Source organism: Neovison vison, chromosome 4, assembly GCF_020171115.1.
Source record: "Neovison vison isolate M4711 chromosome 4, ASM_NN_V1, whole genome shotgun sequence".
In the NCBI taxonomy this organism is placed as follows: Eukaryota; Metazoa; Chordata; class Mammalia; order Carnivora; family Mustelidae; genus Neogale; species Neogale vison.
This window is the reverse complement of record NC_058094.1, coordinates 2,500,422-2,622,317: the sequence shown is the minus strand read 5'-3', so window position 1 is coordinate 2,622,317 and position 121,896 is coordinate 2,500,422. Positions and strand designations below refer to the sequence as shown.

Sequence of the window (121,896 nt, the reverse complement as noted above, 5' to 3'; positions counted from 1 at the left end):
TCATGACCTGAGCCGAAGGCAGCGGCTTAACCCACTGAGCCACCCAGGTGCCCTGCTTTCCCACTTCTTTCTAGATCCAAGTCCACCCACAAGGCCGCGTCCTCCCTGAGCCCCGCCTACTACCTTCTCTCGGCCAGTGTCCCGAGGGCACTACGGGCCTGCCTCACTTGCCAAGTCGGATTCTAACTGATTGTTCAACTCCTCCCAGGCAGGGCCAGGATTTTACTTGTTTCTCCCTCCGTGACGCTCAGCACTTGTGCGGGTCTACAGTAGGAGCTCAGTAAATCCAGCTGGTCACTCATTTAAAAGATGCGGCAAGAAGGGCAGGGCTTCAGGCTACCAGGGCCCCATCACAGGCACCGGGCTCCTCTTGCTTTTACAGAATTCCCCAGAAAGCTCCCTGGGGGATATATACCTCTCTTATGAGCGGGAAGTTCTTCCTAGTGTCTAACCACATTCTCTCCTGCTGCAGCTTTGTCTTCTCTCTGTGGGTTTTAGGGTTGCTCTCCTGTCCTCTCTTCTGAAGGGCCAGGCAGCCCTCTCTTGGTGGGTGAAGGGCACAGGGCAGGGTGGGATGTCCAGTCAATATTGCCCTTCTTGTTGCCGGTGGAACAAAGGCTCAGAGAGGGCAGGGACCTGAGGCCACCCAGCTCGCGGGAGGTGGAGCCAGGATCTGAACCAGGCACTGGGGACGCGTGAGTCCCCACATCTCTGCATAAAGCTCCTCCTGCAGCTGACGAGGCACGGGGTGGGGCGGGTGATAGGAGCCTGGGCGGACCCCTGTCCAGTCCACTCTGCCCACTGCCCTGAGGGGCGGGCAGCTGGTGGGAATGGGCAGCGGTGTTATTTCTGTTGGCCGGGACGGTGGCTTTCCAGAAAACTGGTGCCAGTTCTCTGGGTTGGCGGGTGTGGAGTGTCAGGGAGCGGGCGGGCACTGCCCAGTGGGCAGCCTGGGCTGAGGTGCAGGCCGGATCCCATCACGCCTTCACGCCCCCGCCCCCCGCCCTGGGATTCCGAAATCCACGCTCCTCTGAGATGGGAGAGGGTGTCGGGCGGTCTGACAGGAAGCCCTCCCTCACATCCGCGGCCTGAGCCAGCCTGATGCTCTTTGGAATCTCTAGGATGACTTCTCACGGTGGGATGGTCAATGTGTTTGACGGGGGAGTGCGGGGGGCGGTGGGGGGACCGCTCAGCCCCGTGGGGATGTTTGACAGTATTTATTGTCTTTGAAAAATCAGCCAGAAATGCACGAGGCCCGAGAGGTTCACGGAAGCGGCCGTGGGTCTGGCTGTGTCCTGCATTTTATAGAGAAGTGAGCTGCGTTTGGGGGGGTCCGTGCTGGGGGTGGGGATGCCTGCTCCCCACAGGGCCAGGATCCGCAGCCTTGCTGATGGGGTGCAGGGTGGGGTCATTCACCACTAAGGAAGTACCGGCCCCCCCAAATCATCCTGTTCTGTTGGCCTGTTCCCCCAGAGGCCTCCTGGGGAGGTTGGCCACCCGCCCCTGCCTGGCGTCACCCTCTGTCAATGGTGGGGACAGGCCCTCTCCACACCCTGGCCCCAGGGCACTTAGCCACGAGAGACTGCGCACTCTCCCATGTGGCCCCTCCAGGGCCCTGGTCGGGTCCTCAGGAGCTTTGGTGAGAGGGCGCCAGGGCCAGACTCACTGTTCAAGACCCGAACTCAGGTCCCAGTTTGGCATTGGACCTGCCGTGGCAGCGAGGGGCGGGGCTTCACGGCCCGGGACCTCAGCTTGCTCACCTGGCGTAGGGAATGATGGTCCCTCAGCCCTGCCAAACTCGAGGGTCCCTGTGTGTGTGGGGTCAGGTGTGGGGCAGGGGCAGGGCTCCGTGTGTGACCCGGGTCAAGGCTCAGTGATGACCAAGGTCAGAGCTTGTGTGACCAGGATGGGACTCTGTGTGATCAGGGTTCAGCATGTAGCCAGGATCAAGGCTCAGTGTGTGACTAGGGCTCATTCTCGGGGGGAGTCAGCGGTCAGGGCCCCCAGTCTGGGCACGTGCCACCTGCGCATCTGACCCGGGCGCCTCTTTAGAAAGGATCTCACACATCACAACAGGCCCGTGACCTCCGTGCCTTGCCCTGCCTCTGCCCCAGGGAGGCTTCTCTTTCTGTGGGGAACAGGGAGGTGCCAGAGGTCCTACCTGAGGCTCTTCCCAAGCTGCTCTCTTTCTTCCCATGATGCTGCTGGCACCTGGGATCGGCCGGCCGGAGGCCAGAGGGCTGGACAGGGTTGAAGCCTGAGGCAGACTGAGAGACAGGATGGGGCCAAGTCCTGTTTGCAGGCTGTCGGGACGGCTGTCCCTGGTCAAGGTGCCTTTTCAGGGCCAGCAACCTGGTTCCCTTCCCCACCTGACCCTGGGGCCAGTCAGCGGGACAACAAGGGTCAGGCTGCCGGTGAGGACTGGGGCTCCGGCCCTCCCCTGTCCGCTCTCTGGAAATGAGCCTCGCGTCCTGTCGCTGCCCTCCATCCCCTTCCCTGGGGGAGGGGGGTGGGCCCAGGAGCCTTGGATTTGGCTGGGAGATCGGTCAGTGGATATGTGGACACCGGTGGGCGTGGTGGTGATGGGGACAGCGGGCACGGCGATCGGGAGGGCGGATCCGGCATAGCCCCCTCGGCTGGCCCCCATGAGCTCCACCGTGCCGGGATCGCTAACAAGGAGGAACACTTGTGATGCCCATGGGGGGTGGGGTGGGGTAGGGGGAGCCCCGCAGGGTGCCTGGAAGGAGCGTAGGGGAGTGATGGTCACTCCTGGCAGGGCTGGGCCCTGGCCTGATTCAGGAATAGCCCTTCTGTGCTGACTTAGGAGGCCCTAGAAGACAGGCCCTTGGAAACCCCACACCAGGACTAGGGTACTGGGACTGACCCCCACCCCGCCCCTCAGGGGCAGCGGCCCCTCAGCCCCAAAGCTCAGACATCAGAGTGTTTTGTCCAAAGGGACCGCCATGCTGTCCCACAGAGTTGGGGCGTCAGAGCCCAGACGGACTGACCGCTGCTCCAGGGTGCCGCTCTGTCCCCATTCCCTGGGCCCTCCTCCTTCTGGGGCCAATTTCTGTTTCTAGCCTGGTCCCCGGGTGGCTGGAGAGACCGGGGTGGGGCCTCAGACGAGGCGAGGGGGACATTTCAGGAAGACAGATTCCGATCCAAATCCTGGCCCTGCTGCGTCCTTTCCGCTGTGAGTCATTTAGCATCTCCGAGCCTCGGTTTCCCCTCAACCGTATGATGAGGACGGTAATACCTGGTGCCGCAGTGAGGAGCGAGTGAGAAAACAGACGTGTTTTGGGGTCCACCTCATGGCCGTGCGGGCCTGAATGCATGGGTGTGTATCAGAGTCCCCTGGAAGCTTCCATCCGATGCTTGTGCCTGGATCCTGGACAGGCAGATTCAAGTGGTCTGGGCAAAAGCTTGGGAACCAGCATTTAAACCAAAACCTCCCCGGTGATTCTGTAGCCAAGGAGCGATGGCCACTGGGCTGACCTCGGTTCCTGCCAGGGCACTGGGATGCTGGTCAGCGTGGACACTGGGGTGTCAGCCTCTTAGGTCCCTGCTTGCAACGTCGAACCCGGCTAACACTTAGTTACTGCCGGACATTAGTCCTAGGTGGGCATCACCTCTTTGCCTCCCCCCTCCCCCCCCCCATCTCTCCATCCTCTGTCCTCTGTCCCTCCAATCCCTTCAAAACAAATGGACTTTACTGTGTCCTGGGCCCTGTAGATAATTCTTTTTCCCCTCTGTAAATCAAATCCTGTTTAAATCCTGCTTGGGTCCTTGCAGCCAGCCCGAGCCTCCGCCGTGGTCTGCACCTCGTCTCCGGCAAGCGGCTTTGTTTAAGGCGGCTGACACTCCTGCTAACCCCATGTGTTTACAGTGTCCGCAGAAGCTCCAGGTGTGGGAGGAAGGCCTCTGAGTTTATTCTGACCAGAGAGAGGGTGGGGACCATCGGGGGATTTCAGGGCACCCTCCTGCGCAGGGGTCTCAGGCCACACTGTCCCCAGCCCTGTCACTGTCCGCTTTTCACAGGTGAGTCCCCAGATTATTTCCCCGGAGGCTCAGAGGGGACCCTGCAGACCAGAGACAGACCTGAAACGTGGCCCCAGGCTTCCAAGTTCCCGCCCCTGACCCCCAGAGGAGGAACCCAGGAAGGCTTCTTGGAGGAGGTGACATCTGAACTGGTTGTTGTGAAGACTGAGGAGGAGGAAACGGGTAGGTGGTGGAGGGAAAGGTATCAGCAGCAGGGGGAAGCCTGGGCAGTGCTGTCCAAGCAGGGGTGTGGCCAGAGGGATTGCAGCATCGGGGAAGCCGGAGGTCCTGGCTGAGAATTCTGGCTCTGCCTCTTCCCTGCTGTGTGGCCATGGGCATGTCACCTGACTTCTCTGGGTCAGTCCCCTCACCTGCAGAGTGAGGGCTTCTCAGGGTCATTGTGAAGAGGGAATCACCTAGGAGCACAGGTAGGAGTCGTGCTCTAGAGTTCGGACCCCCCCCCGCCCCTTGCCGCAGGCATAGAGAGCCGTGGCAGGTGACCCGACGGGGCCACAGGCGGACACCAAGGCTCTTGCCCCTTTTCCAGAGAGCGCTGGGTTCTGAGCTCCTAAGGCCTTTTCTGCATGGCTGGGTTGGGGGTCTACACCGCCACTCTCTGACCAGTCAGAGGCCCCTCCCTGCCCCCAGCCAATGTGGATTCAGGGTGGGCAAGTCTAGCCTGATTTAGGCCAGGGAGATGCTGCCAGAGGCAGCCTTGTGGGTTCTGTGCACTCTCCCGTCCCTGCGTAACCACGTAGCCTTTTTGTGACCACGAGGGAAACCACGGAAGACGAGGAGAAAGAATGTCAGAGAAGCACAGCCAGAGCCCGGGGGGTCCTGTGCCTGGAGCTCACCCTGCCTTTGTGCTTCCCGGCACATGAGATCAGAACTTCCCTCCCGGGAAGCCAGCCTGCTCCTGGTTTCTTTTCCTTGTTCCTGGAAGTGCCCCTTCCCCCCAGGTGGCCTACAGCATGTCCCTGGAGCTTGAATCCAGCCATGCTGGTCCCTGCTTGAGGCCCCTAGGGGCTGCCAGCCCTCTACAGGGCAGCCTGCGCTTCCCGGTGTTCCGCTGGCCCCACGGGTGGGGGTCGTGCACTGCAGCCTCGGTCCACCCACGCTGGCTCTGCCGGTCCCTGAACACACGGGGACCCATCTGCGTGGGGGGCCTTGCTTCGCTGTCTTGCCTACGGCCTCCCTGAGACTCACCTGTGCTGTGTGAAGGGGGGTAGCGCTCGGGACGGCCTGGGGCGCCTGCTTCGTCCCAAGGGCTGACGTCTGGGGCGCGGTCATGCTGAGTGTCGGGGTGCAGGATGGTGACCCTGAGCCTGGGAGGGAGGAGCCACACAGAGCGGCACCTGCCAGGGGCTCCCACGCCCTCTGCCTCCCCTTGCCCTGTTTTTGTTCAGGAGAAACTGAGGGGCATGAAATGACCCATTTGACAGGGCATGGCCCGGCAGAGCCACCAGCTTACAGAATCCCAGAGCATGTCCATCACCCAGAACGACCCCTGAGGCCGGGCCAGCGCTCATCCGCTCTCTGGGTCCGTGAGGTCGCCTGTTGTGCACGTTGCATGGGTCTCTGTCCTGCGCGCACGCTCCTTCATGTCTGACTCTCACGCTCAGCACCCTGCTTCCAGGCTGGTCCCTGCCCGCTGCGTCCGAGCCAAGGGGCTTCTGCTCTGGAGGGACACGTGGCCTTTGCAGCTCCTTCCCTCAGGGACCCACCCCAGGGGGCTTCCGCACCACCGCCCCCGGTGCACGCGTGGGCACGTTTGGTTGGCGTCCTGCTTCCAGGTTTGGCTACATCTGGGCGCCTCCCCGCCTGGCTCTGTCACCCGCGGTCCCCGTCATCTGTGGTGGGTGGTGGCCTCGCCTCACTTCCTCTGGCTGCCCAGGCAGGTCATCCGCTCACATCCGCACCGGTATGGAGGGCAGGCCCAGAGAGAGGGAGAGAGAGAGAGAGAGAGAGAGAGAGCGCGAGCTAGTTACCTAGCCCGCCCCCCCTCCGCCGTCCTTCCTTTTGGTATTAGGAATCGGGCTTGTCTCTTCCTGGGCCTGATGGGAAGGACCCCCACCCCACTCCATGCACGCTTGAGGCCCTGCAGAGCTCTGACCCCGTACCTGCTGGGTTTCTTCCTGCATGCTGGTACCTATGAGAAAGTTTAACTGAAGGGGATTCTATACTCTGAGCGAGGATTCTGTACTCTGATCGGAGATTCTGTACTCTGATGGGGGGTTCTGTACGCTGATTGGGGATTCTGTATGCTGATCAGGGGATTCTGTACGCTGATCAGGGGATTCTGTACTCTGATGGGGGGGCTCTTGTACACAGTTGTTTCTGCCATGCATATTTCCCCCACAGAACTGGGGGTGTATGCAATGAAGCTGTCAGAGGCTGAGCCATGTCTTGCATGGAGGGACCAGACACACTTACCCTCAGTTGTGCCCACCGAGCTCCCGGCTCCTCCTGTCATGGTCTCCTTCCTGACCCTGCGAAGGGACCGGCACAGGCCTGGACTTAGCAGGTGCTCAGCTGTACAATGCTGTGTTTGGGCAGAGGCGGGGTGGGGCTGGGCATGGCCGGGTCGCTCTTCCCTGTAAACCCATTCTGAAGAAAATCCCCAAGAGCAGTTTCAGTGCTTCAGCGCCCAGGACAGTAGGCTGGCCTCCTCTCCAGCGGGGGCATCTCTCCACTGTTGAAGCTGGAGGGGCCCCCAGCAGGAGTTGCTTACCTCCAAGAACAAGATGCTCACCACCTCACCAAGAGTAGGGTCCACTCTTGACAGTTTTTCTCTAAGTCCTAGGCGACTGTGGGAGTCCCTTACCCCCGCCTCCTATCCTGAACTCACGTGGTTCTTCACTACCTTGGGCCACTGCCCTAGCTTTGTTCCCCCTCTCTCATGGGGTGCCCCCTGAATGTGTCTTCAACATGCCGGCACTGGGTACTCAGTAACTACCAGCTGCAACCCCAGAGCCCCAGCTAATAAGCCATGGCCTGAGCCCTTGGAGGACACCCTGTGCACGCCGAGTGAAGGCTGTGCATGTCTGCATGGTGTCCGAGGCCCTCTGCCACGGGGACGCAATGACTCACCGCATGCCCCGATCCTGGTGGTGCCAGGCTGCCTACGTGGTCCTGATGTGCCATGCATTGCTGCCTTTCTACCTTCCTCCGTAGGCACCGTTCCCCTGTCTGGGCTGCCCTGCCCGCCTTGGGGGCCTGCAGCATCCCACAAGCCCCCACGCTAGTGTCGCCCGGACCCCGAGTGTCTGTCTGCCTGGAGGGTGGGGCCTGTGGCTTACCCGCAGAGCCTGCAGACAGGGAGGGGGAGACTAGGGCCACTTGGGTGTGTGCCCTGGGGATGGTGGGCACTCTTCCAGGCCAGGGAACCATACCCGATGTCCATGTGGGCTCTCCTGGTAAGTGGTGGGGCAGGGTGCAAACTCATGAGCTCGGGTTTGCTGTTGAATATTTGGACACTCCTGTGATGGGGAGCTCACTACTTCATTAGGCCACATCAGCAGTTGTGACAGCTTCCTGGGAATGCGGGCCTGGCCTTGCTGCAAAGTCTGCTGCAGGGGGTAGAGGGTCAGCAACCCAAGGTGGTGTGAGGTGGTGGGTGTGATGAGTCGTGGGGTTCCCCTCTGCCGCGGGGCCTCCGGAGCTGGGGCTCTGGCAAACCATGCTGCCCTCTGGTGGCCGCCGCCTGCCGCAGCTCCGGGGGTCTCTGCATCTCCCCTGGGGGGTCGGGGGGGGGTGCGGCCCTCTCCTCGCGTCCCTGAGTGCCTGCCGCTGGGCATGCAGGTGACCTGGGCGGTGAGTGGACCCCAGGCCCTGTGGAGAAGACAGACAGACACACACACACAAATGGGGAGGATGGTGTCTTCTAGCTTGGGCAGGCCTGGCGGTGGCCTCCACAGTCCCTGGGCTCGTGCGGGCCCTGTCCCATGGGTGGGGGTGGTTAGGGACCCCCAGTTCCATCCAAGTTCCCGGGCCTGGACCCACTGTTGCCAGGAAGTGTTAACGACCCTCCAGGTTTCACACCCGCGCTGCTCGCTCTTCCCACAGATACCACCAGAGGGCGTGCGTGAGGCGTGCTGGATCCCAGAGATGCCACCATCAGTCCTGAGGCCCTGGGGGGCATCGGGATCGTGGGCACTGTGGGTGTCTGGGCCCGCTCACTGGTGGGAGCCCTCGCCGAGGGGGTCCTCCAGCCTCTGACGATCTCTGCTGCACCATCCTGGGTGGAGGACGTGCGTGTGCAGTCTGGGATATGGGCATGGCCCGGAGTTCCCAGGGGCTCTAGGTACGGAACTGGAAGTCACCAGGTGCAGGCTCAGATGGGCCCAGGCCCGCAGGCTTGGGTGGGGGACACACCCGGCTGTGGCTGTCGTCGGGGAGGCCTTTGCACACACACTGGAGCACTCCTCTGGACTCAACGGGCTGACGTCTGCTTGGTGTGCAGAACCTCCTTGAAATTCTGACGCCCAGGACACACCCTTCCTGATTCCCAGACCTGGTGGGTGCTCCCGGGTGCTTCCGGCCGCTGTCCCAGGGCCTGAGCTCCTCCTGCCTTTCCTGCCTGCTCAGCGGCCCTGCCCTTCCTGCACTGACTTGGGGCTGGCCCGTGTGACCAACGGGAGATGGGCACGTGTGCCTCTAGAGGCTCGATGATAAACGAGAAACCTTGCTCCCCGGGATCGCTCAACCTGGAGGGGAGGGGCCAGGGCCACCTGAGACCCCAGGGATGCCCAGCTACTAGGAGCTCCTGACACCCCCCGCCTGCCCCCGAGAAAGGCCCGGTGGTGACTGGTGGGTCGGACTGCCGGTCTGAGCTGCCTTGCCTCGCAGCCTAGTTAACCAATGCCCAAAGAAAATCTGTCATCACATAAGTAACACGAGTGAGTTACCGGAGCTCGGGAACGAGAGAAACAAGCACAGCTCTCACTGCTCCCTGGCCTACAAGCCTGTGCTCCCCAAGTCTGGCTTCCTCTTCCTGTTCAGCTCATGGTGGCTCCCTCGTATGCCCTGGTGGCAGTCTGCAGTGGGGCCTTGGGGTGCAGGACGTGTATTTGGGGTGATGCCCAGGGCCTTCTGAGAAGCGTTCAGGTGCCGCTTCGAAGACTTGTCGCGGACCGGAGGATGGGGTGTGTCCCACTGGCGAGGCCTGTCCCGGGCGGCTAACGCCTTCAAGGCTCGGTGCCTGCGGGGGTCAGGTGCTGTCGGGGTGCGCTCAGAATGGGCCCCTGGGGCTGAAACGGCAGGGGCAGAGGGTGTGACACGGCCACCCGAGGCCCTTCTTTCCCGAGGCCCTTCTCTTGTTCCTCGCCTATACGTCGTACCTGCATAGAACTTCCGCTTTTCCCTGCCTTGACTTGAACCACGTGCTCTTTGAGGATGGCCCTCAAAGGACAGTCCTAAGAACGTTTACTGAGCACCTGCTCAGGACTGGACAGAGCTAACCTGGCACTAACCAGGCCGGTCGTCTCCTCTGAGGTGGGAGCGATCGCTGTGGCCCCACTCTCTGGATAAGGAAACCGAGGCTAGGAGAAGTTAAGCAACAGAGCCCGCCGGGGGAGGCTCACACGTGGAGGCCAGTGTCCGCGGAGGGCCTGCGGCCCACATGGCTGGCGCTCATCCCCTCCTTGTGGCCCTGCTGCTTCTGGGGCCAAGCCTGCTGGGCTGGAGGCTGCTTTCTGGAAATCCACTTAGCACTGACCTCATCTTTGTCCTCCTCCGAGCTAATCTGCTAATCCTGCCCACCCCGTGGGCCCCTGCACAGTCTGTCTCCCCCTAATCCATCTCTGAGGGGGGCCTCCTCTCCACTGCGCTTGGGGTGGGGGGGGTTGGTGGGGATGGGATCTCCTGCATTCAGCGCTTCCCGATTCCAGGGGGGATTCTGGAGCCTGGAATTCAGGCCTGGAGTGTGAATCTGTCTGTCCTTTGCTCAGCCATCACCTGCCTTCCAGGGGTCCCTGTGGCTGCTGAGGGTGGGCGGCTGGGGGAGAGCAGCCTCCCCAAGAGGTGGTACCAGAGCAAGCTTCCACCTGGCTGGGGGAGGAGAGGCTGGGCATTTGGCTGGGCGGAGGGCAGGGGGCATCCATGGACCGGTGTGGGAGGAGACTTGAGACTTGCTTCTGTGCCTACTTCTCTGGCCTCGTGCCTAGCCACGAGCCCCCTAGGAAGTGCTGATCCAGAAGGAGACCCCCTCACCAGTCCCCAAGGGGCATCTCAAAAGTCTCCCCGGGGGCTGGCTGGTGGCTGAAATGGCCCAGCCCACGTGGCACAGGGAGACAGGAAAGTGTTGGGCCTCACTTTTCTCAGGCCCCTCTGCGTGGGCGCCCGCCCTGGAGGGCTGAGGTCCCCGTGGCCCTGATGACCGCCTCTAGGAGCTCACTTCCAGAGGCCCCCCCCCGTACATGAGACTCCAGTGCGGCCACTGGGTGACTGCTCTGCAGGCCCCATCCTTCCGGAAATCCCTCCCGCGGATCTGGGGCTCAGCCCCATGGACAAGTGGGTAAGTCGAGGCACCTGTAAGTTTCGTAAAACTGTTGGCCTCCGGACCTCTCCCGAGCTCGGGGCCCCTCCCCCTCCGTCCTCACTGCCCCCTCCATCCTCCCCCCGGGGCTCAAAGGAGCCGCAGTACATCCGCACTCCTAGCCTTTGGTAGCCTGCCCCCGCCAGGGGCCAAGGTCAGACCCCGGACCGCCCCATGGCCACGCCCCTTTCCGTCTGGGCGGGGCCTCCGGGGTGCGCGCGCGCGCGCGACTGCAGCGTGGGGAGCGTTCCCATTGGGCCGCGCCGCCCACGTGACCCGACGGCGCGGCCCGCGCTCCCGGGGCCGGGGTCGCGCCTGCGCGCGCCGGCCCACGTGCACGCGCGCCCCCCTGCCTCCGCCGGTCGAGCCGGCGCCGGGACCGCCAGGTCAGTCTCCTCGGCGCGCGCTCGGCGTGGGCGCGCGGCGCGGGCGCGTGGGGCCGTGGGCGCGCAGGCGGAGCGTGGCCGCCTCTTGCGCTGGGCGCGTCCCGGGACCCCGCGGCCTGGCTTGGTCGCTGCTGCTGCTGCTGCTGCGGGAACGCGGGCCTGGGCGCGGCCACGTGCAGGGCGCTGGAGGCCGGGCTCGGGGCCCAGCCCGTCGTTCCTCCCTTCCCCGGGGGCGTGCAGCGGGACGACCCCGGCCGGAAGAGCTGAGCCCGCTCCCTTGTCTGGGGGGGCGCGTGACCCCGTCCGCAGGTCGTCCTCCCGAAGTTGCGGCTCGGGGTTCTGGTGCGGCCCCGGTCCCTACTCCGCTTCTTCATGGGCGTGGTCCCGGGGGACCTGGTCTTATCAGAACCCCAGGGGTTTCCCTGTCCTGCGGTAGGACGGGGAGGGCAGCCGACGTCCCCAGCCGATGTTCCCGGAGGCTGAGCTCTGCGGCCCGGCTCAGACCCTTGCCGGGGCTGGTAGCCTGGCAGTGCCTCCCCAAGCCCTGGCCCCGCTGCGGAGCCGCGTCGGCAGCCTCGCGCCAGTGTCGCAGGCATTTCACAGGTGGCTCCGCACACGCGCCTGGGGCTCCGCTGGGCAGCTGCGGCTGGGACCGGTGGTGTGCCCAGCTGCGAGCCGGCAGAGCGCAGCCCCTGTGTGGTGTGGTGACCTCTCAGGCCGGCGCCTGGCCCATTGGCTCTGGGAGAGCGGGCCTGACGGTGGCGGGGGGGTCCAGGCCAGCAGGTCACAGTACCCGTGGCCACCCCAGCCTCTTCGCCAGGCCCTGCGCCTCGTCTCCTGGCCTGCGGGCTCTGTGGTCAGCTCCGCACCTGATAGTGGGTTCGGGGCCAGAGCAGCCCGGGGGTGGGGACCAGATGGGGTCCGTGGAGGGGACCTGTGCTCTTCTTGCCCAGCGGCCTCTTCAGAGCTCCGTGAAGGTGACCTCATGTCCTCCCGTGAGGTTATTAACCCCATTTCTCAGATGAGGAGACTGAGGCCCAGTGTGGTGGAGTCAGGTCCATTTCCCCTGCAGATCTAACCAGGGCCTTGGTTTGCCCATCTGTGAAGTGGGTGCTGTTGGACCCACCCTGCAGGCTGCTGTAAGGAGGTAACGGGAGAGGCTGAGTCTGGGCCTGAGGACGGCATGGGTGTGTCTCCACGGCCCCCCCTCCCGGCCACTCTTCAGGGAGAGAAGCTGCCCCTTAAATGTCCCTAGCACGACCACTGCACCCCGTAGTTGTTTGCTCAACACTTACTCTGTGCTAGGCCCCGTGCTGGGATCGGGTGGGTGTCAGGGGTGAGCCTCAGGACTCCACTGGCTGGAGGGGGACAGGGCAGGGCGTGTGCCCCCCCCAAGTGCTCAGGGTGGTGGAGGAAGATGCCGGTGGTGAGCAGATGGGACCTCCAGTCTGTCTCCTTGGCTTGCCGGCTCTTCCTTGCCCTTGCTGTCCTCCAGGACACCTTCCCTGACCTCCGGGATGGGGCTGGGTGCCCCAGCGAGTCTCCTCTGTCTCCTCCGTGCCAGCTTGACTTCCTGCCCACGTGGCTGGGAAGAGGTGCGCACCATCGGCCTTGGCCAAGCTGCTGTGAGCCCGCCCTGCTGCCCAGTGGGGTGCACTGGCAGCACACAGGCCTGTGCTAGGGGCCTTGGGGGCTCACATCCAGATGGGGACACTGTGCCTCACTGGCTGGTGGACCCGAGCGAGAGGGTGGGTCAAGGAGAAAGGGCACGGGCATGTCCAGGCAGCGTTTGGCTGGAGGGGCAGAGCTGGGAGCGGCTGGGGCTGTGGTTCCAGCGATGGCTGATGGTTTCCCAGAGACCTTGAACTTGCCGTTACCCAGAGGCTCCAAACCTCACTGTAGGCAGTCACCACACGGTGCACCGGGGCTTCTCCCCGCTGCCCGGCCCTAGCCTGTGCCTCCGTCTGGGATGGCCTCCCCACCAGCTGCCTGGCATCCTGCCTCCACCCGGCCTCCCTCGCTGCTGTCACCTGCTCCCTGGAGTCCCCGCTATGCCGTACTGCCCCTCGGGGCTTTACCCATGGCCGGCAGGTACAACAGAGAAGGTGGAGCTAATCAGGAGGGCCTGGATTTAGTTTCTTCCCAGGAACCATTGTCTCGGCCCTCAGTTTCTGCATCTGTAGAATGGGAGCAAGGAGGTGAGGGTCAGTCTTGTGGGTGGACCGCACCCTGGCACTCAGAAGGTGCGTGGGAACACCACTTCCCTCCTTCCGACCTGGACCAGGGCCATGGCCCTGGGCCTTCTTGTCAGGGGTAGGAGGGTTCTCATCACCTCACCCATGGGGGGCAGGATCTCATTACCCGGGGGTGCCCCTCCACAGGGCCGGCACCTTTAGGGTCCCCGGGTGGTTTGGGATTTGGGTCAAAGCAGCCAGTCAGGCCTTCCTGTCTCCCTGGGCCAGCAAACTGGGGAGCCTACTGTGAGCTTGGCCCCAAGAGGTTGTGAGCAGGACTGCCCAAGCTGGAGGTCACACATGCAGGGTGACGCTCACAGATGTGCTAGGAAGACGTTGGATAGGGGTGAGGGCTGGCAGGTGGTGGGGAGGGGGTCCCAGGAACGGCCGGTGTCAGCTGTCAGACCTACGCCCGCCAGGCTCATCTCCCGCCGGAGGTCCCCAGGCCTCCAACACTGCCGACCCCTCTGTCCTGGGTCTTCTGGCCGCCGCCATTATGGTGCTCGTCCTGGGTGCCTGGCCTGAGTGCGGTGGGGTCTTGCATGGAGGCAGGACCGTGGAACGTCACCACAAGCCAGCAGCGGGGAGGGCCTGCGTCCCATGCTCAGGAACTGTCTGCTGGGGGAGGGGCTGGGCTGGGAAGTTGGCTTCAGGGCCCCACTCTCCTGCTGGGTGACCCTTGAGGTGGGCGTCAGTGCCATAGTCTCCCAGCAAATGAAGGCTGGACCCGATCAGGGTCTGTCAGTGGGTCATCACCCTGGGTCACTAGGTGCTCTTTGGGGGGCAGCACACGTGTCGCTCAGGACGTCTGGTGCCCCGAGCAGGCACTGTTGCTGGTGTGGGCAGACGGAAGGTGGGGAACTGGCCTCGCTCAGGTTCGGGGGAGCCGCGGAGTGTTCTAGAGCAGGGGTGGTGGGGTGGAGCGGAGCCTCGAGGTTCCGACTTCCCTGGGCTGTGCTCCCAGGAGCGGGAGCATCAGGAGGGCGTCTCCCACCGTAGGGAGTCTGGGCCTTGAGTGCTTAGCGGGGCACTGATGTGCTGGGATGGGGCTCTGAGCCAGGATGTCAGGAGACGTGCTGCCGCAGGCCTCCGCAGCGTCCAGGCATGGCTACCGGGGCACACGTAGTCCAGGACAGGTCACGGGCTTCGGGCCCGTTCTGGTTCTCCTTAGGGCTCTCAGTTTCCCCTTCCGCAGACAGGGGGGCTCTGATCTGCCTTCTCCAGCTCCACCGTCCCCACAGCCCTTCCCGGGAGCGGCAGGAGCCCGTTCCCACGGCCTCTGTGGCCGCAGAGACCCCAAAGCCGGGGCTGGCCCAGCCGGTGGAGGCGGGCTGACAGGAAGGCGGCCCTGCCCTGTCCCCTTCCCATGGGGACGGTGCTCCCAGCCGCTCTCCCGGCCCCGCGGCCCCTCTTGTGACTCAGGCTTCCTGGAAGAGGTGCGGGAGGGCACCGAGGATTCCCCTTCCGCCACCCGCCCAGGGTTCCCCCGCTGCCTGCCTGTCCCATCCCTGCCCTGTGGCTACACGTGGTGGGCTTGACCTCTTCTGTGTCGCCCCACCCCCAGAGGGCGCTCCTTTCTGATGGTGCCCCCCATCATCTGCTGGTGTGGGGACCCCGGCCCCCTCCTCACGCTCTGGCCCAGACCAGGGCCTGCCAAAGCAAACATTTCCCTGCTTTCATCTCCCTGCCATGCTCAGCCACGCCGCTCCTCTCGGGCTGCGCTCTGGCCGGCTGCCCAGTGGCCCGTCTGCTGGGAATGGCCACGCGGAACTCAGGGGCTGTCTGGGGGTGCCTGGGGCGCTCCACGGTCACCTCACTGTCCTCTCCGCCCCTCCACATGGTTTGGAGGAGCCCAGAGCCCTGGTCCCAGCTCTGCTGGCCTCTCTGGTGACCCGCGCCTGCCTCTGGGCTTCTTGAGCCTCAGTTTTCTTGTCTGGAGAATGGGGTGCTTGGAGCACACTGTGGACCTCACAGCAGACTAGACGGGAGGTCAGGCCTTGGTGGGGAAGCTCCAGCCGCCTGAGCCTTGGGGCTGCTTCCCGCCCCGCGTCTGCTCTGTGTGACCGGGTCTCGCCCGGCATTCCGCTCGCCCTCGCCAGGGGCCTGGGACCTGGGGAAGCGCGGCCGTTGGTGCCTTGGCTTCTTCAGCTGGCATGCTGGGCTCTCGAGCCTGGGCGGGGTGGGCCGAGAGAGCACCACCTGCCCTGGGGCTCACGTCTGGGGAGGGGTGACACTCGAACAGGTCCCTGACTGCATCGTTGTGATTTAATCCAGATGTCGTGATGTTCCGTATAAAAACCCACACAGCCCAGGCAATCTCTGATGGCGGTGGGCTCCGAGCTCCTGGGCATCTCAGCTTGACTTCGTGGGAGCCGACCGCTCGCTCTGCATCTCACTTGAAACGGGCCGCTTTCCTGATGGCCCCCATGGACCCGGGTCTCTGGGTCTGGATGGACCCGAGCGTGTTAGTCAGCGCCCACGCCCGTCACCTCCATCTCGGTGGCTGTGATGTCGGCTGGAGGATGCAAGCTACTGGCCTGGCCTCACTTCTGCCTCCCCGTGCCCTGTGAGGGGCTGCCCAGGCCTGCACTGGCCCCTGGGGAATGGGTGACGGCAGAGAGAGGTGGCCCTGACCCTGGGAGTGTGGGTGAGCAGGATAGCAGTTGCTTTCCTAGAGCGTGTGACCCTCCGAGTCTGAGGCTATGGTAGATAGGAAGTCCAGGTGAGCTTCTGGGAGGAGGCCGCATCTGGCCCGGGGCGTGAAGGATGCGGGCATCACAGTAGGAGGGAGGGGCTCGGGCCGGAGTTAGCCAAGTCGCTGGGGCAGCTGCGTTGTCAGCCACACTCTGGGGCCTCCTCACAGCCAGCTGCTTCCCCAGGTGGGGGCTGCGTGTTTGGGTTGGAGGACCCTGCTCAGGGCAGCAGTGTGGGAGGTGTGCTGGGAGGGAAGGTGGCCTTGGCGGGGCTTGTGTGGTCCTTGCAGAGTGGCGTGGAGCCAGGACTGTCTGTCCCTCATTTACAGACGGGGAGCCTCCTTGTGTGTGTGGGGCGTGGGGAGCGGACCCCATTCCGGTACAGCCACCAGCTTGCGCTCCCCTCTCTGGCTTTTCCTTAGCTCTGAAGCGTGGCTGGGAGGGCCTGCCCCCCCCCCCCGCAGTGGGGTGAGAGCCTGATACAGGGGCAGAGAGGAGGTTCTGCCTCAGGCCTTTGGTGTAACTCACCCACCCGTGCCTCAGTTTCCCCCTCTGTACACAGGGGTAGGAACCCCTTCCGTGGGGGTGTTGGGAAACGTAAGACGGGCAGTGGGTCCAGGCAGCCCGAGGTGCACAGTGCGTGCCCTGCTGATGGGTGACACAGCCTCCCCCACCCCCGCACCGCTCTTCCTAGACCTCCGCGGCTGGGGTGTTCCCACGGCCGGGCGGCCGCAGGAAGCCATCTGGAGGCCTTGTTTTCCCTCCCCCCAGCCTCCCTGGCAGGAAGTCACCGGAAGGGCCGTCCCGAGGGGCCCCCAGGCCTGTGAGGACAGCCAGTGGCCGGGGGTCCCCGGTGGAGTGTAGGGGGCAGGGACGGACTGGGGCGGAGCTGGGTGCTCCCAGGCCCCCTGCGGCACGTGGGCTGGAGTGCGGGTGGAGCTGTCCATCAAGTGTGTCCGTCTGTCTGTCCAGCCTGTTTGCTACCCTTCCCCCTCCACGAGCCTCAGATGAGGCCCAGCATGGCCGTGGCCCATGAAGTCCCAGCCTCAGTCCTGGGGGGGCTGTGTGCTCTTTGAGGAGGGGTGGGGTGGAGGGAGTCGCAGGAGGGGCCCCTAACCCAGGAGACAGGGGTGCGGGGTGCAGGTGGAGGCTGTGGTCTCTGGGAGCGTGGCTAAGGGGGTGGCTGTTGGGAGGGGAAGCAGAAAGGTGGGCAGGGTCTGGGGGCTGGATGGTGACTGTAGTGGTGGGGGCGGCCCGAGACCCTGTTCTCCTCACCCTCCCCTTCGAGACCCTTGGGTCAGCCGGCAGGTCTGGACATGCCTCCAGCAGGATCAGGGTCTGGGCTTCCGCCCCTTGGGACGTGCCCACTGCCTGGCCTGAGTGTGGCTGGCTGGGCCTGGGGACAGTTCCCACGGCCACTGCCAGCTGGGCCTGCCCAGCCTGAGGAAGGACGCTGACCCCAGCGGGCCCTTGGCCGCCTTGTGCCCGCCCGGCCTCCCGCCTTCAGGAGGAGCCTGGTGGGCTGGGAGTCTGATGGCCCTGCCTGGCCTGCCATGGGGAGCAAGGGGCACCCCCGCCTGGTTTCTTCCTGTCTCCCCTGCGTTCTCACTGCGTTCCCTCCCCTTCCCTCCCCTCCGCTGCGGCAGGCTCTGTCGTGGGGTCTTGCAGGCAGGGTGAGCGTCTCCCCGACCCTTTCCTTCCCGTGAGGAAGTGAGCGTGAGAACCGGGACTCTGGGCGGGCTCTGGGCTCCAGGAGCACCACGGCCGGGAGGCGCGGCCATCAGCCGGTCCTGGGCGAGGCGGGATGTTCCAGCGGTGCCCGTGGGCTGAGGACAGGCGCTTGTGGGCCTGTCCCAGGAGGGTCACCGGCTGTTCCCGAGTGCCTCCTGCACGCCAGGCCCACTAGTCTGTGACCTAGCCCCACAGCTGCCCTCCAGGTGTGGGCAGCCGGTTTGTAGAGCCCGGGCTGCCCCCGGGTCTGAGCGTTGCTGGCCTCGCCCCGTCCCGTGTGCCGAGGTACTAAAAAGTGTATAAAAGATGGTTTGCGGCGTGTGTGCCCAGGCCTGCGGGAGGCTGTGGAGGTGGGGGCCGGGGTCGTGGGGCCTGCTGAGAAGCCCTTAGAGTGGGAGAAGCTTGGACGGCTGTTGGGAGGAGGGGGCGCTGGGCCAGGAGTCCAGAACCTGGGGAGGCTGGCCTGGGGACGGGGCTGGCCTCAGCTCTCCACGCCATTCCTGCCTGGGTACAGCACACTCTGTTGACGGTGCAGGACAAGGTGGGGCTCTCCACTCACCTCCCCTTCTGCAGGGGCTCCGCGTGGCCCCTGCATCAAGGGTAGAAGATTCTAGATGTGTGGGGCGATCTGCTTGGGCAGGGCTCCTTGATGACCGAGAGCCTCTCGGTTGCTGGCGCTATGATTTGTGGGCGCCCCAGGGTCCCTGCCAGGTTGCTGTGGCCAACTTTGTGGTCTTGCCTGCCATGAGCCTTTTTCTCTACGAGCTCCCTTGGCCCCAGAGCACAGCCGTGGACGGCGTCCACCCGGAGCCCAGTGTCTGTGCGCCGGTGACGGACGGGGCCTTCGAGGAGGTGGGGTTGGGACGGGCAGGTGGAGCCAGGAGGGAGTCCCAGAGCGGAGGCAAAGGCCTGGCGACAGGATAGGATGCTCTGGGGACAGAGAGTGCGCCTGGCACAGGGCACGGCAAGGGCAAAGGACTGGAGGCGAGGCCGGACATGGCCCGTCGTCGGGACAACAGGAGGGCAGGTGAGGCCAGAGCAGAGCGAGGAGGGGTGTGGGGGGACAGCAGCCGGCGGTGGGGCCTTCGGGGGCGAGGGGACTTGGGCGTTTCCTTTGAAGTGGCGTGGGTATCATCAGGGGCTTCAACCCTGAGGGACCGTGTCAGCAGGGTGACACCAGGTCGGGAGTGCAGGGGAGGGTCGGGGTACCCAGGACGCCAGGGTGGGGGCTGGCTCTGGGCAGACGCTCCCCAAACTCTCGGTGACCTCAGGGGGCCCAGGCACTGCTGTCTCACTTGTCACTCCATGTGGACTCTCCTGCCCCTGTTGGGGGTTCTGGGGAGTTTCTGTTTCCTCCTCTTGTGCTTGATTCTGTGACACCCCTCGATCTGGGGTTGCAAAGACCTGCCTCTCCCCGCCGCTGCCCTGCAGTGATTCTGAGAATGGGGGTCCGCCAGGGCCTGCCTTCCCCGGGGGGCATTTCCTGCGCTTCGCCGGCAGCCTGGGTCACCTTTCTGCTCCCCGCCCTCCTGGCCTTCCCTTGGGCCGTGCCCTCCGCCTGACCCCCAGCCCATTTGCCCTTCTCAGGGGGAGCTCTCAAGACTGGAGGGGGCCAGCGTGTCCTTCGCTGTCCTGCGGGGTGTGGTCCGGCTGCTGGTGTGGGCAGGCCCACGCGCACAGGCCGTGTGTGGCTGGCCGACATGGGGCCTGGTGGTGTCTCCCCGTAGAGTGTCGCTCGTCTCTGCTCTCCCGTCCCGTCCTGGTGCTGCTGCGGGCTGGGGTTCGCCTCTGAACCAGCCTTGCCTCGAGAACGAGCGAACCTGCGGGCTGGGCTAGCTCCACGTGCGGCGGCTGCGTCTGTAGCTTTTGAAGCTGCTGTGACGAATCTTCCCCTTCCCTGAAGGCCGGCCCTGCCCAGCCGGCCGGGGACCCCGCAGGGCCCCCTTTTACCTGCCTGGCTGCCGGGCCTTCTGTCCCTCCCTGGCCTGCTCAGCGCCCTCCACAGCCCACTGCGCCCCTGCTGGACCCAGGAGGGGGCTGCCCAGGTGCTCCCCGCCACCCCTCGCCCCTGTGCTGCCACGCCCACCCTCCTGACTGGACCCCCAGGCCCTGCCACCCCCCATACCCTGTCTGCCCCTCCCTGGGTTTTTTCTCACACTTGGGTGCATGAGGGACCCCACTCGTTCTGCTGGGGAGAGGGTAAGCCCCCTGCCTCTGCGGTACCCCTGGGTCCTGGAAGCACGGGTGATTGTGGGTGTCCAGCCTTGCTGTCTGGACAGCGCACAGTCCCTGTGGGGTTCAGGGGGACAGACCCGCGAGTAACCCAGCTGTTCGTGAGCTGAGCATGATCTCCACGTAGGGGAGCCAATAAAGGGGTGCAGCCCTAACCCTCAGAAGCGTGATGTGGAGATCGGGGAGCCACACCCCCAAGGCCACGTGGTGCGTGATTTCACGGACATGGCAGGTCCGTGGAGATGTGCTCCCAAGTGGACGAGTGCCTGCCAGCGGCTGGGCGGGCGGCGGGGGTGGGGGTGTCTGTGGGGGCAGGTCCACAAGAAGTGTGGGGCTGCTTGTTGGGGTGATGGAAATGTTTTGGTCTTAGGTAGTGGTGATGATCACGCAATACCGCGGAGATGCTAGAAAACGCCCGAGTGTCTGGTTTAAAATAGTTAAAATGGCCAATGTCACGGTCCGTGAATTTTATCTCAGGAAAGCCATGGAGCCTGCTCCCCGCGCCGCAGAGTCTGGCCTGCGCAGGTTCTCAGTTAAAGTCTGCAAAATAGGATTAGCCCGGCTCTGCCCCGGGTGGCCGGCAGGGCTTAGAGGAGAGCGGGCAGCGCTGCTAGGCTGGCGGGCACTCAGCGAGCTCCGGAGCCGGCGTGGAGCCCACGGCGTGGAACCCACGGCGTGGAGCCGGCCTTCCCCCCGGGCAGTGCCCGTGTTGGTGAGTCTGGCGGCGCGTGGGGCCTGCTTCGGACATGTCTCTCTTCTTGTGCAAAGTCTCCTGCCCTCCCTGCTTTGTGACCCCTCCACTCCCGGTAGTCCTGTCTGGGTGGGGGGGGTGGGCACTGCTGTGGGGCTCCTACTGCTGGGGGTCTGCAGAGCCCAGCTGGGTGCGGGCTCGGGGCCGTGCAGCCCCACACGGGCTCTGCACCCCTGGTCGTGCCCTGTCTGCAGCTCCTGGAGGAGCGGCTGAGGGGCCAGGCGCGGGAAGTGGACGGGATGCGGGCTCGGTCACTCTAAAGCAGGGGCAGGCTACAGCCGGAGCTAATCCCGCAACCCTCACCTGACCAAGGTGGGGGCCCCAGGCAGAGGACCGGGGCTGGGGGTTCAGGGTGGCCTGGCTTGGGCTCCGCCTCCATCTCTGTGTGGTGGTCCCCGCCCTGACAACCGGCCGGGCTCAGAGATGGGCCGAGCCGCACAGAAGAGCTGGAGGCAGGGAGGCCTGGCCAGGAGCCTCTCCCACCCTCGCAGCTGGGACTGGGGCGTGGGGCTGACCCAACCCGGCGTGTTGCTGAGGTTCTGGGAGGGGCCGTCTTTGCTGGTGCCTGGTATCCAAAACATTCTGGAAACGTGCTGCCGGCTGCCCTGCCCCCGCCCCCCCGTCCCAGGCCATTGCATCTATTGAGGAATAAAGGCTCTGGGACATTTTGCAGGAAATAAAGCCCCTTCGGTATCCCAAGGAAAGCCCTGGGGGAATCCCCATTCTGAATGCGGGTCCTCCCACGGGGCTTAGAGTCCCGTCAGAGTCCCCCTGGGTGTATGGCACAGAAGAATCATTCCAGGGGCTCAGGCAAGGCTGCTGGGAAGGGAAGTGTCCCTGTAGATCCTGGGAGAACGGCCACCAGCAGCTCCATGAAGGAACGGCGTCCGGCGAACCCATCTTACAGATGAACAGACTGAGGCACAGAGACCCTCTGGGAGCTGTCACGACCTGAGCAAGGGTGTGGGGCAGAACCACACTGGGGTCGGGGTGATGGGAGGGAACCCCTCCTGCTGGGCCCGTAGAGACCCCGCAGGGCCTGGGTTTGGGGAGGCCCCACCTCAGAGTCTCCTGCGCTCCGTGGGCCTCAGGCTCCCATGGGTGGGACGGCCACGGGCACCCACGAGGTTGCGACGTTGCAGGGTGGACACAGCGCTGTGCACGGTGGGCGTCACGCTGGCTCCCTGGGGCCTGGGTCGTCGAGCCGTCCTGGGCTGCGCGTGCTCAGGGTTCGAGCTGCTGAAGAGCAGGAAGCGCCACTGTTGTTTCAGAGACGGGACACGGTTCTCCGTCCACCCAGGGCTCCAGCCCGGGAATCGGCACCCGGCGACCGCTGCAGATGCCGGCGGGGCCGACACGGAGCTGAGACGGCAGCAGCACCGGGAAGAGGAAAGTAGCAGCGCCGGGCTCCCCACTGCCCTGGGGGGCCTGTGGGCCCCTCTAGCGTGTGTCCTGGATGCAGCAACCTGCCCCTCTTGCGCTGGTTCTCTGAGGGCGCCGGGGGGCTGTGTCTCGCCGCCAGGCCGACCCAGAAATAGCCGTGACCTTCCGCACCCAGCTTGGCAGCGCCCAGGGCTGCGAGGCCTACGTGCGCCCGGCGGAGTCCTCCCGGGGCGGTGGGGCCGGTTATTTTGGATGTGGCCTCCTGAGGCCAGGTCAGAACTCTTTCCCGTGGCTCCTGAAGGCCCCTCTGACGCGCGTCCACCAGGGTCTTGGCCAGCAGCCCTGGCCACCTCCGTGATCTTGCGACCCCTTCCCGCCCGCCTGACCCCTGGCGGCCTGCGTGCTGGGTGGGGCGGGGCAGGGGCCTTGGCGACGGACGGCGGCGATGGGTGTCGGGGCTTCCGGGAGCCCTGAGATCTGTTGGAGGGCCGGGCCTCGGTTTCCGGATCAGGGGTTGTTTTAAGGAGAAAACACAGAGGCAGTGCCCACCTGGGCTGCCTCAGCCGCGCATAGCTGTGGCCTCGGGCAAGTCAAGTCACTGACTGCATGGCCAGAGCCTCAGTTTCCTTATCTGTGAAAAGGGCTGATGGCTTCCTTCAGCACAGCGTGAAGGATGAATGTGGGGAGGGGTCTCCGTGTGCAGGGGTCCTGGAGCCTTCCCCTGTTCTGCACTCCTGGGCACGTCCCTCGGGTGTGTGCGGGTGGTGAGCCGAGCCGCACCTGAGCGTGGACCCGCGTTCTAGCTGGGCCGCAGCCTCCTTTTCTGGCCCGGCTTCGGGTGCGGTGGTGAGCAGAAGCGGCTAGCACGCCTTCATGCCGCAGGGTCCAGTTCCCCGGGGGCCGCCGGCTTCCGGGGCAGCTGCTGGCCATGTCCTGCCATGGGTCCAGGGTGGCTGCACAGGTACAGGGGACCGGCTGCTGCATCTGTGGGCAGACCCCCTCCCCTGAGGGTGCTGGGGGGTCCTATCCTGCTTCCTGGTTGGGACTGGGGCACAGCAGGCGCAGCGGGGAGGGGCTGACCGCCTGTCTGGTGCCAGCTGTCCTCTGACACCCTAGATCTCCCCCAGGACCTCCTTCTCATCCCCCTCGGGGATGCTGACCTTGCATGGTCCAGGGCCAGAGGACGAGCCAGAGCCGCTCCTCCAGGGGGAGGGGACTCAGGCAGGCGCAGCAAATGCCCCCCAGTACTGGGGGTCTTCTTAATGGAGCCTCCCCTCCCATGGGTGCCCCACCCCTGCCCCCCAGGCCACGGGACAACTCTGTGGGCACCGGGGGGGCATGTTGGGGGGCAGCTCTTGTTTTCCCCCCTTGAGAGGGTCTGTTATATCCAAGTTGTGCAGACGACCGAAAGGCCCAGGGAGGAGAAAAGGTGTGCGTGGGGGCACAGGCAGCCACATGGAGGACTTTCTCAGCTGTCGGGGTATCCCAGGGCGCACCCCGTGGGGCCTCCAGCTGGTTCTGGGGGGCAGGGACTTCCTCTGGGAGGCCCCATGGACCATCCAGGAGGCCCATGCCACCACCCCGGTTCTGAGGACCCCAGGTGCCTTTTGCCCGTCGAGGGTCCCTGTGTGTGTGTGTGGCGGGGGGCATGGGAGTGGTTGGGCTCCACCTGGTGGACTGGGGAGGCCCAGGGCTCTCTGGACGGCAAGGACTGGGGGCCTCCTCTGGGCCTCCTGGGGCCTCTGCCTTCCTGGCAGGGGCTTGAGCTGGGGGCTTGGTGGGTACAAGGGCCTCTCAGGGGCCGTTGGCGCCAAGCGAATCCGTGAAGCTCCCGGCTCCGCTGGGACACCGTGCCCATTCCGGAGGCTCGGGGGCATGGTGCCAGGAGTCGGCATCAGCCCAGTGGGGCCCAGGGGGAAAGCACTGGGGACCGTGGGTGCAGGCTAGGGCAGGCTTTCGAAGCTCTTCGTCCTGTTAGAATCGGAGCCTAGGAATTCCCAACCCAACACCGTATCCTCCAGAGTAATGGGCTGTAGGCTGGAAACTGCTGCCAGATAACCAGACCTCCGGGACTGGGGCTCTGCAAGGCGGGGAGGCCGAGGTCAGGAGACGACCCCTGGGGACAGGGGGGTGCAGCAGGGCCTGCTGAACCCTGCTTCTAGCCTCCCGGGGCTCGCCTGACTGTGTGTGCCAGTGCATGTGGTGGAGCCCCATGGTGGGGGGGATGCCTGGGAACCTGCCTTTCACCAACGGGGCAATATCGGACACGCAGAGGAGTCCAGCTGTGTCCTTGCTAAGACAGGCGGGCTGGGGCCCGGGGAGGGGCAGTGATAGGCCCAGGGGCCACAGTGGGAGGGCTCTGACCCTCTGGTTACTAAGGCAGGACACCGGGTCTCCCCATCCGTGCGAGGTCCCTGGCCGTGTGAGACTTCTGTGGTCTGACTTGGGAGTCTGGGCAGAGTCTGGGCAGAGTCCTTCCAGGCCTAGTGGGAGATGGGGTATGGACCGGAGAACAGAGACGATGTGGCGGGCCACCGGGCGGCATGGTGGCATAGGGGAACGGGGTCCCCACCCTCTTGGCATGGGCGTCTGGTCTGGACACCCACCGTGTGCACCTTGACAGAGCTGCCCCTGGGCTGCCACACGGCTTCGCAGTCACACTAGGTCCTGCTGAGCTGCTGGCTTGGCCGGTCGTCCTGTGCCGTCCTGTCTCCTCAGGCCTGGTGGTCCACTCGTGGACGCTGACCCTCTGCAGTCTCTACCCTCCCTTGGGGAGATCTGAAGGGGGCTGGACGTGGCCCTGCCCTCCAGGAGTGGTCCAAGGTGCACATGGCCTCTGGGACTGGTCCAGAGAGGGGTGGGGAAGTGGAGGGAGGGCTGCGGGGGTGAGGAGAGGTTCATGCGGTGGGAGTTGGGAGAGGTGGGAGGGAAGAGGGCCACCGGATGGAGACCAAGGCAGGGACAAGGGACAAAGGACAAAGGCCTGGTGGCAGGTGTGTGAGTCACAGCACCTGGCAGAGGCTGCAGCAGATACAGCGGGCCAGCTGGGTGGCTAAGGAGGGCTCTGGGGCCTGGCCAAGGCATGGGTCAAGGCCTGGGCCCTGGGCCACTGGGAAGGGGCTCTGTCTGGGGCGGGGTTGGCCGGTGGGCAGCTGGCAGGTGCCTGGTGGGAACCAGAGTGGGGAGCTGTCTATGGGCAGATGTCGGGACGGGCTGGTGGGGTAATGGGGCCGCCGTTCCGGGGCCAGGTGTGGAGGCCTTTCCTGCAGCTCGGGAGGAATTGCCCCTGCTGCTCACCTGGTGGGGAGCAGGCCGGAGCAGGGACTTCTGTGACCTCTCTGGGCAGGGCTGGCCTGGGCTACCACCCCCACCCCCATCTAGGGTCTGGGGAGAGAACTTCATCCTTCCTGGTGCCATCCCCGCTAGGGTAGCATCCTGGGGGGAGGAGGGACAAGTGACACTGGGCCTCAGGGACAGGAGCACCCCTCCCCCACTGGTGGGGTTCCCTCTTCTTCGCTTCCTTGGTATTTTTGTGGGGCCTTGAGGCCCCCGCCAGGGTGTGGTGGGCTCACTGGCCTGTTAGCCGGCTTCCCTGGCTTCCTTGTGGGGGAAACGGACAACAGGAAGACCTGAGGGCTGGGCTCGCGGGGGCCCTGGGGAAGCGTGGGCAGCTCTCCGGAGCCCGAGAGCAGTCTGGGGAGGGCCCTGGGGGGCTGCTGAGGTTGGGGGCAGCCTAGAGAAGGCTAGGTTGTTTCTGTGTGGGTGGGTTGGGAGGTAGGGGTGCACTGAGTGCCCCCTCAGCAAGGGAAGGGTCCTGGAACCCCCTTCCCAACCTGCAGCAGGCAGTGGGGAGACAGGCCAGAGAACTGGGGAGCCCCAGGCTGTCCCCCTGACCCTCCACTCTGCCGGCTGCCAGGCTGGGCTGCCAGGCTGGGCTTCGGGGCCTTGGAGAGATCTCCAGGCTGGCTCTGTGCCCACTCCTCCAGCCCCCTCCTGGCCCCCTCGCCTGCTCCCTCCCTTCCCCCCTCCCCCTGCTCTGGCTGCCTTTAATTCAGGGCCCTGGGGACTCTCCGGCCTCCTGCAGCCCAGAGTCAGGCCCCGTGGGGGAGGGGGGCTCTCCTGCCCACTGCTTCCTGGGACCAGGGTGCTCGCCTCAACCTCAGATCCCTGTCCCAGCCCCACTACCCTGCTTCCAGGCAGCCCTGGGAGGGGGGCAGTGCAGTGGGAGCCAAAGGCTGGCCAGCGATCCTTCTGGGGCTGCCCCAGCATGCCCCCGCCTCCCTCCCGGCACAGTTTACCGGCGATCAGGGGCCTTTGACGCGGGAGGGCGGGCAGCCCGGGCGGGGATAAAGCTGGGCGGGGGTGCGGCGCCCCAGGACTCTGGGACCGGGAAGGCGGGAAGGCGGGTGAGTGACCGCGGGCTCCCTGCAGCTCTGGTCCGGTGGGGAAGGTGGGGCTGGCAGAGGCCTGGGTGTGGCCATCCCTGGGGCAGACCTCAGAGCGGGGCCACAGGGGTTCCCAGGCCTTTCTGCTCACACTCAGGTCAGCTGGAGCCTCTGTCGAAGTAGGGGCGGGTGGCCCAGGGATGGACGCTTCTCCTTCCAGAGCCCGAGCTGTCCCGTATTGCTGTGCGCCCGGCCCGTGGCTCAGAGGAGGGTCCCTGGAACTGCTGGTCGGCTGCACTGTGGAGGGGCAACGATTTGTGGGGGAGGGGTGTCCAGGCCTGCCTCTTCTGCCCCCTCAGGGGAGCGGGGGAGGGATATGCAGGGCCCCACTGTGAACACAGTGCTCACATAGTTGATGATTTATTGCTGGCAGGGGAGTGAGAGGGGGTCCCGTGGGTCATCACAGCATGGCCATAACAGCTGGTGTGGGGCCCGTCCGAGGTCACCTGGTCATCGGGGTCCTTGGCGGTGCTGGGGGGCTCACCCTCTGGCCAGGCAGCTTCTGGGACCTGGGCTTGGCCTGGCCACTTGCTGAGATGCTGACTGTGACCACAGGCTCTGCCGGCTCGGGGTGGGGGTGGGGGGCACCTGCAGACCCACTTCTTCCTTTGGTTTTTACAGCAGCCTGGAGCAGGGGCGGGGGCGGCGGTGGTGCTAACCCCCCGGGACAACAGGGATCGGTGGAGCTTCAGGGCTGCGGAGACCCCTCCCCAGCTAGTAAACGGAGGCATTTAGGGTCTGTTGGATCCCCGGAGTCTTTAGCCTGAAAGCGGGTTTTCTGCAGGTGGTAACTGCCGGTGCCGTTATTAGACCATCACTGGCCGCTGTCTTGGGTTCGAGTGACCCCCCCTTGAGGCGTTTGGAAGTATCTGTGGCTTTCTAGGTTGGGTCACAATTGTGTGCAAAGCAGGAGCTGCTGGGCTCTGAGTTGAGGGCCTGGTGCCCCTCCTGGGGCACGTGGTGGGGGGTGGGGGGGTGGTATTCGCGGCCGGGCCTCTGGGCATCTGGGCATCGACTTTGGCTGCTCCGAAGGCCTCGCCTTGTGTTTACGAAAGCCGCCCTGGGCCCGGGCTCGCACAGATGGAGTTCGCATGATTCATCGGGTGGAAGGGAAGGAGCCCCAGGCTCAGCAGCGGGACGCCAGGTTTCTGGCGGCTCTGCTCCGCGTCTGTCTGGCCTCCGTGGAAAATGGGGTCCTGGTCTTTGGCTTCAGGTGGGGGTGTGTGCAGAGCTGGGGGTGATGGGATCATGGGGTGGGAAGTGGTTTCCAGAGTGGCAGCAGGAACAGGTGCTGGCGAGTCTGATGCCTTTCCCAGGTGGGGGCCCTTGCCGTGACCGTAGGGTGGGGTCCGCATCTCGGCCCAAAGGGCGCCGTTCCCGAGAGCCACTCCCAGTCTTGTTTCTGTCTGTGCCGTCCATTGCCTGACCCCCACCCCAGATGGTGGGTTCCCTGAGGGTCGGGTCGTGAGGGTTCACTCACCCTTGGCCCCAGTGCTCTCAGCATGGGCCCCGGAGCAGAGAGGATGCTGGGTAGGTACACATAGGAATGAAAACTCAATGGGCAAAATCCCAGCACTGAGGGCATCCAGGAGGACTTCCTGGTGGGGGGGATGAGGAGAGTCTGGGGGCATTCTGGACACAGACGAGAGGGTGACTGGAGGCATGGATCCTACAAGCCCCCCCTTGCCTCCTCCCACTTTTTTTTTTTTTTTTTTTACGATTTTATTTATTCATCTGACAGACCGAGATCACAAGTAGGCAGAGAGGCAGGCAGAGAGAGGGGGAGGAAGCAGGCTCCCCGCTGAGCAGAGACCCCGATAGTGGGGCTAGATCCTAGGACCCTGGGATCATGACCTGAGCAGAAGGCAGAGGCTTTAACCCACTGAGCCACCCAGGTGCCCCATGCCTCCTCGCACTCTTAAGCTGAGGGTAGGAGGGATGGGACCAGTGGGTCAGGCTGGAAAGTCAGAGCTTGGCTTGGGGCCATGGGGAGCCGCAGGCGGTGTGTGAGCCACAGCAGCGTGGGGCCATCATTGTATGTCCAGGTCTCGACAAAGGGGACTGGGGTGCTCACCAGGTGGGTGGGTGGAGGACGTGGGCGCTTGGTCCCGGGTTGGGTCTGGGGCTGGCGGTGGCACGTGCCCTCATGGAGGTGCCCACTGAGCTGCCCGCTGTGTCTCTCGATGCCCACCCTGGTGGGGAGAGCGGGCTGGCTGGTTAGAGGAGAGGAAGGGACGCCCCCCGGGATCTCCATCCCCTGATGGGGGAGCAGGGTGTGTGGGTGTCCTTCAAGGGCAGCCCTGTGTACCCCAGTTTGTGTCTCAGGTGGGGTCCTGAGCTCTCTGGGGGTCTTGGGGTACAGGACCCGAGATCGGGGAGGGAAGGGCAGTCCACACTCTGGGGTGGGATCCCTGGTCTGTGCGCTTCTCAGGACGGAATCTGTGTTCCTGACATCGTCCCCGGAGGGCAGCCACTGTCCTCCCTCCTTGCAGATGAGGGGACAGTAACGGCCTGTGGTCGCCGGTCCGTGACACCTCGCCTCGCAGTCTGACGTGGAGGCTGAGGAAACAGTCTGCGTGGGGTACCTGGGCGGGCGGGTGGTGGAAGGAAGTGCATGGTCAAGGCAGGGTGCAGGAGGGCCCAGGGGGCGGCGGCTGCTGTGTGGGGGTCGGGGGGAGGCAGTGCTCCCGCTGGCAGGAGAGCTAGCAGGGTGAAGCCGGAGCCCTGGTTCACCAGCCTCGGGGGTGGCCCAGGTGTGACCCAGGCAGCCTGGGAACGGAGGGCGCCAGGAAATGCCCCGTATGTGGCAGCTTAGGAAACTGAGGCACAGGGTGGTGTGAGGGGCGGGGTGACCCCTGGCTCGGGAGCGCTGCCTGCGTGTGGGGCACCCGTGGGGGCTGTCTGGGAGGTGGCTTCCCAGGGCAGGGGGCGGAGGGGTGGCCGGCAGCCCCATCTGGGGGGCTTGCTCCGGTGATTGCTTTCCCGGCGTCTCTGGGCTCAGCCCCGTGCCGGGCGCGGAGGGCTCGGTACTTGTAAATGGGCTGCACACGCCTGGTTCCCCTTCCTGCTTGGTGGGAGTCCTGAGGTCTGGAGCGGGAGTGGGCACACGGTGGCTGAAGGCTCCCAGAGCCAGTGCTGGGCTGGGGTGGCGGTGCTGCCCTGGTCGGTGGTGGTGGGTGGGAGGTGGGGCTTCCGACAGAGGGGGCTGTCCGGGAGGTGCAGTCCACATGCTGTGGCCCATGTGTCACCATGGGGTGTCACCGGCAGCCTGGCCATCAGGAGGGGCTTGCTGGGGCTGGGGGCAGGCTAGGTGCCCTAGCAGAAGGGGCACCTGTGGGGCACTTGGCCCCGCTGTCCCACAGCCACAAAGGGGTTCTAGCCCCTATCTCGTACTGTCCCTTTGTCTTCTTGACACCCCAGCAAGGCAAGCCTCATCGTGTCTGGTCACAGGCCTTGCTGGGTCACAGGCCTGGCTGCGCCCCGGCCCCTGAGCCCGAGTCCCGGCCCTGACCGGCCCAGCTTGGTGCTGGCCTGTGTGCGGCTCTGGCACCCGTGCCTGCTGTCCCTCCTGGGCTCACTCCTCCTGCCCTGCGTGGCCCTGCCGCAGGCGCCCCTGAGGCCTCGCCAGGTGAGGCAAGATGGGGCGGACAGCAGCTCGGAGAGGCGCCCTTTACTTCTGGTGCCTGCTGGGCGAGTGCTGTCCGGGCCGGGGGGTGCTCGGGCTAGGCCTGGCTGGCTCCTGATGGCCATTGGGTCCAGGAGACCCGGGTCCAGGAGACCCCTGCGGCCCGCCCAGCTGCGCTGTACCTGCACTATGACAGCTGGTGGGGAGTCCCGTGGCCTTACCCGCACTCTCAAGGTGCCCGCCCACGTGCCCGTCGGTTTCCGGTGGAGCTGGGGCCTGTCCCGGCAGCGCTGGTGGGCCTGTCCCGACAGCCCTCGAGGGTGACCTTGGGGGTGGGCGCTCGGTTTGGGGAGTCAGCACCATGCCCCCCCCCGGGCAACCTTAAAGCCACAGGTGTGGCGAGGCGGCCGGAGCGGGCCCAAGGGGCAGCCGCCCTGGTTCGGGGAGCCTGGTCTCGGCGCAGGCCTCCACTCCGAGATCCTGGCGGGCGGAAGAGGTGCCCGCCCCAGTGCAAACCGAGGCCCGCTGCCCCCAGCTCTGCTTGCAGGTGGTAGCCTGGGTGCCCCGTGACTGGCTGGGAGCTGGCACCAGCTCGGAAGGTGGCTTTCCTCCCTGGTGGCGTCTCCATCGGCAGCGGAGGCCACGTGCCCCAGAGAGGGCAAGCCCTGGCCCCAGGTCGCCCAGGGAGTCAGGGCAGCCAGTCAAGCCCTGATGAGATTCCAGGCATCTGCAGCGCGCTGGGCTCCACGCTGGGCTCCCCGCTGGCCGGCTGCTTCAGGAAAGCCTCCCCCGATCACCTGACCCTCCAGCGGGGCTGCCCTCGGGGCTACCCGCTGCGCTGGCTTAATCTGCTTGGAAGTCTTCCTCCTGCCGGTGCCCATCCCAGCTGCAGGCATTCAGCGGGCCCTGGAGGGCGGCCCTGATTACTCAGGGAGCTGCCTGAAGGCAGAGAGGTGCTGCCAAGGAGTAGTGAGCTCCCTGTCCCTGGAGGTGTGCGAGCTGGGGGACTGGGTGGCGGGGGTGACCTTCGAGTTCCCTCTGGACCTCAGGGGCTGAGATCCTCTGGACCTCAGGGGCTGAGATCCCGTGATGGGTTCTGGACATTTCCCAGATCTGGACCTCTGCCCAGAACGTTGGGTCATTTGTTCCTTCCATAAACAAGTGGGGAGCCCTTCTGGTGCCAGGCCCCGTGCGGAGGCAGCGTGGACTCGACAGCCTCCGTGTCCCTCCTTTGGGACGTGCCTTCCCTGGGGCTGGGACACTGCTCTAAAGGGCATGTGGCTGGAGGGAGCGGGGACAGGACAGGGATGGAGGGAAGGGAGGGCACTGTGCTTGGCCGTGAGGGGGGCTGATCCTTAGTGCTGCTGGGTGCAGGGCGGGAGGGCTCTGGGAGGGTTTCCTAGGGGATCAGGGCGGGCTGGGCCGGCTCACGACTGCCCCCCCCAACTGTGTGTGGACTTGGGCTCGCTCTGGGAGGATTCCAGGAACGGCTCCTGCTCTGATAAAAATAGACTTCTCCGAAGGGCTTGGGGTCTTGCCAGCTGCAGCAGGTGCCCCCCAGGCCTGGCCAGAGCGGGTGCCCCGGACAAGGGGGGGGAACGCTGTTGCTGGGGCTCAGGTCTATAGCCTGAGCAGCACGGTGTGCCCTATGTCTTGGATGCAGTGTCAAAGAGCTTGATGAGCAACTTTTACTGAGTACGAATGAGGATTCAGACTGGGGCGGGGGAAGCGGCTTGCCCAGAGGCCCTTTCTCCCAGAGGCCCAGAGTCGGCAAGAGCAGGGTCTTTGCGGATCAGTAAAACTCAGCCCCAACCGTGGTTCTTCTGCTTCCTGGCTGGGCAACTCGGGCGAGTCACACAGCCTCTCTGATCTGTTGTGTTTTATCCGTACAATGTGGCCAAGGTGTCTCGTTCACGGCAGGCAGCGTCGGAGGGGACAGCTCCTCTGAAAGCAGTCAGGATGGGAGGTTGGTGGCGGTGGGGGCGCCGAGTGCCCAGAGATGGCCTTCAGGAAGGTGCTGCTGGAAGTGGGGAGCTAAGAGCCCTGAAATGGGAGTCCTGGCTTGACGCCCACGTTGGTGCCAGATGGAGGCATGAGAATAGGAGCCCTTGCCTTGGGTTCCTCGAGCTGAAGGGCAGACCACGTGGCCTGGTGAGGGTGGGCCTGTGTGTGGGGCTCCTGCGGGGCCCCCTTCCTGCCTGCCTGTCCAGCAGGGGCCACGCCATGGCTGATGCTTTCTGGGTGCGTGTGTGGGGATGAGCCTGGAGGGGGCCGTGCTCTGGCCTGGGCGCCTGCCAGCACACCCCTGCTCCCCTCAGCCCTGTGGCTCTGACTGCCGACTGCAGCGGCCAGGCTGGCTGGCTGGGAGCTGGGCTCAGAGCCGCCTTCCCAGCAAGGCAAGGCCTCCCGGGACCCTGTGTGCTGGGGCTTGTGTGCCCTGCTCCCCTGTCTTCCGAGGGCCCCCGGGCTGGCCAGAGCAGACACAGTGTTGACTGTGATGCCAGGCTCGACTCTTGACGCCCATCTTCTGGGGGGCACTGCCTTCCTTACATGGCGCTCCCAGGAGGCAAAGCCGGGACCCTGCTGCTGGGGTCGGCTGGACCCTGGGGATGGCTCTACCTCGGAGCATTGCAGAGGGTCTCTTGGTGAAGGTGAGCGGGGTGTGGAGACAGCTCCCTGGTGACCCCGTGTGGGCTCTTAGTCCCAGAGCCTCAGTCTCCCCATGTGCACACAGCGAGGGGTGGGCAGGAGGACGGCGGGCTCCCCGGCGGTGGTGAGGGTTCAGTGAGGGTTCAGTGAGGTGTGGTGTTGGGCACACAGTAACACACAGGAAGGTGCTCCGGCCTGAGGTTGGAGAGCTGGGCAGGGGTCGAGCAGGCCAGGTGAGGGGTGCCTGGCCCTCAGCTGGTGGGCGTTGGCCTCCCCAACCCACCTCTCTCTGGCAGCCTCTTCTCCTCTGCCATGGAGACTTTGTCCTGCAGGCCTTTGCCTGTGCGGAGGTCCCCCAGCACCCAGCCCTGGGTAGGCCCCCTCTGCTATGGGACCTCCTCCTGGCAGGGGTCATCGGGAGCCCCAGAGGGTGCTGGGGAGGGTGTGCCTAGGGCTGATGGTTTCCTGCGCTGATGCGCAGAGGCAGGAGTCCGGCGCCTGGGAGGCAGGGTCCCGCCCCGTGGTGGTCAGCCGCCTCCCCTCTGCTGTTGCATTTCCCCTTCCTCCTGCCGCTTCCTCTCTCCTGCTCAGCCCTCCGCAGCCCCTTTGTTTGGCCGGGCACGCTGACCCGGCTGCGGTTATATTTAGGCGGCAGGTGTGGGAGCCACAAGAAGTCGGGTGGCCCGCCGGGCACTGGTCACCCTGCCCACGTGATGCCCGGGCACTATATATAGTTCCCGGCCGCCGGGCTGCCGAGCATCCCGGGGGGCTCGTGCGCCCCGCACTCTGGGTCTCGCCCCCGTGCCCGGCCCACCGGCCGGATGGAGGCGGCGGCAGACCGCCTGTGTGCGCGCACGTGAGTGAGCAGGGGTGAGCTGGGGCGTGCGGGGTGTGCTGGGAGGACCTCAGCCTCAGCCCGGGGAGGGGGCTGCACCCCTGGACCAGCCCCCACGCAGCTGGGGGCTCACGCAGCACAGGATGTGGTGGCCCCACCCAAGACCCTACAGGAGCTGCCGGGTCCCAGCCCTGCCCACGGCACTCCCACACCCTGCTTCACCTTTCCCGGGACCTCATGGAGCTGCATCGCTCCAGCGTCTTCCAGATCACCGAGGGACCTGCGTCGGGAGGGGCTGGCCCTCTCTGAAGCCCTGTGGGGTCCGGCAGGCCATGACCCGGCATGCGGGCGGCAGCCCCCGAATCTGGATTTCCCCTCTCATGACTGAGGGCGGTGTGTTCTTGCCTCCCAGACGTGAGCTTCAGGAAGCGCACGGGGTCTGTCTGGTCAGGGCCCGGAGAGGGTCCTGTTGCCTTTCCCCAGCCTGTTCACTCATCTGCAGACAGGGAGGACTCTGGTTGCCTAACGGGGTTTCCAAAGGGTGGCTGCTCTGGACCCAGCAGAGGGTTCCGTGCCGGGCTGGGGTTCCAGGGGCTGGGCTGGGGGGCCCCTGGCAGACGGGTTGGAGAGGACACATCATGTACAAGTGGAGCTCTTGCCTCATGGTAGTGGGCCTGGGGGATGGTTGCTGGCCAACAGGGGTCACCCCTGCTCAGGGTTCCTGGGGCCTCACTGAGGGGGTGTGGTGGGGAGGAAGGGCCCCTCTCGGGGGGTGGTTTCTGGGCGTGGTGGGGCCACGTGGGAGCACCTGGGTCAGCAGGGGTGAGGCATCGCTGTTGGCTCCCATCTGGGTGTGGGAGACCCAGTCTTGGCACAGACAAGTGGGGTGTGTGGCAAGACCCCGATCCAGCCTGGGGTGGGTCCAACCTTGGTCCAGACCCTGACCCCATTCTAGCCTAGATCCTGCTCCCTGTCCCCCAGCCAGTCTAACCCCTCACCCCTGCCGATAGGGGCAGCTGCAGGCTCCAGGGGACAGTCCTGTGGCCCTTCCCTGCCCAGTGGCCTTCAGCCCCGAGGACCTGTTGAGGGATACTGGGTAGCAGAGCAAGGTCCTCTGCTGTTGCCCATGGGTTCTCCCGCAAGTGCCCGGCATCTATGGGCAGTGAGGGGACAGGTCAGCCCTGCATGGAGAGGTCTGCAGTCCTAGGGTTTCCTTGGGCCTTTGCTCCTCTTGCTTTCTGGTAAACACAGCCATGCACACACACTCTTGGGAGCGTTCTGCGGCCCCAGGAGGGACTGGTGTTTGTGTGGTGCTCAGAGCGCCTGTGGCTGTCGCTTTCCTCGCCTGCACTCTGAGCTGTAGCTTGCTCTGGGGTGGCTCAGGTTTAGGGTCTGGCTGAACCAGGACAGGGCTCCTCTGCCTTTTTCCCCCTCCCGGGACACTCCCCACTGAGCCCTCCCAGGACCATGGCACTGGGCAGAGGGTGAAGTGTGGCCCCTGCCCGGAGCCCAGGAACACTGGGGCAGCGGGTCCCTTCTTGCCTGGGGTCCCTGGCCTTGGGGGCTTCCAGTACCGGGGCTGAGACTCCACGGCTCTCCTGGCCTGGTGGGCAGCTGGAGAAGGGGCTGCTGGGGCGGGGACAAAGGTAAGAGGTGGTGGGCTGGGGGACAGAGGGGCTGGCTGGGTGAGCAGATAAGAGAGCCGTGGGTGGGGCCGGGGCCACATTCAGTGGCTGGGGGGGGTCTGTTGACCATTGGGTCACAGCTAGAGGAACCACAGGGCCATCTTGTATGACTTCTTGTTGTGCAAATGGGGAAACTGAGGCCATTGATTGCTCAAGGTCTCCCAGCCCATCTGTGAGGGTGGAGATGGGGCTGGGTAGTCCCGCTGGGGTCCCTGAGAACTTTGGGGCCCAGAGATGGACATGGACATGCCTGTGGACATGCTTGATGGTTGACTCAGTGGTCCGGCAGCGTCCCTCCCTGAGGCCATCACAGTGTGACCCGTTCCTGGTCATCTGCACTGTCACGTCTTGGCATGCTCCGTTGGCTGGCTGGACCTTTGGCCGCCGTGGCTGCCTCTGCTGCCCCGAGCTTCCCGAGGGCAGAGGCCTGCTTGTTTACTCCTGCGTTGGGCCAGCCCTGTGGGTGAGCAGTGGAGACAGCAGGGGTGGGGGCCAGCGGGAGCCAGGGACCCCCAAGGGACACGGGGGACAAGTTCAGGTGATTCACAGCTGCGAGGGGGGCTGCACTGCACCCCGGCTCTGTGGCAGCCCTTCCTGAGCCCCTCCGGGAGGGCTCTGAAATTCCACAGGAGCCTGGAATTCCGCACAGCAGTGTGACTTTATGGGCTGGGGGTGGGTGTCTCCTGGTCACAGGTGGCAGAGCGGGGAGCAAGGCTCGGGGCGGGGACCTTGAAATCTGCTACTTGGGGTGCAGCATGTTCCTGGGGTGTGCGTCCCTGGACTCCCTCCCTCTGTCCTTTTTCACTGCACTCTGGTGGCTGTCCGGGCTTTGAGTCTGCCCTGGCGGGAGCCCTCCTTCCTGTACTCCCAGGTGGGGAAACTGAGGCCTGACGAGGGTCCCTCCCCCAGCACGGTCCTGCAGCAGGGCCCTGGGTTAGCATCGGCTGCGACAGCAGGATGGGCAGGCTCCCATCCCTCCCCAGAGGCGGGGGCTCCAGGTGACCCCTTGTCTGTTCCTTTTCTTTCTAGTCCTTCCGCAGACGTGGCCCACTGCTGACCAGCCTGGGATTTATGGAGAGAGCCTCGGGGGGCCGCTCTGAATACTGCCGGGCCCAACATCCCCGCCACGCCTGCTGCTGAGGAGGCCCCCGTGCCTCTCGCTCTCACCATTGCCCTCGCCCGCCCATGGCCCCTACTGTCCGGCCCCGGGCCGGCTCTGCCGCCTGAGCCCCCGGGCCCTCTCCAGGACTTGCAGTACCCCGATGGGGTAACGTGACTGAGGCCCCGAACGTCAGAGCCGCCCGCCGCCACGGCTGCCGCCCACCACCCCTACCCCTACCCCGAGGTTGCCCTGTGGGTTCAGTTCAAGTTCAGGTTCATTCTGGTCCTTGAGGGTCCGGGGCCCGCCTTCGAGTGCAGGGGGCCGCTTGCCCGTCCACCGATGCTGACGGCGCCGGGCAGAGCCCCGGCGGCAGACTCACTCTGGGCTTTGTGAGGGCTTCTTGGCCGGGGTTTGGGTGTCCCCATTTTCCCTTTGGTTCCTCATCGTCATCCAGCTCTCCGCGTTGGGGGCGTGGGCCGCCACCCTGCCCTGGGGGCTGTCTTCCCTTCTGCTTGCGAAGAGCCGGACTCGGGGCCCAGGCCCTCCACCCCCCGGGCATCGCACGGTGTCTGTGCAGACGGGACTACGAAGCGCTTTCTGTGTGTCGGGCAAGCACCGGGATCTCCGTCTCCTTGGGGAGCGGGGGCTCGTGGGGGCCTCGCCTCCCCGGGCCTCGCCGCGCCCGCGGAGCAGCATGGCGCGGATGAACCGGCCGGCCCCCGTGGAGGTGAGCTACAAGAGCATGCGCTTCCTGATCACGCACAACCCCACCGACGCCTCCCTCAGCACCTTCATCCAGGTGAGTGGGGCCCGCGGGTGCTCGGCTCGCTGCCCAGGAGTCGGCGGGGGTGGGGCGTGGAGCTGTCCAGCCGAGCGCTGCGCTTCGTGGCAGAACAGTCACCCTGGGCCTAGGGCCCCGGAGCGGGGAGACTGGGGTGTTCCTGGGGAGCTCCTGGGAGGCGTTTGTGGCCGGCTGGTGGCCTCGGTGTGCCGGCTGAGCGGGGAGGAGGAGGGAGGGTCGCACTGTGAGACGTGGCCGCTGAAGCCGCAGGGGCAGGCAGGTGAAGTTCCGTGCCACGGCCAGCCCAGGCGGCGGGAAGCCTGCTGGCTCTCAGGGGCCTTGGGTTAGGACAGGCTGGGCTGGGGGCTTCAGGGAGAGGTCTAGGAGAAGGGGCTGGGCAGGACTCTGAGCTGGCCACTGTGGGGGTGACCCCACGTTGTTTGCAGAGCCTGCAGCTCTCCCCGTGCCCTCCTGTAACAGCCCGGCCTCTGCGGAGCGCCTTCCTGTTTGCAGAGCCTGCCGCCGCATTTAAGTGCTCTGCTGGTCTCGGACCCTCAGCACTCCCCTCTGCAGCGCGAGGGCAGCCCCCATGCGTGCTTGTCATTAAGCAGGGAGCTGGGCACAAGAGGAACACTGTATAGAGGGAGGCAGGGGACACCCTGCCTTCAGGGGCCTGGGCCCTGGACACTGTGGCAAGAGCCTTGCAGAAGAGGGCTGTCCCTCTTCGCCACGCAGGCCCTCAAGGTAATGGCAGGACCCCGGGGAAAGATGCAGCTCAGCCGTCAGAGCTGTGACCGGGCTCAGGGTCCGTGTGTGACCAGGGTCAGGGCTCAGAGTGTGACCAGGGTCAAGGGGAGTCTGTGTCGAGGGTCAGAGCCCAGCCCTGGGCTGGGTGGCTCCCCTTGTGCCGTGTGCACAGAGGAATTCTGAGGTGACCCTGCAGCCTCAGCCCCGCCTGCTTTCCTGTGCGCCGTGTTCCTGGGAGGGTGGTGTCCCGCCCTTGTTGTGTCCTGTGTCCCCGTCGCATGACGCGCGGGTCCAGCTGGTGATGGCTCAGCACTCCCAGAATGGCTGTTGGAGTAGGTGGGGTGGGAGCAGCCTCACACGGGCTCCCGTGGAGCGGACCCTCCGCTTAAAGGGTAGATATCTACAGCCCGGCTGTGAGCTGCCTCCACCTTTCCTCTGGTAGCCCGGGGCTCCCCGCTGGTGAGTAGGGCCCGGCTGCCTCTGAGCACGTGCCTGCCTGCCCTTTGAGACGCTGCAGACCCTCGTGTGGGGGCGGGCTGGGACGGCACGCAAGACCCCGGCCAGGAGGCAGCCCGGGCCACGGTGTCCTGCCCCTGCTTTGTCTGGGAGATGCTGGCACCATGGGGGTCCTGAGCACCCAAGAGCAGGGTGGGAATGTGCTGGAAGCCGGGTTCACGGCGGCCTAGCCACATTGCAGGGAGAGCAGGTGGGGACGGCCTGCGCGGAAGCATCAGGAAGGCCCCGTCCCCTCATTGTGTCATTGGGCCCAAAAGCCCACCCCTGACCGTTCTGCTTGGGACCAGCCTGCTTCATTAAGGGGGTGTGGCCCTGCCCTGGGGGTCCCCGGACAGAGATGTGCACCCCTGGGCCCTCAGCCCCAGCCCAGCCTGCCTTTGTCCTCCCTCCCCGCCAGGACCTGAAGAAGTACGGGGCCACCACGGTGGTGCGAGTGTGTGACGTGACCTACGACAAGGCCCCTCTGGAGAAGGACGGCATCACTGTCGTGGTGAGGGCCTCGGGGCTCTGGTGGGACCGCTGGTGGGGGGTGGGGGTCATGGGTGGTGTGGGGTGGGCCTGGACTGGGAATGTGGGGCTCCTTCGCTGGGAGGCGGGCACAGGCCTTGCTGCCTGTCACCTGCCCCCTCCCCGCCCTGCATGTGGGTGCTCGGGCCGCGTGATGCTTGGGCACATGTCTAGAGTGGCTGAGCTTGTCCCTAGCCAGCGGGGCCCGGGAGGCGGGCGCACGTGCCGGATGCACAGCCGTGGCTCCTGGAGCGGGGTCCCCCCAGTGCTGGGGCTCTGCCAGGGTGAGCCTGAGGCTCGGTCGCTGTTTGAGGCCACAGCCGGAAGGTGCCGGGGCCAGAGCACTGGGGGGAGTGGACTTTCCTAATAGCACTCAGACCCTGACCGGGGGGCTGGAGCTCTGACGGCCACAGCCCTCCCTGCACAGGCGTCCTGAGCAGCGGGGAAGAACGGGGGCCTGGTGGCTCCCAGCCAGCAGCTCGGGGCCGGGCTGCTGGGGCTCCCCGTGTCTCACTGCCTGTGGTTTGGGGCTCGTGGGTGGACAGTGTGGTGGGGAGGGGCTGGCGGGCACACCTGGGCTGTCCCCAGGGAAGCACTCTGCGAGGCCATGGGGAAGGGAGCCTGGGAGCTGTTTCCTTGGTCTCTTAGCTCTGGGGACCTGAGATCAGGCAAGGGATGGGTTGGCTGTGCTGCCGGCCGCCTGTGGGACTGTGGCACATCCCCGTAGGGCAGGGTTGCCCGAGGCATGGAGTGGGGGGGGGCAGCTGGGAGTCCAGCGGCGGCCTGCCTAGCATCGGAAGGTCCTCTGGACATCAGCTTCCCCTCCGGGACCCGCCTCGCCAGCAGCGGTGGCGAGCCCATGTGGACTCGCCCTTGGAGTCAGAGGGCTCTGGCCCTGGACCGGTTCCCCGCTGCCCTGCCTGCGCGTCCTTTGCCGGGACTTAAGCATCTCTGCCCTCACAGCCGTGACCCGGCCTGGGCTTAGCCTGCAGGCTCGCCTCGCCTCTTCCAGAGTGCTGGAGGAGGGGGGCAACGCCGCTAAGTTTCCAAAACCGGACGAATCCTAAACTGGATGAACCCTGAATGTCGGGGAGGGCCCGGCAGGAACCGTCTGGAATCCAGCGTCCAGAACAGTGTGGCTCACCCTACTACCCTTCCTTCGCTCCTTCCCAGGGGGTACCCGGGCTGGGCCTGCTTTGTGCGGTGGGGCTGGGGGCTGGGGCCAGGAGGGTGCACGTACCCTCCACGCTTGCTGCCCAGACCCCTTGGGCCTGCTGACTCAGAAACATTCAGGTTGGTGAGGGTCAGGCTGTGACCCTGGAGTGACAGCGTGGGCTGGCAGGGAGGGGACGAAGGGCTCACTGTGCTTAGGAGAGAAGAGGACGGGTGTTCTGGGAGGGCTTCCTGGAGAAGGGGGCCGAAGAAGTCAGCAGGAGAGGCATGAGAAGCCTTGCCGTGGGGACTGCAGGCCTGGCCAGCGCTCTGCCCTCTGGGGCCTGCTGTCCCTCCCCCTCGTGGGGTCCCTCCGTGCTTCCCAGAGTGCCGACCTTGTCCAGGCCAGGGGCTGACCGGCCCCAGCCTCCCAGCCTCACGGGCTTCTGCCCTCCACAGGACTGGCCCTTTGATGACGGGGCGCCCCCGCCCGGGAAGGTGGTGGAGGACTGGCTGAGCCTGCTGAAGGCCAAGTTCTGCGATGACCCTGGCAGCTGTGTGGCCGTTCACTGTGTCGCTGGCCTGGGACGGTGAGCTGGGGGGCACGGGGTGGGGCTCGCCGGACTGCGGGATCTGTGGTCCGTGCGCTCTCGCAGTGGGTGCTGACCCCCATCACGTGACCCCAGGGACGGTGCTTCCCCAAGTCTGACCCCACCCCCTGCCGCTGGGTTGCAACGTGGTCCCTGCGCTCGAGCTGGAAGGAGCGGACAGTCCGCCCCCCAGACACACAGACCCCCCCCCCACCGTCAGGGGTGACTGAGTGACCCGGGCAGTGCGCCCCCAGCTTCAGGGCAAGGACCACATGGCCTGGGGCTACGCAGCAGGTGTCGGGTTCAGCTGCGGCCTGTGCCCTCCGCGGGGGCAGGGCTGCACTGGGGGAGCCTCGTGCTGGGTGTGAGCGCGAAGGCATCGCCCTGTGCCCTCCGTGGGGACCCGTCCGGGGCAGGGGTGGGGTGCCGAGGCGTGGTGACCCAGCCTTGCGTCTCCCCCAGGGCCCCAGTGCTTGTGGCACTGGCTCTCATCGAGAGCGGGATGAAGTACGAAGACGCCATCCAGTTCATCCGCCAGTGAGTGGCCGGCCAGGGTGGGCGGAGGGCGGCGGGTGTGCGCTTGGGGGTCTGGGCTCAGGGGCCGTTACTCGGCACTCCCCGCCCCGTAGGGCCCAGTGTCCTGCCAGCAGGCGCTCCTGACCCTGGCCACAGGGTGACCTCAGAGACGTCCCCCATCCCGTGCAGCCTCACGCTGGGGTATGACGCACTCGCGTGGGTCCCGTAGCCAGGCCGCCGTCCAGGGTGAGGCTGGTCCCTGTGTGTGGCTCCTGGTGCTGGGACGTGTGGGTGAGGCCCGGCTCCCGGCTCCGTGGCCCGTGGCTGCGGGAACGAGGGCAGGCCGTGGCACCGGGCAGGCCCAAACCCCAGCAGCGAGCACAGCTCTGACGTGTCCCTCCCTCATCTGACCCTTCGCTGCGGTGATGTGGGGGCTCCGCTCAGGGACCCTGGGGCTCTTGGGGTGCAGGGCTCCTCCCGTGTTGCCAGTCTCGGGGCCGGAAGCCTGGCTTGGCAGACACGCGTCCCTTCTGCTCGTGGTTCACTGGCCAGAGCACGTCCACGGCTACGCTCCAGGGCCTGGGTGGGTGGGGACGGATGACCTCCTGAGGGGCCACCAAGCCGTCCTGACACGTCCCATCACCTGTCACCCGAGTCCCCCCTCCTCCCTCCCTCTTGGGCTGCGGAGATGCCCAGGTCCCACCCTGTGGCCCGGGGGTGGGGTGGTACCCGAGAAACAAGGGGGCCTGGGGAGGGTGGGCGCCGTGGGGGTGCCTGGAGGAGGGGGCCAGCCGCACTGGCCACAGGTGGGGGAGGGAAGGATCTTGGGTGGAGGCCGTCCTGGGAGCTGGGCCGGCGCCGCACCGACCCGCGACCCCTCCCCGTCCCGTCCCCCCCAGGAAGCGGCGCGGAGCCATCAACAGCAAGCAGCTCACCTACCTGGAGAAATACCGGCCCAGGCAGAGGCTGCGGTTCAAGGAGCCGCACGCGCACAGGACCAGGTGCTGCGTCATGTAGCCCGGGGCCCCCGGGGCCTCGGAGCCGACCGCGGCCACCGCCTCGCTGCCGCCCGCTCGCCTTCTCTCCCGGCCCTCGGCACCCCTGTCCGCGGCTCAGGCTCGCCCTGTGCTGGCTCCTTCCTCCGTTTGTGCCGTGTCTCCGTGCGCCCGTCCGTGCTTCCCTCGGCCCCCCTGCCCTGTCTCTCTGAGGCTCCGTTGGGGCGCCCCTGCCCACCCGCAGGGCCCGCTCAGGCTTGTTTGTCAGGGAGCACACGTTCTTTCTAACCACGGGGCCCCACTCCCTCCACGGCCTCTCGCCCCGAACTGGCCTTGGCACTTTCAGTTACTGGGTCTGGAGACCGTCCGCCGTCCTGGACCCTCAAAGGCAATAAAGCAGGACCCCGTGGCTGTGTGTGTGCCTGGAGAGTGTGGTGTGGGGCCCGGTGGGAAGGACGGGAGCGGGTGGCGGGGGTCCTCTGGCCGGCTCGCTGCGGTCCCCCCGGCATCCATGCTGCGTCCCTGCGCTCTCCCAAGATTCGGGACAGGGGATGTCCCTGATGTGCCCGAGCCAACACCACTCCCATGTGGCCTGCGTGGGGCCTCGCCCAGGTGCCTTGCCATTTTGGGGGGCGCTGGGGCATCAGAAGGCAAGGCCGGGTCCCCGGCGTTGGCCCTCGCAGGACAGGCTGGGGCTCCCTTGGTAAGTCTTCAGGGCCCCATGTGTTGTGGGGTGGCCGCTCAGTTCTGCCCCCACCGGGTGTCTTCATTTCAGCCTTAGAGGCCCAGAGGAGGGTGCAGATGGCGGTGGCCAGCTTGGCTCCAGGGGGGAGGGATGCACCATCCCATCGGCCCCGGGAAGGGAGGGGAAGCCGGAGGGGCAGAGAGTGACCCCAGGCTCCATGGGGTGAGTGAGCCTGAGGGTACAGGAGGGGCGGCCAGGCCTGCGGGGGGGTGTGGACTGCCGTGCTCAGGTCTCCTTGAGCGGGGGGCTGGCCTTTCCCTGTGCGGGGCACGGCCAGGAGGAGGGGGCCCAGGGCCGGTCTGGTTGGGGGTGGGGTGTGCCAGAACCCCTGCCCCCAGGCCCTGTGACCCAGCTGTGGACAGCACCCAGGGACCTTCACCAGTGGCATTTCTCCTAGTCACTGGGATCCAGCGGCTGTCTTAGGAGTCATAGCTCTAGGCTCGGCATCAGGCCACTCCCCACCTACACCTCCCTGGCCCGAGCCTCCCTCTCTCCACCCCGCACCCTGCACACAGCCTGGGAGAGGTGTGTGGGGAAGGGCTCCCTGTGCTACCCACTGTCGCCCCTTCTGTTTTGCCGCAGGGAGGAGACATGCCCAGGAAGGGCCCACTGTCATGCACTTGGAGGCAGGTGCCCTGCCTGGGTCCGTTCTGCTCGCACTTGCCCGGCGGGCCCTGGGGGCGCTGTGTGGGCCCCCCCTTTCTTGGGGCCCTGGGGGTTGGCTAATGGGGACACAGGCCCGTCCCTCCGTCTCCCGGCCTGCTGCAGCTGTTACCACTGGCACTGTTAATGGGGCACCCTCGCCGTGCCCCGCTCCACAGAGCCCGGCCGCCCTGCTAGGTGGGAGTGGGGCCCCTCCCCGATGCCAGGCTCGTCCCCCAGCTCTCGGTCGGCTTCGGGTCCGACCCACCGGCTCCAGCTTTCACTGAGTGGGGCTTTCCGGAGCACAGTGTGGAGGAGGCCTGCCCGCTCACTGCCTGGCAGGGGCCGAAGGACGAAGCCCCCCTTTTAGGGGTCCTTTTAGGGACCACAGCCACGAGGCTGGACCAAGGGGACCCTCTTAGCCCACTCCTTCATTCTGAAAGGGCACACCACCCCGTGCCCCAGCCAGGGGGTTGGAGCACCTGTGGGGGTCACAGGATGGGGGTCGGGAAAAGGCAGCCGCCCAAGTCACTCGTCTGGGGCTCTGTTCAGAGAGGGACAGACGGATAAGCTGGCGGCTGCAGATCCCAGCCCACTCTGGGCTCCCAGGGGGAGGGGGGCCCCCAGCTCTGCCAAATGAAACGCATCTGAGGTGGCTAGTGAACTCGTGTTCTGTGAAGGTTGCTGTAGTGTTTCAACCCACCATCCAAGTGGCGGGGCTCCCCCAGGCCAGCCCCCGGCAGCTGTGTCCCGGCCCCGAGGGGCTTACAGTTTCTGGGGGGTGGGGTGGGGAGAGCCTGGGAGCGTGTCCCCTGCAAGGGACGGGTGGCCCAGGCCCCAGGGCTAAGGAGGGGCTGGGGTAGGGGCTCCCTCTGCCCGGGGCTCATCCTCGGAGGAGGGGGGTGTGGGGGCCCCCAGGTGGGAGAGCGTGGGGAAGGTGCACCGGGTGGGAAGAGCTTCCTGAGCAAAGGTGTGGAGGGGTTGGTGTGGGCGCCTGACGGGTAAGGCTGGCGGAGGGCCGGCTGGTCTGGCGGGTCCTAAGAGGGACAGCCCGGAGGTGAGTCCCTGGAAGGAACCTCAGCAGGCCAGGGAAAGACCCATGTGCCCATTTCATAGGTGGGGAGACCAAGGCCAAGAAGGGAGAACCTGTCATTTGTAGGACCCTGCGCAGACTTCACGGTTTGTCTCTGGGAGACCTGGTCTGCCCCCTTGTCCCCTAGGCCTGCCAGTGTCCCCTGAGCTTGCCTCCATCCTCTGGGGCCACGAGGTGGTGGGCAGGGAACCGACAGGTGTGACACTTCTTTGTTGAATCTAGATCTTTCTTTCAAATGGAAAAATGTTATGCAACCAAGCTCTGTGTGAGTGGGGCAGGGCTGACTGAGTCGGTGGGCACAAGGGAGGGACAGGAGGCTGAGGGAGGACGCTGGAGGTCACTGCGGTCCGGCTGCCACCTTCTGGAGAAAGGAGGACTGTCTGGTGGCAAATTCCCGGATGCCAGGCTCTGGGTCCTTTTTGAGATCCTCGAAAGCTCCAGGGGAGGAGACATAGTCAGGGGGGAACTGGGGTCCCGTCCTTCCAGCAGGGGTGGGGGCGGCAGCCGGAGGTTACCCAGACCCCACCTCCTCTGCCTCCCAGGCCCGGGGTGCTGCCCTCCGGAGCCCCACCTGTTCCTTGCTCCTCACTCCGGGGAGCCGCGGGTGGCGGGCGTGGGTGCGAACGCCCGTCTCACCCTGGAGGGCTGCTGGGGACTTAGGGTGGCTTACTAGAGAAGAGCAGGTTTGTGTCAACGCTGTCCAGCATCTGGGACACAGCCTGGGGGTGGTAGCAGGTGGTGTAGCCTGGGGGACAGACAGCGACGCTGGCCAGTGGCAGGGGGCTTGCTTGTGGGGGGTGGGGGCTCAGACCCTCTCCTGCCCGTCCTGCCAGGCTGGGGCCCCTCACCCGCCACCCCTCCTCTCTTGCCAGTGGACCTGAGCAGCCTGGCAGATGCCAGTGGGCGGGAGGGCAGGCGAGGGTCGGGGCGCTGGGACGGGCCGGCCTGGAGGGGCCTGGAGCCCCGCCGTCCTGGCTCACCTATGAAGAGCGCCGCCCAGGTCTTGATGTGGCGGTGCCGGCTGTGCAGGTAGCTGAGGGCCTGCGCCAAGTGGATGCTGAACTCCTCCTGGCTGCGGGTCATCTGGCCAGAGGACAGCGCTGTGGGGGCGGGACTGTGGACCCCGCCCTGCCCCGCCCCTGCCGGCCCTGGGGCCACACCTGCGAGAGCCTGGCTCCAGCGTCCCCCGCCCCGCCTCCCCCTTCTGCCAAAGGCAGCCTGTCCCTGCGCCCCAGGCCCCTCACCAGGCAGGTCCAGAGGAAGTGGCGGGCGCTGAGGCCCCGCTCCCAGGCCAGCGTGCAGAAGAGGGTGTGCGGAAGCCGCCACCGGAGCTGCCGGGCGCAGCGGTACAGGGCGAACTTGGCCTGCTGCGGGGACAGCCACGGGAGGGGAGACCGGCCATGGGCGCGAGCGCCAGAGGTCTGTGCCCTCCTCGACACGAGCTTCATGCGGGGTGTGGTGTGAGGACCGATGGCGTGCTTCCAGCTGTCCCCACCCTGCACCCCGGGGAAGCCTCACTCCTGCCCCGGGCTGGTCCCATTCCTCCCATTCCTTCCGGAACTGGCCGCTTGTTGCCTCTTCCCCATGCCAGGATCCCGGGATCCCGTGCTGGCCTCAGCACAGGGCACAGCTGGCGCATAGGGAAGCTCGACCGTTTCTCCGTGTTCGGTGAATGACCCGAGCCCCAGCCTGTGTCAGGTGCCGGGGACGCAGCAGTGAGCGGAACAGGCCGAGTCAGACCCCCAGGGACCGCACAGCCGCGTGTGTGCACGTGTGCCTGCGTGTGTGCGCGCGTGTGCATGCTTGGTGGACCTCAGCTCACCAGGAAGCCACCCCGGGTCCACACTGCCGCCCTGGGAGCAGCCTTGCCCTCGGGCGGCCCCACTGCCATCGGCAGAGCCTCAGTCCCCGCGGTCCGCTCCCAGCCACCGGTGTGTCCCCAGCCCCACCCAGGGGAAGGCCCCTCAGTGGGCGCGGACCTTGACAACGGCTGGAGAGCAGTCCCTCAGGTGCAGGAGCAGGGGCACCATGCTCTGGTGTACCTGGGCCCGCAGGCCGCTCAGCTCCCTGCCGGCCACGGCAGCTACCAGGTCCCCGAACAGCGCCATGGCTGCCGCCCGGATCCCAGCCCGCTCCTGCAAGGTGGGGGCTCAGAGCCACAGCCGAACCCGCCTGGGTCTATTGAACCCAATCCCCACCCAGCCCGGGGCCCATCCTGCGGAGGGGATGGGGCTCATTTCTGGCTGCAGAGCCCCTTCCCCAGGTTCCCAGCCCCCGGGGGCAGGGCTGTGCCTCCCCTGTCAGACAGGTTCCAGGCATTCCGGGAGGACCTGAACTCCTGTCTCTTTGCTCAGGGTCTCTTCCCGACCTCCCGCGGCCGAGGGGCTGGTGGGGGTGGGAGGGCTGCTCGGTCAGCCTCGTGGAGAGGGGCCGAGCGCCACCTGGCGGCCACTTGGCCTGGCTCGGCCCGGCTCTGCGTGGGTGTCTCGGGCACACCCGGGTATCCCCCTGGGGGCGTCTCCCCAGCACAGGTGCAGGGCAGCTGGGGATCCCCCTGCCTTTGAGGACCAGGTGTAGGCACAGGAGGGGCACAAGTAGGGGCACCCCGCTTCCCCCCCCGGGGCACTCACGTCGTCAAAAAAGGAGCGGGCGTAGATGGCGACCCTGAGGCTTTGGGCGGCCGCGCCGTGTGTGCCCAGGCGGTGCAGCACGTCAGACACGGTGCCCATGAGCTGCACAGCCACCTGCTCGCTGTTCTGGAAGAAGCCGTCGAGGAAGGACGGCAGCTGTCCGCAGAGCAGGCCTCCCTAGGGGTGGCAGGGGCCGCTGGGCTAAGGGCGCCGGACTGGCGGTTCCTGTGCCCTACCCCAGCCCTGCCGTTGCACTTGGAACCGCCTGGGCCCCTCCCTCCGCGGCCCCTCCCCAGCCCCCATGCTGGCCTGGGCACCTGCCCACCCCGGCTGCCTGGCTGGCACTGTGCCCCCAACCTTGGTGGGATCCCACCCTGGCTCTGCACACAGGGCCCTGTGCTCTAGCTCCGGTCTGCCCACCAGGAGCTGCGTGGGCATGGACGGGGCTTTTCCTCTCTGAGGGGATCCTCCTGGGGGTAAGGGATATCAACCACCCCCCGTTAGTGGGCTCCCAGCTGCTTCTTTCTCCTGTCGCCATGTTGCCCAGAAGGCCGCTCGCCCAGTGCTGGAGACCTCCCTCCCCTTCCTCTGCCTCACCCCGCCTTCGCCCCTGTGCCCGGCCTCCCTGTGGGGCAGGACGAGACAAGGTGTGCACAGACTGAGCTCCCGGCTCCTTCCGTCACAATGACCACTTCCCACATTGACGCTACTTTGTGAAAGACTGAGCCCATCTTCAGCCCGTTCTGTCTGCCCATCTTTGCAGTCGTGGTGCTCACGGACTGTGCAGATGAACGTCTGGATGGCAAGATGTCAGCAAAAGGATGTTTCCTGCCATCGGGCCCCTTCTCAGTGACAGTGTGTGAAAGCCGGAGTGATTTTTATAGCTTTAAAACAAGGTTTAGGCCATGTCATTGGCTCCCTGAGCGCTGTTTGGTTTATAATAGTAAACTTTTCCTGCGATGAGTCAGCTAACAGTGACTGACTCTTTCTGAGCACCCGCTGGGTGCAGGGAGGGAGCTGAGGTAGGACTGGGATTCTGGCGGTGGATGGAACAGCCAGAATGGGGTTTAGTGGGAAGGTCCAGAAAATAAATGAAGCACACACAGCACAATGAGCATTAGAGGGTGGCGAGCAAACTGAGCAAAGATAAAGCAGGGTGGGGGCAGGATGGGGAGCAGGCTGTGGTAGAGGCTATGGGGGTTGCGGTGGTTACAGAACTTTAATTTTAAGGAAGTAGATAGGAAAAGGTGCCACCAAGAAGGTCACCACGGAGGGAATTCTTACAGACGTGCCAGAAAAGCATTGCACCAGAGGGCGCAGCACATGCAAAGGCCCTGAGGCAGGGGCACACCTGCCCTGTTTGTGAGCAGAGCTCATGACAGGAGCCTACTGGCTGCTGGGGGGAGTCTACACTGCAAAGGAGAAGGGGGGGCTGTTGGGGCCAGGCACGGGGGAGTGCGGTGGTCTGGGGGAGATGCTGGTGGCTTCAGTGAGGGCGGCAGGGCAGTGGAAGAACAGGTGCATTCTGGGTTGGCTTGGGATTTTTTCATTGCCCGGACGGCCCCAAGGTTTGCGGTTCCCTCCAGCTGAGGTGAGGGTTGCAGGAGGCACCTGTTTGGGCGGGGGTGGGGTGTGGGCGAGGAGTTTGTGGTGCACGTGCTGAGTCTGAGATGCCGGCTTGGACGTGAGCAGTGAGTCCCTGCTTGAGTCCTGGGCTGAGGTTGGGATATGGATCTGGGGACAGTCGGCCAGTAGATGGTACTTAGAGAAGGCCAGCAAGGGAGCGGTGAACAGGGCAGAGGAATGGGAAGGAGTGATGGGGCGGGATCCAGCGCCAGGCCAGGGACAGGAGCAGAGACCGGCAAAGCTGAGAACGGTGTGGGAGCGAGGAGGGAGACAGACAAGCGAGCTGGGAGTCCTGGGCCAAGAGGACGGAAGCCCCCAGACCCGTGTGTGGATGGGCCCAATAAAGGGTCCTGCAGTGGGAGGTCACGGGTGCCCTGCGCAAAGATACTGCTGGCTGGCTGGTGGGGGTTGCTGCCTCGAGGGCCGCCTGACTCCATGCCTATGTTTGTACGGTTTCTGGTGGGATATTTCAGCAAGCGTTATGGTGATGGGATCTTCAGACAATCTCCAACGAGCACAAGGCCTCTTGCTAAGGGGACTCCTGCTGCGGCGGCCACGCGCGTGCCCAGGAGATGGAATCTCCCCGAGGCGCCACCACCTGGCCCATTGGCTGGAGCAGAAGGGAGTGAAGCCCTTGTGGGTTGTGGCCTCCAAGGGTAGGCTGGCTGGGGCGGGCATGGTGGTGGCCGTGCAGACCCTCCCACAGGGGCAGCACCTGGGGCTGGGAGCAGGGGTGCACAGCAATCCAGGAGGAGCCTACTCTCCCCAAGACTGCAGACGGGGTTGTCCGTGCCCCGGGAGAAAACCGCACGTCCGCTTTGTTAAACCCACACTTAGCTTGGGTCTTCTGCGTGGGCTGCCCCTCTGGCCTCCTCAGACATGGACCCCCACCCAGCTAGTGCTGCTCGTGTTTGACGGCAGACAGGTGGCTGAGACGGCGCACACTGGTGGGTGGGTGGGGGAGTGGAACAGTTCAGTGGGTCCTGGCAGAGGGCACCTCTCTGGTGTGGGGGCGGTGACTGTTGATCCTCCCTCAGCCCTGGGGCCTGCTCTATCCCTGCCCAGTTCAGCTGGTCCTGGCCCCATTCCAGCAGGCCTCTTGGCCAGCTGTGCTCTGGATCCATCTGTTTCCCCAGCCCCGCGGTGGCCAGCAGCCCATACCCCACTTGGGAGCCATGCTCCTTCCCTGGCCCTGGCCGTCCCGCTCTGGCAGCCCTCCTGCCTGTCTTCTCCATTCCCCACGGGGCCCCACCTAGTGCAGGGCACAGAGGCACATGGAGACTTCCTACTGCCTGCCTGCCTGCAGGAACAGCTGGAGAAAGACGTACGGATGACGGACCACCAGCTGACCCGCCAACTGAGTGACTGAGTGAATGAATGCTGGAGCAAATGTGAATAACTGAGTGGATGCACAAGATGTAAAGAGTGAATAAAAAATAATGAAAGAGTAAGTCATAAATGAAGGGCCCAAGGAACAAATGGATGGGTGGATGGGTGGATGGGTGGGTGGGTGGGTGGATGGATAAATGGGTGTATGGGTGGGTGAATGGGTGGGTGTATGGGTGGTTGGGTGGTTGGATGGATGGATGGATGGGTGGATGGGTGGTTGGGTGGGTGGATGGGTGGGTGGATGGATGGGTGGATGGATGGGTGCGTGGATGGGTGGTTGGGTGGGTGGGTGGGTGGATGGATGGATGGGTGGATGGGTGGGTGGGTGGGTGGGTGGATGGGTGGATGGGTGGGTGGGTGGATGGGTGGATGGGTGGGTGGGTGGGTGGATGGATGGGTGGATGGATGGGTGGGTGGATGGGTGCGTGGATGGGTGGTTGGGTGGGTGGGTGGGTGGATGGATGGATGGGTGGATGGATGGGTGGATGGGTGGATGGATGGATGGGTGGGTGGGTGGATGGGTGGGTGGATGGATGGGTGGATGGGTGGATGGGTGGGTGGGTGGATGGGTGGATGGGTGGATGGGTGGGTGGGTGGATGGGTGCGTGGATGGGTGGTTGGGTGGGTGGGTGGGTGGATGGATGGATGGGTGGGTGGGTGAATGGGTGGGTGGATGGATGGATGGGTGGGTGGGTGGATGGATGGATGGGTGGGTGGGTGAATGGGTGGGTGGATGGATGGATGGGTGGGTGGGTGGGTGGATGGGTGGGTGGGTAGATGGATGGGTGGGTGGATGGGTGCGTGGATGGGTGGTTGGGTAGGTGGGTGGGTGGATGGGTGGGTGAGTAGATGGATGGGTGGGTGGATGGGAAAATGGGTGGATGGATGAATCGATAGGTAGATGGAGGAGTGGATGGGCAGATGGGTGGACGGATGGATGGTGGATGGATGGGTGGGTGGGTGTACAGGTACCTGGACGAGTAGATGGGTGGATGAATGAAGAAGCGCAAGTCTCCCTTACTAAGTACCTACAGTGTGTCACATGCAGGGAAAGGCTTTGCCAGCAGTGACCCTAATGGAGAGCTCTTCTTAGCCATGTCAGGAGACATGCCAGGAGAACACAGTGGTAGGGAAGTGGGCTGACGGGCAGGAGGCTGCAGGATGTCTCGGGAGCCCGGCCCTCCTGTGGCCCCCACCATCAGATGCTTCCTCCCACAAGCCCTGTAAGTCCTGATGTTCAGCAGTGGAGATGGCGTCTGGGCATCTTCTTGGGTGTTCGTGTAGCCCCTGGCGTGGTTGGGGGAGGCGGAGGCTGTGCACCCCCAGATCAGGTGAGAAAATCACTCTAACCTGACGTTTCTGTTATACTGCAGAGGCCAGGGCACATCCATACCCGTGCCAGGGGATAAAAGGCCGGAGGGGACCCCTGTGCTGTCTATGCATGGACTCAGCACAGCGCTCCTGACCATGTGCTGTGACCCCTCCCATGTCACTGAGATGGACACTGACCCAGGCCCAGGTCCTGAAGAAACGTGCTGACTGGAAAGTGCTGGGGTGAGGACGGGTTGGACCTGGCAATCTGCTGTCACCTGGGTCCCCTGCCAAGGCATGGTGCCCTAGGAACCCACAACAGGGGTGACATCAGGCTCCAGCGGGACGGCTAGTGTCCTGGGGCAGTGTCGTGGCCCTTTTCTTCTGCCTCTTTGCTAACACCCCCTGCTGCTCATCATGGGATGGGGGCTGTTCCAGTGATGTGGGGGTCGGAGGGGGATGGGGAAATGGGTCACCAGCAGAGGAGAGGGCTGGGCCCCGAGATTCTCAGGGAAAGTTCCCCTCTTCGGGCCAGGCTTGGGTGACTCCTGGTGACCCCCCTCCTTGGCCCCTGGAGGTCTGCAATAGCACCCTCTCTGCTGGGTATGGAAGGAGACACGTCCCAGGGGAATAGACACTTTACCCCTCCCAGAACCCTGCCGAGAGGCCATTACCAAGCCCATTCTACAGATGAGGACACTGAGGCCCGGGGGGGGGGTCCTGTGTTCCCAGCTACACTGCGGAAAGGGACAGAGCCAGGATTCCAACCCAGTAGGCCTGTCTGTACTCCACGCACCAGCTGCTCTGGTGGGGCAGGTGTGTGACGGCGACAACACCCCCTTCCCCGGCCCTTACCTTCTCTGGGTGGAAAAGGATGTTTCCTAGGCCCTGCAGGCTCAACACGCGGACCTCGGGGCTGGGGTCCCTGAGGCTTCGGGCCAGCGTGGTCTGGGCAGCCTGTCTGGGGAGCACCTCCAGCATGGTGGGGCTGTAGAGGAACTGGGGTCGTCCCCAAGGGCGGGCAGATCAGGCCTGCCACGTTCTCATAGGGAGCTCCATCTGCTTCTGGGGGCCAGGCTCGAGGGCCAGGGTCCAGCCGGGGTTTTCCGAGGACAGTTACCAGCGCTCTCTGGGTGTCTCGGTTAACATGGATTTGAAACCCATCTCCATGCTGGTTCAACTTTTCCAAGTATAGCTGGGGAAACCAAGGCCCAGAGGGAGAAGGGCCTTGCCTGATGTCACACAGCAAGGCTGGGGCCCATGTGCAGCTGTGGCCGGGCCCATGGGACAGCTGGGGACGGAGCCCCGTGGAGGGTGGCTCAGACGTTCCTGCTGGTGGGTGGGGTGGGGAGCGGCGTGGGGCTTTGAGGCGTTTTCCCTGCCCATGTCTGTTACGGAGCTGCCTCGTGAACCCCACCGTGGCCCTAGCCTCAGGGCAACACCTGCTGGACCCCTGCGCCTCTCCTGTTTTAGCCAGGGCTTTCTTGGCCTCCCAGTCCCTGGGGCGGACCTGAGCTCCAGTCTGCCCGACGGACCAGCTCTGTAGGGGTCGGGGCCGGGAGAGTGAGAGGTGGGGACAGGTTTGCCCAGGCCACAGGTTGACGGGGGCCTGAGAAGTGGGGGACCCAGCCAGGAGCCCCAGACTGTGGACCGCCCTGGAGCCAGAAGGGGATGGACGGGGTAGGAGGGGCCGTCCGGATGGGCCTCCGTCCAGGCAAGGTCCTGATGGGGGCATGGAGGCAGCTGGAGGAAAAGCCTGTGTCTGAGGGGCTCCCCTCTCCCTGCCCAGGCCGTACCTCGGTGAGGATGAGGATGGCCACCTTCCTCTCCCGCTCCTCCTTGCTCTGCAGGCTGGGCAGCAGCTGGCTGGTCACTGCTTTGATCTGTTGGCAGCGGTTCTGCACCATGGCCCTGGGGCGAGGGGAAGAGGGCAGGGGCAGGGTCTGGGTGTGGGGGTGCGGCCCGGAGTCTCCCGGCCACCACAGCCGGGCCCAGTGGGGGCTGCGTCTGAGTGGGTGCCCCCCACTCAGGGGAGTGTGGGATCCCCCTCTGTACCTCCTGGCCGCCCACTGGCTTCCAGGCCGGGGCTGGATGTGTGGGAGGCCGAGCGGCCTGCCCCTGGTGGCCTGACTCCTGTGCCGGGGCGCACGTGAGCGTTTGGGGCTGTGCTCACGGGTGCACCCTGGTGGCCACCGCGGTCGGTACACCCAGCTTCCGGGACAGGTGGTGGCCTGGGTCAGGCCCTGCCCCTGCCTGGCCCCACTCCTACCTGGCGAGGAGACCCACGCCCTGCGGGTAGGTGTGGATGGTGGTGAAGAGTTTCCAGGCGTCCTGCAGCTCCAGGAGCGCGAAGTCCTGCCAGTGCCCCGTGGTGGACAGCAGGCTTTTCAGTGCTTCCAGGGACGTGCTGCAGGGGGTCGGGGGCGTTGTCACTGGGCCAGCCCCGCCCGGGGCAGGGGGGAGGCCTGGCATGGGTGGGAACCGTGTTGGGGGAGGGGCAGCAGGAGGCAGAGAGCAGAGGGCACCCCTTGAGGAGTGGGGGGCACTGTGGGAGGCTGTGAGATCGGCCTGGAGCACAGGCAGTGTGAGATGTGTCTGAGCATCTCAGGGGACACCCGGTGGCATCCGTGGAGGGCTTTCTGAGGCTGCAGCTCTGGGGACAGGGCTGGGAGTCCCGTGTCACAGGGTAGAGAGGGTCCCGGCTGAGGCTTGGGGGATGGTGCTGTTTAAATGTGGGACTGAGGGGGCGCCTGAGTGGCTCAGTGGGTTAAAGCCTCTGCCTTCAGCTCAGGTCTTGATCCCAGGGTCCTGGGATCGAGCCCCGCATCAGGCTCTCTGCTCAGCGGGGAGTCTGTTTCCTTCTCTCTCTCTGCCTGCCTCTCTGCCTACTTGTGATATCTGTCTGTCAAATAAATAAACAAAATTAAAAAAAAATAAAATAAATGTGGGGCTGAGAACCCGAAGAGGGTGCTGCAGGGAGGAGAAAGGAGGCTGGGCGTATGGCATCACGGAAGCCCGGGGAAGTGTCCACTTGCCTTCCAGACACCACGCAGGGGACACAGGCTCCACTGGTCCCAGGCACGTGTGCACCCAGGAAAGGATGCCAGACACAAAGTGAGGCCTGACCACATGCTACCAGAGGCACGAGGGCCCTGTCTTGGCCACACGGCCCCGCCAGGGCAGCTCGGTCCTTGACTCCAAGCCTGCCTGATGTTCTGGTCACGGGCCCAGGGCTGTCCCCGTCTCTGCAGGCAGGACACAGGGACAGGGCCCCAGAACACAGGCCCCGGGATAGCAGGGCGGCCCCCCTTAGTGGCCTGTTCCCCCTTCCCGGTCACCCTGTGCTGGGTCACATCTGCCCAGCTTCCCGTGACGGGTCGAGTCGCCCGGGATGTGTGAGTCGGGTCCCAGGATGAGGCCATCAGCTGGGACCAGGCATGATTCTGAGCTACACATAGGGTCAAGGGACAGAGTTCCACGGCATCAGGGTCCCTGGCGGCATCAACCCCAAATGTCACCCTGAGAGAGGCCCCTGAGAAGCAGCATTTTCCAGGGCACAGGCCTCAGCCAGAGTGACCACAGTTTCGGGAGAAGGGGACGTCAGGGCGCAGTAGCGCGCTGTCCCTTCTGCGTTGACCCTTGGAAGCTCCTGGAATGTGGGCGCCCAGACCATCCGCGTGCAGGGTCACCTTGCCCCAGCAACCACATCAGGGCTCTGGGAAGACGGCGTTCGGCCGACCTGGGCACTCCCGGGTGGATCGGCACGCCCAGCAGGACCCTGAAATCTGGAACCTCCTCCAGCCAGGACGCCTGGCGATGCCCAGACACACGTGCGGCCCGAAATCCACGCAGCCCCCAGACCAGCTGTCCACGGAGGCCCTTGAGCGCGGACCTGGGTGTGCGGGTTCCAGGACTGCCCTCCCCAGCCTCTCGCAGCGACGCCTGCCCCAGGGATGGCCGGGCCGCCCTCCTCTCCCCCGCCTCCTCCTCCTGCTGCTAACTTCGCACAGTGATGCTGTGTTAGACGTTTCGAGGAACGGCCCCTTGTTTTCCGCGGCGCCACTTTACACCCCCACCGTCATTCCGCGTGTGAGGGTCTCCTGCGTCGCCCGCACCTGCCACCCTGACTGCGTGTGGGGACGAGCTGAGGGGAGTAGGGGGGGTGCAGGTGCGTGAAGCCTGGGTGGGCGCCGAGCAGGGCAAACTGGGCATCGTCCGTCTGACCGGCCGACGCCCTGAGGACCGGCCACTGCTGTCCCCAGCAATGCCGTGCAGACAGGAGGCCCAGCCTGGAGTCCAGATGCGCTCTCAGGAGTGTCCACGGCCCCCTCTGGCCACCCATCCCCAGTGCTGATCAGCCCCTGCCACTCCCTCTGCACAGAGCCCTCGGTGGCTCCCCACTGTTCTGGTGTAGAGACGGACTCCGAGGCCTCCTTTCTGTTCCCTCCCTCGTGTCTCCCCCTCAAGGCTCCCTGCCCTCCACTCCCCCGGACTTCAACCATCAGTCGAGTCTCAGCTAGGATGCTTGTCCTCAGGGACTACACGGCGGGGGCACAGGGTGCTCCCGGTCATCCTTTGTGGAGGTGGTGACTCTCAGGGGTGTGTCATCTGTCTGTCTATCACTGGGCCATCCCCTGACCCCCATCTGCATTTCCACGGGGCTGTGAGCGCCCAGGTGAAGGGACCCATCTCTGGTGATCAGTGCGGGCTGGGGCGCTGCCGCGCTGATTGCTGACCTGAGGGCACAGCAGCCCTCCACAGCTGACAAGGACGGCTGTCCGTCAGTCCTACTTTTCCTTTCCTCCAAGAGGTATAGGGAGCGTGGAGCATGGCTGAGGCCAGGGACCAAGGGATGGTGGGTCAGGAGAAGAGGCAGGTCTGGGCAGGGCTGCGGGGACCCCGGGGTGGTAAGAGAGGTCAGAGGCTGGGACAGGATGCTATGACAGCCCCTCCCTGCTCAGGAGTCCTTGCTCACCTCACTGGGAAGGCACACCTCCCCGCAGATTCCAGGGTCCCCACTGGGCAAATGGATAAGATCCTGGGGCTGGGGTCATGCAATAGAAACTTTCACCTTCACCGAGGCCTGGAGTGTTGGCTGCTTGTCTAGGGTATCTCATCAAGTTGGGTCCAGAACAGAGGCTGCCCAGTCCACCAAGTCTCCTGACCCTCATAGCCGTGTGGGCAGGGGACCCCCCCCAAACTGGACAGAGTGCTCATGGAGCAGGTTGGGACGAGGTCTTAGATCTCAGATCCAGGCCTGGACAGCATATCATTACTAATTTCTTGTTGGTTCCTTGTCAAGTGTCCGAATCCAGGACTGTGAATAGTGTTTTAAATTAAAAAAATCTTTAAAAATAAAGCTTTAGGTTTATTTTTAAAGCTTTAAGTTTCAAAGACAAGGAATTAGGAGATAAGAAGCAAAAAGGAAGTATGAGTCATTCTAGGGAGGTACTGAAAATTAACTTTAAATATGAGCTTCCTGGCAGCCAGGGCCAAAAGGAAAATATGTCGGTTGTACTTCTAAGCTGTCCTAAAGAGTGTCTGAAATAAGGAGAAATCGGACACTCCATGAGAATTAACGAGAAATGAGGTGCTCCGTGAGAATTAGAGAGTCAGTTCGTGATGGAGAAACTAAAGGAATGCTCCCTTTGGGGGGCAGGATGGACATGGCCTGGAGGAGGACCTGGCTGAGTACGGACTGAAGCAGTTACTGTCTCTAGAGAAAGGGGCTCTGTTCGTCAAAGATGCAAAGGAAGGGGAGGGTCACCCAGGCAGGGCTGGCCAAGCTTTCACAGCCCCGCTGGGGGGTGGGGGGCGTGTCGTGCCCAACCCCCACTGGCTGGTCCCAGAGGCCAGCCCAGCTCTGCAGGATGCTGGGGACCTCGGAGCCCTAAGAGTGGTCTGAGCCTGCCTCAAGGCTCACTGGGCCGCCACCCAGCGTCCGGAGAGGGCCCTCCCTACATGGCCAGGGGCACCCACAAGACAGGAGGACTCTCAGCAGTGGGGGCCCAGATCCCTTCCTTGACCTTGACCCCTAGATGGTGCCACAGCCGCCAGGCACCCGAGCCTAGATGGCAGGGATCCACCCGCACGACGGTGCCTTCTGAGTCCTGGGGAGCGGCTGCCACCCCCGAGCTTCTGCTGTCGTTGCTGCTGGCTGGCCTGCCCTTCCTTCGGGCCTCTGTGGTTTCCCTCTGGGCCAGGTGGGGCCCAGGTCCTGCCCCTGCTCTGGGGGCGGTATGGGAGCCCAGGCTGGGCAATGAGAGCCCCACGCCATCCAGTGCCCGGGTGATTGCACCGAGGTGAGCATGTGATCGAAGACAGGCCCGTCAGAACCAATGGACTCTGCCTGGGGTGAGAGTCTGTCCCTCAGTTGCTGGGACCATCCCTCCTCCCTGGACAGGACTCATTCAGAGAGATGCCTGGCGGCTGAGGTAGGGGAGGGAGAGGGCGTGTACTGCTTGAGCATGTCCGTTCAGCCTGTTGGAGCAAAAGATTCCCAAGGCAGCCCAGTGAGACAGACGGACACCTGTGCTGTCTATGGGAAACGAGTGAGACAGACAGACGGACACCTGTGCTGTCTATGGGAACCCAGTGAGAGAGACAGACGGGCACCACAGGGTGCAGGCAACCACTGTTAGGCAGCGCTGGCCTTGGGAAGGGAACAGCCGAGTGGGAGTAGCAACACCTGTTAGAGAAGGTTCGGAGAGAGTCAGGAGGTGAGGCTGTCCGGGGGAAGAGCGTTCCAGGAAGAGGGAGCAGGAAGTGCAAAGGCCCTGAGGCAGGAGCACGCTGGGTTTAAGAAACAGGAAACCTCCGAGGCTGGAGCAGGAAGTGCGCGTGAGGGCCATGTGGCAGGAAGGGAGGTCCTGGGGGCAACAGGGAGCTAGAGCGAGAGGGGCCTCTGGGCCACTGGAAGGATCTGGCTCTTTCTGATCTCTGTGGGGAGGGGCAGGGAGGCCTGGGGCCACAAACGTATTGTGAACGTGAACGTGAACGTGAACGGGACCTGGGCTGCAGCGTGGAGGGCAGGCGAGTGAGCTTGGGGTGGGGGGAGGCCAGGGCGGGAGACTGGGAGGCTGGGCCCATGTGGGCAGCAGGGCTGGTGGGGAGCAGATGGACGGAGATGGCTCAGTGTGGCTCCCTTCCAGCCCTCCTACGTACGTTCTGGGAGGAGAACGTTTTATTAGCTTATTAAGGAAGATTCATGCCTTTTGCATGGTTGAGCTGAATAAAAAAGGAAATTTACGCACATTCAAATTCAGAAGCAATATGAGAAGATGTGACATGTTTTTTTTTCCCGGGACGCGCCTTGGGGAGAGCTGTTATAACTGACAAATTTCGTGAAGCACAGTATAATACAAACACATGAAAAGAGTCGGCCCCGTGGTTTTTAAAGACTAGCTTGTTGGATTTCTAACAATGTTACCTGGCGCGGAGGGAGGACAAGGCGGCCAGCCGGAACGGTGGCCGCGTGTAGCCCTCCTACGGGGTCTCGTCCGCACTGCACGGGCGAGTGGAGGGGCAGAAACCGCAGGGGTCCCCTCAGAGCAAAAAAGCACCAGGGTCAGAGCCATGCACAAGGGGACCCAGGTGGGACTCAGCAGTGGCCACGGGGCCGCCCTGCCATTCCACACACTCTAGCTTCACAGCTCATGTGCGTGCTGTGTGTCTCGGGGAAAGGCTCTGACCTTCTCTGAGCCTTGGTCTCCTTACGTGTGCAACGGGGAGACAACATTGTCTCACAGAATTCCTGCAAGGACCACGTTCAGGGAGAACGGCAAGGGCTGTCCCATGAAGTCTGCACATGCCAGCAGCTGCCAGGCACCCCTCAGGGAGTGTGGAAACAGGCCCTACACCTGCCCTGGGTCCCTCCGTGCTGATGGCTGCGCTGGCCACGAGGGCGTTCAGGGGTTGAATCGTGTGTCCCCCAAAAGCTCTGTCCACGTCCTAAACCCCGTCTGTACCTGTGAATGTGACCTTATTTGGAAACAGGATCTTTGCAGCTGGAATCGAGTTAGGATGCGACCAGGAGGGTGGCCCTAAGCCAGTGACCGGTGTCCTTATGTGAAAGGGAAACCGGGACAGAGACACGCAGGGGAGAACGGCAGGTGGGGAGGGGGGCAGAGGGCGAGGCGACGTCTGCAAGTCGGAATCAGCAGAGGCGGCGGCCAGGAGTGTCCTCCCCTACAGGCTTCAGAGGGAGCGCGGCCCTGCCGCACCGTGAGCTTGGACTTGAGGCCTCAGAGCCGAGACCGCAGGCGCGTGCAGCTGTCGGCCGCAGGGTGCTGCGGCACTGTCGGCCCCAGGAGGCTTGGACCTGTCTCGGCCCCTGTGCCTGCAGCGGGAGCCTGCGGCTGTCCTTACCTCTGCGGGCTGGGTGTGGCTGTCTCCGGGGCCTCCTGGCCGGGCTGGGGCCCCTCTGGCAGGTTCAGCTCCAAGACGTAGTGCAGCTGGGTGAGGAGGGCCAGCAGCAGCTCCGGGTGGGCCTCCCGCACCGCCTTCTGGAACTCCCGGGCGAACTGCAGCTCGTGCAGGGTGCTCACGGCCTGTCGGGGCAGGAGAGTGTCTGGCCGGCCTCCCCCGCCTGTCCCAGCCTCCAGGACCAGGGCTGTATCTCTGAGATGTCCCTCCGGGGGCCTTGGCCCTCTCGGCTCCCTTCCCGGACCCACAGGAGGTCCTGGGCCCTCCCTCCCAGCGCGCCCCGGGGCGCCAGCCACCCCCACCCGCCCGCTCTGTCCGCCGTCCGTCCGTTCCAGGCCGTGCTCTGGAACCCCGGTGGCAAGGCTGTGCGGTGTGCTCCCTGTGGGATAGCCGCACGGAGGTCTGTGACAAGGGGCAGCGGGGGACAGAAGGCCCCCGAAGGCAGAGCTATCGGGCAGCAGCCCCGAGGCTTCCTGCACCCATTGGAGCACGTAGGCCAGGATGTTCTTGGGGTGGGGGCAGCACTGGGCAGTCATGACAAGGGCAGGCCCGGGCTGGGGGGTGGTGGGACATGGAGGCTGCCGCCCTGCTGAACCCATGCTGCTGTGTGGTTTCGGGCAGGAGGGGCCTGCGTCAGTGCGGGGCTGGGGGTGCTCAGGGGAAGGCCGAGGGCCGGCTCGGAGACGGGTGGGGGTGCCCTCTGCTTCCACGTTCGGCCATCACGCACCTATGCTCGGGCGGCAGCGTGTCTGGGGGGCTCCGGGCAGGGAGGGGCTCTGGGGGGCTCTGGCTGCCGCTCGGGGGCTTTTGGGCTAGGGGGGTGTCAGCCCGGGGGAAAGCGAGGTCGCGCACTCACAGCCAGCGAGCGCAGCCAGGGCTGGTCCTTGGGCTGGGGGCTGCCGTTTCTGGCCCCGGCGGGCAGTGGCCGCTCCCGCAGCCAGTCCAGTAGCATGGCCAGGACCAGGCGGCTCACGGGCTGCTCGGCCCCCAGGGCCCTCCACAAGCGGAAGGCATGGCTGCAGGCAAAGGGGGGTCATGAGGCCCTGCTCGCGCCCAGCAGACCTCCAGGGCTCAGGAGCCAAGGGAGGAGGCTGGGCTGGATTCCCCTGGGCTTTGGGGGCCCCTGGGGGGCGCACTGGAGGAGAGAATGGACAGCAGGGACAGGTGTGTGTGTGGCCCATGGGACAGGCGGGAGATGGCGGGCCAGTTGCCCTGGTCCAGGTGCCTGGGTCCCCCCGCTTCTGGGGTCTGTCCTCCCGGCTCCCTGTACCCCAGCTCTAGACTCCCGGTCACCCTCGGTGGCTGCTAGGCATGGACAGCACCCCCGTAGCTGGCCACTGCCCTCTGTCCTCTCCTGCCTCTGGGCCTCCACGTCTGCCATTGCTGTCCACGCTGAGAGCCTCCCCACCGGGCCTGCCCTGCTCAGCCTTCAGCTCATGTACCTGGAGGCCTGCCCGGCTGCCTCCTCCTAGCCTGGCTTTGCTGGGGTCCAGCTCCTGGGCCCACCCCAGGCCAAGTGGGGCCATCACCGTGTGCACAGAGCTTTACAGTGTCCTTGTGCTCATTTTGAAGATGGGGAAACTGAGGACTGATCGGACCCTGCCTTGTGACCGGGGAGCTGGGGCTGGAGGCCAGGCCTGCCCAGTCCTTTGGCCTTTCCACTTGGTGCGTGCACGTGGCCTGTGAGTCCCGGGGAGGCAGGGGCTTTGGGGCTCCTGATGGCCCTCTGTGTTCTGTGCTAGGTGGTGGTCTTTGGGGCTGAGTGCTGGGTGGAAGGGGCTGGAGAAGCAGGGGGTGGGGACTGGGAAGCCACAGCTGGGGCCTGGAGAAGCCCCCACCCCAGGTTTAGGACAGACCCTGGGCCGGGGGTGCACAGCTGCTCTGCTACTGTGGAGCGGGGCCTCTGCTGTCGGAAGGACCGGGCCCGGGTCCCTGCTGTGCCGTCCTGGCTGTGAGACAGTGCGCAGGTCTCTGGGGGCGAAGCCTGCGTCGAGAAGCCTAGGGGACATGCTTCTCCGGGAGCGAGGGCGACCAGGGGCCCCGGCTTCTCCTTTGCTCTGCTGGCATGTGGGTGCTGAGCCCTGTCCCGGGTGGGCAGCCAGCTTGGGAACAGAGCAGTGACAGGACCGGCCAAGTCCTTGTCTGTGTGGGAGTGACCCCTACGGCTGGACTCAGCCAGCGAACAAGGGGTGTGGCACGAAGTGTGTAAAACAGGGGAGGGGAGGGGAGGGGTCAGTGAAGGGGGGCACTGGGGGGGGGACGGCAGGAGGGTGCATCTGGGCTGCGGTCAGGTTTTTGTGGGACAGCTGGGAAGCCTTCACCCAGAAGGGACATGAGCAAAGACCTGAGGCGGTAAGCAGGGAGCCACGCCGCTCTGGGGTGGGGAGAACCTTCCGGCCCCGACAGAGCCGATGCCGGTGTGCTCAGGGCCGGCAGGAAGGGCCGGGGATGCAGTGGAGAGAGTGCGGCTGGGCGAGGAGGACGGCGAGGGTGTGGGGCCAGGCCACAACCTTGTCGGCCACGGTAAAGTTTTTGCCTTGACTTTGAATGACACGGGGCCACGGGACCGTCTGTAGCAGAGGAGAGACGCGGCCCGACTCATCTCTGAAGCCTCCCTCTGGCTGCTGGGACTCCGTGTGAGCCTGTGATGGCCTGACGGGCTGCGGGGGCGGGGCCGCTGGAGCTGTAGGGTTCCCTGCGCGTAGGTCTGGGTGTGGAGGGGACAGTCCAGGTGGCCCGAGAGCTCAGGCTTGAGAAGTCGGGCGGATGGCATCGGCGTGGGGAAGCCCCCAAGAGGACAGTTTTACGGGGACGGCCAGCGGCGTGGCCCAGGTGTGTCCGGTGCGGAACGCCTGCCCGACATTCACGTGCTGCCGTCTGGTGGGGGTGAACACTCGGGGGGGGGCAGGCGTCTGTATAGGGGATACTTAGAGCCGCAGGAATGGAGGCGACCACGGGGAGATGAGCGTAAGTGAGGGGAGCTCTGGGGCCCGAGCCCTGTCCTGAGAGACCGGAGACAGGAGGGACCGGCAGGAGGCGGACCCGGGGCAGCCGGGAGCTGGGAGGGCAGCCCGGGTAGGACATGGAGGAACCCGAAACGCGTATCGCCGAGGACTAGAAGCCGGAGGGAAAGGCCCCGTACTGTACAGCTCCAAGCCTGTGACATTCTGGAAAAGGCGAAAGCGTGGTGGCAGGTGGACGATCGGCGGCTGTGAGTGGTCGGGAGGGCGGGAGGGGTTTCCGGCAGTGGCGCTGCTCTGGAGGACAGGTGAGCGGTGCACGGACTGCGCCCCGTCCAAGCCCGCGGGATGGACGGTCGGTGCCGGGCCGAGCCCCACCTCGCCGCGGGCTCCCGATGATGACGACGCCTCAGAATGGTCCCCCGGCGGGAGCCAACACAGCGGCCTGTGCCGGGGTCTAGCAGAGGGGACAGCGCCGGGTGTCATCGGGGGGACAGGGGCGGGACGCGGCGATCTGCTGATTCTTCTATGAACCACAACTGCTCCGCAAAAGAAAGCCTATTAATTCAAAATAGAAGGGCTGGGAAGAGACACTTGACACCTTACTAAGGAAAGAAAAGTGGGTGCTGCTGGGTTTATGTCCCGACAGACAGCCTGCCCCTCAAGGTCTGGGTTAGCACCGGGAGGAAGTGCCTCTCCGAGGACAATAGGCGACACCGACCCCCGCAGCACAATGGCGAAAACTTCGAGAACGAGAACGTACTTTTAGGAATGTGTTTAGCGACAATAAAATGCCGGCAGAAATGAAGGGGGATGAGCGTGGGTGGAGGGGGCGCGGGGGGCTGGGACCGGCGGCGCTCAGCCCTGTCCCCAGCTGGAGGGCACGACCGAGATCCCAGCGCTCGTGCGGGAGGCCGTCTCGCCGGCGCGGATTCCATTAGTGAAAGGAGCGAGCGTGACACACCGTGGGTTGTACTTACGCCGGCGGTGGGCAGCTGGGGGCTGACCCAGCAAAGTCACCCTCAAAGGGTAAATGAGAAACACGGGAGAAAAAGAAAGACAACTTGGCAAGCCAAGTGTAAGTCCACGTAGAAATGCGAGATGCGCAGGGCCGAGAGCCGCTGGGCAGGTGTCGAGGAAGGAGCAGGGGGGCCGTTCTGTATCAGGTGCTGAGAACCCAGGTGATGCTACAGGAATTAGGACCTTGGGTGTCAGCAGGGGGACAGGCGAGCGGAGTGCTGCTGAGCCCAGACGCAGACCCCCGCCCACGGGTGCTTGACCGGCAGGCAGGGAGCCTCCCGAGCTTCGGGCACAGGCCAGACTTGTCACTGAGGGATGCCGGCCACTACACGGAACAGGAGCCCGGCCTCACGGGAGCACCTGTCTCACTTACCGGGCGGCCGGGACCTGAGTTCGAAAGGCAATCAGTCAGCAGAACTTCTGTAGGATCCTGCGTGGGAGGGACCGGACCTGTGCTCTGTTTCATCGAGAGGCGGATTCAGGGAGTGAAGAGACAGGCTGCAGAGTGCCTTCCGGGAGAGGCTTTCCACGCAGTCGGGAGAGGCTTGTGCCCAGAAGTTCCTGGGAGTGGGTAAGAAAAAGAGGGACTTCCCGGTAGAAGGATGGGTTGCGTCCTCAACGCACAGATCACCGAAGACGATACTCCAACGGCCAACCAACCACTCAGCACCGTGAGTTCACTGGAAACGTGCAAACGAACGTCACGATCGATTTGTGCGCCAGGCGGGTGACATTTTAACGAGTGGTTAGAAAGTCGGGACTAAGTGTGGATGAAACGCAGACCAAGGTCTCTCAAAAACATCCCGGCAGGAGCGTGAGGCGACGCCAGCCCTTTGGAGAACGATCTGATGGGTCCGTTAACGTTGGGTCCACGCAGAACTCCAGGGCGTTTGCGTCCTGAACGTGCCCACGGTGGGGACGGAACACGCCCCCGGATGCGCATGGGGGCACCTGGGAGCACGTGAAAGTGCGTTAGTCACAGACCCAAACCGGCGACAACCCCAATGTGTGGCAGAAAGGGCGATCGGCTTTCATGAGGCTCTAAACGGCCACAAAAACAAATGACCTGTAGCCCCAGGTAACAGATCGGAATGAACTGTAAACACACACTGTTGAGGGGAAAAGCCACACGACACAATAAGACTGGCAGGGCACCTACCACCCCACTCTGTTCACAGCGTTAGGCCTCGCCACATTGTTTCTAAGAATGCTTCCGATGTTTTCTAAGAAGCTTCAGGCGCTTCTGAGAAAGAAAAATTATTCCAGGTGGACGTCTACCCCCATCACAGATGTGAGGCCCCAAGAGCCGCTGGTTCGGTGTGAGGATGATAACCACCGACCCGGCCATCTGCGGAGGGAAACAGCCAGGAGGCCCGCCCGCCTCTGACGGAGCACTGGGTGCAGGGAGAGCCCCAGGGAGGGGCTGCTCCTGAGGGTCCGAATCACGAAATCCGATCTGGGTCTGAATTCACACCATAGCACGGCTCAAAGAAACCCCCAGGCACAGACTTGAATCTGACGTGGTCCCCGGGCTGTCAAGAAGCCCACATGAGTCCAGGTTAAGGACCCTCAGCGTTAAGTGCATTCCCATCCGACAAACGTGCTTCTCGGGACGGGGGAAGGAAGGTATAAACTGCAGTGCAGGCCCAGGTGAACCGCAGACCCCGGGGCAGCTGAAGACAAGGCGGCCTCCAGGCTCCTTGCCCTTCAAGTAACCTTGAGAAACCACACGGAGCAAGAGGGAGGGAAAAGTAAAATCGCACAGAAACTGTGACCTCAGAGGACACCCGAAGTTCGACATCACTGTAGGCAAACGAGAAGTGCCCATCGCCGCTGCCGCCGGGGGATCTGGGGTCCAGGAGGGGAAGGAGACCGCGGGACACAGGGGAGGGAAGCCAGAGGCAGGGCTCAGAATTGAACCACTCACCTCCAGGAAGGCAAAGTCCATCCCAGGCTGACCAGAGGGAAACAAGAGGAAAAAAGGGCACTGACCACGGGAAAGGGGCTGACGGAGCTGGTGCCGGGGGAAGGGCAGCCTCCAAGATGCACGGCTCTGGGGAGAAAAATAGGGAAAAGAACCAGGTGCCTTTGGAGAGCAGGCGGTGACAGGGACGGAAGACCCTACAAGAGAGAAAAGAACCAAAAACCTCCAAAAATCCACCCCCCAACTGGAGGACGCATGACCTTTTCACCTGCCACCAAGAGAATCCACTAAATCCTCCAGGCTGTGCCGGATGAACAGAAGAGGGCGCCGTTGAGCTTGGAATCCTGCAGAAGCCTCCACCGGCGTGTGATGGGAACAGGAACAGGAGTAACAGATCCCCTGAGTTATTGCAAAACAAAACAAAACAAAACGAAATGAAATGAAAATATCAAAAATAGAAAATAATAACCGGCGCCCAACCAACAAGGAAGGGCTCCCCTCCGAAGCAGCCTCCGTGCAGATAGCACTCCTGAGACTCCAGCAAGCACCCAGACACAGGAACAGCCACCTTGAGTTAGAACTTCCGAAAAGAAAACCACCACCACCGCCACCACACCTCACTAAAGAAAGGAACAGAGGATTGGCCGGGTTCGGGAAAAAGGTGGAAGAAAGGACGAAATTATCTCCGAAGTGGAAAAAATGCAAGATGCCCAAAAGGGACGGTAAGAAGCCAGCTAAGGGGCATCGAGGGAAAGCAGGAAGCCGGCACGAAAGACTGAAAGGGATCGATCGGAGAGGAGGTGCTAGAGATGGAGGACGGGATCACCTGGCAGCTCGGAAGGGCGAGCTCGTCAGGGGAACGGAGCACGTGTTTCAAGCTATCACCCAGAGAATGTTCCAGAAACGACAGCCAAAGGCTTGGTCTACACAGTCAAAGGACCCACCAGGTCCCTGGGAGAATGAACACAGAATGGTCAACCCTGAGGCCCCTCTTAATAAAATTGTTCAGTTCCAGTGCTGGGCGGACACCCTGCAAGGTGTCCCAGAAGCAAGACCTCTTGCAAAGGCAGACGTCTTGATAAAGGAAAAAGAAACCGCGATCAGTAGACATTTCAGTACCAAAGCAAGGCAACCGCGGAGCAGCACTTGAAAAATACCCAATAAAAGCAAGTGTGAACCGAGCCTTTTATGCCCAGCCGAGTTGTCCTTCAAGCACACGGGAGCCCTCGAGAGCCGTCTGTCGGAGGCAGGTCTGGTCTGGCGCGGAGAGGGCTAGAAGCCTCCCCCAGAGGATACACGGCGAGGGCTTAGATGACAGAACAAGGGGCCGAGGGCATTAAAATGGGTTGGGAGCATGAACATAGGGACTATTGCAAAAACGCGTCTTCTTTAATTAAAAACATTAAGGATCCAAGAATACATGCCCCGTAGAAGAGGAGAGCAGGAGAGCAGGCTCACAGCACGTACGTAACTGTGGGATGTTGCGCAGAGTGGAGACGCCGCACACCCATCGCGTGGATAAGTGGGAAGGAAGGGTTGGGCGCGCTCATTAGAAGGAAGGGACTGGCGGTTCCAAGCACACATCAAAGCCGGGCTCTGTGCTGGGTGTGAGAGGACACACACACTGGGCAAGAGGGGAAAACGGGGAAGCAGACAGGCTTCCGCTGTCCTGGTAGCAGACAAGGTGGAATTCGGGCCCGGGGAGCATTACACGCGACAAGGTGGGGCACTTTTCTATGCTGGAAGCTGCAATTCCAAGGAAGGTATACATTTGCATAAAGAACGTGACGGCCACGCAGGACGTAAAAACCCGCAGGACGTGGAAGGGTTTGTGGACAGAATGTGTCGGTAATGGCTTCAGTGTCCCGTTCCCAGTACATGACAGAACAGAGTGGACATCGCGAAATCAGGGAACATCACGGTCCCTCAGGCGCGTCTGTGGACACATACTCGGAACCCTCCACACGGCGGAGAAGATACAGCCTCTTCTCACGTGCTGGTAGAACCTCCATGACAGCTGTTCCAAAGGTCGGCAAATCCCAGAAAGCAGAAACATGACAGGGGTCTTCTCTGATCCCAGTGCAAAAACCATCCAAGCAACCCCCAAACAAACAAACAAAAAAACCCCAAAAAACTACTAGATACTGCAGAAGAAAAAGGGCCCTTCCACATGGGAATCAGAAACCTTTCTGGAAACGAGTCTTGGGGGCTGGAAGCTCACGGGAGTTCTCTTCTGGGGGCTTCTGATTTTTCAGTAGAATGGGAGGGAGGTTGGCGGCAGGAGGAAGGGGGCGTGTGGGGCTGGGAATTCAAAATGGGGAGCTTTAACTGAGGGAGGGTTTGCAGGCTGAGTGTGACAGAGGGGACAAGGGACTTGGGTATGTCCGGGGAGTAATTAATGCTGGTGAGGAGGGGGGTGAGGGTGAGGGAGGGACGTGAGGCGGTGGATAGTGGGCCGGAGGCCGCGGAGGGCAGAGGCTCACAGGGGTCCCAGAGGAGGTGGCCTGTAAGGGGGTGCTGGGGGTGGCGGAGAGAGACGCCCAGGATTGGAGGTGTCCGAGCCAAGAGGCTGACCGTGGGGGTGGGCGGCCGTGGGAGGGAGGACAGGATCGCTGGGTGAGAGGGATCCGGGCATTGAGACGCTGAGAGAAAGCCCCAGGGTTCAGACACCGGGAGTGAGCAAGACCGTGTCTGCCATCAGGAGTGACCCTGCAAGGACCCAGGCATGAAGGAACGCAGGTGCCTGGCGGGTGTGTAGCTGGGGGTAGAGACTGAACCCCTGGGGCTCAGAGCTGGGATTCTTCCTGAGAAAGCTGGCCCCACCCGAAAGGACTGCGTGGACACTGGAGGTGGGGGAGGGAGGAGAGGTCCTCGGAGGAACAGGAAGGAGGGCGACACTTTGGTGTTGGCTGGGGTCTTTCCCGGGGCACCTCGGGTCCCAGGCACTCTCACGGTGAGGTGATGGGAATGAGGCTGGGCTGGGAGAAGAACAGGGAGCAGCTCCTCCCCAGGGCCTGCCTCGGGAGACCCACAGTCCGTGAACGGGGCGTGGGCTCCTTCCCTGCGCCCAGACCTGCGGGGGACCCCGTGGGCCAGGAGGGGGCCGGCCAGGAGGGCAGAGGTGGAAGCCCGCCCCCTGCCTGGGGGAGGCGGAGGGTGGGCCATGGGGGCCGTGGGGAGGGTGGGGCTGGGCACCTGTCCAGGGGAATGGAGAAGTCCAGGAAGGTGGCCACCAGCTCCGGCGTGTGGCTCCGGGCTAGCAGGGTGACAGCGTGCAGGATGTCTTCCTTGGCCTGGGGGATGCGGACGGAGCACAGCTGCAAGTGGATGGCGCGGCCCAGGTTGGCAACCTTCGCAGGGAGGCAGAACATGGGGGAGAGGGCTGGTCTGAGGGGGGAGGCCAGGCCCCACCCCAGAAGTCTGAGGGAGGCACTTTTCCACCCTGGAGTCCCAGGCTGAGCTGTCCAGTCCTTCCCTGTGTCTGTCCTTCTGTCAGACTGAGAACTTCTGGGAGGGTGTGTGCCTCCTCCTCCCCCATGTGCTCCCCGGAGCCTGGCATAGCAGCTCTGTCCGTGCACACCGGCCCCAGGACCCTGCAAACACCCCTTGGGGCCCCAGCACACCTGTTTGGGTCATCCATCCACCCAGTCGTTCATTCGCGGGACCTGTCAGGGTGGGGTCTGTGTCTCCTGCGTCAGGCCCGAGTCCCAGGGTGCCGACGGCTGGGTGTCCGTCCCTCTGTCCCCAGACCTGTCCTGCCCCCGCTCAGCGGGTGCCCCAGCCTCTCACGGTCTCCAGGTTGGCCCCGTGCTCCTTGATGGCGGTGAGCAGCATGTCGGCGGCTGCCTGAACGCGGAAGGGGCTGGTGGAGCCCAGGCCTTCGATGGCTGTCCAGAGGAGGTCGGTCAGCTCTGCCATCGTGAGATGCTTCATGACCTCCTGCAACAGCGGCGGAGGGGGCAGCTGTCACCGCGGGTCGCATGTGCCCAGCTGTCCGCCTCCTGCCATCTCTTTTCCCCTTCTCCTTGGCTTCAGTCTGCCCAGGTCTCTGAGCATGTCCAGACGTCTGAGCCCCTCTCCTCCGAAACCCCCACACATGTACCCATTTTGCAGGCTGGCCGCCTGCACATGTCTCTGAGGCTTGGGAAGGGAGCGCGTGATGCCTGTCGTGGTGCCGAGGCACAGCTCCCTTCCTCACTCAGACCCCAGTGCTTGTCCTGGGGCCTGCGTGGCCTGGCCAGCCTCCTTTCCTCCCCTCCTCCGCCCTGTCCTCACCTCCTGGGCTTCCTCACCTGCTGGCCTCCGCCCAGCTGGGTGCTCCCATGCCAGGCCCTAGTCCTCCGTACAGCCTTGTAATCAGGAGCCATTGAGCTTCAGAGTTGGGAAGCGTCTTCATGGTCACCCGGAACAACAATCCCCAGACCCAGATCCATGGGCACCCTCACCACAGCAGAGGCCGGGTCCGGACCCCAGGCTCCTGTCCTGCGGTAGGACCTCCCCAAGAGCCCGACTGCTCTCTGCCCATGTTCTCCCAGGAGCAGCTCTGAGTCCAGACCGTGAGCCACTCAGGGGAATGAAGAGGGGCTCGGGGAAATGCAACGTGATGGGTGGGAGCGGTGCTCCATAGCCACTGACCACAGTCTTTGAGAGGGAGGGCTGGGCCAGCCTGGGGCTGCCCGGCAGAACCTTCTGGAAAGACTTAGAGCATGTTGCCCACTATGGTAGCCACCAGACACACGTAGCTTCTTGAATGTAAATGTGATTAAGTAAAATTCACTATCTCAGTTCCTCCATAGCACTGGCCACATTACAAGTGCCCAGTAGACACATGTGGCCAGTGGCTACCTGGGAAGTACAGACAGACACTTCCATCCTCCTAGAAAGTTCTATCGGAAGGCTGTGACTCAGAACATCTGATAATCAGAGGATGACGGAGGCTGGTGACCGGGAACCCGGTAGAAATGTATAAAGTCTGCAAGGATGTTAAGGGTGGTAAACCTGTTTCTTTGCATGTTAGGATAGTGGTTGAACTATCTGAAACTCTGTTAGGATGTTTATACATACATTAGATAGAAAAATTAGTATTAAATAATGCTTGAATATTTATTAGGATAATTATTCTGAAATTTTGGTAAGTGTTTGTGAGACTATTAGGATTAGTTGTTGGTTAGAATGTTCAAAGTGATTTTCATGGAATATTTGTAGTTCATAACAACTTTAAAAAATATTAAGCTATTATAAATCTGGTTGGAACACTTGTCAGAAGATTACATTTAAAATTGGTTTCTAAAATGTTGAGTTTTGGTTAAAGTTTGAGCACTGAGAATGTGAAGAGATGCAACTTGGAATGGGGGTAAGAGTCTCGAATCCCAGAACACTGCAATCTTAAGATTGGTCAATACCTGGGAGATGTCAACCCGGGACATGAATAAACGTGGAATGGCGGTGGCAGTAATGGTAGAGATGGGGGTGACGTGATGGTGGGGGATGGTGGTGGTGATGGTGGTAATGATGGTGATGAAGACGTAGTGTGCCTGAGATCACAGAGGGAATCAAGGACAGAGCTGGGGACAGATTCCAGGTCAGTTCTCCATTCCAAACCTTCCCAGATCCACTAACCCTCCCATCCTCTCTCCTCTCTGTGCTCCTGTCCGTCCCTGTGTCTTGTCCAAGGAGAGAGAGCCAGAGCTGAACGTCCACTCCCTGTGTGGTGGCACAGGGCAGGACACAGATGGCCTACTCAGCCGGTCTGAGAGCCTGAGTGTTTAGTACAGAAAGTCTAAAGCCCTGGGCCCTCTTCATCACTGGCTCCCTCTGAGCTGGTACCCAGGGAACCCTCCTGCCCTGCCCCACCTCTGCCCCCAGCCCAGGTTCTTCGGTGTAAACGGAAGTCAAGCTAGGCTTACTTGGTGTATACAATATTGATACATCAATACTTGATGTATTGGCCCCAGGGCTTTGGATTTTCCATACTCAACCTCTAAACGACTGCAACCCTATGGCTCACTGCGGTTGCAGAGAACACTGGAGTCAGCAAGGACTGGATTCAGACCTTCCTGGGGCTCCGACTGGCTGTCACCACTGCTTCCTCACCTGGTTCGATCTGGTTTAACTTGGTGGGTGTTTATTAAAGACGGTCTCTACCACCAGGCCCAGCACTGGGCCCTGGCACGACCCTGCTTCTGGCCTGGAGGGCTCAAGGTCTAACAGGGGGAGACTGACCAGTGTGCCACATACAAGGGTCTTCATTAGCCATGGGCTCAACACCAACACTGCGCCACAAAGTCACTGTGTCAGAGTCATCATGAACTGACCATTCAGAACACGAGGCTCCACGAAACACGGCTCGTCCGGTCAACACCAGCCCACACGCTGGGTCCCAGCCTCGCTCATGTTCAGAGAAGAACACAAGTCACATCGGGCACGGAGTGTCACAAAGTTCCAGGATCTCACTGGGGTGATGGAAGGGACACCGGGGAACTCCTGGGCTCCCCCTGGCGGCTGATCAAGAAGAGGGGGCTGAGGTAGACCAGATGACAGGGCAAGGGAAGCCATGTTTCACCTCTACAGGAGGAGGGCCTGGCTTTCAGAGTAAGAGAGGACCCTGGGAAATGAGGCATGTGGGGATATTTCCAGAGAGTGCTCCTCCTGCAAAAAGCAGACTCAGGGCAGGACGTCGTAAGGTGTCTCAGAGGACACCTGCCATGGGAGCCTCCTGAAAGCACCGTTTTACTGGGTGCTCGTGCTGGCCGGGGGTTCACGGCACCATCCCACCCATTTTACAGAAGAAGACAGAGGCTCAGAGAGGAGAAGGGGCTTGTCTAGGTCACAGAGCCAGGGGGGACAGAGCTGGGACTCAAGCCCAGGCCGCAGACCTCAGGGTCTGACCCCTCCCTTCCATTCTCCCTCTCCCAACTCCCCAGTCCCAGGCCAAGGGCCAGGGAATCCTCCAAGCGCTCTAAGAGAATCACCAACGTTACAGGTGAGATCCCAGCGTTGGTTGTAATACTCACACCCGGCCCAGGCTCTGACCCCCTGGGTCTAGCCAGGCCACACCAACAGCTGGAAGCCCTGTCAGAGCGGATGGCGTTGGGGGTCAGAGCAGAGCGTGGCTGTACCTCCCCACCCAGATCTGCCACCCTTCTAAGGGCTTTGACCTTGATGACTTGGGAGCTGTCAAGCTGGAGGACGCCGTCCTTCGGGAACACCGGCTCCTGAGAGGCCGGCGGAGCTGTCTTCTGGTCTCCGCTGCTCCAGACGGGAGCCCCATCTCCGGGGGCCTGAGAAAGCTGCTCCGGGGTCTGCACCTCCACCTTCCGAGTTTCCGTCGCTGGCCAGGGGTGGGCGTGGGACAGGATGAGGGTTGGGCAAAGGTAGGCTTGGGGTCTAGGAGGGGACGGGAGGGGTCAGGGCAGGGTCACTGGTAGTCAGGGTCAGGCTTGTGCTCATCTGGGGATGGGAGTCTGCATGAGCCTGGGGTGCGGGACATCACAGGGCTATGGCTGGGATTAGAGGTGGGTTTCGGGGCAGATCCGGGGTAGGGTGCGTTTAGGAGTGTGGGCGTGGTCCCAGCTGAGGCCGTGGTTGGGGCGGCAGCGGGTCACACTGTGGTGATCCTCAGCGGCTCACCTCTCTGGCACCTCAGGAGCTGGTAGAGGTGGCCCACTCCTTCCAGGCTGGAGTGCTGGGTGGCCCTGTCCGGGTCCTGGCACAAAATCCCCAGCATGCACACCAGCTGCCCAGTCCGCTTGAAGTCTTCTTTTGGCTGTGGTGAGAACATGGGAACCAGTGGCTTCACCCCAGCAAGGCTGGCATCAGAAATCCTCCGACTGTATGGACGGGCTGGGGCTCGGCTCTCAGGACCCCTAGCCCAGGCTCTGCCCACCTGGCCCAGCCACTACAGTCAGTAGCCCAGGGCACGCCGGGCAACACATCAGAGGTTTCCCCAAACTCAGAAATCAAGAGGAATCTTATTTTAATGCAACATCCCTGACCCGGGGCTGGGGCAGGGGAGCACCTCCTCTGACTCCCAGGGTATCCCTCTGAGGAGGACTCGTTTCCTCCCTTTTCATGGGCGAGAAATGGAGGCTCAGGGTGTGGAAGATGCTGCCAGAGGCTTCACGGGGTGTTGCCAGGAGCCCAGCTTCCTGGGTCAGGGTTCCTGGCATCAGGGTGCAGAGCCCAGCGGGGCGGACTGGGTAGGGAGCCCCAATTCCTGCCCCAGCTTGTGCCCTCCTGTGTAAAAAGGGGGTTACATGGCCATGTTGTAGGGCATTCCGGGATCCACCCATCCTGGCGGCAGAAGTCTAGGGGGTCTTGAGCTCCACGAGCCTGTCAGCCTCTGGGAGGAGGACGGCTTGGCTGGGGCAGCAGAGCGGGTGTGGGATGGGGGGCCAGAAGGCTGGATACTCACATCCAGGTAGGGGTTTTGGCTCAGGAATCTGAGAAGGGCCATGCAGCTGTGCATAGCCCGCTGCCGCTCGTGTGCCTTCTCCGACGCCAGCCAGAGGTACAGGTGCTGCGGGTGGGCAGGGGAGGGGTGGGGGTGCTGCAGCCACGGACCCCTGTATCGGCCAGCTCCACGGGGCCAGCCCGACCTCAGCCCAGCGCTCCGGGGGAGGGGAGGGGTTGGGGGGGTGGGGGGTAGGGAGGGGGGTTGTTGGCTCAGGCCCAGCACCTTTGGCCTACGCGGCTGGCAATTAAGGTTCCGCCCCGCCCAGAGCCAGGCCCCGCCCTGCCCCGCCCAGCAGGCCCCGCCCCCCGCCAAGGCTCCCGACCCCCTTCGGCTCAGGCCCCACCCACCCCGGGCAGGGCTCCGCCCCCTCGGCGTCCACCACGCCCCCGTCTTGCTCTCCTTGTGCCCTGGCGCAGCTCTGGTGCTCCCTGCAGCCCCGCTAGAGAGGAGGAGGCATTCCCTGCTCAGAGCCCTTTGAGGCTCCTGGTTTCATCCCGTTTGGCGACACGCACCCCTTTTCAAAACAGTGCTTTTCTCTGCACAACCTGAACGCGCAGAATGACAGAGGAATACAAACGCATCCTCGAGCAGTTACACTGAACAGTTTTAGGCCCAATTTGAGCCTCTTTGTTAAAGCTATAGATGGTTACAATTAGTGATTCTAAAACGGTGTTTGGAGATTCTGGAAGCCAGCGGTGTCCTATGACCGCATCTGTGCCTTCCGCGGGTGGCAGACACAGCCGCTCCCAGCACCGCGACGCTGTGGGTGGTCACCAACATTCCCGGTGGGGACGCGGGAGTTCAAATGCAGAGGTCTCCCCCCAGCCAGGCTCACACCTCCACTTCCCTCTGTGCACCTGCTTCAGCAGCTCCCCTCACCCCCACGAGGCTCCCAGGCCGGACCAGGTCTGGCCCTGCTGACATAACCTGACCCTAACCCACCTGCCCCCCCCTCCCGAATTTAGCACCCTCCCCGTGCTCCAGCCATGCGGAGTTCTCTCCATTCTGGTCCCTGCGCTCACCCGTGTCTCACCTCTGCTCCTGCCACACCCTCTGCCTGCTCGGCCCTTCCCTTCCTTTCTCTACCCAGGGACCTCCTTGGTTCTCATTCAGGCACCTCCACTGGGCCTGACCTCCGACCCTCCCACAGGGCCGGAGTCCCCTCTCTGGTTCCTCCCCTGCCCCAGGACTGTCCCTGCCTGTTGACTGGTCTCCTTCCTATCAAGGTGAGAGCCCTGGAGGGCAGTGAGAGAGTGGGGGTGTCGGATTGTGAGTCCCCCCTCACAGCTGGAGACATGGCTGCAGAGTGAGTTCTCTGGGAGGGTGGGCAGGTCCCAGCCAAGGCCTATGTCCTCATCCATTCTCTTGACATGTGGCATTCAAGGCCCACTTACCACCATCGCACCTGCTGTTAACACCCTCCAGCTGTCCCAAGACACGGCGATCCCCGAAGATGGCCAGGTTTGAAGCCTCCATGTCCCAGGACCACTCCCCACCCCAGGTTCAGGCCCTGCCTCTTTTGGGACATCTTCCTTCGTCCATCCTCTGCCCTGCCCACCCGGCCGTGTGGCTGCCGGCCCTCACCGACAGCAGGAAGTGCAGCTCGTCGGTCGTAGGGTTCTGTATGATGAAACTCTGTAGCATCTGGTCCAGGGCCTCTGCGGTCTTGTTGTAGAGGGTCTGTGAGGGGACACGGAGCAGGTCAGCAGCCGCCAAGCCCCAGCAGTGACAGAGTGCCGAGGCCCACCGCAGGGTCGGAGTGTGCGGGTCTCTCAGCGAGTGTGGTGCCTGTTCCTGCCCATTCCCAAGGCCTGGATGCACACGGTGTGTGTTTATACCAACCCCAGGAAGGGCCCTGTCCCAGTCCCCGTTCAGAAGCTGAGGAGACGGGGCTGTTGCGGTCTGGGTCAGGCCTGCCCAAGGTCACAAGTTTCTCAGTGGCCAAGGTCAGTTCCTTCCTAGTGAGGCTGGCTTCTCGGGCAGGCAGCCTGCCGGAGACCTGGAGCCCAGGAGGATCTACTTGATTTAGCGCTTTGGGGGTTCCGTCTTGAGATTCCTCATCAGCTTTAAACAAGGGCCCAGTTTCCTTTTGCATTGGTTGTGGCAAATGATACAGATGGTCCTGACTCCTGGGTCTCACGTGAGGCCCCCGATCTCTGCTGCTTGGCTCCCCGGGCATGCTCGGGGAAGGTGGCAGCCACAGGATGTACCCAGCCCTCCTTCCTGGGACAGCACGTCAGAGCAGAGCCCTGGGCACTGGTCATCAACTCCCCGGGTACCCTGGGGAACTCGTTCCAGCTCTTTGTGCCTATCTCTGTCACCTGAGAACTGGGCGTGAAGCCAGCCCCACCTGCCAGGGTGGTGGGGCACAGGAGCCCCCGCCCGGTGTCTGGCACCAGCCTAAGCTGCCTGGGTGAGCCAGCCATGACGCTGTCATCTGGCAATGGTGATGGTCCAGAGTCCTACAGTGGGAGTGGGGGCCGTCCGGAGTCCAACAGTGGGGGTGGGGGCCATCTGGAGTCCTGCAGTGGGGGTGGGGGCCGTCCGGAGTCCTGCAGTGGGGGGGGGGGCCGTCCGGAGTCCTGCAGTGGGGGTGGGGGCCGTCCGGAGTCCTGCAGTGGGGGTGGGGGCCGTCCGGAGTCCTGCAGTGGGGGTGGGGGCCGTCTGGAGTCCTGCAGTGGGGGTGGGGGCCGTCTGGAGTCCTGCAGTGGGGGTGGGGGCCGGTGCCAGCCTTCCAGGGGGCTGCTTCTGTGTTATTGCCCTGGGCCCAGGGGACCCTTTGTACTCACACCCCCCACCCGAAGGGCTTGTCTGTTCCATTCCAGTCTGGACCCAGCCTAGGGCTGTGGTGGGACAATTAGGGCCCAGGGCCTGGGGTGGAGTTGAGCCCACCTCTCCCACCGACACCTCCGTTTCTCTGAGCTGGTTTCCTCGCCCATGGGCCGAGTGCTGCTGGGAAGGGGAACCGTCATGTCTATGGGAGCTGGCACCTAGCAGGTGCTCAGCTAACAGCAGTTCCCTGCCCTTTACAGTAAACACTTAGGCATCAGGGGCTGGTGGTGCCCCGGGGAGATGGGTGCCCGCTCCAGCAGCCGAGGCTTTGCTTAAAGGATCCCCAGAGGTGGTTGGGATCTGGCCCAGCAAAGGGTGGGCCAGCTGGGGCCTGGGGGTGGGTGACTGGTTTAAGCAGCTTCACAGGTGTGACTGAGCCCAGGGCTGCTCCCAGGGCTGGCAGGGACAGAGGCCACCTACACTCCCATGCACAGAGCATCCTCTGCACCAGACACGGGACACCAGTGTCTGCTTTCATCCCGAGTTTCACACACCAGCATCTCCACAATGATCACCCCCATGTCACGGGTGGGCAAATAGAGGCTCAGAGCAGTTAGGAAACATGCCCAGGGTCTCCTAGCTCTGTCTGCAGGGGGTCGGAGGCCCACACCCCCTCCCAAGCCACGAGCAGCTGGGGGCAGAGCTGGGGCCCCTCTCACTGAAGGGCACCCTGTCCCAGCCTCGCACCTGTATGTTGGGCGGCTCTAGAAAGAGACAGGTGTGTTTCTCCAGGACGTCCAGCAGGGGCAGGGCCAACACGCTGTGCAGGCAGACGGACAGAACCCGTGACTTCCTCTCCAAGTCCAGGGGTGGCCTCAGCTTACTGTTTGGAGGTAGAGGGCAGCGAGAGAGGAGTGTGGGGGCTGGGGACAGCAGCAGGAGCACTGGCTGGGACAGAGAGAGTCGGCGAGCCCCGAGCAGCAGCCCCTCATGCTGTCCCTCTCTCGACCAGAGACTCAAGGGTACATGTCGGCCTCCCTGGCCTGTGCGGCCTCCTGGACGGGGGAGTTTCCCGAGGGTTTGTAAGGGACTTGTGTGGCTGGTTTGGAGTAGTCACTTTGCAAGTCCTGCAAGGTCTCACCCCAGCCCTGGTTACACCACTGGGGGCTTCAGCAGCTCTGTTTTAGCAAATGATGGCAAATTTTGATTCTTTGGGGTGGGGGTTAATAACAGTGGCTGCTGTTTACTGAGGGCCTGTTACAGGCCTGCCCTCAGGTAGGGCCCTGTGTGGGACCAGCGAGCCTACCAGAGGCTGGCGACGATGTGAATGGCCTGCTGGCGAGTTGAGGTGCACAGCGTGTCCTGGGGTTCCTTCTCCATCAGCACCTGCAGACCCCCAGGTGGGCCTGAGTGATCCAGGCCTGGGCCTATCCCACTCCTGACACCCCGTCTCATCCCGCCTGAAGATCTTGGTGCGTGGTACTCCTAGGACCCACAGGGCTGTGCTCCAGCTTCTCCCCCACCCACGGGGGCCTCTGTGACCCGGCTGCACTGAAAGAACTGGATCCCAGTGTTTGGAATGGCACAGATCATGTCTGGACCTGGCTTCCTGCGTATTGGCTGCATGACCTTGAGCAAGTCTACAAACTGCCCCAGCTTTCGTTGGTTCACAAATAACAGTGTGTTTGCAGGCACGCAGGTGTGGCAAGGTGTGCAGAGCGTGCTGTCCGAGTCAGCAGGAGCTCAGCAAACGGCTATTATCACGCTTCAACTCGCCCACCACTTGCATGCTTCCTCCACTACTCTGGGGTCCTGTGAGCCCCAAATCTCTAGTGAGCAGCGGTCTGAGCTCGGGTGGTATTAGCAGAACGGATAGTGCAGGTTTTCTGGGCCTCCGCTACATCAGCTGTGAGGTGGACATTCCTGGCCAGTTCAGGGTCACTGCTGAACCAAGGCAAGGGGGGTGCATGGATGTACTCCCAGCTGCCAGAGCCTCTGAGGGGCTTAGCCACACCCCAGAAATCCAACTTCCCTACCCCTTGGCCACGCCTGCCTCTAGTGGATGCTGCCGGTCCCTTGGGGCCCTTCCTCTGCCCCAGGACCTCGACTCACCATCAGACACTCGAGGAGCTCGGAGATCTGGGAGAACTCGTAGCTGTGGGCTCCCTCGTTGCGGCTGATGGCCCCCACCAGCATGAGGACAGCGGTGAGGAAGCTCTGCTTCAGGGTCTCGTCCTGGCATGGGGTCAGGCCGTGGAACAGGGCGTGCAGGGGGGCACAGGAAGGGCAGGAGAGAGTGTCACATGTGGCTACAGGGCATTGCTGAGGGGGTACAGCAGAGGCCTCGACTGAGGCCACATATGTGGGGCTTTAGTGGGGGGCACCTGTGTGGTTTTGTTTAAACTGGGAATATGTTGGCAACATTTCAGTATCAGGACAGTCCTGTAAGGAGCCCAGCGTCCAGCCTCCCTCGATGTGTGGCTCCTCAGCACCAAAGATCTGGGGTAGGCGATGGCCTCCCAGGGCTGCCTGGCCCTCGTGGCCTGGATAGACGCCCCAGATGCAGAGTATTGAGTAAGGGCAATGTTGTCCTGGGGGTGGGGTGGGAGTCACCTGGCCTTCCGATGCCCCAGAGTGAAAACCACAGAGAGTGAAGGCCGGGGTCATCATGGAAGCCTCCAGTGGCTTTGGGGGGGATGATGGGGTGAGCAGGTGGGGCAACGAGGAGGCCAGGCCTGGCTCTTCCTGACTCCAGGGTGGGGCAGAAGTGGGGAGGAGGGCTCCAAGGCCCTGGGAAGTCCTAGAATATCTGACCCAGGTTCTGGTGGGACCTGGGCTGTGACGAGGCTGTGCTCCAGAGGGGTGGCCCTGGGGAGCCGTACCCAGGAGCTATAGTGGAAATAGAAGACCATCCGCGACAAGATGTTGTCCGCCCACGGGAGGATGTGCGCCTTGGCCCTGGCTGCCACCTGGCCGTAAGCGAGGAGCACGGTGCTGCTGGCCCACTTCCACCGCGGGTCCTCTGAGTTCTGAGCACAGCAGGGGCAGACATGGAAGGTCAGAGCCCTCCTGACCGTCCCCGCGGGAGCGGCGACAGGAAGTACTCTGGTCCCTAGCTCAGCACTGCAGGACGGTGTTCTGAGTGTTGGTGAGACTCAGTTTACCTCAATAGGAAAATAGGAGAGATGAAGTGGTCTCTCTGGGGGCTTGGAATGGGTCTGTGGGGTTCCCCAGAACTGACCAGAGTCCATCCCTCACCCTCCCTGCCTGGGGCCTTTTCCAACCTTTGCATACAGGCTGCTGAGGGCCTGGCAGGGCCATGCCTCACCTTAGACAGATGGGAATGGGGCACTCCTTCAGACCCAAGGGAGACCCAGAGAGTGGGGGGGGCATCCGAGACGCCCGTCAGATACCAGCCGAGGGTCACATGGCTCCACTGCCCATCATGAGCAGGCCCCCTCTGGTTTGAGATGTGGGTCCCGGTCCCTGCTCTGCCACCTGCCGGCTGCGGGACCCTGAGGGGGCAGCCAGCCCTTGCTGGGGTGTCTGTTGCTAGCGGTGATTCCGATTCTTCCCCATTAGTCCTAGTGAGCGCCCTCATGCCGTCCCAGGCACTGCTGCGCCTGCAGGAGTTATCCGGGGGGCAGTGAGGATGGGGTGGGCGTGCCGTCCACCAGCAGGGGCCCAGGCCCTTGTCTCATGTTTCAGGCAGGGCCAGTGGCCCAAGTCCCATTCATGAGCACAGCAGCCATCACAGCCTCTGCGAGAGCCGTCACTGGAGCACCTGCTCAATGCCAGGTCCGTTTTCACCCCAGCAGCCAGGGGTGGCTGTCATTCAAGAGGAGAAAGGGGCACAGTGCAGGTGGACTGGAGACCAGGATGATTGCTGCAAAGCCTGTGCCCCTAACTGTCCCCGGAGACCCTCTGGGAGGCCCGGACCCTCATGGAAGGCGGGAGTCCTGATGCCCCGGCCCCCTGCCAAGGCCCCCAGCCACCCAAGAGTCAGAACCTGCAGGCAGAAGCTCTGGAGGCTCCACTTAATGGGCGTGCTCTGGCCGAACTGCTCCAGGACAGCCCAGACGTGGTCCAGGTGGCGCACGGCAGCCAGTCCTATGGTGAGCGCGATACCCTACAGGGGCAGGGGAGCAGGATCACTGATGCGGGTCACGGAACCAGGCCTGGACTCTCACTTGGGGATGTGGAAATTGGCACCCAGAAAGGGGGGGGGCTTGTCCAAGGTCACAGGGCATCTCCCTCCCAACCCCATGCTACTTAGGATATGCAACTCTGAGCCCAGCCCTGTGGGGGCATCATTTATGGGGCCTGGTGGGGGCTGCGGGAGGCAGCAGGGACGGGTGACTCTTTGGAGGCCTGTTACCTTCCTCTGCCCCCACTAGCTCTGAACAGACCTGGGCCAGAGGAAGAAAGAAGGGTCCAGAAAGTAGAGGAGTGACAAAGGAGAGGACACAAGCTGTGATGGGCTCAGAGTGTGACCAGGGTCAGGGATCAGCACGTGAAAAGGATCAGGTTTCTTCGTGTGACCTGAGCAGGGATCAGGGTATGACCAGGGATCAGGCTAAGGCTGAGGTCACAATCAGGCAGCCCTGGGCTGGGCTGGGCTGGGGGTGCTGGGGCCTTACCTCCCTCTGCTTGGGCCACTGGTGGGATGTGTCCAGGAGGCTTCTCAGGTGCGCCCTGACGGTGGTGCTGTTGTCCTCAGCTTGAAGGATCAGCCCATAGTAGATGAAGAGAAAAGCCTGGGGGGAGGTTCAGCTTCTTGTCCTGGGTCTAAGCCACTTCCGCCCATCCAGACAGCCTGCCTTTTCCCCTGACCAGGCTCCCCCAGCCTCCCTGAGCTCCTGTTGCTGCCCTCAGGACTCTGCTCTGGGACCATCAAACCCCTGCCTGGTGATGGAGTTTCAGGGGAGCAGCTCTAAGTCCTGATGCTCAGGTCCCTGACCCGCTGGTTTCTTTGGGTCCCAGTGTCTTTCTAGGGCCCCGGACCTTGCTTTAGATGTGCCTCCGATGGTCAGAGCCCCTGGGCATGCGCGATAGGCATGGGGGCTGCTTATGGGGAGACGGGGCATGGTCCACCTTCTCTGGGGGCTGCTCCTGGCATGTCTGGTCAGGCTTGGTGAGTGCCAACAGCAGTGCCTTGTACCACGCATCTGTGTTCAGGAACTGGACCGACTTAACAGCCATCTGTGAGCAGAGGGGTGTGGGCAGGGCTGGAGCGCTCGCTTCCTCCACCCTGCGGGCTGGAGCTGAGGCCTCCACCTTCCCCGTCCCGCCCTGGCCACTCAGAGCCCTGAGTCCATCATTCTCTTGGCTTCGTTCCCTTGAGTCTCCAGAGCCAACCCTCTGATTTGCTTGATAGCCCCCAGGAACAAGGAACTCATTCCCTGAGATCCCCCTCCCTGGAGGTGTTCAAGGAGAGGCTGGAAACCAGCAGTCTGCCTGTGTCCCCGGCACTGGGCAGAGGCTCAGACGTGTGACGTCAGCCGAAGGGGACCCAACCAGAGTGAGGTGCCGGGAGACCAGGGTCTGTCACCTGTGTTCCGGGCTGTCTCCCTGGCACCCGGCACGGGGCCCGCCATGTCGTTGATGTTTGATTAATATTGTTTGGAGGGATGAATGACAGATCGATAAACAGATGACGTGTGTCTTCTAAATGTAAGTCCTAGAAGTTCTGCCCTAACATATGAGGACCACGGGGCTTCTCTATTTATTTCAATGTTCCCATTTCCACAGTTTGACAAGTCCAAGATTTTGACCCCCAGGTCTCTGGGGGGTGAAGATACTCCTCCTAAGTTTGACCCCAAGCCCCCAAATCTAAAAGAAATGATTGATAAATGTGAGATGGATATTTGAAGAAGTTTGTTCAGCAAACCCACCATAACTACGCTGAAAGAGGCAGTAATTTGTTTTTGTTTGCTTGTTTTTTTCCTGCAACCCATTGTCCAGGGTTAGTATCGGGGTGAAGAGCTTCACAAAGCAGTAAGGACGGGGACAGCTGTAGGCACGGGAACGCGCACGTGCGTGACAGAGACACCACACGCGGAGCCTGGCTCTCGGGGAAGGAACGGAAGTGAAGACAATGTATCTCCGGCTAAGACTGGCCAAAAACAGGATGGCCGGAGGTCAGCAGGAAGTGTCCTTTGGTGGGAAGGGGATGGGCTACCGTGAAGGTTTTGGCAGCATCTGCGACAGTCTGAAATGTGTGCGCCTTTCCCCAGGCGTTTCCGTTTCCAGGAGTTCATCCTAAGGAGCACTAACAGGTGCCCGGCTTCGAACACGAGGGTCTTCATCCCGCGGCCTCCCGGTTGCCGGACGCAAGCGCGCCTAGAGCGTCCCCTGCAGGCGGGCCCTGCGGCGTCCTCTGGCGATGCTCCCTGGGGCGGGGGCGGGGGCGGGGGCTTGCAGCCCAGGCTGGAGTTGTCGTCTGCCCCGGGTTTGCCTGTGCCTGCGGGACGCTGGGGTGCAGCCGGGCCTGATGGCTACTCCAGGCCGCCGGCCCCAGGACCGGTGTCGGCTGAACCCATGGGACCCGCGCTGCCCGGAAGCCCCAGTTCTCAACCGGTGTTAACTTTCGTTCGTCTTGCATAGGCCGGTGTCACAGTGACTCATCTGAGGTTCAGGTTGAAAAACTCAGGAAATTACACAGGCCACGCCACGACTGATTATTGACCCTGTTCCCCATGCTGCACTCTCCACCCCCGGGACTTACACCTGGAAGTTTGTACCTCTTAACCCCGTTCATCTGTTTCACCATCCCCCTATCCCTCCCCTCTGGCAGCCCCCAGAGCTCTGTATTCAGGAGTCCGGCTTTTGGTTGGTTTCTTTGCTCATCTGTTTTGTTTCTTCAGTTCCACGTATGAGTGAAATCCTATGGTATTTGTCCTTCTCTGAGCGACTTGTTCCACTCAGCGTGATGCCCGCTACGTCCTCCCAGCTACGTTGTCCTAGGAGGCAAGATCTCATTCCTTCCTACGGCTGCGCAAGGTTTCAACGCCTTTATCCGTTCATCAGTCGACGGGCACTCGGGCTGCTTCCGGGTCTTGGCTATATTAGATAATGCTGCAGTAAACACCTGACGCCAGTGAGGTTTAACAGCAAGGATTAACAGGACAGGAAACGTGTTGGAGAGGACGTGGAGAAAGGGGAACCCTTTCACACTGTTGGTGGGAATGCAAGTTGGTGCAGCCACTTTGGAAAAACAGTGTGGAGATTCCTTAAGAAATTAAAAATAGAGCTTCCCTATGGCCCTGCAATTTCACTACTGGGTATTTACCCCAAAGATACAGATGGAGTGAAAAGAAGGGCCATCTGTACCCCAGTGTTCATAGCAGCAATGGCCACGGTCGCCAAACTGTGGAAAGAGCCAAGATGCCCTTCAACGGACACATGGATAAGGAAGATGTGGTCCATGTACACTATGGAGTATGATGCCTCCATCAGAAAGGATGAATACCCAACTTTTGTAGCAACATGGACGGGAGTGGAGGAGATGATGCTGAGTGAAATAAGTCAAGCAGAGAGAGTCAATTATCATATGGTTTCACTTATTTGGGGAGCATAAGGAATAACACGGAGGACATGGGGAGATGGAGAGGAGAAGGGAGGTGGGGGAAGTTGGAGGGGGAGACAAGCCATGGGAGACTGTGGACTCTGAGAAACAAACTGAGGGTTTTGGAGGGGGATGGGGCATGGGTGAGCCTGGTGGTGGGTACTAAGGAGGGCACGTACTGCATGGAGCTCTGGGTGTGGTGCATAAACAATGAATCTTGGGGGGCGCCTGGGTGGCTCAGTGGATTAAACCGCTGCCTTCGGCTCAGGTCATGATCTCAGGGTCCTGGGATCGAGTCCCACATCGGGCTCTCTGCTCAGCAGGGAGCCTGCTTCCTCCTCTCTCTCTCTCTGCCTGCCTCTCTGCCTACTTGTGATCTCTCTGTCAAATAAATAAATAAAATCTTTAAAAAAAAATGAATCTTGGAACACTGAAAAAATAATATTAAAAAATGAACATAGAGGTGCATGTATCTTTTCAAATTAGTGTTTTCATTTCCCAGAGACCCAGTAGTAGGACACCTGGATCATACGGCAATTCTGTTTTTACTTTGTTGAGGATCTGCGTCCTGCTGTCCATGGCGGCTGCAGGAGTCTGCATTCCTACCAAGCGCGCACGAGCGTTCCCTTTGCAGCACAACCTCGCCGGCACACGTGTTATTTCCCGTCTTTCTGGTAGAAGTCAGCACTCCGACGGGGGTGGGGTGGTATCGCATTGTGGCTCCGGTTTGCATTTCCCTGCCCACGAGGGAACTTGACCGTTGTTTCATGGTCTGTTGGCATCTGTGTGTCTGGGTTTTGACTGTCTTTATGGAGGTGTGTTTAGCTAAGGCATGGGTCCCTACTGCGGGGCGCGCCGCACTTTGACACGCGGACAGACCCACACCACCTCTCACCCCCCAGGAACTGGAGTGTATCTACGACCCCACAGAGCGCTCTGACTCCCTTCCCAGGCGATCCCATCACTACAGAACTGACCGGCATCGCCGTGGACTAGTCTCCCCCTTGCAGGAGCGTCGCACACCTGGAGCCTTGCAGGAGCCACTGCTGTGAGTCTGGTGTTCTCAGCCTGTGGCTGCGGTGCTGCAAGGATCACACGTGCCCTTCTCCCCGCTGCGGTTTCTACCTTCCCCCTTTCCCCGCCGTTTCCTCCACTTGCTTCGCGTTCTCCAGCTTCTTCAGGTGGAGGTTTACAGACGGACTTCGGTCTTTGGCTGGGGCACTGCTCTGCCTGGCATGGGCTGTCTCCAGTTCCAGGCTGTTTTGAGTAAGGCCTCGGGAGGGCTGTAGGCTCCGAGCCCCACCCCCTCTGCACGGAGCCCCGCCCCCACGCCGAGCCCCGCCCCCTCTGCACGGATCCCCGCCCCCACGCCGAGCCCCGCCCCCTCTGTACGGAGCCCCGCCCCCTCTGCACGGGTCCCCGCCCCCACGCCGAGCCCCGCCCCCTCTGCACGGATCCCCGCCCCCACGCCGAGCCCCGCCCCCTCTGCACGGAGCCCCGCCCCCACGCCGAGCCCCGCCCTCTCTGCGCTGAGCTCGTCTCCCGGGCACCCTGCTTGAGCAGTTCCCTTTTGCTTGGAAGCCCAGCCCGGTCTCCAGATGGCGGTTTTGGGGTTCGGTCCTTCCCCGGTCCCCGCTTCCAGGCCGGGATTGCTGGTGGCCCTGGTCACTGCTGCTGTGCGTGCACGTCTTGTTTTATAGACAAAGGCTCCTACTAACTGGCCTCTTGAACCAAAAAGTCGCAAGAACTGGTGGGCACGGTCGTGTACTTAAAAACTATTCGAGCACTGGCGACCTAATTCAGACTCCCGTGTTAGGGTCAGTCCGTCACAGAATGGGTTAGATGGACACTAACCTGCCACACTCAGGGACATTTCAATACAGTGAGGCACACTGCAAAACAGGCCCGATCCCCAACCTCGCAGCGTATCCCTCTTAGGTATTAGCATTACTAGGGCTCTGAGAAACCCCAAAGGCTTAGCTAAACTAGGAAGAAGAAAAAGAACAAAAACAATGAGGTTCTTAAGCCCAAAGGGTCAAGTGCACCACCTTCTCCCACCTCTGCTTCTTTTATGTCCAAGAACTATGGTCCCAGAGCTATGAATATCTGCAAAAATGGCAAAATCTTACTAAAAACAGCCTAAAATTACAATGGCCATTACGGAGAAGATTCCAATGAGACAGGATCATTTACTTCTGAAGTGGACTTGAGAGCAAGGTTTCCTAGACTAAACAAACAGAGCAGGATACCTAGTTTAATTGCAATGCAGAAGCTTCTAAAAGTCTTCCCAATCCCAGAAAAGCTTCAGCAGTTCATTGCAGAAGCCTAATAAGAAGGGAGAGACAAAGGAGGTGCCTGAAACAAGACACTGGGCCTGGCGGGACTCCTCTGCTCGCTCCTTCCTCCTTGACCTGAGACATCAGGACAGTCTCTGGACTCTGCAGAGACCATGACATGGTCACCTCCAAAAATAAAGCCACTGGAGGCTCAGGGATCTTCCTGAGCATCTCTTATTTCTTGGTCAAAGGCCAAACGAAGCGCAGTCATTAGAAGAATTTCCTAAACCCAGGGAGGGTCCCCAAAAGTTCTCTGAAGAATTTAGATTTCTTACCCCGGGGTACCAGAGCTTCGTCAGCTGTGCACCTGCTGCTGGGGGCAAGGAGCCCCAATGTGGAAGCTGAGGATGACATTCTGGATCCCCAAACTTCAAGACGATGCCCTCAGCGGCCACAAAAAGCAGCGACCTTTCCCAGGTCATTCCTAGAGCTCTCCCGGGCCGCACCGATTGTTGTCACTCAAACGTGCTGATGACAGATAGGTCTTTTTAAAGTCCTCCTGGAAGGTCCCTTCTTCGTTCGGAGTTTCGGGGTCCAGACGATAACAAGGGCACCCGACGCATTCTAGCTGCTCTTTTTGTACACGGAGCATCTCCCAACATTAGGGGATCGATAAAGACACAAAATAGGATGGGAGACCACCAGTCGGATGAACTCAGGACAGCAGCTGAGCACTTTGGAAGGACATGGGTACAAGGCTGCAAACAGAAGTCCCCGCGCTGTTGGCCTGACAGCAGCAGCAGCCCCAAGGTCATGGACCAGAGCAGCAGCAGGCCTCCCGGGACTGGCGTCTCCACTGTAATCCGCTGGAGCGCTGGAGGAGAGCTGTACCCAAGGCCCCCCGGGGATTGCCCACACCACGTCGCATTTCCCCGGGGCCCCATGTGGGCTTCCCAGGCTGACGGGGCTCATGGGGTTCTAGGAACTCAGCAACCCCCTTAAACTAAAATTAAATTAGTGGGAAGCCTTGTCAAATTCTGGCGGATCCCAGAGTGACGGGCTCTCCCAGGACAGCAGATCCCCTGGAGCCTGGAAGTTCTCCGTAGTGAACGCATCTGATCGAGTTCACAGGGAGTTTCTGTGTCAGCCAGGGTCCTGTCCCTGGAAAACGTGTTTTTCTTTTTTTTTTGTTGTGTGACGGTGTTTGTCACCCTGTTTGGTAGAGGCCTCCTTTCTAGATTCAAAAGGCTGATATGTTTTGCCTTTGTTGGAGAACTTGCCTTAGAATTTCCTGACCAATCTGAATATTTTATATTTTTTACAATATTTTATATTTTATATTTTTTACAATTATATTTTTTATAATCTGAATATTTTATATTTTTACAATTTTTATATTTTTTACATAGAAGAGGAGGAATTTAAACAAAAGTCACTTAGTTAATTACTGAGGTGCCTGAAAATCTGGGCCGTCTCTAGTACTGACACTGGGAGAAAGAGCCTGTAAGGACTCACATGGACGTAACTACGTTTCTTCCCCGATCGCGTCAACACCCACTGAGCCCAGCAAGACCTCACGCCAACAGGAGAAAGACCTGATGGCCCCGAGGGCTGATCGTTCCCCGCACCGGCCCTGGAACAGGCCATCTAGCTGGTCCAGAAACCTAATGGACAGGATGTTGGTTTGTCCAGGACTGAGACACACTAACAAGATCGTTGTTCTTTCTTTCCTGGTTGTTCCAAACCCAGACTCCCTTCTGCTCCTGGTTCCGCCAGACTCACGGGGCTTCGCTATTCAAAATGGCAGACATTGGGTGTGCCCGGGTGTCTCATTCGGTTGAGCGTCAGATTCTTTTTTTTTTTTTTTTTAAAGATTTTATTTATTTATTTGACAGAGAGATCACAAGTAGGCAGAGAGGTAGGCAGAGAGAGAGGAGGAAGCAGGCTCCCTGCTGAGCAGAGAGCCCGATGCGGGACTCGATCCCAGGACCCTGAGATCATGACCTGAGCCGAAGGCAGCGGCTTAATCCACTGAGCCACCCAGGCGCCCCGAGCGTCAGATTCTTGATTTTGGTTCAGGTCGTGCTCTCAGGGTCGTGAGATCGAGCCCTGAGTCAGGCTCTATGCTGGGTGTGGACCCTGCTTAAGTTTCTCTCTCCCTTTGCCCTTCCTCACTTCAAAAAAGATGGTGGACTTTGTTCGGTCTCTTCCAGTGTCCCTGGACCCCAGCAGCCCAATACCTGTTGGCACTGACTTGGAATAGTCGGCAAGATGCCTGGGCAGTCATGCCCCCAAGGGCCCTGAGGGCCCTTCTTATTTGTCCCAAGTGCCCCCCCCCCCCGAGCATGAAACACCCCTGCATCCCTGGGAAATCGTGTTTCTGTAGGACGGGGGCAGCCACCTCTGCACTCAGCTCCCAACAAGACGTCCAGCGGCTCCCGTCGAGGCTGCCAAGTGAGGAGAAGCCTTGGCAGATGTAACCCTAGGAAATGAGGCTTATTTGCAAACTGCACACGGGGTCCCAAGTTTTGTGACTCTCAACTGACTCAGTGTTTCTCTGCAGCAGACTCACCTCCCGTGAGATCCTTCTGCTTTCCCCACCCGAGCCCCATCTCCCAGGGCAGCGCTGTTCATCCCCGTGTTACGATCTCTGCCCAGCGAGGCAAGCCCCAGGACGCGGGGGGTTGAACAGTGCTTCGTGTGAGATGGGGCTTGGGTGGGGAAAGCAGAAGGATCTCACTGAAGGTAAGTCTGCTGCAGAGAAACTGTGAGTCAGTTGAGAGTCACGGAACTCGGACTCTGTGTGCAGGTGCTCTGAGCACCTGCCATGAACCTCGTCCACCACCACGTGTCATGGGTAATTGACGTGTCCTTGCTACCCGACGCTGTTTTCTGGATGGGTTGAAGGCTTCCCCTGCTGCAAGGCCCCTGCCCTCACAGTGACAAAGAAACTGTTGGAAAACATGTTTCCCCCTTGGGGTGTACCTCCCACTGTCCCCAGCGACGCAGGCAGTCCCTGCACGGGGAGATCGTGGGAGCCTTGATGACCCCTCCACCAGCTTCTTAGAATTACCCTGCTCGTAATAGTCACAGCAACAACCCAAGGGTTGGCCACGGATCACCAAGCCAATGACCTCCCCAAGACATGCCACGACCTGGAAGTGTCACACGGGGTGGACAGAGACGGCAGGAACCTCACAGTCATGGTGGGGGTGTTGCGAACGCCTGGGCTTCTGACCACACCTCTCATTAAGCCGTGAGTCTCACCCAAAGGGGGCCACCGTGAAGAGAGAGACACAAGAAGCCCCACACGGACTCACTCGTGCCTGTGACCTGCGGTCACTCTGGATCTCCTGGTCATCAGGGGCGAGGTAGACACCTGGTAGACCCCTGCCAGCCCCCCAGGGAAAGGGGCCGTACCCTGTGCCTTCCTGGCCCCCACCTCTTCTGCCTATAAATACTCCCATGTGAGCACGACTTTGCAGCCCCCTTCTACACACCAGATGGAAGGTTGCCCAATTCATGATTCACTGAATAAAGCAAACAGAACTTTACATTTATTCAAAATTTTTTTAAACAGTGGTGAATGTCGAAATCAGGTGCTGTGATTCTTGCAACTTTCTCCCTTCTTCAGGATTGTTTTGGCTATTCTAGGTCCTTTGCAATTTCCGTGTAAAATTTTAATTTTTATTTAAAATTAACTATTTGAAGTAAAATGTTATTTAATTTTTATTTAAAACTTTCATTTAATGACAATTTAAAGTTTTGTAAGTTGATAGGTATTACACTGAATTTATCAACCGATTTTGGGAGAATCGACATCTTACCGCTGCTGAGCTTTTTTACCCGTGAACATCCCATATCTCCACTTGCGTAGGCTCATCTTTAACTGCTCTCTATACTGTTTGGTGAGGCCCCTGTGGACATTTTGGTAACTGTGTCTTTGTGTCTTTCATGTTTTTAATGTCACTAGGTCACTGTTATTTTTTATTGCTAGTCTAGAGACATTCAGTAGACTTCTACATATTGATCTCATATTTTGAGATCTTGCTGATTTCTACTAGTTGTAGTGTTTTCAAAGCTTCTGTAAGGTTTTCTGTATATACAACCACATCGTCTGCCAAGAAAGTCAGTTTTACTTTTTCCGCTGCAAGCCGTGTGTATGTCGTTCTCCGTTGGTCATTCCCTGCCTTTTCTGACCTTCTTACGCTGGTTAGAAACCTCAGGGCACTGTGCACCAGGAATGCAGGGATGGGAGCTCTGCCCTCCTTCTGGTTTTCGGTAGGAAAGTGCTCAGTTGGTCATCTTTAACTCAAGTTCTCCAGAGAGATCAATTTCTTTCTACTCCTACTTTGAGGGCCATTAAGATTATGATATTGTGATTTGTAATACAAGATACATATTTGCTCTTGACCCATTTCTGGCAGAGCCCCTAAAGCCCTTGGGACTTCCTAAGTGGTAAGAAAGATAAAGGTGTCTTTTTTTTTTTTTCCAATTTATTTATTTTCAGAAAAACAGTATTCATTATTTTTTCACCACACCCAGTGCTCCATGCAAGCTGTGCCCTCTCTAATACCCACCACCTGGTACTAAAGGTGTCTTTTGTTTTCACTCAGTCCTCTTGTCACCACAACTGAGTTGAAGCTGATGTGGTCACTTTTGGAGAGCCTGTAGGTCGGTAGCCACAAGGTGGGGGCATGATTAGAGGGTTGGAACCTTCAGTCCCACTGTCAGCCTTCAGGGAGGAGAGGGGGATGATTATTGATGTCATTAGCAATGCCCAACAATTCCTCAGTCATGCCTAGTAACGAAGCCTCCATAAACACGCGGCAGGACTGGGGGCCAGGAGCTTCCATGTTGGTGCAGGTATGGGGAGAGTGGCAGGCCCAGAGAGAGCATGGGAGCTCGGCGCCCTTCCCCACGCCAGGCCCTGGGGGTCGCTGCTGTCTGGCTGCTCCTGGGTTAGCTGCTCTTACAATCAACCCGCGATCCAGGAATGAGATGTTCTCTGAGTTCTGTGAGCCATTCTAGCAAGTGAATCAAACCCATGGCAGGGGGAGGGGGTGGGGGAACCTCCGATCTGTAGCGGGTGGGTCCGAAGAAAAGTCACAAGCTGGACTTGCGGGGCGGGGCGTCTTGTGGGACGGAGCCTTCCACCCGTGGGGTCCGATGCCACCTCCAGGTCATGCCAGAGCTGAGCGCACACCCAGGCAGGGTCCACTGAGAACTGGAGAATCACTTGGTGGGAAAACACACATCGAGTTACCAGTGGATGTTGCCTGGGGTCAAATGCTTTTCCTTAACTGAGAAGATGATAATTTCCATACTTTGTTCTGTGAATGTATTGAATGGCACTTACTGCTGTTCACATGTTAATTTGACCTCATGTCCCTGGAGTAAACCCCCCCTTCATCGTGGTGTAGTATCTTTTTTTTTGTATTTTGCTGGATTCATTTTGTGGATATTTTATTAAGGAATTTGACTTTAACTTCATGACTGGTGTTTATAGTGTTCTGTAATGTCTGTCTGGCTTTGGTATTAGGTTTGTTCTGGCCTCTTATATAACGTGATTTAGTGTGTGTTCCCGCTTCTCCTGTTTTTTCTTTTCTTTTTTTTTTTTTTTAAAGATTTTTATTTATTTGACACACAGAGAGAGATCACAAGTAGGCAGAGAGGCAGGCAGAGAGAGGGAGGGATGCAGGCTCCGTGCTGAGCAGAGAGTCCCACGCTGGGCTCGATCCCAGGACCCTGAGATCATGACCTGAGCAGAAGGCAGAGGCTTAACCCACTGAGCCACCCAGGTGCCCCGCTTCTCCTGTTTTCTGAGAGAATTCGTAGAGAATTGATAGTATTTATTTCTTAATTATGTAATGGAATTAACCCATGAAGTATCTGGGCCTGGAGCTTTCTTTGTGAGAAGGTTTATAATTACGATTCTAATTTCTCTGATACAAGACTACTTAGATTTTTTGTTTCTTCTTGTGTTAGTTTGGTAGTTTGTGTTTTTCAGGGACTTTGTCTATGCAGTCGAAAATGCTTAATTTATTGGGATCATATTTTATTATTGCCATCCCATACCTAACAGATGTGCAGTGATTTTTTTTTTTTTTTTTTTTGTCTTGAGAGTGGCACTTTGTGTTTTTAACTTTTTTGGGTCAGGCTGTCAAAGAGCTTATCATTTTATCAAAGTTTTTGAATAACTTATTGTTGGGATTTTTCACTATTGTTTTGTTGCTTTAAAAAATTTTCTTGATTTGTACTATAGATTTTATTATTTCCTTCCTTCCTTCCTTACTTTGTGTTCAATTTGTACCTTTTTGGAAAGCTTTTTAGATAATAGATTTTATATTTTTCTTTTTTAACATAGGCATTGAAACAAATTTCCTTCTGAGGTTGCTTTATGTCAAACACCACGAGTTCTCACACATTGTGTTTTCATGATTGTTCAGTTCAAGGTGTTTTCTACTTTCTCTTGAGAATTCTTTGACCCATGGGTCGTTTAGAAGTGTGCTGTCTAATTTCCGAATAGTTGGAGTTTTTCCACATACATTTTTGCTACTGATCTCTGATCTGCTTTCTGGTTAGATAGTGTACTCTGTTCGATTTCAGTCCTTTTAAATTTATTGAAACTTGATATACGGCCCAGCGAACAACCTGTCTCAGTGAATGTTCTATTTGCATTTGAAAGAAACGTCAATTAAATCAATTTGGTTAATTATGTTGTTCAAGACTTCTCTATCCTTAGTGATTTTCTGTCTTATTTTCCTATTAATTACTCGTATTCCTGCAGCCCTGCTATTATTTCTACCAGATGCCACTTGTGACAGGGACCGCAGCCACTACTATTCGTAACTGAAAACGTTAACCAGCATTTAGCGAGGCCTCCAGTGTCCTGAGCCTGGTGACAAGCACTTTGTGTGGATTATGTCCTCTAGGCCTCACAATGAGTGAGCGAGGTATTTTTATCCCCATTGGACAGACCGGGAAACTAAGGAACAGAGAGGCAAAGTAGGCTGCCCGGTCACACAGCTGTGGTTGGTAAAATCTGGACTCAGACCTAGGTCTGCCAGGCGGCCCATGTCCCTTGTCCCAGCCACAGGAGCCCCTCACATGGGCTTGTGGTCAGAGGGGGCTAGCATGTCCACCCTGGCCTGCTTCCTCCCTCCCTGATCTCAGATCTGGTCTCCACAAGCGCTCTGGCCCCTTGCTTGTGAATCCAGCACCCAGGACGGGGAGGAAGGGCCTTGTCTGCCGAACACCTGCTTGCACCTGGCATCTAGAGACCAAGGCTCAACTCCCAACTCCTCCACGGTCTCGCCCCAGGAGTCCCTTGCCCCCAAGCCTGTTTGCTCATCTGCGACGGTGGGGCTTCTCTCTTCTCCCCCTCCCCCCCCACCTCCCAGGGCGAGCAGGTGCTTGGCTCCCCTGTTGCCCCCATCAGCCCCGCAGGAGGCTCTTGTGCCTGGGCCTCATCCCTACCTGGGCCAGGTGCTCTTCCCAACAAGCCTTGTCTCCCTGCTTGAAGATGATCTCTGTGGGACAGAAGGGCATTGCTGGAGGCCAGGACTGACATCCACGTGGAGGCTAGATCTCAGGCTCCTTCTCCTCCAGCCCGTGGGCACTGGACTGAGTCAGGACGAGTCTTGCCTCTGTTTGTCCTGGCTTTGTGAGGGCGGTGAGCTGGCTCGGGCTCAAGGTCTGGATAACTGGTACTCTGTGGCCCTGTCGCCCTTGCTCTGTGATCTGAGGTGGCCCATGTTGCCTCTCAGGGCCTCAGGCTCTCTGATGGGGAATGGAGGAGTCCCTCCAGGCTTGGCCATTTGGAATGTGCTAGAATCCCCTCAAGGGGGGGGGGTGGAGTGACACCCAGAGAGGGATGTGTTGTGAGAACGGAAAGCTTTTCTGGAACTTTGGAAACTCAACCTCAGAGGGAGGGCTGCTTTGGGAATGGCCCTGGGGGTCTCAGAACTCACCTGGGCACAGAGGGACCTCTGCCCAGCTTGTCGGTCCCCGGCAGGGTGTATGAGGCCCAGTTAAGCTGGGACCTGCCTCCTCCCAGACGCAGAGCCCAAACTCCGAAGCTCAGACTCTGAGGCCTCTCCCGCTGGGCCCAGCCCCCTGTAGATGGTGGGGTCACTACATCCATTTCCTCCCATGGCCCCGACTTCTCACTAAGGCCTGAGGTCTACACACACCATTCCCTCTTCAAATTCCTACACATTCCTCAAAGCATGGCTCAGGCTTGGCTGCGTCCTCCTTCAGGAAGCCCTCCCTGAATGCCACAAGAGCGGCTCAGTACCTTCTGGGGGCAGCAGTGTGTTCAGCTCACACTTGCGAGTGAGCAGAGCCTAAATGTAACCTGGTGCTGGCCTCTCTCGTGAGGCCATGAGCTCCTGAGGGCAGGGAGCCTGGCAGAGGGCAGGGCTCAGCCAGAGTCGGTTGTTCTGCATTACCTCAACACTCTCCCTGGCAAGACCCCTCCCTGTGGGCCGCCCTCAGAGTCCTCAGAGACCCCACTGTCCAGGGTGTCCCTGCCCACGGCTCAGGGGCAGTGGCAACACTGGTCGTGGATGCCACAGCCCATGATGTGCTCCTGGGTGGCTCTGGGCTCTTCACACTGCCTGTGTGAGCTTGTCTTCTTTGTCCGCGAGTGAGGAGGAGTACCCGTCTGCCTCAGTGGCAGGACTGTGTGGCAGTGCGCGGGTCCCACATCCATCCTGGACCACCCCCTGAAGCCGCCTTGCTCCGTTCTGCTTCTGTCCTGGCCACTGTGGAAATGCTTACTGTGGGAGCATGGCCAGTGGGGTCGGGCAGCACAGCAGGCTGGCCGGGGTCTCCTTTCATGGGGATCCTGATGTGGCCTGGGCAGGCCGTGGGGCTGGGGGCTTTGGAGGGCACTTGGACCACCGCCCATCTCCCCCGCAGGGACACACTTCCCTGTCGGGCACGTGATGCCTAGCTCCGTGTGTCAACGCCCCGGGGCAACAGTCCCTCTCCCTTCGGTGTCTACCCCAGCCGCTGCCCTGGGGACACAGGGGGCTGCAGAGATTGGCCAAGGCGAGGCCGGGGGTACCTCAGGCCCCCAGGGCAGGACATACCAGTAGAGGTCAGGATGCCCATCACGTAGAGGAGGCTGCGGTGCGGGAAGACACCCGTCAGGACCTCGGTCTCCAGGTGCCGGGCCACCACCCGCCATGAGTGCCTACAGATGGCCAGCAGGACGTTACTGGCCGCGTCCTGGTATGCCTCTTCCAGCTCCTGGAGGGCAGGGGGCAGAAAGGAGGAGTGGGCATCCGGGCAGAGCTTTGGCATTTTATACACACGGTCGGGTTTGGTGAGCGGGCAGTTTTTGGCTAGGAAACGGGGGCCAGGATAGCCCAATGTATACAGTTGGCAGGTGAAGGGCAGGCGCTACCCCCAGGGCTTAGGGCTTCCTGTGACTCTCAACACCCTGGGTCCTCCTACTGTTCCAGAAGTCCACGGTGCTTCTTGCTTCTGACCCGGAGTGCTGTCCCCGCCCACCTCTCTGTCCACATCTAGTCTCATTTCAAAGCCCACTCCCAGGTTCGCACTCAGGAGAAGAACCCTGAAGCCTGTCAGTGTCGCCTTTTGTCCTGGGAGCCGGGCAGCTGGGGACAATGTCACGGCCTGTGATCCCTTATCCCCGTGAATTCAGAGCCCCAGTCTAGGCTTCTGTGTCCGAGGAGTCAGGGTGCCGGCTGCGGGGGCAGAGGCCCACCCCGGTCTGGTGAGGCGGAGGCCACGGGCACAGAGGAGCCGGGCTCTGTATGGTCACATCTGCTCATTTCAGGTTCCTCTTGTCTCCGGTTCTGGCTGGGAAACACCCGGGGTGTTTCTGTGGCTGCTGGTGGGAGGGCAGGGCCCCAGGGTCAGCCCTGGGCCGAGGCCAGGGGTCCGTCCCGTGTTTGGTGGCATCTGGAAGTGAGGGAGGTCCATGGTCCCTCCCTGAACGCCCTGTGATGCCGCTGGAAACCTCATATGAAATCATCGCCGTTTATAATTTACTCCAAGTTTCCATACAAGGGCTTTCTCTAAGGTGGTGGATTGAAGCTGATTTTGCTCTTTCAAAATAACACCTCAACACGACAACCTTTAGGAGATGATTTAAAAAGGAAAACAGCAGCCACGTTCTGAGAGCTGGAGAGCCGATGAGTGAGAGGTAACGGGGCTGAGCACGAGCCACAGGGCCGGGGCTGCCATTGCTGGGAGCCTCGCAGGGGGCACGTGTCCCAGACCTCTGCAGCTAGGGGCCCGGAGAGGGCGCAGCGGTTCAAGAGGGGGTCAGGTGCCCGGTGCTGCGCCCACTTGGCGCCCCTGCGGGGGCCCAGCAAAGTGTGGAGGCTCGGCCTCCGGAGGGGCAGGCGATGGTCTGTGGCAGGAAGCCAGGCCCTCCACTGTGCTGCTGCCCGGGGGACCCCCCGCTCTGGCCGGGCAGCGTGTTAGGGTCTTCTCTGGGAAATCTGGGCAGCCCAGGACGAAAGCCACAGAGGTCAGCAGAGGAGCCAGGCTGCTGTGGGCTCACTGGTAGCTACAGTGGACCCTGAGAGAGAGAGAGAGCTCCCTCTCTGCGCTAACCATGGGCAGACAGCCACGCTGGCGAAGCCTCGGGTGTGGGAGACGGAAACCACCACCACACCCCCCACGAAACCCAGAAAACAGCTCGTTGGAGGAAATGCCGGCCAAACGGAGAGATGAAAACTTCAAGCGAAGCTGTTGTCTTTAACATCCTGAGAGATAAGCGGAGGTATTACAACCACAAATGCTATAAACAGCATGATGCGAAAAGGAACATTCTGGGGACAAAATCAAGATTGTGGGAGAGTCAAAGGCAAGGACCAGACCCGGGAATACAGCGGGGGGTCTGGGAGACAAAGAGAGCCAACGAGAACATTGGGGACCACGGAGCAGCCCGCATCAGCGCGTTAGGTGTCCCTGGAGCCTTGGGGGCTTGAGGAACTCCAGGGGTGAGACCATGAGTGAATTAAGTGAGGAATGTTCCAGAAGCAAATAGCCCAAGCAGCCAGACTGCAGGAGGCAGGGCTGGAAGGCATGGTGGCAAGGGACAGACCCAGACCGAGGTGTCCTTGGGGAGCTGTAGGGCTGCAGACACAAGGAAGAACGCACGTCTGTCAGCAGGAAGGATTGGGTGGACAAAGGTCTAACAAAGGCCTGGCAACTGGCTTTGAGTCTCTACGGCTGCATCGCGGCAGCAAGGAGACCATGGGACACCGTCACCAACACAACAATGACCTTGTCGAATGGGAAAGTACTGAGCTGCAAAGCAAACCAAAAGTTTATTTGGGGTCTGGGAACCCCAAAGGAATCCCCCCACCCCCGGCCCCCAATCCCATTTCAACAGGAAACGGAAACGTGCTTGGACTGGAAGAGAAAGAGTTTGTACAGACAAAGGCCACAGGCTTATTGAAGCCGTTTGAAAGAATTATGATTGGTGTAGGCAAAACTAATCAGCATTGAGCTACACAGGCTGGGTCACTATGCTGGTTGTTAGGTCGGTGTTCAGCGCAATAAGCCTCATTCTGGGAAATGCAACACAATGTGGCCGTTTGCGGTCAGCTCGGCCTGAAGTGCACACTCATCCAGGTGTAGGCGCGGATGAGATCCACCTCCCACGTGGCCTTGGGAACTACCCTGACTGTCCTGACTTCATTTTAGATGTTTCTGTCCATAGTCTCCCACACAGAGTCCAGGATGATCCGGGACAGACAGATTTCCAGAAATGCCTGGTCTCAAGCTGTACTTCCCAAACACACGTTCTCAAGAAGCTGCTGGAGAGTGTGTCTCCAAAGCAGGAGAGTGAGCCAGGAAAGAAGAAGGCTTGGGGTCTCCGAGACGCTGCCTCTGGCTGGGATGGGCTACAGGGGGTCCCAGATGGGGCTGTGGATACCAAGACACCAGCAGACACGCTCAGTTGGCTGGGACCTGGGTGAAGACATGCCTGCTCTCCCCTCTGAGTCCCAGACCAGCTCGTGCTACATATAGAAGTGCTCGCACTGGGCTGCACTGGAGAGCTGGCAGTGGGCAGCGGTGTGTGCAGAAACAGGTGTCACCCTGCCTCCGAGGGGCTCTTGTCCACCTGTAGGGAGGCTGAGCCAGGCCGCCCCAGATGCCGGTAGGCTCTGCTTGTCCTGCAGCCCTCTGCGAGTCCTGGGATCTGAAGTCCCTGAGGCCATTGACAGACCTGGGGAAGGTCCCGGGACCCGGACTGCATCCTGAGGTGGGCGGGGAAAAGAGGTGCGGTCTCCAGCAGGTGGGACCCAGAAGGTGGCAGCAGAGCTGACTTAAATCTGGAGAATGGGTGGGGCTCATAGGAGGGCTTCCAGAGGGTGGGTGTGGGAAGCAGGCATGGGAATGGTAAAGCAGGTGGTGGTGGGGGACCCAGGGCAGAGACTTCCAGGAAAGGGCACTAAACCGCAGCTGACATTCGGCTCTTCCATTTTTGGGCCCTGTAGACTCAGACAAGCAATGATCTCTCCGAATCTCATCTTTCTCAACTGTAAAATGGGCACATGAGATTGTCCCTCTGAAGGGGCTGGTGATAAGAAAAAGAAAAGGACAGAAATCGTTTGGTCAACCGCAGGGCCAGGCACCCCCACCATTATTTGGATGCTGAGGGCAGCAGCCTGCATTCCCAGAAGTGGCCTATTTGCTGGGATGGGAGGCACACCGTGGACTTGGTCATGTTCTCCAGGGCCAGCTGCATGAACGATTTCTCCCAGGCCTCCTCCAGGGAGTCACTGGATTCAATGACTGCCTCCAGGACGTGGAATAGCCGGAACTTGTGTCGGGAGGAGATCTGTGGGTGGCAGAGTGGGCAGAGATTCAGAGACACGTTGGGTTGGTCACACGGGGAGTGGCTGCCAGTGAAAGCCTAGGTGTGGGGAGGCTGTGGAGGCCAGAGGGAGAGGGTGACAGCGGATGCACTTGGCCATTTGTCCAATAACAATTTAGTGAACATTCAGTATATGCAGGCCCTGAGCTAGGTTTTACAAAGACAGATGAATAAAAGTGTTTCTATCCTTAGAAACTGCTATGGGATTTTATTTTCTTATTTTTTTAAAAAATAAAAGATTTTATTGATTTATTTGAGAGAGAGAGAGAGAGAGAGCACACACATGAGAGCACACAAGTAGGGTAGGGACCAGCAAGGGGAGAAGGAGAAGCAGGCTCCTGGATGAGCAGAGAGCCTGATGTGGGGCTTGATCCCAGGACCCTGGGATCATGACCTGAGCTGAAGGCAGGTGCTCAATCAACTGAGCCACCCAGGTGTCCCTGCTATGGGATTTTAAAAGCATTCTGCCTCTACAGTCAGTTCATTCATTCACCCATTCATTAAAAGTTAATCAGATCTTCCCCCTAATTATCTATCCATCTATCTACCAACCTATCCAAACATCCATCCATCCATCCATCCGTCCGTCCGTCCGTCCACCCACCCAACTATCCACCCATCAACTCATCCAAACATCTATTCAACCATCCACCCATCTATTCACCTATCCATCCATCCATCCACTCATACAACCATCTATCCATTTATCTGTCCACCCACCCACCTACTTATCCATCCAACCATCCATCCAACAATCCAACCATCCAACCATCTGTCTATCCATCCATCCATCCATCCATCCATCCATTTATTTGTCTCTGCCACTTAATTGTTCTGTGACTTAAGGCAGATCACATCCCTTTCCTAAGATTGTTTTCTTATTTATGGGGAATCATAGCTTCTATACCATGAGGCTATTCTGAGGGTGACCACACCCTCAGAACCCTCATATTGGTCCACCTTCTTCCCTCCCCACTCAGCCTATTGGACATATGAGGACATCAACTTGTCCCAAACCATTTAGCTTTGCCAAAGAGCCAAGATTTGAACTGGCCCTGGGGTCTGGCCCTCCCCTCTACTCTCCATGCAGTCCCTCCAATAACTCAAGAAATTCCCACCTCAGGATTGTCTACAAAGTAGTCATGGATCGTTTCCAGCACCAGGTTGGGGGCCCCATAAGCCATGTTCTTGATCTTCTTGATGATGTACTTCAAGCGGAGGGGGTCTGAACTATTCAGGTCCCGGAGCATCTTGAAACAAATGGCTAAAGAAGATAGAAAAAGGTGTGAGGGTTAATGTGCTGTGGGAAGGTTACATTGTGCCATCAGGGATAAGTGGGAAGGGAAGGAGTAGGGCCAGGAATGGGAAAGAGTGATCTGAAAATGAGGACTGAAGAACTGAACACATTGGGAATTGCTGACTATCCAAACAGTCCTCCTGGAGTTTGCAATAGGATAATAAGCAGGAATGCATGAAGGCTTCACACCTTTATACACCCAGGCATATTTCCATCCATTCATTGATTCAACCACTTTTTCATGCATCCATTTATGCAGTCGTCTATCATCTGCCTACCCATTGATTCATCTATCCATCCAGTCACACATTCACCCATATGTCTGTTTGTCCATCAGTTCCTTTATCCATCCACCTGTCTGTCCATCCTTATACTCACCCATCAATCCATGCATTAATAAATGTATCCATCTATCTGTCTGTCACCCATTTGTTCACAAATTTATCTACCTGTCCAGACACCCATCCATTCATATATTTATTCATCCATCCATCACACATCCACTCAAATTAGCCACCCATCCCTCTGTCCCTCTATCTATTCAGTCATTTACCTCTTCACACTCCAACTAGTCATTCAACATTCAATGATGTTCCTTCTGGGTCATCACAGGGTTGTGATTGAGGGCTCAAAGAGGAGTCAGCACCCAGCTCAGTTCTGAAGGAGCCTCCAGGCCATGGGAGTCCTACCCACTATCAGTGGACTCTGGTTCTGTAGTTCTATAAAAAGCCCTGGGCACACAGAGAGGGGAGGGGCAATACCTCCCTACAAAGATGGAGAGCATTCAGGACTGGCTACTCAAAGGAGGTGGCAATTTAACTTTGCCTAGAAGAATGAAAGCAAGTCATCCTTTGAATGAAGGGGAAAGGATTCCTGTGAGATGGCCAGGCCTAGACTGAGGTCCTAAGGCATGCAGAAGTGTGGGAAAAAGGTGGAAGGTGAAGTGTGAGGGAAGGAGGGATTTTTTTTTTAGCCTTTAGATGGTGCCTCAGGAGGCATGAAGAGGCCAAGAAAGGTGTTTAGGGCTCTCTGCTAAAAGTTTCACTATGTCCACAAGGTCCTTGACATCCCCAAGATCCCAGGGGTGTGGATTCCTTCTGGTCCTCATCCCCAGGACTTTTTGAGTGGAGGGACCTGATGGGGTCTGCTGAACCTGACCACCCCATCTCCACCCTGCCAGAGTCCCAGGGCTGGTGATCACCTGCATTGTAGGCTTCCTCCATGAACATCTTGTGCTCCTTGGGCACCAGAGCAGCCTGGCTGCTCTGTGACTTGCAGAGCAGGATGGTGGTGGGGTGTGTCTGTCTGTCCCTGTGGGCAGGTACCTTCATGTAAGATAGGTCCTTCGTGGATCTGGAGACAGGGGAGAAGATTCTGAAATGGAAAAGAGGTCCAGGGTGTATCTGGGCACCTGTGTGTGCATTCAAGAATGCAAGCCCAGTAGACACTGAGAGCCATGTTGGTCAGGATCAGGCTTGGCAATATCCTTCTGTGTGTCCGCCTTTCTGTTTAATGGTCTGAATGAACTCCGAAGGGGGAGTAGGGAAGGAGTCTGGAGGCCTCAGGGATGTTGTTAAGTAGGCAGTATCACCTGTGGGCCTGGAACGGACTGACCTCAAGCTAGTGTTGGTGGCAAAGACATGACTGGCAAGACCTGGAGGGCTCAGGGTATGACATCCCCAGATCCAGCTTTTACACTGACTTGGAGGAGCCAGTTTTTTCAGGACCACACACAAGACTGCCCTGGCTACACAGATGCCACTGAAGGGGTCTTTGAGTGAGGCCCAAGAGCTGCAGAGCAGGTGGGAGCAGGAGCCAGGAAGATGGATGCACTGGACCAGAACCCCCTCTGTGTCCCAGGTCCCATCATCCTGGCACTTAAGAACAATTATGTGTGCATGATGGAGACACCAAGAAGAGCTGTGTGGCAGGGGCAAGGGAGGACATCAGCCTGTGAGGTTCCTTTACAACTTCCTCTCTCTCACCTCTTCTTTGGAAAATATGGGGCAGGAATCCCTCAGACTGTGTTCATTGCCAGAGTGGGGCAAAAGGGGAGGCATCTTTTATTTTGTGGTTAGAGCCCAAGCTGTTTGTCTCACAACTTCCCCTTGGACCCCCTGGCAGGAGTGGGTTCTGCTCTACCTGCTGCAGGACCTCATTTCTTGTCCACTCACAGTTCCCAGTTCCTGGGTACTGACCACGGGCATGGTGTGTTCATTCTAGCCACTAAGGATATAACTAAAGATATATGGATATCTAATGTCTGATATTAGTGGGATTATATATTTTCCCCCCAATTTTTGAGTTGTTTAATGCAGAAGGAGGAACCTGGTCCTTGTTGCTCCATCTTAGAGGGAAGCACTGGTGTTGTCTTCATCATCTTCAGGACTTTGGGGTTTTTCCTGAATGCAGTGGGAAACCCGAGTGTTTTGAGTGACACGATATGACATACATTTCTTATGTGTTAGAACAAATTAATAGGTAAATGTTAAAAGAAATGAACCATCGTCTAATATACCACATAATGTACCTATAGAATTAGTTGATGATTTTTGTCCTATTCACACTGAATAAAAAATTACCAGGCATACATGGCAGCAAGAAATTATGACCCCTAAGTAGGAGAAAAAAAATTGATAAAAAGCAACACAGAAATGACACAAATGATGGAATTAGTAGACAAGGACATTAATTGTTATTGTAACAATATTCCACATGTTCAACATGGTAGATTAAAACAGAAGCATGCTAAGGAGAGACATGGAAAACATCAACAAGGTGAAGAATACAACATCTGAGATTAAACATACACTGGATAAGTTTAACAGCATATTAGACACAGTAGAAGCAAAGATTAGTGAACTTGAAGATACCACAGCAGAAACTACCCCCAAATGGGACATAAATAGAAAAAAGACTGGAGGGACGCCTGGGTGGCTCAGTTGGTTGGACGACTGCCTTCGGCTCAGGGCGTGATCCTGGAGTCCCGGGATCGAGTCCCACATCGGGCTCCCAGCTCCATGGGGAGTCTGCTTCGCTCTCTGACCTTCTCCTCGCTCATGCTCTCTCTCACTGTCTCTCTCTCTCAAATAAATAAATAAAATCTTAAAAAAAAAAAGAAAAAAGACTGGAAAAAGTGGAATAGAGCAATCAGTGAATTGTAGAACAACCTCAAAGGGCATAGTGTATATGTAATGTAAATTCTCACAGAAGAAGAAAGGGAGATAGAAAACAGTATTTGAGGAAATAATACCTGAAGTTTCTAAACTAATAAAAACTAAAAATCGCACATATCCAAGAAACTCAATGAACCTCAAGTGAAGGAAACATAAAGAAAACTAAACCAAATAGCATTGAAATAAAATTGCCTAAAGCCAACGCTAAGAGAAAATTTTAAGAAAAAAAGCCAGAGGAAAGTCAGAGGAAAAAAAAGACATATTACATACAAAGGTATAAAGATAAGAGCCAGAGTATAGTTATAGTCAGAAATAATGCAAGCAGTGCACCTGGGTGGCTCAGTCATTAAGCATCTGCCTTCGGCTGAGGTCATGTTCCCGGGGTCCTGGGATTGAGCCCTGTTTTGGGCTACTTGCTCTACGGGGAGCCTGATTCTCCCTCTCCCTCTGCTCTGCTGTGTTGCCTCTTTGTCTGTCTCTCTTTGTTAAATAAAAAATAAAAAAATAATAAAAAAAGAAATAATGCAAGCATTGGAGATGTGGAGCAACATATTAAAGCACTAAGAGAAAACAAACAAACAAACAAACAAACCTGGCAAATTAGAATCTTATACTCAGAGAAAAAAAATTTAAAAACTGATGGTATAGCCAAACCTTTATCATACACACTGAAGCTGAAAGAATATGTAGCCAGCAGATCTGCACTATAAGAAGCGTTTGAGGAAGTCTGTCAGGCAGAGGGAGAATAACACCAGATGGAAATATGAAAATACACAGAAGAATAGAGAACAGTGGAAATAGTAAGTACGTAGGTGAATGTAAAGTATTTTTTTCTTATTTTTCAAGTTTAAAGTAAAAATAACAATGCTTTGTAGGACCTACAGCAAATGTAGAAGTAAAATATATGTCAATAATACCATGAAGGCCAGGAGAGGGAAATGGAAATAAAATATTATAAGAATCTTATACTATAAGTAAAGTGGCATAATATCACTTGAGGGTAGGCTGTGATATAGTAAATCTATAAATCATAAGCCCTAAGCAATCACTGAAAAATCAGAGAGTAAAACAAAAATCTATATAGCTAATAAGCCAACAAAAGATATAGAGGCAAAGAGGAAAACTAGAAAAAAGAAGAGAAGAAACAAAATGAAAACAAATCGCCAGATGATAGATTAAAACCGAATCATATCAATAGTCATATTAAATGCAAGGGATTTAAATATCTCAATCAAATAGCAGAGACTGTCAAATTGAATAAAAAAATCAACACCCAAGTATATGCTGCCTATAAGAAATACACTTGAAATATAATAGACAAAAATCAATGAAAAACAAAGGATGAAAAAGGTACATCATGTTAACAATAACCAAAAGAAAACAGAAGTGGCTATATTAATATCAGAAAAAGTATATATTTGAATGAATAATATAACCAGGGATAAAGAGAATCAGCTCATAATGATAAAGGGATCACTCATCAAGATGACTTACAATTCTAAATGTTCATGTACCTAATAACAGAACTTCATAATATATAAAGCAAAAAAGATAGAACCAAAGGGAGAAATAGTTGAATAGTCGAATCATAGTTGAAGCTTTCAGCATCTCTCTGTCAATAATTGATAGAATAAGAAGACATAATTATTAAGGATATAAAAGATTTAAATCATACTCTTAACTAATATATCTAATTGGCATTTACAACACTCTCCATCTAAAATGGAAGAACACACATTCTCTTCAAGTGCACGTGCAACATCTACAATAGATGATATTCTGAGCCATAAAATAGTCTCGATAAGTTTAAACGATTCAGATCAAACAAAGCATTCTCTTTGACCACAAGAGAATGAAATTAGAAATCAATAACAGAAAGATGGGAAATCCCAAAATATTTTGAAAACTAAGCAACAATTTAAAATAATACATGTGTCAAGAAGAAAATAAAAGAGAAAGTAAAAAATATTTTGAACTAAAAGAAAATGAAAACACAACATATAAAAATGCATGGGGTATAGCTAAAGCAGTGCTTTGAGGGAAATTTATAGCATTAAAACTTAAAGTATTAGAAAAGAATAGAGGTCTGAAATCAATGACCTAGTTTTCCATTTGAGAAAGTAGAGGAAAAAGGGCAAATTAAACCCAAAGAAAGAAAATAATAGAAAGTAAAGGAGGAATCAGTGAAGTACAAATAGAACAACAATGAGAAAATCAATGAAACCAAAAGCCAGCTCTTTGAGAAGATACATACAATTGATAAACTTCTATCAGGCTTTATTAGGGCAAAAAAAGAAGATATAAATTACTAATATAGGGGCACCTGGGTGGCTCAGTGGGTTAAGCCTCTGCCTTCAGCTCAGATCATGGTCTCAGGGTCCTGGGATCAAGCCCCGCGTCGGGCTCTCTGCTTAGCAGGGAGCCTGCTTCCCCCTCTCTCTCTGCCTGCTGCTCTGCCTACTTGTGATCTCTCTCTCTCTCTCTCTCTCTGTGTCAAACAAATAAATAAAATCTTTAAAAAAATTACTAATATAAAGAGCAAGAATAGGTACATCATTAAAGATCCTACAGACATTAAAAGAATAATGAGAGAATATTATGAACTTGGTGCCAATAAATTTGACAACCCAGATTACGTGAATTCCTTAGCCATAAAATACCAAAGGTCAATCAAGAAGAATTGAATAACTAGAATAGACATTTGTCTGTTAAAAACATTGAATCTGTAGTTGAAGACCTTCCCACAAAGAAAACTTTAGGCCCAGGTGGCTTTACTCTTCAATTCTACCAGGCATTTAAGGAAGACATGATAACAATACCACACAACTTTTCCAGAAAATTAAAAAGGGAACACTTCCTGACTCATTCAGTGAGGTGAGCATTAGTCCCCTGATACTAAAACCAAAGAAAGACACCGCAAACTTCCTTAACATATGAATCCAAAACATACAGATGTGCATATCTACCATGACCAAGCGCGCCTCTTCCTGGGCCGGCAAGGCTGGTTGAACAATTGAAAATCAGTCAGTGTAACTTATCATATTGGTAGATGAATCAAGAAAATACTATGATCATCTCGGTAGATGCAGAGAAAGGATGTGACAAAATGCAACATCTGTACGCAATAAAAACAAGAATTAAAGGAATTTCCTTAACCTGATTAAAAACATCTACAAGAATCCTGTAGCTAATATACTTAATGGTGAAAGACTGAATGTTTCCCCCACATCATTGGGAATGAGGGAAGGATGTCTGTTTTCACCATTTCTATTCAATATGGTACTGAGGGCTCAGTCAGTACAAACAGGTAAGAAAAGAAATTAAAAGTGTGCAGACTGGAAAGGAAGAAATGAGCTATCTTTACTTACAGAGGATGTTATCACTTACTTAGAAAATTCCAAAGAACCTACCAAAACCTACCAGAACTGAACAGTGAGTCCAGTAAATTTGCAGAAGTAAAATCAGGATGTAAAAATCAGTTATATTTCTCTACACTATGAGCTGTTGGGACTTGAAAATAAAAAGGTACCATATACAGTAGCATTAAAGATCATGAGCTATTTAGGTACACTGTCTAGAAAGTAGTTGTGAGGTCTATGAAGTGTAAAATATAAAATAGCAATGAAAGAGATAAAGACAACTTTAATAAGTAGAGAAATATACCACGTTCATGGATCAGAAGACTTAATATTATTAAGATGTCAGTTTTGTAAAAATATATCTAAATATTCAATGCAAAAAGTCCAGAAAAATACTCACATGTACAACTGAATTTTAAGGAAATTTAGCTGTATTAATTTAATTTAATTTTTTAAAGTAGGCTCCACACCCAATGTGAGGCTTGAATTCACAACCCTGAGATCAAGAGTTGCATGCTTTACCCACTGAACAAGCCAGCTGCCCCAAGGCCAACTGATTTTTGATAAAAGTGCAAAAGAATTCAATTAAGAAAATGTGTTCAACAAATGCTGTGCAATAATTGCATGTACACATGCTGAAATGCCCCCAATTTATACTTCACACTCCATACAAAAATTAACTCAAGATAGATTGCAGACCTAAAAGTAAAACCCGGGATCCAAAGTTCTAGAAGAAAATGTAGGAGAAAATCTTTGCGATCTTGCGATTTCTTAGATGTTACACCAAAAGCACAATCCACAGAAGAAAAAATATTAAGTTGGATTTCATCGAAATTAAGAACTTCTTGAAAGGCATCTAGAAAAAAATGAACAGATAAGCTGTGTACTTGGAGGGAATATTTGCAAATCACCTATGTCATAAAGATCCGTATCCAGAACACATAAATAACGCATGAAACAAAATAAAAACTCAGACACAAACACAAAAAGTCTAACAAAATACAGAAGGAAGATGTGAGCAGACGTCCCACAAAGGAGACCCACAGATGGCAAAGAAGCACACAGCAAGTGCCTCACATCATTCTTCACGAAGGAAACAAGTGGAAACCAAAGTGGGATATCGCTACACATCTACCAGAATGGCTAAAACTGGGGAAAAGCCTGAAAATACCAAGTGCTGGTGAGGCTGTGGGGTCCCTGGACCTCTCGCACAGAGCTGGTGAGGCTGTGAGCCAGTGCAGCCAGTGCAGAGAGCAGGCGGGGTGCTTTCTGAGCAGGCTGCACCCGACCCTGCTCGGCCACCCTAGAAGTCACAACCTACTTTCGCGCAAAATCTGCACGCGAACGTTTGTAATGGCTGTGTAAGAACCCCCAGCTGAAGAAATGCGCACGTTCTTCGGTGAGTGGATAAGTGCGTAAGGAAACTGTATTACATCCACGGGAACACCGTCAGCAAGGAAAAGAAAGGAATCCCCGAGAAACCAACAACGTGGGTGGTTCTTAGACTCATCAAGCCGTGTGAGAGAAACCGAACCCGGAAAGCCACGCTCTCGAGCCCATCTTGATGGCTTTCTGAAGAGGGTCAACAAAACAGAAAACACATTAGTGGCCTCTGAGGATGGGGGGTTGGGGGAGGGCTGAGGACAAAGGGGACGGGGGCGGGGTGGGATTCTGGGGAAGAAAGGCCCGTTTCCTATCTTGCTTGTGGTAGTAGATTCACGATTGTAAGACTTTGTCAAAATGTTCAGAATTATCCACTAAAGAGAGTGAATTTTACTCTACATAAATTATACCATAACAACAAAAAAAAGCAAGATCTCTAAGAACAGAAATAATTTCACCCTCTCTCTGGTCTCATTTCCTTCTGCTTTCTCTTGCTTACTCCAATGCAGTCACACTGAGCTCCTGCTGATCCTCAGACCGCCAGGCATGTTTCTACCCCAGGACCTTTGCACCCTTCGGTCTGACCCTTCGGTCTGGGGAACAACCTTCCTCCAGAGAGCTGCTTGGCTCGGTTTCTCGCCTCCTTCGAGTCTTGGCTCAATGGTCACCCCCTAGATGAACTTATTTAAAACAGCAGCCTGACCCCGCTCTCCTTTCTACCCCTACCCCCCCTCGATTTTTCCCCCCATCACTTTAACCTTGTAACCTTATGGAACTTACTTCATTACATCCACTCTTTGTGGCCCGTCTGCCCCACTGGAAGGTAGCCCCAAGGGCAGGGATCTTAATGTCTTGTCTCCAGTTGTATTCCCCAACACCTACACAGCGCCTGACACACCGAGCAGGTGCTCACCAGGCACTGGGACGACCAGCAGAGTGATGTATGAAAGCAGCAGCCCATTCTCCTCTCTGGAAAAGCCCCGTGACAGCCCCCAGCTCTCTCCCTCACCGTGCCCTTGCCAAGTTCCTGTTGTCCAAGCTAATTCCACTTACTGGTCGGCCTTTGCTCTCCTGGGCCCACTGCCCAGAGTGTGGGTCCTTTTTCCTCCTCTCTCCCTGTCCCTTTCAGGGCGATGCACAGAGACCCACCCTTCAGCCTTCTTGACCTGGAAAGAGCATCCTGGGGGGGGGCCTCCCCTGATTCCCTGGCTGACTCAGGGCCCTCCCTGGCTGCCCCTGCTCCCTGGTGTCACTGCTGACCAGCCGCTGGCCCTCTTCCTTCCCAGGTGTCCCTGGGGATGCGTTGGTTGTCCCCTGGTCCCCAGAACGTCCCAGGCAGGCTGCCAGTGAAGGTGGACAGAAGGCGCGAGTGAGCGGGCGAGGCGGAGACGCGCTGCCTCGGGGGGCCTTCCGCACAGCGAGACCCGCCTCCTCCCGTGCTCCTGGAGCCGTTCCTGGCAGCCTGGCCTCCTCCAGCTCCCTTCCCAGATGGCGTTCGTGCTCACTCCATCCCATAGCGGTGCCCAAACTGAGGACCCTCCCCACCGTCTGCCTCTTGGGGAACCAGGGACCAGGTGGCCAAGCAGGGGACACTCCCGGGGTTGCCAGAGATGTCGCGTGTCTGTGCTGAGCCAGACGGTCCTCGGGAAGCTCCCGTGTCCGGGGCACGTGCCGGGATGACCGCGCTTGCAAGGTGTCGGCGCAGAGGCCTTGGCCGTCTCCGCGGTTCCCGGGCCCTCCTCATCCCTTCCCGCCTTCCTTCCCTCAGTGAGGACTTATTAAAGGCCTGCGGCGTGCCAGGCCCTGCTCCAGGCCCCGGGGGTTCATCTGAATGACACGCACAGAAGGGCCTTTCCTCATTGTGCTCGCGTCCTGGGGCAGAGGGGAAGGACAGACTCTGTCCTGTGCCAGCTGGGGACAGTGAGATGGAGACATCGAGCAGGGACAGGGTTTGGACAAGCTGTGGGGCCATGTCAGACTGCCTGGTCAGGGAGCCTCGGCGGTTGGGGTGCTGCTGGGGTGAGGCTGTCCGACAGGTGCCCAGGGTGGGGGTGCTGGGTGGCTGGAGTGAGCGACGTCTGGACGGCGGCGTCCGGTGGTGCGGACGGAGCACCAGCCGCAGCGGCGCAGAGCGTCCTGCCGGAGGGGGATGGGTGCCCCCCTCACCACCTCACTTCGGACCCTCCACCCCACCTTGTCACACTCCATACTGTCCTCACACCACAACCACGAGGGGTGCTCAGACACAGAGAGGTTCAGCGGTCTGGGTCCCAGGACACACAGCCTCTGTGGGACGGCGCTGGTTCAGACCCAGCCTGAGCCCCAACCGTGCATCCTGGCCGGCGCGGCTCAGTGCACACTTGAACCTTCCCACCCCCTCTCAGAACACCAGCCACTTCCTTGCCACTCCCAGAACGTGTGGCCTTTCCAACGGAGGCTGGTGTTACCTCTGTGGGCACGTCCCCAAGGGCTGGAGCGCGGCTCCCCTCTGCACCGGGGAGGGAACTCGGCAGCTCAGTGTCCCCCCCCCAGCTCTTGGCCCATATCTTGCCCTAAAACGGCATCTAGCCCTGTGACGACCAAAATGGAATATATTTTTAAATACAGAGAAACGACAGAAGCAGTCAGGCAAACAGCCGCAGAGGGGAGCGTTTTCTCGCCTTCGAAGTGATCCAAGATGTGGCAGAGGAGGAGACGGGCCTGACAACACACACATGGAGACAACTGTGTGCAGACCGAAATAACTGAGTTCAAAGCAGGTACGAGGCTGCTCCTTCTGGAACAGCCGCCACCATGGGCATCACGCATGGGAATCCTGCTCCAGGACCCGCCCAGGGACAGTCTGGAGAGTTGGGCTGCCCCAGGCCCCCTCCCCCACCCCGGGAGGGCGCCCTGGGAGTCTGAGGTGGCAGGGGAGGGAGCCCGCCAGCCCCTGCCCTGCCCCCGCCAGCCCCTGCCCTGCTGCAACAGTCTTGCTCGGGGCGCGCTGCGTCTTTGCTGGGACACAGGCCGTCATGCGGCTGCCCATTCTGCAGATAAGAAGCAGAGGCGCCGGGAAGTGTCCGTCCATCTGTCCCTTTGTCCCCTCACTCACTCCTGCAGCGAGCATTGTGGACATGGATGGTGACATGCCAGCCTCACAGGCAGCCAACAGGGGCGCCACCTTCGGACGCCTCCTCCCTCCCAGTCTCCTCTCCACCGAGTCAAGGGCTGCCCCGTGGGGCTCGACCTCAAAGGCGCTGCCCACCTCCCCTCTACCCCCTGCGCTGTTCCTGGCTTCAGGGACACCTCTTTCCCTGGCTCAGGGAGCTCAGCCCCAGATGTGCCCCGGGGGTGCCCCTTGCTGCCCTGCAGGGAGGCGCTCTTCTGAAAGATGGAGAAGCCAGGGTACCTGTGGGAAGTAGGGCATCGGGCGTCCCCTTCTGGGTTCCCACATGTCCCAGCCTGGCGCTGGGCTGACCTGGGATTCTGGGACGTGGTCGATGACATCCTATCCGCCGTGGTGTGGCTGTGTGGCTTTTCCGAGTGCTGCCCGTCCATGTTGGGGTGCAGTTTGGAGAACCCACAGGCCCCAGCCTCCAGCTCTGTCCTCACGCCCGGTGGGGCGGCCCTATCTCTGTGTCTCCCCCTCCCCCACCCCAGGCGGCCCTGACCTCAGCCGAGGTCACAATGGTTCCAGTGCTCATGGCCCTTTCCTAGGGCCAGAGGTGTGGAACTGGACACTGTCCCGGGCACAGTGCATGTGTGTTCCTGATGCATTTTTGGGGGTCATCTGTTACACAGCAGTCGGTGACAGATACATGTTCTGTACCAGGGAAAGGTGGCAGAATTAGGTTCTTTATGAACCCCCATCACATGGGGCCACAGTTCAGTTGCAAGGTTGCAGAGAAGCAGGTCCCAGCATGGCCCCTTGTCCCCACACTCGGCTGCTGGAGGCCCTATAGCTGGGGGACGGAGGGCAAGGCTGTTGCAGGGATAAGGAAGTGCTGGGGCCGGGGCCTGCGGCTGGGCCATCTACCTGTAGCCCCCCATGAGCATCTCCCAATGCCCAGCAAGCCCTGGGCTCCAGCCCCTGCAGCCACACGGTGCAGGCAGCCCTGCCTTCTGGAAACAGCCCTGTGTCTCACAGACGGCAGACAGCCACTGCGCACCCCCGGGCTTCAAACTCCAGCTGCGGGGCCGCTGGCTGGATGACCTCCCTGAAGCCGTGACCTCTTTCTAAATGGGGGGCTGGCAATGCCCATCCTCCCCTGGGTGCTTTTGACATTCAAACTGCTTTTCTGGGAGCCGTGCTTGGCGCAGGTCAGGTGCCCAGCTCGGCTCAGCCACTGGGCATTGTGGACGCCTTTGCTGGGTCTGACTGGGGTCAGACCCCACGATGCTCCCGTGGGAAGGGTGTGTGGATTTGCAGCGGGTGGCAGGGGCTGGGGGAGACGGGCCACAGAGGCGAGGTGAGTTAGGACAATGGAAGGCGTATTGAGGCCTCCCCGGGTCCCTGGCGCTCTCTGAGCTCGTCACCTGGAGTCCGACACCTGACCGCAAGCCCAGGCGGCGGGAGCTGTGATTCCCCCAAGGCCCAGAGGTGAAGCCGGTCCTCAGGTGGCTCTGAAATGGAGGGTCTGCACGTACCCCTGTTTGCCGGGAAGCCCGAGCTTGAGTTCCTCTGTCCCAGCGCGCCGAGGGGGCCGGCCTCGAGCTCCCAGATGCTCATTTGTGAAGGAGGATCCAGAAAGCCGGATCCTGCCAAGCTGCCAGAGCAGGGTTTGGGGGAGCAGTCCTTCTCCGAGGCTCATCCTCCAGTGCCTCTGGGGTATGTCCTGGGGACCTTTCTGCCCGGTGGCCTTGGCCAGAGGTGTTGTGCTGGGGCAGCCCCAAAATGGCTCTCCTGACTCTTCCTAAGTTTTCAGGGACGTGGAGAGTTGGCTGTTCAAGAGAGCCGCAGAAGCTCGCAGCTACACGCATTATATCAAAAACAGGTGCTAATACGCCAAACTTATCACTTCCAGAGTATCGGACTAGACTTCACCGTGCCCTAGCGGTCAGGTGATGCTAGGAACCTACCTGCGGGGACCCACCCCGTGCCTCTGCCGGGCTCCGTGTCACCCTGGCAGCGCGAAGTCAGCCTCGCTGGGGGCGACCGTCCTCCACGGACACCCACAGTGTCACACGCGAAGCCCTTGTTCTTCGGAGAGGGCCTTTTCAGACATTGGCCAGGACGACTGGGTAAGAGGATCCAACCGGTCCCTCCTTCACTTGGGAATTTGGAATTGGGGCCAAGAGTGAGACCTTGGGGTTGGGAGGGGAGCCCCCCGAGGGCTGCCCATCCCCCCCTTTAGGGGTCCAGGGAGAAGGGAGGAAACAGAGAAGGGGACAAGCCCGGGGGCCTCGCAGGTTCTGGCCCTGACCTTCTCAGGGCCCTGCTGGGCCTTTTAGGTTCCTGCAGTGCCCTGGTTGATGGTGAGGTGGGTTTTCTGTGACCTCGTTTCTGGGGGAGAACTTCAGGCAAGTCCTGGGCGGGTAAAATGGAGGTCTTCAGGGGTGGGGCGCTCCTGTCTCTCCAGGGTTCAGGGGAGGCTGGAGGGCCAGGAAATTCGAACACTGTACCGGGGGTGGGAGTCTCCTCTGTGGACCCGCTTACACTCCAGGGGACACGGGGACCTGGAATCTGACATTTGTCCCCCTCTCCCAACCCCTCACCATGCAAATGGCAAGATACAAGGACCCCTTGGCTGGGTCCTGCCACATGCCGGTCTCCCCCTACCCCAACCTGCCAGAAATTAGGGTGTCCCATCCCACCGGGGACACTGCCTCCGCCTGATGGGGGCTCCCAGCCCCGGGGTCCGCCTCCCATAGCTGGGTGTGCTCACCAGCCTGGACCAGCAGCCTGGGGATGCAGCTCAGAGAGGGTGGGAACCAGGCCGGAGGTCACACGTTGGTCAGTGGTGGAGCCAGGACCTCCAGCCCTGGCGAAGGGGAGGCCTGCGGACCGTCTGGCCCCTCCCCCCCAGGATAGGGAGCAGGCAGGTGGGGCCTGGGGGAGGCGCCCGCTCGTGCCTTGCCATGTGGTCGGCAGATGGCGCTGCGGGCCCAGGCAGGTCTCAGCCCAGGCATCCCTGCCACGCTCCCCACCCGCAGCCCTCCCAGCTCAGAAGGCGTTTGGGGAGGGGACCCTGGGCAACCTCGGGGTGCTGACACCATCACCCACTGGAGGCGGCAGCTGGGGAGAGTGCCAGCTCGCTCCCACCTCACACCTCTGCACACCTGCCTCCAGCTCCGCCCCTGCCGGGGGCCGCACCAGGGGATGCTGTTTGTGCCCCAGAGAGGAGGGGACTCACCGGGGTGGGTGGTGGGTGGTGGGGGTAGGTGGGGTGGGTGGGGGCGGTCTAGCAGCCGAGCCCCTGACCCGCTACCCAGGCCCGGCACCTCTACCCCCACCCCCTCCCTGCTCCCAGCTGCAACCAGGTCAACCTCCCAGACTTGATGCGACGCCTTCCCCTGGATTGCCCTTGACATTCTCTGCTTGGGCACGTTCCAGAACCTTCTCCAGGGCCCATCTGCGCCCTCCTATGACATCCAGTTGTAGCAAGAAGCCCTCACCCTCCACCTCGGACAGCCTTCCACATCTGATCCGTTTCCTCATCCTGCCACGCTGGAGCCCAGAGGGACCCAGAGGGACCCCAGAGGGACTCCGAGCACTGGTCCCTGTGCCTGCGGTGATGGCGAAAAACCCGTCCCACCCTCTTCAACAAGTGCCGATCCCTCCCACCACACCCGTGCTTCCCTAAAGAAACCCCTTGCTCTCCCCTATTTGCTCTCAGAGACCCCTCCACCCAGCCCACCTCCTCTGTGAGGCCCCCCGTTTTCCCTGGGCTCCCTGCTGAGGTTGCTTCAACATGGGCTCCTGGGAGCTGGGCCCTTCTGGGAGGTGGAGTGGGGGAGGCTGCGGTACTGACAGCAGGTGCTGGGCAGACAAGTTTCCCTCCAGAGGACCCTCCCCCAGGAGCGCAATGGCCCCATCTGTCCACCCGACTTCCTCTCGGGATGTTTAAACCTGCTGAGCACAAGGGGTCCAGCCTCAAGTAGCTTGGAATGCGGGGTGGGGGTCCCAGACTCAAGCTCTAGGTCTTCATGTGGATTCGTTCCCTCTGGCCTGGGGCCCCTTGGCTCCTGTTCTGGCCCCAGCACTTCCTGAATCAGGGTTTACTCCCTTCCCTCCTGAACGTGCCCCTCTCCAGGCCCTGGGCTCCCTGGCCTCTGGGGTCCGTTGGGTGCTGCAAGCCCACCCAGGCCCACTCTGCTCTGCCCACGCACGCGGTCCTCCACCTGCTGGCACCCTCCCTGTCCCCCACCCCCTGCCATTGTTCCAGATGGCCTTGGCTGCTGGCCCCGACCAGCCAGCCGTGGGTCCCTGGCTCGTTGCCATGGTCTCCATTAGACCCCATGCCCCAGGAAGGTGGAGACCCGGAGTTCTCCCTACAGTGTTCCAGCCCTTAGTAGGTGCCCATAACATGCCAGCCAGCTCCTCTGTGGAGGCTGCCCCGGGAGGGTCCCGCTCCTTGGGTCTGCAGAGACCCCAGTTCCTGCAGGTGCGCTGCCCAGGACACCCCCTGTCTTCCAGGGTCCGCTCCCCTTTCCAGACTCCTATCTGAACCTTTCAGAGAAAAAAGCAGGGAAAGGTTTTTTCCTTCACTTTCTGAAAATGAGATTTTAAAAATAACTCAGAGGCCGTGGCAACGCCAGGAGGGGATTATCTGGGGCTTCGAGATGCACCGGACAGGTCCCGCGGGGCGTGCTTGCCTCTGCTTCTCGGGTGTCCCCCACCAGGCCTCTCCCCCTTGCTGCTCCCTCCTCTTGGACACTCTGGCAGGCCTCTCCAGGACACAGGCACCTCCTAGGACACTTCTCTAGTGATGGGGAGGCAGAGCAAGGAAGACACGCAGTGGGAGCACTACTGAGAAGGGAGGTGGCCGAGATGGTGGAGGAAGGAATGCTTTGGCCTTGACTGGCCCCTACTGGCTTCCCCAGTCTCCTTGGTGTCCTCCCTTTTCTGGTGAGCTCACTGCTCACCAGTCACATGGCTTCCTGGGCCGTTTCTTATTCCTGCCACTGGGCCTTTGCATATGCAAAGGATTTCTCAGACCCTCTTTCTCCCCCTTCTCATGACATACTGTCCTTCCTTAACCTCAGCTTCAAAGTTACTTCCCCCAGGAAGTCTCGGACCACAGACTAGCACAGGGGGTGTTCCCACAGCCCGCCTCCCTGACGGTTTCCTTCTCCAGACTTAGCACGATTGATAATTCTTTCATTTTCTGATTCGTCTTCATCTATCTCTCCAGCTAGACTGCAGGCTTCCCAGAGGTGGGGACCTGGGAGCAGAGGACCCTGTTTCTGCACCCGCATCACCAGGGCCTTCCTCTTGCTGGGTTCCAATGTCAGCCTGTCTTCCTCGAGGGAGCTCTAAAGCCAGGTGCCAGGTGCCAGGGCCTTGGCTGGTGAAATGGAACCGTGCTGGGTCCCCGAGCGAACCGCTTGCCCGATAACAGCTTGGCTCAGCCTCCTTCCATTCCCCACAGTGTGCCCTGCATTGGCTTCTCAAGTGACCTCTTGTCCTCAAATGATTTGCCTTAAGGTCTGGTGGGTACTGAATACTGGCCCCCTGAAGCCGTTGATGTTCGGATCCCTGGAACGGGGAATTGTTATCCTGTCCAGCAAAATAGGACTTGGTGGCTGGGATTCAGTCAGAGAGCTTCAGATGGGGGGAATTACCCCAGGTTTTCCGGGTGGCCCTTCAATGCAATCGCGTGGATCCTTCTGGGAGACAGGCAGGGGGAGCTTACATACATGGAGAGAAGAGGAGGCCATGTGACCACAGAGGCAGACAGTGGGGTGATGTGGCCACGAAGGAGACATGCCAGCAGCCCCCCAGGAGCTGGGAGAGGCGAGGAAGAGACTCTCCCCTGGAGCCCTCGGAGGGAGTGCGGCCTCACGGACACCTCAGTCTGTCCCCGTCCCCGGGATGCTGTTGGCGGGGACGGTCGCGGCAGCCCTAGCGAACTAACACAGTGCTTGGGGAGGCCAGGCAAAGACGCCTTGCAGCAAGCTGGAAGCTGGCACCTGGCGGTTCAGGTGTGGGCCAGGTATCCCAGCCTCCCCGGCAGCCAAGAGGGCCCGTGCGACCCGGTTCTCAGCCTGGAGTGGGAGCTCCAAGAGCAGTATTCCTGTGCTCTTACAAGGAAGCTGCTGGCCCGGACGGCCTCTAGCCCCTCTTCCTCTTCTTCCGGGCTGGGGTGCCATGGAGCGTGTCCTCCAACCAGGGGACACCTGGAGGGGCGGAGCCACAGCTGCGAGAAGCCCACACACCTGGGGGGGGCGCTGGGGAGCAGAGCTGCCTGGAGGCCTGATACAGCCGCTGCAGGAGGGACCGCGCCCGTCTCCCTGAAGCTGCGGTACCGGCGGCTCTTCATTTCTGCAGCTCCCCTGACTGATTCGCCCTGGTGCCGCGGCTGCGGTGCGGCGGGTCCTGGTCCGCGGCGGTACCCAGGGATGCTCTGCAGAATATGGACATCAGTGATGGCATCATGGTCTCCCCAGCTGACCCCACGCTGTGGAGGCCTGAATCGCCCCCCAGCGCAGCCGCATGTCTCGAGAGCTGGCGGTCAGGGGCCTGTGTGTCTGGAGCACGGGCTGATGGAAAGTGGACATTGTCACGTGACATCCAGGCCCCCCACTTGCCCTTGGCTGACTGTCAGGCCTACGGCTGGCTGTGCTCCTGCCCCACGAGCACTGTGAGGGCAAGACTCTCAGCCTGCACATCCGGCCTGGGCGCCGGCCTGGCCAGGGGCTCAGGAGGCGCTGGTTAGTGGGAGGCAGGTTGTGCAGGGGCTGATGGGGCCCTGGGCCGCTGCTTCTCGGGACCCTGCTACGGCACTCAGGGATGGGACGTCTGGGCTGGAGGCCAGACCCCGGAAACCCTCCTCAGGGCGGGTGCTATGCCTGAGACACAGTGGGGGAGAACCAGCGCTCTGGGCCCACGCTGGAGGTCGCGTGGGGTAGAACGGGTGATGCCCCTCTCGCAGCTTCAGGAATATGGGGACTGACTTGTATGCTCCTGTCCTCTCTGCTGGTGAGCATCAGACGCACTCGCCAGGGCTTGCAGGGAAGAGGTGGGGAGAGTTCCAGCCTTGGTCCCACTGGCTCAGGGACTGGGGGTTCTTCCACGGTGAGATCCTGTCCCAAGGTCATCAGGAAGCCAGTCTGTGGGGATGGGGCCATTCTTCATCACCGGGTCACATTCCCAGTGCTGTCGCGTTCTATCATCCCTCCTTGGTGGGACACTAATTCTTTTTCTAATAAAGATTTTATTTATTTGTTTACTGAGAGAGCACGAGTCAGCGGGGTGAGGGAGGAGGGAGAGAGAAACCCAGGCAGACCTCCCAAAGCCGGGCTCCATCTCATGACCTTGAGATCACGGCCTGAGCCCCATTTTATGGATGGGGAAGCTGAGGCCCAGGGAGGTCGTGTGGTTTGCCCAACCTGCAGTGAGCGTGTCCAGGTTCCTCTCCTGAACCCCAGCCCAGCCTGACCCCTTCCTCAGTTGCTTTTCTGAGGGTGTTGAGAACCTGTGAGCTTCAGTTCATTTGAGGGAGAGGGTCTCAGCCCTCCCACTGCAGCTGGGCTGACCATGCCAGAGCTCTGGCCCAGATGTGTCCAGACCTGCTGGGGAGAACATGGAGCAGCGGCTTCTCACCGTGCAACTGTGTCCTCCCCGACGTCCTACTCACGCACCTTCCGAGGCCCAAGGGTGGCACTTGACCCAAGGTCTCTAACCAAGGAAGGCATCGCCCCTGATGACTTGCAGCGGGAGGCCTGCTGGGCCTTGTGGGCTCTGTGCTGTATGGAACAAGCAGGGAGGGCTTCTTGGAGGAGGCAGCGTGAGGTGGGGCCTGGAGGATGAGAGTGAGTTTGCTGTAGAGGTGTGGAGATGCAGGGCTGGGCGTCTGGAAGGTGCCCTCTCCTTCACCTGTCACTGTGCTCTTCTGGCAGACAGTAGGGCTGTGATAATACACCGCCCTGGGCATGCGTGGCACCCCCCTGGGCACGTGTGGCACCGCCCTGGGCACGTGTGGCACCCCCCTGGGCACGTATGGCCTTTAGTGCACACGGGATAGTCTGAGCTGGGTGTCCAGTGATTTCCCATCTTCCCCAAGGACGGCCGCTGGGGCCCCCGGCAGGCGCAGTGCTGGGGAAAACACCTCCCCAGGATGAATCCCTGGAGGGTGAGGTCACTTGGAGGCTGTCCCACAGTGGTCAGCACACACCACGCGTGTGTCATGGGCTCCCTTCCTTTGGATGGCTCACATCCCTGCTCCCCTACCAGGACTTGGTCCACTTTGCAGGAACCTGAACCCATCAGGTCCCTTGAGGTCAGGGTCCAGGTTCAACCCATTTCTCGGAACTACTGGAGTTGCTGAAGACGGGGCTGCTGACCCACACCCCCTCGGACCCTGAACACGGGGGGGCGGGCGGGGGGAGGGATTTCAGGCTCTGCTGCCTTGTGAGCACGCAGGATGGGGGCTGTGGACACCGGGCTGAGCTGGGGGGCAGGGGCAGAAGAGGCATGGGTGGGTGAGTGGGGAGGGGCCCAGAGGGCTCTGAATGCTGGGTGGGGGGTCGGATGGTTCCTGAGCAGGGCCAGGTGAGCTGCAGGGTTGTGGGGGGACGGGGCCACCAACCCCCTTTACCCTTCTTCCTCCTGCACCAGTCCGGTTCCAGGTGGGTCCCCTTTAAATGCAAGGTTCTCTCCCCCCGAAGGCCCCTCCCCCGGTCTCCTGGGCAGCCAGGTAAACAAGCCTGACCCCAGGCTGCTGACATGGCTTCCCCTCTTTCGGGGGACCCCAGCCCTGTAGGTCTGCCTCCTCCTCCTGTAGCCACTGTAGGTAAGTCATAAGGGAGGGGAGGGATGGAGGAGAAGGGGGTGTCCTTGGCGTCTGGGGCTCTGAGGATGTGGGAGAGGAAGCAGACAGTCCACCGTCTCTTGGGCCGGGGGAGCTCTGTCAAGGTCACACAGCAGGACAGGCCCAGGGTGGGAGCACTGACCTCACCCCTACCATTCCCTTCTTCCTGCTCTCCTCTAGGACCACTGCCCTACAGCCCTCCCAGGGGTCCTGCAGCCCTTGGGTCCCTGATCCTGGAGGTGGGCCAGGGTTCTCCTCACTCCTCAGCCCTTCCCGATCATTCTCTGTCCCCCTCCCCCACTGCCTCCTTAAAACCCCAGTCACTGGATCCTGGGTCCTCAGAAGTACAAACCCATTACCCCTACTGGAGAGGGACAGTCATCCGCCCCCTTGAATGTGGGACTCTGGCCTGACTCCCTCTCCATCTCGGTGGTCAAGCTTCTGTGATTCCTTCCTCCACTCTGGCCCCTCAGTTTCCCAGACTCCTCTGGGGCATCTTGTCCAACCCTTTCCCCAACCCCCCCCTTCGCCCTTGTCATGCCCTTGGCCTTGTCAGCACCCAAACTGCAGCCTGGCCCTGACCCCATTCTCGGGAGTCGCACCAGGCTCAGGCCCTCAGAACAGGATTCTGGCCCTCCTGGGTGAGCCGCAGTCCACTGTTTCCAGCGTGTTCTGCGTCCTCCCACCTGCCCTGCCTCCCTCCCTCCCCCCCTCCCTCTCTGCTCACCCAGCTCTGCCTTGATCATCACACCCGCACACACACCCTCCTTCCCTGGGCCCTCTGTGTTTTATTGTACCAGCCTGGCAACCCCCCAGCTCCCCGCCCACGCCCCGCCTGCACCCATACAGCTGAGCAGAGCTGGGGATCAGCTCAGCCGCTGCTAATGCTCTTTA

The 121,896-nt window shown here is 60.3% G+C and overlaps 2 protein-coding genes across 4 annotated transcripts; one reads left to right on the top strand and one right to left on the bottom strand.

Annotated features, from left to right (window-relative positions):
• The first annotated feature begins 4,103 nt into the window (after positions 1-4,103).
• Positions 4,104-42,215, top strand: PTP4A3 (protein tyrosine phosphatase 4A3). Of its 3 annotated transcripts, none has more exons than XM_044247077.1 (6): positions 4,104-4,221; positions 36,252-37,123; positions 38,766-38,858; positions 40,487-40,617; positions 41,080-41,154; positions 42,033-42,215. In XM_044247077.1, exons 2-6 carry the CDS (start codon positions 37,019-37,021, stop codon positions 42,148-42,150), a joined length of 522 nt encoding a protein of 173 aa, XP_044103012.1. In that variant the 5' UTR covers positions 4,104-4,221; positions 36,252-37,018; the 3' UTR covers positions 42,151-42,215. The 3 variants fall into 3 exon arrangements, with proteins under 3 accessions (XP_044103012.1, XP_044103014.1, XP_044103013.1); XM_044247079.1 differs by lacking the exon at positions 4,104-4,221 and adding an exon at positions 10,927-10,959; XM_044247078.1 differs by lacking the exon at positions 4,104-4,221 and adding an exon at positions 26,366-26,389.
• A 2,730-nt stretch (positions 42,216-44,945) lies between these two features.
• LOC122905506 (maestro heat-like repeat family member 5) lies at positions 44,946-112,588 on the bottom strand. Its single transcript, XM_044247076.1, is given in 29 exon segments — positions 44,946-45,043; positions 45,279-45,353; positions 45,589-45,975; positions 46,588-47,100; positions 47,103-47,415; positions 52,420-52,563; positions 53,361-53,475; positions 53,834-53,971; positions 59,932-60,113; positions 60,845-61,004; positions 69,088-69,242; positions 69,682-69,831; positions 73,050-73,222; positions 73,522-73,657; positions 74,306-74,410; positions 75,932-76,027; positions 77,867-78,002; positions 78,426-78,505; positions 79,232-79,354; positions 79,951-80,148; positions 81,129-81,248; positions 81,760-81,876; positions 82,214-82,321; positions 94,442-94,494; positions 96,061-96,220; positions 99,669-99,797; positions 100,952-101,097; positions 102,332-102,504; positions 112,440-112,588. Coding segments are annotated over 29 exon segments (4,632 nt in total).
• Positions 112,589-121,896: the final 9,308 nt, after the last annotated feature.

Coding starts and splice junctions, on each gene's coding strand:
- PTP4A3 (XM_044247077.1), top strand. CDS start 37,019: ATGGCGCGGATGAACCGGCCGGCCCCCGTGGAGGTGAGCTACAAGAGC. Junction 37,124..38,765: donor CCCTCAGCACCTTCATCCAG/GTGAGTGGGGCC, acceptor CCTCCCCGCCAG/GACCTGAAGAAGTACGGGGC. Junction 41,155..42,032: donor GCCATCCAGTTCATCCGCCA/GTGAGTGGCCGG, acceptor CGTCCCCCCCAG/GAAGCGGCGCGGAGCCATCA.